The 144,179-nt window shown below is 39.6% G+C and overlaps 3 protein-coding genes across 5 annotated transcripts; all 3 read right to left on the minus strand.

Moving 5' to 3' along the window:
- Positions 1–4,397: 4,397 nt before the first annotated feature.
- Positions 4,398–43,683, minus strand: TNNT2 (troponin T2, cardiac type). 3 transcript variants are annotated; one of them, XM_058177322.1, is made up of 14 exons: positions 43,598–43,682; positions 38,493–38,540; positions 34,315–34,332; positions 29,361–29,417; positions 27,423–27,455; positions 25,482–25,503; positions 21,085–21,145; positions 20,873–20,989; positions 20,066–20,143; positions 19,129–19,239; positions 18,075–18,184; positions 16,235–16,325; positions 12,226–12,266; positions 4,398–4,688 (listed from the first exon to the last, which is right to left on the minus strand). In XM_058177322.1, the coding sequence occupies exons 2-14, from the start codon at positions 38,497–38,499 to the stop codon at positions 4,640–4,642; spliced, it is 795 nt and encodes a 264-aa protein (XP_058033305.1). In that variant the 5' UTR covers positions 38,500–38,540; positions 43,598–43,682; the 3' UTR covers positions 4,398–4,639. The 3 variants fall into 3 exon arrangements, with proteins under 3 accessions (XP_058033305.1, XP_058033306.1, XP_058033307.1); XM_058177324.1 differs by lacking the exon at positions 4,398–4,688 and adding an exon at positions 10,801–10,846 and having other exon boundaries at positions 43,598–43,681; XM_058177323.1 differs by lacking the exons at positions 4,398–4,688; positions 12,226–12,266 and adding an exon at positions 7,102–10,846 and having other exon boundaries at positions 43,598–43,683.
- A 1,553-nt stretch (positions 43,684–45,236) lies between these two features.
- LAD1 (ladinin 1) lies at positions 45,237–71,816 on the minus strand. The gene is made up of 10 exons (XM_058177320.1): positions 71,373–71,816; positions 59,033–59,179; positions 55,687–56,266; positions 54,198–54,350; positions 53,213–53,256; positions 50,899–50,971; positions 50,202–50,336; positions 48,953–49,042; positions 47,883–47,960; positions 45,237–46,352 (listed from the first exon to the last, which is right to left on the minus strand). Exons 1-9 carry the CDS (start codon positions 71,408–71,410, stop codon positions 47,922–47,924), a joined length of 1,299 nt encoding a protein of 432 aa, XP_058033303.1. The 5' UTR covers positions 71,411–71,816; the 3' UTR covers positions 45,237–46,352; positions 47,883–47,921.
- Positions 71,817–106,208: 34,392 nt separating this feature from the next.
- Positions 106,209–116,231, minus strand: TNNI1 (troponin I1, slow skeletal type). The gene is made up of 6 exons (XM_058177768.1): positions 116,171–116,231; positions 115,755–115,886; positions 112,955–113,044; positions 111,478–111,654; positions 109,498–109,608; positions 106,209–107,115 (listed from the first exon to the last, which is right to left on the minus strand). Exons 2-5 carry the CDS (start codon positions 115,878–115,880, stop codon positions 109,501–109,503), a joined length of 501 nt encoding a protein of 166 aa, XP_058033751.1. The 5' UTR covers positions 115,881–115,886; positions 116,171–116,231; the 3' UTR covers positions 106,209–107,115; positions 109,498–109,500.
- Positions 116,232–144,179: the final 27,948 nt, after the last annotated feature.

Below are 144,179 nucleotides of genomic sequence, written 5' to 3' on the forward strand. Positions count from 1 at the left end.
TGGCTCTTTAATGAGCTTCCACCCATTGCTTCTTGTCCTACCATTATGTGCTTTGGAGAATAACCATAGAGAATAACCTAACCCCTCTTCTCTGTGACTACTCCTCAAGTACTGGAAGACAGCTGTCATCCCTAAACTTTCTCTTCGTTAAATTAGACATACCTAGTTCCCTTAACAGTTCATTCTATAATTTAGCCTCCAGTCCCCTAATTATTTTTGTTGCTCTTCTCGGCATCTTTTTTTTCGGCATGTTTTTCGGCATGTTTTTTCCCCCCGCAAGATGGCACCGACGAAGGCTGCCTCGGTAAAATGCTTTCTAATGATTTCTTTATTTCTAATTGTTGTCTGCGACTCACTATGGATTTCCTACTCACAAGACCATCTTTTTTGTATCATAGTGACTAGATGCAATATTCCTAGCATAATCTCACTAGTGTAGTGTGAAGCAGTACAATCATTTTTTGATCTTGATGCTGTCCTTCTGTTAATGCATCCTAGGACTGCATTGACTTTTTTGGCAGCTGCAACACACTGCTGGCTCATACTTAAATGGTGGTCCACTAGAACACCTCAAGCTTTGTGTGTCACTGCCCCTCAACTTTGAGATAGCATCCGCTTTCTCAGCAGCTTGATCTCACCAATTCAAAAATGCGCTCTAAATAATACCATCTAAATAAAATTATTTTCCTAGGCAGCCAGGAAAATGCATCATAGAACAAATTAAGCTGGAATTCTCAATCAAATCTCTAATGATAGACTAATGATCAGTTATATCTTGGACATCATGTGAAGACCCAGTTCCTTTGAGAAGTCCACAGTGTTTGGAAAAGTTAAAAGAAAAAGACAACTGGCAGAAAGAAGGTGAAATGAACTGATTACAACAATTGTAAATCCACCATTGAGAGGCCTAGGCTAAAATGGAGAGAGATCATTCTGGATATTACTTATGTCTGTTGTTATACTGTGATGACCTAATCAATTAATCACAACTCTTCAGGAATCTATTTGTTTTATTTTATATAAGAATGAAAGAAAAATAATTTCAATATAAAGAATTACCTTTAAACTGCATGATATTTCTTAATAATAAAAATTTAGAAAATTTTGTTCTGCTTGCTTTAATCAGAGAATTGAAGACATTACTTGATATTCCTTATGGGTGTGGTTCTAAAAATATAAATATCTAGATTTATATTTAACTCCTCCCACCCAACGTTCATATTATTCATATGGCAACAGATAATTAAAGCAAGTAAAAAGACTCTACCAGTCAAGAGTAATTCACGGTATAATAAATTCACTTTGATAGAATGATACTAACATAATATAGTTTTGTGCCCTGTTGAACTAAACAGGCAAGAGTTTTTTTTAAACCAGAATTACTCACATTGAACTCTATTTAAAAAGAATCAAAATAAGTTAAATTCTTTATTACTGCCTAAGTTCCACTATTCTTAACACACTTAATGATAAGAAATACATTTCCCTCCATCTATCTGGCAGCCGGTCTATCTGGAAACATGAAATATAGCTCTATTAGAGCTTCAGATTGCCTAGGCATGCAAAGCTTACTCTACGTCACATTTCAGGCTTTTCTTCCAATCCTACCTGGATAAGCCAGCTTGTCAGGCATAGCAGGAAAAATGTGAGGTTTTAACTTAGTTGTAATGTGTGCAATAATTTAGCAACCAGTTCTTAGAAACGAAACGGAACCAGCTATGAAACACACCTGGGAAGATCACCGTGACAAATGTCTGAAACTCATTTAAAATTAGTTTTAATAAAGAAACCTCACTCAGGTTCGTGGTTGGTTTGCTGCACTAAATGAATTCACTTTGATTTTTGTATCAAAGGAGACGATTACCTCCTTAATCAAAGGCATGAATAAGACTATGCTGCCAGGACTAGTACCTTCTGCATTGCCAATATTTCTGCAAAAGATTCTGAGTCTGAAGGACCAGCAACAAGTTCAAAAGGAAAATAGAGTCACCAGGACCAGTTTTGAGAACTGTTACTTCTCTTATAGTCTCCAAATTACTAAAAGCCTTTTTCAATTTTTAGTTATCGTTTAGTTATCTCATTCCAGACAACACTGGAATTAAAGCAAAATTAACATAACAATAAATACAAAAAGATATACAATAAAAACAGTAACTGGACAAGAAGCCAGGAGAAAAATGTTAAAGATCCTGCCCAATTTCTCAAAGATAACAGGATCAAACCCGTCTCAAGTAACTAAGTATAATTGTGAATCAGGCATCTTAACCAGGTCAAACCAGTTAGAGTTCAACTATGAATGAATCTTAGTGATTTTATCCACTTGACACCTAAAATATTCTTAAATATCATCATTTAATATGTAAGACAAGGAGAGCAACTTTGCAGCAATCAGGGCTGCATTTCTTTTAATTAGTCCCAAGGACTATGATGATCAAAACAATTGTTGCACATAAGTTGCAGGGCTCGGTCACTTGTGTTTTGGGGGAATTGAAAGATTTGATTCATCTTGTAACTCTTTTGCTATTTGAGAACAAACACAATTGGGGAAGCTTTTATTTTGAAAAGCAATAAATGTCTTCTTATTTAGCAGTTTAATCTCTGCTTCTCTGGGGGAGCACAACAAATATACAGCATCACACATAGCAGATTCTCAATCTTAATTGATGACTCTGTATTAGCAATTTATTTTGAAAATGATTGTACTCAATAATTTATGCAATCGATGGTCTTCAGGAGGACCGAGATGAAACAATCCCTGGAAAACATGAGGAAGTTCCTTTAGGACAATATATCGGCCTGTCTCTATTTTCTGACTTAGCTGTCTGGCTCAGTTTCAGCCATAGGCCAGGAGAGGGTCTGGACTGGTATCACTAGATGAAACAGTGCCAGGATCTTGGCATCAACAGGCACAATAGAGAGCAAGATGTGATTATGATAGAGAGAGGTAGAAGCAGATGTCAAAGCTCCACCTTGTGTTAAATAGAGGAAAATGTTTGACAGTGACTTTTTGCTACTTTTTTTTTTTTACATCCAAGTTTTAGTTTGGCTACCAAGGACTAGTTTGGCTGATCTCAAAGCTAAAGAATGTTAGATTTTGTTAGTACTTGTATACATATTAGTCTGAGACATAAAACAAAACAAAATTTCCCCTACAGGAAAATAGTGGTAACCTGTTTCCATTTTTTGTGTGTGTGTGTGTGAAGAAGAATGCATGGACAGCAAAGAATCATAGAATCATAGGGCTGGAAGGGATTTTGGTAGTCTTGTAGTCCAACTCCATGCCCAAGGCAGAAGCCCTTATACCATCCTGGACTGATTGGTTGTCCAATCTGAAAAGAATGGTTGGCCAATCTTCTTTTGAAATTATACCCCTCCAGGCGATCACATAAAGAACAAAATGATAAATTGCTAATGTGTCCCTCCTCTATATTTTTAACTACTAAACCTTATTTTTTATTATTTTGCAAACAAACAAATACAAAGCCTGAAGGATTGTTACAAGAGGAATCAAACTGGCTGCAAAGCACAATTCACCCACTTCTATTTAAAAACCATTATGAATATGAGTTGTGAAGCCAAAGAACAAAATATTGTCACTTTTATCACATGCTTTTCACAATTATGTCAGGCGTGGGCTTTTTGCTTATTTGTTGTTGCACTCGTTTATTACAAAGACAAACATGGGGGGGGGACACAGCCAGGATTGTTCCAGGTTTTGACTGTTCACAGTTCCTTGTGAGTCTTCCTAGGTACATAGAGGTGAGGACAAAGTGAATGGGGGAGAAATTGGCAAAGTCAGTCTGCTTTCTCCTTTTCATTAGAGGAATCTGGCTAGCTCCAAAGCCCTTATCTTAATATGGTCAAATGATTAATCAATACATTAATTGCTGTTGCTGCTGTTGAAAACAGTAAATTGTTGCTTTGGAAGCAATTGCCTTGAAAATTCCTTGAAGATAGGTTCTAAACTGAAGGTGTGTGGGTGTGTATTTGTGTGTGTGTGTCTTGGAGGGAGGTACTGGAGTTCAGGATTCAGTGGGTGGCATGGTCTAGAACTTCTATGAAGTATAGCTTGGAGATGTCACATGTTATCTGAGAACATGTCATACGTGTAATAAAGTTCCATGTGTATAGAGTGTTGCATAAGAACAATCAGTCCATACTAATGCTTTCAAATCTGGGTGATCTCTAAAATAAGGTTCTTGACAGGATAAATGGACTTCTTCAATAACAAAATCACTAATAGCAATAAAACTCCAAGTTGGAATGACTTTTTTAAAGGTGCATTCTCTTAGCAATATATGAAGAATTCCAGGATTAAAAGAAATCTGTTCCTTTCTATTTAAGATTGTAAAATTACACAGTAAAAAGCAAATAATAAAATTAGGCAAAGAAAATAATTATAGCTTTTTGAGTTGCTTTATTTACAGACACAAATTTATTAACTTCAGTGACAGGTAATCTGTCCATTTCCATCGTGCAGTGCTGGCGCTGTGCAATTATAGAGTGAGGCCTTTAGAAAGCAGCTTGTTCTGGAAAATCTAGACAAGTTGGTGCAGTTATCTGGACCACACAGACTGGGAGAGTGGATCAAATGTATTGAATGGCTGTCTTCAGAGTCTAGACAGGAAACGCACGCATTTCACTTCCATCGGCCACCAACCACAGGCTTTCCGCGGGCAGCCTTGGAGCTATTGTGAAAGGAAAAAATAAATGAGGAATTTCTGTGGAGTTTTTTTGTGATTTTTTTTTTTTTTCAAATGTCTTAACAAAGCAAAGGGCAATAGGGACAAATGGTCTGGATCTACTTTTGCTTTGAACAAAGCAAAACATGAAGAGAGGCTCTTTTCACAAGGGTGGTGGTGCAGTTATCTGGACCACACAGATATGGTCTGTGTGGTTTTGTTTTTTTAGTTTTGGAGCTCTCAGCAGAATCCTTTCAAAGATCTTGCCCAGCCCAGGCTAACCAATCTGGTATTCAGAGGGCGGACAAATGTCCCTGAAGGAAAAGCAAGGCAAGTGCACCAGTGGTGGGTTGCCCCCAGTTCGGATTAGTTCTATAGAACTGGTAGTACAACCAGCGGGAAGCTCCGCCCAGTGACCCAAACATCATCAAAACTCTTCTGCGCATGTGCAGAAGAGAGCGCGTTTGCGCGAGTGGAGCACGCGCACTCATGGGCACAATGCAAAGTGGTAGTAAAGGTAAGTAGAACCCACCCCTGAAGTGCATAGTAAAAACACATCATGTTTAATGCATAATAAGGTAAGAGTTGTGTGCTGAGGAAATGGAACCCTAAGGGGAAAATCAGCTTGTGTCTTAGAAGCCATAACTTCAAGATGATTCTCATCCTCTAGTGAGCCTTGGGAATTATAATTTTATGAGGGAAGTGGGGCTAATTAATTTTCAGCATTTTCACCAAATACAATTCTATGCTACACTTACGTTTGCTTGTTTTTACAGGAAGTTGTTAAATGCTTCAGCATGGCTTAATCTGTTCTTTTTGCTAAAATTGTGAGGAGCGTATGCTAAAAAAATATTTTCTTTTAAAATGAGTATGAGATTAAAGGAGGCTTGTGCCAGTGGACATTATATATAATGTGGCCTTGCAATGAATGTTTATACTCAATTGCAAATCACTATTGCTGTGTAAATTTTTGCTTTCCAGTGTATTGTTCCACTTGTTTCTGATTAAGCTAGAAAATAGGTTGTTTCTTCCAAATAAATCAATACTCAATAGTTGGGTGAAAGGCCAAATAGGACTAACATTAGCAATGTTGAACTCTTTTCAGATTTAAGGCAAAAGGAGACGAAAGGGAGGTAAGATAAAATGGGTTATTGTTTATGAAGGGGTCAGCAGTGTGCGAGCTGAAGACTTATCTGTTTATTCACGCAGGACTGGCATAGGAATTTTAAATAGCTTTTAATATTTGATATAAATTTTATGGGATTTTTTACGGTTTTAAATGTTTTAATTTGGCCTTATATCTAATAAGTTTTTTAACTATTGTTTTATTTGTATATTATTGCTGTTTTATCTTGGCTGTGAACCGACCTGAGTCCTTCGGGAGAAGGGCGGTATAAAAATCCAATAAATAAATAAATAAATAAATAAATAAATAAATAAATAAATAAATAAATAAATAAATAAATAAATAAATAAATAAATAAATAATGATTAATTTATTTTAATTCTGGTTTTCATAAGGTATGCTACTTTACAATTATTTCTTTATTTATTTGTAAATTTATTAAAATATTTATTTCTTACCATAAAAAACATATAAGCTCGTAATTAACAGATTTTCATGGAGATTATCTATGTGATCACTACCAATTTTCCAGAATAATTTCATTTTAATAAAAGATAACAAAGGAAACACTGTATCTTTTATTAGCTATCCTCTTTAAATTATGTATTAAGTCCTCTCAAATTAAATTGGAAAGAAGTGGGATATTAGCAAAATTAGAGAATAACTGGAATTAATCTCCCATCATTCCAGGTTATTAAGAATAATAAGTATGAGGAGGCTACTTATTTTCATATATGGTGGACTTGTAAAAAAATCAAAGCATTTGGGATTAAAATATAGTGGATTATGCAGAACATTTTGAAAAAGAAGATAAAATTTACTCCACAGTTGTTCTTATTGGATATAACTACAGACTGTACAGTTATAGAGACTAAGCTGATTCTAAATTTAATAACAACAGCGAGACTTTTGGTTGCACAATACTGGAAGAGAGAAGATTTACCTACGATTGAAGAATGGACACTTAAAGTATCAAACCTAGCAGAAATGGCAAAAATTTCTGCGTATTTGAAAGAACATTCACAAGAAAAATATGTATTGGAGTGGAAAAGGTGGATTGATTATGTTCAAAATAAGTATCGGACTAAAAAGTATCAAATAACTTATGAATAACGTTATGAATGGCATATATTAATGTATATGTTTAAATGGGAAAAGGGAGTTAAGGGGGTGTTGGGAGAGGGTTGATATGAGTTAAGATTTTTGTGGTATTTTAGCTTATGATTGATAAATATTATACCCTGCATTTTGTTCTGGGAAGTCTCGGGGGGGGGTTGGGGGGGGAGAGGGAGGAGGGAGGAGGGGGGGAAGTGGGGGGGAACAATGGTTTAAAAATTAGTTCTTTGTAAAACTTTTTCAATAAAAAGAACAATAAGTAAAAATATAAAAGAAATAGTGATATAAAATATTTTTCTCCCTAATTCTGCCTGGATTGATGCTGCAGCAAACAATTGGTAACTTCCTACACAGCCATGCGAAGCCTTACTAAATTTTGTGGAGAAAAAGAGGAGGATGTTTAGTGTAGAGGTGGGTTTCAGCAGGTTCTGACCAGTTCTGAAGAACTGGTAGTGGAAATTTTGAGTAGTTCGGAGCACCGGTAGTAAAAATTCTTACTGGCCCCGCCCCCATCTATCCTCTACCTCCCAGGTCCCAGCTGATTGAGAGGAAATGGGGATTTTGCAGTAACCTTCCCCTGGATTGGGGAGGGAATGGAGATTTTACAGTATCCTTCCCCTGCCATGCCCACCAAGCCATGCCACACCTTCTAAGCCACACCCACAGAAGCGATAGTAAAAAAATTTGAAACCCACCACTGGTTTAGTGCCTTGAGTTACTTATAAAGTAATAAAGTAATAAAATGAGTTTTAAAAAACTAATAAATAAACTTTTCTCACAAGTCAACTGGTCACCATTATCACTATGACCATAGTGAAAAAAGATTGCTGACATTATTAATTGGAAAGTAGCAAACAGGTTTTCTGTAACCAACTAAAGAATACATTTAGCTGACTGGTAGGAATGGAATAATTGTCTTCCCTCTTCTTCCTGAAATAAAGAGATCACATTGCTTCTTCCTGTAACCAGGATTGCTGGTCACTATAATAAGAAGCCATGGTGGTTTCTTTTCTAACCTAGTGATCCACTTAGATCTGGTTTCCTACCTGTTGCATGTTATAAGTTGAAAATTATTTGTTCTCCACACTGGCAAATAGGACTTCTACAAGCAAGTTTTGCCAAGAAAGCAAGCTTCATGAATTTTCATTCATTTTCAATAACTAGGATATAAATCAGTGTTTCTCAAATTTGGCTGTTGGGGGAATTCTGGAAGTTGAGATCCACACATCTTAGAGGTGCCAAATTTGAGGGACACTGGTATAAATTGACATATGTAACTGTTTGCCTATGTATATACTCCTCAGTGATTTGTGTAATCCTGGGATCTGAAAATGGTGTCCAGCTATACTCAGTCCTTGCTGCTGGGGATTGTGGGAATAGGTCCTGAATATCTAGAGAATGCCAGGTTGAGAAAGAATACTAAATTTTGCCTATCCAGTTTTAATACTGAGCATTCCCTTAAGTGGATTGTTCTGTAAACAAAAGTGCATGGTTCATGGTGTTTTGGACATAGGCCATCATGAGCCATTCGGAAAACATTTTAAAGAGCAAGAACGCAATGTCGCTGACGCAAGCTGGAGATATAATCCAGCTTTAGACTGGCTATGACCAACCAACTAGGAAATTTATAAACATTTGGTTTAATTCTTTACCCCCTCTGTCTAGCCAATACATTTGTCTTGTTACTCTGAAAGGGCAACAGCTGTTCCTAAATTTGAGGGCAGATTAAGAATGATATTTATTACCCTGAAAAGATTCACAGAGATTTCCCAGATTACCATTAGCCTCTAGTATTTATTTTTGCCAGTCCCTATAACTTCATCTTCTATTGAATTATCATTTCCTCCACTTTCTATAGTAGCCCAGGCTCCCTATTATCAGCCTCCAGAGCATCCTCAGATCATGCTACCAAATTTGGAAAGTAGAGAGTGTTTAATGGTATCAGTGTTTAATGGTACAAAACCCCTGACTCTTCCCTGACTATCCAGGAATAAAACTGAAATCAGAGGATAAGAAGCATTGCACAAAACCTAAGTTGGCCATCAATAGAGATAGATGAGAAATCAGGATTTGCTGTGAAACCAATGATAACATATGGTGACGCTTAAAGCCATTCCTTTAAGTATTTGCACAATGCAAATTAGCATAGCAGATCAATACACCCCAAAGGGCACAACATGCTACTTACCCTTTCCTGAAATAAATGAGGAGACAAAAGAAGAAATATAGTTTAGTAGTGCTCAGTAGGGTAATCTAACCAATAAGTTTTATTTGATGAATCTAACAAGGCCACCAGAAATCATCCTAATCAACATGCCATTTGTTTCTGGGTTGAAATAGGAACCTGGAATTATTCCAGTCTACAAACAGCTATATTTCTTGCTCACATCAATAAGAGAAGCAGGGTCCATATAAAGATACAAAATATCAAGAGTTTCCATTTGGTGTAGACTGACTCCTTCAATCCATGCATAATATACCAAGGAGTTTTTAGCCTCTTTGTGCCTTAATTCCGCAACTCTGAACTGATAGTCACAGCCAAGGAAAATGGAACCATACCAATGTTGGCTGATAGTTCATAATTGACTAGAATAGTTCTGACACATCAGGCAAGACACAGAATGTTCTGGGTCTTAGAAAATGAATTATATGATCCACAGGTGAGGAATGGTTTCCACTTCAAAGCTGAATTTTGACACCACATACTGTGGTAAAACTGAACTGAAACAAGCCATGCCATAGAAAAGTATCACAAATGCATCTTAATTAATGCACTTTTCTTGCACTTAGTAAGGAGGTGCACTGAAAAAATGAGGAGAATGAGGTTCTATGAGAAAGTAATGAGGTTCAGGGATGAAAAGAAAAATAGCTTCAGGAGGTGCAAAGGAACTTAGTGAAAACTGCAGCTGGAGAAGGAAAATTAGAAATGAAGAAATAGAGAAAAATGTGGGAGCTACAAATTGGATTGGGATGGGAAAGAATAAAACAACCTTAACCAACCTGTCTCTTCACAGATGTATTTGACTATAATGTCTGTGATGGCTTACAACAGGGGTGTCAAACTCAAGGCCCGCGGGCTGGATCCAGCCCACGGGATGCTTAGATCTGACTTTTGCTGGCTGAGGAACTCTGGGAGTTGAAGTCCACAAGTCTTAAAGTTGCCAGGGTTGGAGACCCCTGCTCCAGAGGTGCAACCCTGATGCAGCCCTCAGTGAAATCAAGTTTGACACCCCTGGCTTAGAATTTTGAGAGTTATAATCCAACTTTATTGGAGAATACCAAATTGTTTGGGAGTGGATCTAATCAAATAATTGGGAAAGATCCACTAATGGCAAAGGTAGGATGTTGTTGCTGACCCATGAACAATTGTCTCACACTTCATTCTTGATCTCACTCAAAAAAATTTAATGTCCCTCCTACACCCAATATGTAGAATAAATAGTAAGGGGGAAACAAAATTTATATAAATGGTAGACAGAAGAGAAAGTGAGAAAGCTCAATTGAAATAAGTGACAAAGAAATTAAATAAGAAAAACAATGGTACTTTAAAAAAAGTAGCAGTGAATGATATAAGTTGCCAATAGTAGAAGTGCTTCATTCAAGACACCTGAACACCAAGTTACAGAAGGTGTTGTCTTCATTTATTAGCCTTGGGTAGCAACAACAGGAAAGGCAAGAAATGAAGAGCAAAGGATTAGTAGAAATGAATGAAGCAGAACAGGAAAAGAAATAAAAAGATGACAAAAAGGAGAGCACACATTAAAAGCTGGAAAGATTTGTGAAGTGCAAAGAAAAAAAAGAGATAAATGTGAAAGATCTACTGGGAGTGCTTGATGCTATGAAACATGGCGGACCTTGTACTACATGTTTTGAGTACTTACACCTTTTGATGATCACTAATGCGGTTCCGTAGAACATTAATCTGGAAGAAAAATAAATAGGTAATGATGTTTCAAGAAGAAGAAAACCTGAGAGCTACTGTGTCAGCACAGTATGAAGCAGCAGTGAAATCTGGCAGGATCTAGCCAGCTCGCATGAACCGGTAGTGCCAGCGGCAGAAGGCTTCGCCCACCTGCCAGGATGTGATTACGCATGAGCAGAAGAGGCGCGTACGCTCACATTCCCGAACAGGTAGCAAAGGTAAGTGCATTTCACCGCTGGTATGAAGCCAAGAAAAGAACACAGACCAAAGACATTATCCCCAATAGTCAGGAAGGCTGGAGGTGGTAGCAGATGTTGAAGTGAGAACCAGAAGTATATTTGGTTGGTTTATGTTTATTTACCTCTCATCCTTATTTCCTTTTTTTGTTATATCAGTATAACTTTTTCTTACAATATGCCTTCTTTCAATGAAGAGGAGATTTAAATTCAGTTGCCTGCTCTACTATATCTCTGAGGGCTTCATTTTTCAGATTGTTTCTCCGACATGTTCCCAATTGAGATCTTTTCTAGCAGCAGAATGGCATGTGAATATTCTCCTTTCAGGTGCTTAAAAGGAAAGCTCTGCTATTCGTGGCAGGATCTGCATTTCTTGAAACTGTACATCCCTTAGCATAGCTCCACAATATTCTTCATTTTGAACATTATGCATTTTCTCTGTACAAACACGTCCTGTTCATGGAGTTCACTCAAAGCATTCATAAATATGGGAGGAATACTAATAATGCCATAAAACTAAGTTGCATTACTATGTGGATAATTGAAATGTCAATCATCATAATTTATGTCGATTAATTTCAAAATTCTGAAAAGAAGAAATTGCAAAGCAACTAAAGATACATATACAACATGAACAAACAATTTAATGTTAGTTAATCTACAACATTTCTAATAATTTGTGATACATAATGAAGTTAACAGGAAAGGATCTTGGAACGTCCATTGCCAAAAGCAAAAGAATCACAATACCTCTATTTAGGAGAAGGATCAAAGGTTGGAGTAAAAGAAAGGGAGAACTAGAAAAACAATATATGTTTAGTTAGGTTAGGCTGCTTAGTTGCTGCTGCTTCTGGTACAGGGTTCCAATTAGAAAAAAAAGCTTCCAAAAGATTTTTCATGTCCATAGCCCTGTCAATGGCTGAAAAGACAAAAGGCTGCTTGATCTCACAAGACTTAAATTTGATTATAGGAATCATTGCAATCCAAGCAGGCAAACATGCCAAAGAACAACAAAGTTATCTGAAAAGGCATTGATAGCATCCAGACTTCACAGGACAATGGAGGACACAATATTGAGAGCAGCGAGTTGCATACATAGCTCCACACCATATATGATGTTTCCAGGAAACAGGCTATACTTACTACTTGCTTAACTCATCACAGCGTGCAATAAGTATGGAAATCTGGTTAGGGTTAGAGAAAGGAGAATATTATAGCCTTTCATGGATAAATCCACATTTTTTTTTAAACTTTCATGATCTGAACCTCTGGAGAATTCAGCCATTTCTAACCATTGATTAGTTCCTATCTTGGTATCTCTCCTGAATTATTATTGCAGTTTGCTACCTAGTTTCCTAACTCTGCTTTCTGTGTTCTGGGTTAAGTCCAGAAATGCATGGTCTCTATAGGCTTGGATCTCTCCCAATTCATCCCTTTTTTGCCAATTCTTAAAGTGGCTGAATATATGGGTGTTGTCAGACCTAGAAGCCATCTTTCTACCTTTGTGGCTTCAGGCTTCAGGCCTGCCACAAGCCTACCGTGGGAAGTTGGGAGGGGGGATAGTATAGAGTGAAGAAGATACGTAGCCAAAATAAATATAGAAAGTCAAGGCCAAGGTGCCCTGCAGTGTGCTGAGAAGAAGAGGAGGATATCTTCTGTTCCAGACTGTATATGATTGGATGTGTGGTAGACATGTGGGTGAGGAGCAAGGTCCTCAACTTTCTTTTGGGTGTGGAAAACCCGGAAGCTCTCAGATTCAGGTTTTCCCAGATGGGCCGATATGACATCTCTAATAAAAGTTAGCTTTGAGGAATGTCAAGCCTCAGAGTTTGATTTTGTTGGGGGTGTTACTTGGAACCCTGACAGGTGTATTACTAGTTTAAACTGCTTGTGCTGACTTTCCATGTCCATAAGAATGCCACTCAATCATAATTCATATTCCCACAGGCTTGGCTCACTTATGCAATCAGGATGACTTAATTTTCTCTTATCTTAGAATAGGCACCCCCCATTTCAAAGCTTTCTTCCATCTAGCTCTTACTGTTTAGAATTTACTCCATCTTAAGCAATGCAATTTTTAGAGGCCTTGAAATATTTAATATATTTAAATATTTTTAAGGCTTTTATGAAGCTAGAAGAATTTTTCAGGACAGTATTTGTCATTGATTTAAATTATGACACTACTGAAATTAGATATTGATTATATTAACACTGGCTTATGCCATGCTGTGTTTTTATTGCTTCTTTGTTTAGATCACAGATAGTATAAGTGAATATCAAATGAAAATACTATTAATAAAGAAGTATGAAACTTGTATGCACCCGATTCTCAATGGCTCAAACAAGTAAATTACAATTAAACGTTTTTTAAAATGGCAAGCAATTTTTATTGGCAGTGAAGTGAAGGATTTCACTCTCCTTCACCAAAGGCTGAATGAAAAGCTCATTACTTCTATAAACATTAAAACACTTGCAAAGGAAATATTAAAAGAAACACAGAGATGGCGATCCTGAGAAACAAATCTTAAATATTCAGTTATTGATACCTGAATAACACCAATATCCATGAGGAGAAGGAGAAAGATAGCTGATCATAAATGTTAATAGCAAATTCAGTTTTTGAATATAAATTCTTATGTAGACAAAATTGATTTATGTATGCAGAAGATAGAAGTCCCATGAGGTTTGCAGGAAGCCTCACATTTGCAAAATGGGCTTTCAGACTTGCAAGATTCTGTTAATGGAGCTTTACAATGAATTTGTTTCCTGTCTGATCTACCTGGGAAAACTGACATCCATTTTGCAAGTCTGAAGGTTCAAATCTCCTACTGCCACTTTTACAGCCTGAAAAGATTGGGAGGGTTTCTTCTCTGCCTCTTTCCCCGCCCATTGTGCAGTGTGGGTTAGGGCCTCTTATCTGACTGTTATCTAGATCAGGGGTCACCAAACTTCTGGATCTCAGGGACTACTAAATTCATAATTTTAAATTCCACAGACCACTAATACGATCTGCCTAAAGACCTGCTGAGTGGATGTGGCAAAGTGATCATGTGACTGTGGGCATGGCCAACTCGATGTAACTCACATCGAGGTGCGCCTTGCCAACCTCTACTCGCTACTCCTCACCTGCCTGCCTGGGCTCCTTAGGACCCCAACAAGAAGCAGTTGCTGGAGCTAAGCAGCCACCATGAAAAAAAGTTGGCAAAACAACTCAGTTCAAATTGGATCTGACCAAGAAGGAGGCTCAGCAGAAGCACCTCACTGAGGACTATGAGCATAGGCTTTTCAAGCAGAGGGAAGACCTGTAGGAGTGCAAGACCAGGTACTGGTGCCTGGAGACTCAATGGGCTGAGATGGTCAGCCAGTTCCAGGCCATAATGTTGTCCCACTGGAACAAGGGCCTCTGGCTCTTCACCACCAGTGGTGCTTTCCTCCACCCAAAGTCCCACACCAGAAGTCCCACACCAGGAGGCTGAAGCAGACCGCAAGTTGAAATTTCTGGCCCTCTCTGACCCACATAAAAAGACCCAGAAGAGGGAGACTTCTGCAGTAACACAAACGTTCATTGAGCGTATCTGGCCCAGGGGACATAGTTTGAGGACTCCTAATTTAGTGCAATATAAAAAATGTAAATAATTTTTCTGCAGACCACCAGTGGTCCATGGACCACCAGTTAGTGACCGCTAATCTAGGCAGCATTTTTTACCCCATTTCTCAAGGTCTTTCTCCTATTCTTATCCCTAAAATATCCTGTGCTAATCTGGGGTTCCCACATATATTGGGAATACAAATCTTAGAATTCTCCTTGCCAATGAGAAATTCTGATAATTGTAGTCCAAGCACAAATAAAACTCTTCAGGTCCGGGAAAACAGGTTTAAACTATTTTTTTCACCTATTAAACTGTATCCACTTGAAGCAAAGAAGTAATTGCTTCACTCATGTAAAGAGGTCTTCGGTGCTGACTTATGATGTCGGTTCCAAATGGAAATAAATCTAGACTGTCATTCAGATGAGTCATGTCAGATTACTCATGCCTGTCTGTTCTTGTTTGGGGGGGGGGGAAATAGGTCATTTGCAGTGAAAATAAAGGAAAATAAAGCAAATACCAAGGTTGTATTGAAAGCTTGTCCATTTTCATTTTCAGTACTGACTTCAGTGCAAAGAAAATATTACTAGAACCCCAAATGAGGAAAATATTCAACTTTCTCTGAGATCAATCATCAACATGATTCCTTCCGTCCATTCTGCTTCAGTCCACCCACTTCTTGATTGATATTTCTTGATCACAGAAATGTGAATAATACCAGCCAATGAAGGATTTTGTCATTAACAGTATTTCATGGAGGCATGACACAATAATATTCCTCAAAGCAAGGGAAGCCACCCAGCCAATTAGGGATCATGTATTTAAAAGAATAACTATCTTCCCATTTAGCTCTCTTGTGATAATTACAGAGAGGAATGGAAACACTGCTCTACTTGTTGGCGGATTGCTTTGTGGTTTCAAAAACAGTTATAAAAACTTTTGCGCTGTACAAATGACAGTACTGAATCACAGGCCTGTGTTCGGTTGTATAGCAAGTTTTACTGAGATATCCGCAATCATTTACTGACAGCTCATTTCCAGGTCAAATGGAAAAATTCTTTGGGCAGATAACTATCCCAAGACAACTTTTACGGATGTGTAGCTTGCATTTGTGTCCTGTAGAATTTGTACATTGTTAACAGCACAGTAGGCTATGCATGACTACAGATCTTTTAATAATGCACGCTGCTACATTGACATAACTTGACTTCAAATATGAAAATGTAAGAAGTAACATTTGATTACCCTATACCAGTGATGGCGAACCTTTTCGGCACTGAGTGCCCAAACTGAAATGTATGCGTGCGCTGGAGCACTGGAAACCCGAAGACCAGGTGGCCAGTGCGCATGGCGGAAACCCGAAGACCAGGTGGCTGGCATGCAGGAAGACCAGCTGGCTGGCGTGCATGCGCGCACTGGAAACCAGAAGGGCAGCTGACGATGGTGCGCATGCCCACAGAGAGGGCTCTGCATGCCACCTCTGGCACACACGCCCAAGGTTCACCATCACGGTTCTATACAGAATCCAGAGCTGTAAAGAGATTGATATCGATGTTTAGACTTACCTCGTATTTCTGCTTTTTGAACTTTTCCTGTAAATCAAATTTCTCAGCCTCAAGATCATGAATACTCTGCCACAGTTCCTTGGCCTTTTCCCTGATTTGAGAAGACATGGCATTAATGAAGGTACTAGTCATGTTAGCTCTAAATTAAATGAAATATATAATGGGAACATTTTGTTCTAGAGCAGCCTTTCCCAATCCGATGCATGAACTATAGCTAGCATGACCATTCACCATAGCAGAAGGGATGATGGAGATTGTACTGCATTCTAATTTAATGAATTCATATGCTGACTGGTTTTTCAGAATTCAGCCCTTTGATAAGTAGGGAACAGCCTGAACAAACCAGTGTAGCAGTATCTAAGATGGTAAACAGCATTCAGTGGTTGGTTCCTTGAGATAAACTTGTAAGAAGCACATGCCTCCTCACATTTTCTGGCCCATATAAAAGTCCAACCGTGTAGAGAAAAACCTGACAACCTCTCTTTTCCTCCTTTTTCGTCAGTCTACACATCTGGCTCTGTCCAAGCTCTGGAAATCACAACTCCAGAAAGCCCATGTAAAAACCATAAAAGAATTGTAGAAGCAATTCATACAAAAGTCCTCTTAAATCCTGAGCTCTGATGCCCTTTCCGAACAGTAGACTAATTTGTACTACCTCTTTAAGATGGTTAGAATTATTCCCTCCCCTTAATTATTATGGAAAGGACACTAAAACAAACAATCAAAAATAGGAAAAGAACAAAGAGAGAAAAAAATGAGAAACTCTCCATCATTATTTATGTAATGTGGTCCACCCTTGGCAGGACACAGTGTTTTCTAAAACCCTCAACCAGTCCCTTGAAGTTGTGTATTTTTTCTATGTGATCCTTGCACCCTCTAGTGGTCTTTTTTTTTTTTTAGCTCAGATGCCAGCAATACTGTACATTCTTCGGCCTGACGCCCAACCAGAGTCATCATTACAATTATGTAGCACCTATTTAAGATATAATCCTGCTGGTATCTCTTAAGGCAAATTGTGGGCAGTCAAACTGACAATTCTGTTTAACGAACTGTAAACATGTCAAAACCCTGATAAATTACATGATGAGAAAAACATTAGTATACACTAACACTGACTTAGGAAACATTAAAGAGTCTCTTGACTTGAGCTTGACTTCTGGTGGACTTTATGGACACATCCCTATTGTTTTCATGGCAACTACACAGAAGTAGTTTGCTACTGTTTTCTTCCAGATTTTTTTTTAATTCCCAGTGTAAAACTCTGCCCTGGACTTCCATGATGATCTCAATCTAAATACTAACAAGTTTTGATCCTATTCAGCTTTATTAAAATCAAAGTTGTTTGGCTACTGCCATTTGCTTAGTGAACTTTAAAACCAGCTTGGTTTTGTACTTTGCCCACTTTGGAGTTAAATTTGCCACACTGCAGTTAACCAATTTCTGGAAGACCATAGATTCCTCACTCCTTTTCGAAGACTGCGTGTATGTTTACTTTTATTGTGCCTCTAGAGCAGGGATGTCAAACTGGTGGCCCGCAGGCCGGATGCATCACATGCAGACCACGCCCACCCCGAAGTATATAGGATTTACAGTTATTTATCTTGGGACTAGAAAACAGTTCAACATCAGCTCCTTTTTTTGGTTGTAACAGGATCGTGCCATCTTCTGAGAGAATGATATTAGTGACAAAAACTAGGCTATATTTGCTTTGTGCCTGGCCATACATCATATCTAAGAAATTGAGGAAATAAATAACAGTTAAATCCAGTTTTCATCTCATTTCTTGCTTTCCACTCCTGAAGAAAATGTCTTCTAACTAAGGAATGAGCTGCCCTCTCACCTCAATTTGTCTTCATTCAAATGATCAATATTCAGGGGTTTACGGCGCTCAGTGAGGATCTTTTTCTTCTTTTCCCGCTCTGTTTGTTTTTTCCCACTTTTCTTCTCTGTCTAAAGAAATCAATTCATGAGTGACATCAGTGGCTGTCAAGTTCAACCAAATTGCTTCTCTCCAGTGGTGAATCTGAGAAGTCACATATGCATTAAATGGCCATTTCATGGGCGAAATGTTATGTGCATGTGGATTAAAACTAAAGACAAAAAAGTTTCAAAGGGCATCGCAAGTATGAAATTATTTTTATACATTTGTGCAGATCTTTCCAAGAGCAGCAGGAAGATGTTGAGTTCAAAATTTGTGAATTCGGCCTTCACGTTGACAAAGCATAGCAGTTCCTCCAAGTAGGTTTTTTGTTTGAAGGACCAGGCAAATCAAATCCGATTCAAAGGTTTAAAAAAGAAGAATAAAATAATTGGGGAGGAGAGGCTTTGAATTTGTAGTTAGAAACTGGATAATTAGAATGCGGACAGCAAACAGCTCAGATTGCATCACTTAAACTAAGATGTAATGTAAAGGCAAAGGTTCCCCTCACAGGTATGTGCTAGTTGTTCCTGACCCTAGGGGGCGGTGCTCATCTCCGTTTCAAAGCCAAAGAGCCAGTGCTGTTGGAAGTTGTCTCTGTGGTCTTGTGGCTGGCATGACTAAATGCCAAAGGAATACGGAATGCTGTTACCTTCCCACCAAATGTGGTGCCTATTTTTCTACTTGTATTTTAAGTGCTCTCTAACTGCTAGGTTGGCAGAAGCTGGGACAAGTAATGGAAGCTTACCCCATTACACAGCACTAGGGATTCGAACCGCTGAACTGCCGACCTTTTGATCAACAAGCTCAGTGTCTTAGCCACTGAGCCACCATGTCCCTCAAGATATAATGTACTTCTGTTTAAATGACAAGTATTTGTGAAATGTGTCTTCAGCCATATAATTTGACATATACACAGTTTATACAACTTTTTTTTTTGCAATGGAGTCACCTGTTACAACAGTCATATACCCACCTTTTGAAGGTAGCCTCCAAAATGAAGCATGTTGGAGAAAGCTTTTTTCTTCCTCTCATCCTCTTCAGCCCTCTTCCTGGCTTCTTCCTCCTCTTTTCGAGCTTTCTCTTCCTACCAAGAAAAGAGACGTGACTTTCAGAAGGATAGAAAATGTACAATAAAGTCAAATGTTTACCCAATAGATGCCACTAAGAAGATGATAGCAGATAAATGCAATGTAATTCTTGCCATAAAGTTCACCAGAACAGTGATAATATTGAATTAGTTCTTGTTTAAGTTGTTCAGCTGCACCAAAAGACAATTAAAAAAAAAGATTTAATAGTTAACAATGGCTTTTGTCTCTATGAATCGAATAGCATTAGGTTTAAGATTCCAGTTCCCAGACAAGAATTAAAGAATCAGACTGGATGTACAGAACTCTTACAGAACCAAATATAAATGGGACCACAATTGTCATGTATTTTCAATAATGCAAAAGCTATCAGTTGTAATATTTGCATGTATAGGCCGTAATTGGTCAATTATTACCAACTGATGAAATTTAGCACTTTATTTTTATCAATATAGCAATTTATACTGTCAGACATTTAGCACCATCTTGTCCTCTGAATTAAAAAAAGTCAAATCAATAGTCATATCATTTGGCATTTAACCAGATCATTATATCATAACTATGGGACAATCATTTTATCAAAGCCAATGGTCACCTCCTAAAACAGTTCAGCTTGATGTTGAGTTAAACATTAATGTGAAAACAATTCTGTTATGTTTTTGGCAAGTCAGTGTGAATGGAATATTAAGCATTAACCCAGAATATTTGCTATGAGTGATATTATTGATGACTATTGACCAATGACTATTATTAAAGAGTGAGACAAGGAAGTTACTTCACTAGTAATGCTTAGGAAAGTACACCATAAATGTTGGATAGACTCACAGCCAAACGTGCCTGGCGTTCCTTCTCTCGCTCACTACGGATCCGTTGCTGTTCAGCTCGTTCAGCTCGCCGCTGCTCCTATATAAAGCAAGCTTAATTTGTAATATATATTCCTGGACAAAGGCTAGTGGCCCAATCATTTAGGATTTATGTTAAAATTTGATGCTGACAATGGAAAAGGGACAAGAACTGTTGACACTTGAGCTACAATTCCATTAGTTCAACTGAAGTGGCGTAGAAGTTATTGCTGCACATAAATCAAGAAATTAATTGCAAATTATTTCTCCTAACAATAAAGATGGGATATTATTTCTGTCCTAAATGCATTTACTAGGGACCTAAAATTGTTCTATGAATATTATTTCTTACTAGAAATGCATATAATTGCTTTAGCAATAAAGATCTGCAATTTTCTTTCCCCTTTAATATAGCAGTCCCCAACCTTTTTGCTCCACAGACCAGCAGTGACAGCAGTGGGGGGGGGAAGGGGAGAGGAGATAATTTCATGTGCTCTCCCATGCTTGCACAAATGAAGCTTTGCATACTCGCATGCTTGTCTGCTGCTTGTGTGGTCCAGTTCCCAATCCTTTCCTGTTAAGAAGAATTGCGTAGCATTGCCTAGAATTACATATTGTTCTAATCATTAATTCACAAGCTGTCAATAAACCCAGGCTTGATACTACATACGAACAACTGCAAAATCTGTGACTTTGATAAAACAGTTAAATCATTAATAAGAGGGTTAGGAGAATTGGGTCTGACCATAAAGATAAATAAATAAATAAAAAGTATGGAATTCTGACATACAATTCTGTCCTTGAGGAAGATCAGTTCTTCTTCTTCCTTCTTTCGATTCTCAAAATGAGCCTCAATTAGAGCTTGTAATTCATTCAGATCTTTTTCCATTCGCTTCCGGTGAATATCCTGCAGGGCAACAAGATTTGGCACTGTTCTCTCAAAGACCTCTAGTGGTAAGAAAGAACTAGTCTGGGCCAAGGCAATGGCCTAAGAATACTCACATCAAAGTCTACTCTCTCACCATCAGGGATTTTTGGAGGGACCAGATTAGGCATAAACAACCTGAAATTAGAGGGGGGGAAAACAGAGTAAAATACAGACCATACGATACCTGACTTTGAATTCACTCCATCTCTTCCTGCATACTTATGAGTTTATTTATTTGATTGCATTTCTCACATCATTGGGCCAAATTTAATCCCATTGGTGTTGAGGAGTTTTATCTCCAAATTAAAGTAAAATTATCGAAGACAATATACCGTATATACTCGAATATAAGCCGATCCGAGTATAAGCCGAGGTCCCCAATTTTACCCCAAAAACTGGGGTAAACTGGGGACTCGAGTATAAGCCGAGGGTGGGAAATGAGGCACCTACCGGTTGAAACCCCCCTCCCCCAGCTGAGAAGGCTGGCGGCCCCCCCCCCCCGCCCCCCCACTGCACCGGCAGGGCTTCAGTCCGGTAAAATGTGAAAAAAAGAAAAAAAAAACTCGAGTATAAGCCGTATATACTCGAGTATAAGCCGAGGGGCTTTAAAAAAAAAAAACTTGAGTATAAGCCGTATAGACCCGAGTATAAGCCGAGGGGACGTTTTTCAGCACAAAAAATGTGCTGAAAAACTCGGCTTATACTCGAGTATATACGGTAAGTGAAACTCACACATTACAATATTACATTGTAATATTGGTTTTATACTGTGTCTGCACATAAGGAAATGCATTTGTTGTCACTTTTGCAGGTAAAAAAATATTTAATCTAGAAAATACATATCACGAACTAGGTGGATACCTATATAACCTATTGTATTTTTCGGAGTATAAGACGCTCCAGACTATAAGACACACCTACCATTTTGGGAAAGGAAAACAAGAAAAAAAATTCGCTTCTGCCTCTCAGCAATTTGCCTCCTTGCAGCAAACAGCCCATTTCAGCTTCAGCATTGTCTGATTAGCACAAGCAGCTGATCGTCAGTTGGATCGGCTTCCCGAAGATCATTTGTTTCAGGCTGCAGTGATTGCCATAGCCTATTGCTACCTCCATGTACCCCATTTTCCGGCGGGTGGCGGGGCTACATTTGGTGTATAAGACACACCCAAATTTTCACCCTCTTTGGGGGTGGGAAGTGTGTCTTATACTCCAAAAAATACGATACATATTGCTTGTTATAGCTCATTTTTATTTTTATTTTGGGGAAGCCTTCAATTATATAATTCTCTTAGCTATAAACTACATGAAACAGTTTAGGTCATGTGATGTTTATCTGATTGGATGACATTGATATAGCTTTTTTTGTAAAAAAAAAAAAAAGATTAAAAGTTACAAAATTTAGAATAATTGCATTGTTTCTTAAAACCCCCGTTGTATTTACTGATAGGTTTTTTTAATTAACATTTTTGTTTAGCTGTGAAAAAATAATTGCACAGTGCTATTTAAAGGGCATTAATTTATGATTTAACCAAATGAGTCCATGACTAAAATATTTCTTAAAAACAGAAAATTCTCAGCATCACATTCAGAATGTTAAAGGAATAAAACTCATATTTTCTACAATGCAAATCTAGAAAATGGCTAAAAGTATAGTAGATGATCTCCAAACTCCCCAAGCATATTATATTTTTATTAATTTATTTAAATAATGTTTATGGTCACTATTTCATTTATTTAAACTGATTGCCAATGCCACTGTAATTCCAATTTAATTTTTTTTGGGGGGGGGGGGAAGGAAGCACCAAATGGAACGTCACAATGGTTGCCAGGTCTCCACCTGTCATTGCAGTTTTATTTTTCTTTACCCAATTTAGATGAAGTATTGAGCAGCTGTAACAACTTCATATCTGGCATTGGAATATTATCCTTGTGAGGGTTTCATCTAAGGCTGCAATCAGCAACTGCTTTCCATCTGTTTCATCCCTTCTGTAGCTGACATTTTTAAAAATTCTAGATAACTTCCAGAACTACCTAAAAAGATTGTGTATTTTCTGTCATGGAATTTGTTGTTGTTTTTTAAGCTTATTAGCAATATAATCCTATGTAATTTTATTGAAAGTAAAATGTAGACACTTTTCCAAAATATATAAAATAATACAAACAAGAAAATACAACAGTAAAGAAACACATGCAATTTTGGGGTTTAGTTGTTAGCTTTTCTGTAGTAAAACATTGGTCAACAAAAATATATATATATATTTTTAATGGTATTGAAAAGTATGGAAAACAGCATTATCTGAAAAGTTGATGCAGAACTAAGTCATGAAGAATCATTTAATTGAAGGTAAATGTAATTCACATTTAGTCTCAATTTTTATTTGCATCAAAACAATTCCTAATAATTCCTCCTAACAGAATACCTCTATCTATACATTTTTAAAAATAGAAATATCTGTCTAGTATGATGTTTACAATTTGTGTTTTTCTTTCATATTATAAAAAAGCCTACTTTCTTTCATTTTCTTTTGTTTATCTTGATTCTTGATTTTTATTTTTTGTTCTTATCTTGTTTTATTTTCAATGTTTTATTGAACACTGTATTTTTAAACAACATAATTACTTATATAAAACACTTCTATTAAAAAATCTACTGTTTTCGATGTAATTTATTCCCAGTTTGTACATAAGCCTACAACAGAAATATAAGGGCTTCTTCCAAAGTAGAGAATTGCAACTTATTTTTATGTGCATGCCCATAGGAGATTTAGGTTGAAGTCTTTGTTTATATTTCTGAATATAAAGGGCAATCACAATTTCATAGCATAAATACATTCATACCATGTTTCCCTGAAAATAAGACCCTGTCTTATATTTTTTTAAACCTCGAAATAAGTGCTTGGCCTCATTTTCAGGGATGTCTTATTACTTTGGACGTATAGAGTAAGATGGGATTCCTCTTGCCATCTTACCTGATTTCCAGCTCTGTCTCCCTAACCAGAGAAAATGGTGGAGACCCGCTGCACACGCATTTAAATATTGGGGGGGTATTTTTAGCGCATGCACTCAAAAGCCGATTGAGCTTATTATCAGGGGGATGTCTTATTTAAGGGGAAACAGGGTAGGAATTTAAGGTTGCCAACCTGTTGGCCTGAGCATTTATCAAACTTCTGAAGTCTAAGTTCAACCAGAACCCTGGCTATAGGAATAAATGACTCATCTGAGGACTAGAGAGAATGAGAAACAAGCATGGAGGGATAGCTGATATCCTGATTTTAGGAGATGAAACTCACATCATTCCAGTGTTTAATGGTTATATGGTTAATTTGATCTAAAGTCTATCAATTTACGGCTATATTGAGAATGCAAATGAAGGTCCTGCCATTTGTAGCAGAAATTAGACAAGATGATAAAAGTATTGCAAGATTGCAAGAAGGTGCACAGAATATGAAGCTATAAAGACTTAGTAGCTTAGCTGGTGCAGACAGCTGTTGATGCTGCATTGACATCTCGATAATGGAGGATCCCAAGACAGCTGCTGCATGCAGAGCACTCTGGGATCTCCTTGTATCAGGTTGCTCCAAAGCTTACTTAATCACCAGAGGATTTCAGGTCTAAAGGACTGTGAAATGGATTGGTTGCAGCTATACTATAAATGGGGCAATCTATGATAAATAGGACAGATTAAAGCATCTGAGTGACACGCAGCTAAGAGAAAGCAGGCTAAGAGACAACAGGGATAGAACAGCTGATATTTATGGCTTCCAATTTCAGTCATCATGTCTATGTCTCTGTTTTTGTCTGGGTTTTGCGCTCTGGTACGGTGCTAAGAGGAGAACTAATTAAACAAAGAGCGAAACCGTTTCTCCTTATTTTCTATTTTCCTTATAGGCCAACTATACCCTGAGGAGCAATGATGCAGTTGTATGGATGGCACATTAGTTTCAGCAACAAATTTGAGTCCAGCCCCTACCTGAGTATTGGTCTCAGATGAGCATGAGGATAGCCATGTTATTTGTCCTACATGCATTGATTATGGGGGTGTCCTTGTCTGGCTGTCCCACATGTTTTGATACAAGGGGTTCCCAGAGTCTTGTGATTTGCTGCAGCTACATATCTGGCTACATAAATAGCCACATCAGTAGCCACTGCAACCCTCTTGTGAATCATTATTCACTCAAAAGGTTACCTATGGAAGATCTTCTGCCACTACATAAAAAGTGCACAGAAGACAACAACTCCAGTGTAAAATTTTTTCCATCTTTTGCTTTTTAAAATTTTTTATGAAAGAAAAAAATAAAAGAACCAATGGGAAAACAGGGGCAGGTTATACATGAGACATAATGGCATCTCATCTAAATTTATAAAATTCATTGAATATGGCAAGGCAATTATATGACAAAAATGTAGTCTAGAAACATGTTATATCTTAATGTATTTTTGGTAATATAACACTCAAGGCATATGTACTTACTTGGGCTTGGGCTTTAATTCCCCTGCAATAAAAACAAATACAAAACTATCAATTATCATAAATACCATGCTATTTCTTTTGTGGATGCAGAGAGGGACTAAGAAATGGCAAGCAAAATGAATTAAGTCTATTAGTATAGTGATAAGAAAAAAAACCCTAATTTTTTCCTCTCCTCCAAAACCAATTCATTAATTTAAGTTCTTTATTGTTTACTCTTCTTTATATTCCAGGTAAAAATTTTCTATATGCCTTTCTATTTTCTATATTACTGGAGGGACGCGATAGCGCAGGAGCTAAGACGCTGAGCTTGTCGATAGAAAGGTTGGCAGTTCAGCGGTTCGAATCCCTAGTGCTACCGTGTAATGGGGTGAGCTCCCATTACTTGTCCCAGCTTCTGCCAACCTAGCAGTTCGAAAGCTCGTTAAAAAAAAATGCAAGTAGAAAAAATAGGGACCACCTTTGGTGGGAAGGTAACAGCGTTCCGTGCGCCTTTGGCATTGAGTCATGCCGGCCACATGACCATGGAGACGTCTTCGGACAGCACTGGCTCTTCGGCTTTGAAACGGAGATGAGCACCGCTCCCTAGAGTCAGGAACAACTAGCACGTATGTGCGAGGGGAACCTTTACCTTTACCTAATCATTACTGGATGAGTTCATGGATATTGACCTCCACTCACATCATGACTTTGATGAGTTGAGGCTTTCACTAACTGTTAAGGTCTCTGTCTCAGTAAACAGAAGGAGCAGACTATTTACCAGCCTTAACTAGAGCCATGTAACTAGCAACATTCCCCACTAACAGTAAAGGGTATATTGGGTCTGTTTTGCCATATTTTGGCTAGTATTCTACAATCAGATTTTAGCCCAAGCATGCTGAAGTTATTGTATGCATACTAAGATCTCTGATCTAGAGGCCAACTTAATGTTGCATCCCAACTAAAAGATTGCCAGTTTAAAAAAATAAACAATAAAAACCATGTTTCCAACTTTCATTGATTTTCAGTATTCATTGTACTTAGACTTATATACTCCTTCACAGTGCTTTACAGCCCGCTCTAACCAGTTTACAGAGTCATCATATTGCCCCCAACAATCTGGGTCCTCATTTTAACTACCTCGGAAGGATGGAAGGCTGAGTCAACCTTGAGGCAGTGAGACTCAAACTGCTGAACTACTGACAGTTGGCAGTCAGCAGAATTAGCCTACAATACTGCAGTCTAACCACTGTGCCACCACAGCTAATATTAAGGGCTATAATTAGTACATTATCAGCCAATGTTCAGATCACCCTTTTCTCATTTTTGAAGTTAATCATATGGTTTGTTTATTTTATATTTACACTCCTCTCCTCCTTTTCAAACAAGATGCTTCTTTAAGCAATGTTTGGATGTTATGGTATACCAAACTAATTCTTGGTGAATAGAATGTGTGTTTGATTCCTGATTTCCTTAAATGTAGATGCTTATTTAGTTTTTGCTTTATTCTCTCAAGTTGAGAACTGAACTTTATTATTAAATCATGTTTTCCAACCATTACCGAACACAACTGTTCATCTTTTAATATCTTTAAAATCACTGAATCACAAACTTTATGTATTTCAATAGTAAATGTGCAGTAATTGTATTCTGGAGTGTACCAGTCTGGAATGTCTTTGAAAAATGAGATGGATAGCAATGCCACCTTTCCTTCATGACCCAAAACAAACAAACAAAAAGTCCCACCATAAGCTATGCTGCATCACCACTCATTCTATTCTACTTCCCAACATATTTTAAACTAAACTCATTCTCTTGGTCCTCTTTATCCATGGATGCTAAACAAGTCTAATACTACAGATAAGCTAATCTTTACTCAGCCTAAGCTAATATAAGAGCTCTGAGAATTTCAGCCCATCACTCACTCAGACCGTTATAACGTACAGGTATTTCCTATTTACTTACCTTCTTCATGTTCTTTAGCTTGCTCTTCTGGTTCTATTTTAAAAGAGGAGTAAAGAACATGATTAGCACTGTAGCACATTGCTACACCACCACTCCCTCTGGATGCATTTTATTGCTCATAAGCTATGCCTGAAATCATTCCTAGGATGCTTTGCAGTTCATCCGCTCATTCCTGGGAAAGTTCACATTACTGACATTCTGATCTGTTTGCTAATCAGAGGCAGTAGCATCTCCTTTCCTAATTTATTGTAACATCAAAACTAGACTAGATAGATTATAATGTCATGAAGCCCCTACAAATATAGATATACCATCAGAGTGACTTTCGATTAATAAAATGCTACTTTTCAAAAACATTTCAAACAGGGGTGAAATCTAAAATTTTTCCCTACCGGTTCTGTGGGCATGGCTTAAGTGGTGGGCATGGCTTGGTGGTCAGATGACTGGGTGTGTGGCCAATAACAATAAATAATAAAAATAATAAACAAAGTATACAAAACAATAAGAGGTACCAAAAACCAACTTTCACACTTTACACACACACAACACAACACAACTGATTCACACACAATGTAAAGGCAGCTGCACTTCACCCAAAATGGCCCCTGCAACAAGCAGGAACCTCACACTTTCACACTTTACACACACACAACACAATACAACTGACTCTCTCTCACACACATACACACAAAATGCCACATACAGCTTTGTGAGATTTTATGTGTTTGTGTAGTTAGAGTGAAACACTACAGAAACACACCAAATCTCAGAAAGTTGCACGAATATTTTATTTATATTTTTTAGATCAGGGGTCTCCAACCTTAGTAACTTTAAGGTTTGTGGACTTCAACTCCCAGAGTTCCTCAGCCAACAAAACAGGCAGATTGAATTGCTCACCGAGGAGAAAGGATTGCAGGCAGGCAGATTCAGTTGCTAGTTGATGCAAGTGATTGCAGCAGCCAAAGTAAAGCATAGCTTTGCCAGCCCAAAAGGAGCAGCAATAAGGCAAGGGGGACAGGGCGATTGTGTGGGCATGGGCAGGGGTTGTTGTAAGAGGTTGCTAAAAAATGATTTTAAAAGCCTGTGATGATCAGGCAACTCAGCTGGGATTGCCAGAGGAGCTTTTTAAAACCTTTTTTTTTATAACCTCTTCGGCTGAAGAGGTGGTTAAAAAAAAGAGTTTAAAGGGTTCTGACTATCCCAGCGGAGCCGCGGGATCATCAAAAGCTCTTTTTTTTAACTTTTAAAGGCATTTTTTCAGCTGAAGAAAAGATGCTTTTAAAAGTAAAAAAAAAACCCTCTGATAATGGCATGGCTCAGCAGGGGCAGGGGGCAGGGCCAGGGATTTTTGCTACCGGTTCTCCGAACCACCAGTCACCATCACTACCGGATCGAGCAATCTGGTCCGAACCGGGAGCATTTCACCCCTGATTTCAAAGTATTTGTTAATCCTGGTGAAAGTGTTAGTGTTCCCCTTCTCAAACCTACTTATAAAGAAACAGAAAGTAACACATAGTCAGCATAGAAAATTAGATATAGAGCTTGTCTTTTCACATTGTGGATATCCATATGTCTATCTGTTTTAGATATAATAATTGCTAGTTTCAACAAAACCTTGATTTTTCTAAAATCACATCATGCTTCTATGCATACGTGAAGAGACTTGGGGTGGGGAAAGGGTATCTGCTAATGAATGTTTTCCCTTTCACTAAGCAAAATTACTTTCTTCTGTTTCTGAGCTTTCTTGTAATACCCATGAAACATAAACCAGTAGAAATAGGGAAATCAATGTTTTACATATAACTGTGAAGCTTTATAAAAATGTAGCTATAGCTCTCATACATCTCTGCATTGTAGAAGAGCATACTGTCATACTCATAACCCCCACTCCCAAAAAAGTATCACCCAAAACTAGTTCAGCAGAATATCACTGCATGCCTTCTGCTATGGCTTCTTCTGCATCTTCCTTGATTTCTTCTGCTTGTTCTTCTTCTTCTACAAAATAAAATGCCAGAATAACCACCAAATGTAAGTATACAGAGATGAACCAATTAAAAAAAGTATTTGAATAGATTAGTGTCAGGCTATGGAAAGTGGGTGAAAGAAGAGGAAGAGCTGAAAAAAAGCAGAGTTCCCCCCACCCAAAAAAAGAGTGGGGAAACAGCAGTACTGTGGTTATGTGTGACATTTAACTGAATTTGAGGTCCTTTCCTGGTCTAATTTCAAAGACTGTTTTCAAGCAAGCAATTCAGACCTCTGAGAAAAGCAGTATGTTCCGTATGAGGAAGAAAGAAAAGAAAGTGTTAGAAACAGAGGAGAGAGAGAGAGAGAGAGAGAGGAGGAGGATGTTGAAAAGGGGTGACTGAGAAAGAGACAGCTTTGTTCAATTTGCCTCTGGTTCTACCCATCACTGATTTGTGATTCCAATAACTCTTAAAGAAACCTCTCCAAAATGCCCATTAGTTACATTTTGATTCAATGATATATATCTTTCATGATGATTAAGGAAATGAGGCAGAATTCTGGGATGAATTGAGACCTCAATAAGTCACTCTTTAAATATCTAGGCAGATTCCTCAGGATACATCTAAGTCAGGGGTGTCCAAACTTGACAACTTTAAGACTTGTAGACTTCAACTCCCAGAATTCCTCACCCAGCTTTGCTCTGAGGGTTGAAGTCCACAAGTCTTAAAGTTGCCAAGTTTGGACACACCTGATCTAAGTGGATACTCCCCCCACACTTCTAATGCATTTCCAAACAGAATATCTGTTAAATTAAGCAAACAAATAAGGAATGGAGCAAAACAATGTTCGGAATATTAGAACATCTACAATAAAGGAAAAGTTGTACCTTTTTTAATTAATGATTTTTTAAAATTTAAATTAAGTTAGATATAATCAGAACTCCATAATTATGATGAATGCTGCAGAAAAATGGGCAGAAACATTTTTTCTCCTTTTGATAATTTTGTAGTCTTTCATTTCTGCAATATAGATTGGCTGAATGAATGTATACCAAAATTCTAGTGAAGCAAAAAAGAGTTGTAGACGTTTATTATAGAATCAATGACTCATAGAGATAGATATCATCTCATCAGTCCCTTACTAAGTACAGGATCCACTACAGCATCTATAACTGCTGTCTATCCAGCCTGTCTGAAAATTTCCAAAGAAGGAAAACTCCACAGAACAACTCCAGAGAAGGAGAACTTTGTGTAGGAGCTTGGTCCACTACCTGACAGTTCATATGGTTAGCAGCCTAAACTCGCTTCCTTATCATTTTAAGACAGTGATTCTAAGTCTCCTTTCTGGAGCAATAAAGAATAAATCCATTCCATCCTCTGTATGATAACCGTGTAGATAGTGCCAAGATATTGCGTAAGTTAGATACAGTTTGTCAACTTTGGAATATTAGAATTTTCTAGTTCTATCTTATTACAAATGAAAATGGCTTCTTTTATATGGAAAATACTATTTTCATTCCTCAGTATTACAGTTCCCATTCTTAGACCTCGTGATGTTTGTGGTTTAAATAGTCCTATTGATGATGTATATTTCAGTTATATATGGTCCTTCCAGGCATGAATGCATAATAAATATTCCTACTGTAACATGAAGAAGTACTTATAAAGTAAAATGAAAATAAAGATTCTACTACCGTCTTCCACCTCTATCCATTCTTCCTCTTCTTAATCAAGGCAAGCGGGGTGGTGAAAGGGAATAAGTACAGCAGGTTAGCAAGGATTATAAGAAGCAGTGGTTTCAAAATAAAGTATCTATAAACAACTAGGTTTATAGTGCTGGTTTGTTTGTTGCTGTTGTTGTGCACATGACTAGAGTTTAGGTGCCAAGCATTTATGAAGCCAGACATTAACAAGAAAATGAGATACTAAGAGCCAAACAATCTAGGACAGGGATGTCCAAACTTGGCAACTTTAAGACTTGTGGACTTCAGCTTTGCTGGATGAGGAATACTGGGAATTGAAGTCCACAAGTCTTAAAGTTGCCGAGTTTGGACACCTCTGATCTAGGACATTCACACATTCATGTACAAACAGATATCAGTATTTTGCATCACTCAGACAATTAGAAAATATACATGTAAAATTGCAAGTGTCAGAAAACTAATTTCAGACTGAATTTAATGTACTTTAATGTATATAAAAGTAACAGGACTGTGCATGCTTCAAAAACTACTTAGAAGTGGTTCAAATCTTATGTGAACATAGCTCTCTCTGCTAAAGCAGTTGGATTTTGTTCAGTCTTCTGTAGAGAGTGAAAAGGAGGGGAGGGTTTTAAGCACCAACTTCAGTGGTGGGTTGCTCCCAGTTCTGTCCGGTAAAACCAGCGGGAGATTCCGACCACCTGCCCCGATGTCATCAAGGAGAAGCGCACGCTCCCGTTGCAAACCGGTAGTAAAGGTAAGTAGAACCTGGGCAACTTCCCAGATTGTTGGGGGCAATATGCTGACTCTGTAAATAGCTCAGAGAATGTGGTAAAGCGTTGTGGAGTGGTATACAAGTCTAAGTGCTATTACTACTAAGTTAAAGGAGTCGCTTTTCAGTCATAGCCTGTTATTTCTTTTTGAAGATCTGTGCCATTTTTGGTACATCATTATTGTTGAATGAGTGGATTGCAGAAGGTGTGCTAAAATAAGGAAGAATGGAGTATGTATATATGTATGTATGTATGCATGTGTGTGTGTGTGTGTGTGTGTGTATTTCAAATTTTGCTGAAAAAACATAGAGACTTAAAAAGCTATGGTTTCATTTTGTCATTTCCATGAATTTACTATCTTTATTTGACATTGGGAGTTATAATTTGTAATTTTGGGTTGTTTGTTGTTGAAACTTCTGATTTTAATGAATTATTGATTGGTCAATAAATACTAGCTGATCTACAAAAATATTTTAAATTGATTATTTGACCACATGAGGGAGCTAAAGAACTTCAAATACATCCAAAACAGAAAGATCGCAATAGCACTTAGACTCATATACCACTTCATAGTGCCTTACAGCCCTTTCTAAGCAGTTTATAGAGTCAGCATATTGTCTCCAACAATCTGTGTCTTCATTTTACCAATCTCAGAAAGATGGAAGCTCAGTCAACCTTGAGCCTGTGAGAATCAAACTGCTGGCAATCAGCAGAATTAGCCTGCAATACTGCATTCTAACCACTGTGCCACACTGGCTCCTATTTAAATAAAACAATTCATTTTATAGATCAACTATGTCCTAAATATGTCATGAAAGAGGAACAAGCGGAAGAAATTACTCAAATAATTGGAAGAAAGATGAGTAATCCAGAGATGCAACCAAACACAGAAAGTTATCAAACCATTGAAGTTACTGCACAAGAATTTGACAATACAGAGGACATAACCCTAATTTTGGAATATAAATCTGACAGCAACAGTGCCTGCTATGAAGATGGTTTAATTATAAGTCCCCCAGTGCAACTGAAATAAGAAGAGTTGCAAGTAAATCTACAATCCTCAGGAGAATAAGTTTGGGAATCCCCATTTCAATATCAAAGTGGAAATTGGCAGTATTGACATATTTGTTTTAAAAGTCATAGTGGAGAATCTCTTAAGAAAAATAGAAGTTTATATTTTATAGACATTCCAAAGAAGAAAAAGGTTATATTTCATCAGGATAAACTGGAGGGAGTGACATAAACTTAATAAATTAATTGGAGTTAGGATAACTTTCTATTGGTTTGACATATGTAATTAAAAGAACGTTCCAATGCATCTTTTGTGCTTATAAAGTGGGTTCTAAAATGAAATGAATAGGTTACTGTTAATGAAAAAAATGTTGAAATTAAATTTGGAAAGTATTTATGTTGAAGAAGAAGAGAGAAAGAATACACACATACACACATCTTTTTTCTCTCTTTCCTCTTTTTTATCCTGCTCTTTCCCCATGTAGGAGAAGGAGTGGCAGAACTTGAGGGTGGAATTAAAAGAGGGATTAGCCTAGAATCTCTATATAGCCATAAACAAACTAAATCCAACCTCCCTTGAATTCCATTAACCCTCCTCTAACTCCAAGCAGGTGTTAATTGTTAGTTGAATAAATTTCTGTTCATAGGTATGATTAGCAATAAATCAGTTTAATTGAATCTTCATGTATGGACCTGATCATTCATGCCTGACACACAAACACCTTTCTTAATTTTTATTTTCATTGTATTTTATACTATAATATACCTTAATAATACCTTCACTCAAAAAAACCATGGAAAGTGTTGCAACACAGAAGAGAAAACAAGTGACATGAAACAAAATACATTCAGAATACAAAAGTATTACAACAAAAAAACAAGTACAAGAATCAGAAAGGTATGCAATACTAATTATATGAACAATTTAAATCCAACTTATTGTATTAAAAAGAATTTTCTCTTATCTGTGATAAGGTGCCTGGACTTACATTGATAAAACCTCCCACTCTATGAAATATATCCTCCAAATCTGCTTGTTTATGTTGTCAGGAAGGATTTTATAAACATATTAATAATAATGATACCTACTAATTTTTGAATACCTTATAATAAGGCCAAATGTTACAAAACTGATAATACTTAAGCCAGCTTGTATTTCTCTCTGCCTATGCCTACCAATACTAATAAGGCATTCCTTTAATTGCAAATATCTATTTTCTTCAGTAAAGAAAAAAAAAGGAATAATTGAATCCTTCCTTTTGAGTAAAAATAATAAAAAGTACATAGAGCTTTGCTCTTGCTGTTTAGGGCCAAATGAATTATTGCCTTCCCTGTATCGCAACACTTCTTGTTTTGTATCTTGGGGAGATCTTGTTTTGTTGTTCTCAGTGCTTCAACATTCCTTAATAAAACTATGACTTTTCTAATAACAACAGAAACTTACCTTCTTCAATACAGTCCTCTGCAGCAAGATAAACCAAGAAAGAAAGGAGAACAACATTAGAGCTTGTTAAGAATATCTAAAAAACCTACCAAACATGATCTTTTTCATTGCCTTACCTTCCTGTTCCCTGTAAAGCAAAAAAGAAAAAACTAGATTAGAATAATGTCTGAGCTTTTCTTTTCTTACAGCAGGACAGAAAAAAGTTTTTTTTAAAAAAGTCCTAGTTACAATCAGCTTCAGGTTAAGGAGCCTTGCTGTCAAAACAAAAAGTCTTACGACACAGAAGCACGTCGGCTTATTAGTAATCAATGGGCCAAGAAGTCTTTGAGCACTTCCTTAGCAATTCTTGCCATCACTTTATTATTTCATTTTATTTGTTAAGTAAATTTATAAATAAATTTATATTTGTTAAGTAAATGTATTTGTTAAGAAAATTTATAGTACCCCAATGTCACTCTGGGCAGTCTACACCAAAAAATGAACAATAAACAAAACAAAACAAAACCAAAATTACATAACATTAAAACATATACTATATATGAAATTCCAAATATAAAATTGCAACACAATACTTTGGGATTGACTCCTGATTGATTGCATGATCATAATGTCTATTTTTCGGGAGCTGATTTGATTTATTTGTCCAGAACTCTATCTGGCAATAGCTTCTATAAACATACTTCTGCTAAGATAGATGTCCTCCTATTTCAGAAGTTATCCTCAAACCTCATCTGGACACCTTATTTCAGTTGACTCTGAAGCAAAAGCAAAAGCAACATCCATTTGCAGGTTGTAGGTTCATTGAGAGTACAATGTGGGGTCTTTATTCTTCCTCCCTCTATTCTTGAGAAATCTTGTGAGGTGTTTCTTTATGTGAATTTTGTAATTGTATTATACACATACAGTGTAGTCATTATGTTTGTGTATGTGGGTATGTTAAAATAGTGTTTGGTGCTTATTAGTGGATGGCTTATGTGCAGCTTCTGGGCCATCAAACTGCCACCAAATTTCAGCAACATCCCAGAGAATCAAATAGTGTGATTAATATAAATTGGGGTTCAGGGATATTAGAAGTTTCTTCTGATGCTGTATGTCTTAAAGTAACTGTCTGCACTCACCCAATAGTTAAGACAGAATGGGAAACTACAGAGAATTCTGGCAGCATCTGTTTCCACCTTTGTGGTGATAATTTAAAAATAAAAAAGAAGCAAAATCTTGCAAGTGAAAGGTTGCCTCCCTAACAATGAACTGATATACTTATAAGTCCTTTGGAGATCAAGAGGTCAGTCTTTTTGTAACGAAGTCAAATTACAGTTGGTTCTTCATCTAAGAGTTATGAGACAGGAGGAGGCAGATGTAGCAAGATAGTTCTGATCTCATCCCTAAAACCCTGCGACTTGTGTCTCTGAAGCTTTACCACTTTAAGATAAGGTGCTCTTAGGCTTCACTGTTTCATTCCTTTTTCCAAACAGTGAAACTATTTGCTAGAAAGTTAACTAGTTTATATGAAATCATGTTTCATGTTCATATTTTGGACTTCAGAGAAATAATCTTTAGGCTGAAAGTAGCATGAAGTCTATTAGATATTTTAATGCATGAGTTCATGTTATGCATCAACTGGAGATGCAGCTCAAGTAACAGGAACAGGTGTTGGTTACATGGAGCCAGGAGGAGCCAGACAGTTCTGAAAGATTCCCCACCCCACCCCCACCCCAGTAGTCTGGGGAGGTTTTACAGCTGAAGTCAAGATCACGTGAGAAACTGTTCAGTGAATTGAATTGAGGGTGTACAAGAAACTGAGAAAGTGTGAAAGAATGAGAGGAACTGGGCATCCAAATGGTATGAAGAACTTCTAGAATTGCAAATATAACCAAGGGAACAGCAGCCTAATGACTGCCAAGATATGTAGAGTGCTGTGACCTTTCACTGGTTCCTGATTATTTTTATTTGTAGTTTTTCCTGAAGACAAAATATTTCAAACTATTATAATCTTCCCTACTTGTGAGGACTTGAATTACTACAAAGGATCGGTATCAGTGAAATTATTTTTACTGGAACGTATAAAGGTATATTAAAAGGTAAAGGGTCCCCTTGCACATATGTGCTAGACGTTCCCGACTCTAGGGGGCAGTGCTCATCTCCGTTTCAAAGCCAAAGAGCCAGCGTTCTCTGAAGACGTCTCTGTGGTCATGTGGCCAGCATGACTAAATACCAAAGACACACGGAACGCTGTTATCTTCCCACCAAAGGTGGTCCCTATTTTTTCTACTTGCATTTTTACGTGCTTTCGAACTGCTAGGTTGGCAGAAGCTGGGACAAGTAACGGGAGCTCACCCCGTTATGCGGCACTAGGGATTCGAACCGCTGAACTTCCGACCTTTCGATCGGAAGGGTCCTTGAGTGGCTCAGACTGCTAAGACAGTCTGTTATTAACAGCAGCTGCTTGCAATTACTGCAGGTTCAAGCCCCACGAGGCCCAAGATTGACTCAGCCTTCCATCCTTTATAAGGTAGGTAAAATGAGGACCCAGAATGTTGGGGGCAATAAGTTGACTTTGTATATAATATACAAATGAATGAAGACTATTGCTTAACATAGTGTAAGCCGCCCTGAGTCTTCAGAGAATGGCAGGATATAAATGCAAATAAAAAAAAAATAAAAAAAATCAGCATCTTAGCCACTGAGCCACCATGTCTCTAAAGGTATATTAGGGGTACTGAATTTTTATTCCTCTTTGCAATTTGATATTAATAACTTTTGGATCAGGCTCCATGCCTTGTTACCCTCAAAAATGCATTACTCAGTATTGCTGTGGTTAGCTCTATCAGTGCCAAAGGCTGATGCTGGGAATAAGCCTCACAGTCATCATTATTTAAATATGAGTTTCCCTCATATTTAACTAGCCAGAGTTGAAAAGAGTGAACTGAATGGACCATTACATTGATTACAGTGTCAGGCAATTTTTATGAACTTGTTCTTTACATGCTTTTGTTAAAGAGGTGTTTTAGAAAGAAATAAAAAGGGGCAAAATTTTGCAAAAAGGTATGTATATTAAGTTATATTTATGGGTATATATTTAGAAATAATATAGCATTTAAATGACATTGGAATATACTTTATCTTGGTGGTTATGACTATGAAAATGTGATACTTGCTCAATCTACTCTCAAGAACTACTAGTGAAGGACATCAAGCTCCCTTTTCTCCCTCACAAGATTATTTATGTTATATCTGATTTGAAATGAATACAATACACAGACAACACTGTCAAATAGAGACATAGTATCTCTGAAATAATACATCCTAGCCCAGAGGTAAAAATTAGAGATCAAGATTCAGAAGGAGGATCAAAGCCAACCCCTGGAGCTACACGATCATTCTGTTCCTCCTCGTTTCTGATCATTCTGTTCCTCCTCGTTTTCTGATTTTTATTTCTTTTTCTCTTTTATGTGCTAGCCTCTGATAAATAAGCAGAGAAAATAGGGGGGGAAAAGAACTGACTTGCAAATGTTTTCCAGTGACTTTGGTATTTGGATAGATTAGACTTATCATGTTAAGAAAGTAAAGGCCCAGCAAAAGTACTGCATCAAGGATTTGGTGTCACAGCTGTTAGAATGCAGTATTGCAGGCTAGTTCTGCTGACTGCCTGCAGTTCGATTCTGACTGGCTCAAGATTGACTAAGCGTTCTATCCTTTCGAGGTTGGCAAAATGAAGACCCGTATTATTGGGGGCAATATGCTGACTCTGTAAACCGCTTAGAGAAGGCTGTAAATCACTATGAAGTAGTATATAAGTCTAAGTGCTATTGCTATTGACAATCCTAGAAACAGCAATGCTTGCCATGCAAATAACTTCCAAGAAGGGTGGTGGTTGTACTTTCACTTTTGCTGAGTCCATAGATATACAATAGCTTTTGTCTTCTGCAGTCATCAATCTTTTTCTCAAGGGATTTGTTATTACTCAAGCTGTCTCATGGTTCTCATTTCTAACCATAGTTTATAAAGGAACCAGCCATAACTACCCTCAAAATTGTGAGCAATAGCAAAACAATAGCATTAATGGCCCGCTGGCCTTCTGAATTTGAAAAGGCATGACAAACATTTATTTTATTTATTTTTCATATTTATGTATCACTCATCTCCATCAAAGAGGGTTTTGCACAACAAAAGTCACTTACTCTTCATATTCTTCAATGACTTCTTCAGTGTCTGACATTTTCAGTTACCTGCCATTAAAAAAGAAGCAAAATAAAAGTTCAGAAGATATGAAAATGCTGGAATATGCTCCGAGTACCATCTAGAGGGTGCTTTTAAAAACAGTCATATAGAAATTATTGAAGCAATCTAAATTGGACTTGATATCTGGACCAATAGTCACCAAATGCCTGCTTGATCCAAAAATGTTATTGCATTGACTGCAAAAAGTAGGCAGATTTAACATAGTTACAAGGAAGTCATAGTACCTCAATGTCAATTGAAACTTCAGTTTTTAATGCGTAGTAATAAGCCAGATGTAATGCACTTATACTGTATCTGTTATATGAGTACTTGGAACTGAGGTAAAGTAGTTTTCATCAACCTGATATTCTCCAGATAAGATGGATTTCAACTCACATAATTTATTCCTGCTTTCTGGGAATTTTGATGTGTTAGGAGAGTACCATTTGGGAAAAGCTGAAATAGAGAATGCAGGATTTGGCTGAACCTGTTCAGTGATATAATAGTGACTGGGTAAGTCTCAACAATAGATTAGCATGATTGCTTAACTTTGGTTCCAAAATAGTGAGACTGCATTCACATATAGGCTGGCTCACTAGCTAACAAACAGTTTGTCCATGTAAAAGTCTCCTGAGAAATTAATGGTCAAAACCTTAGGCGTAAGCTAGCCTTCCAAAACTGAAAGTTCAGCATTTGTTATATGAGTTTTTTGAGGTCTTGGTGAAGAAATAAGACCCTGTAAGTAGATCAGAACCAAGCCATAGAAGGCTTTATAGGTTAAAATCTGAATTTTAAATTGCACCCAGAAGTAATAGGAAGCCAGACCATGGCTCACAGGACAGATGTATCAAGAGTACACCATTAAATACCTGTGATCATGCTCACTAGGTTTTGCAACAACTGAAATTTTCAATTGATCTTTTAAGGCAGCCCCACCTAGGATGCATTGTAATAGTCTAACTGGGTGATAATAAGGGCATGAGCTACAGTAATCAGATCCCCCAGTCCTGAATAAGGCTGCAACTGGGCAAAGGCCTCCTGGGCCACAGCCTCCAACTGTGAATCCAGGAAAAACTCTAAATTACAGACCTGCTAATTCAGAGGCAATACAATCAGGTCCAGAAACAAAACAATGGGTGTAGAAGATGCAGAAACATCAGCTCCGTTGTTCAAAGGTTCCACTTAAACTTGTTCTATCCCATCCAGATCTTTTAAACCTCCAAATAAATGGAAAGAGAGAGACAGAGACAGAGACAGAGAGACAGAGACGGGGGGGGGGGGGGAGAGAGACAAAGAGAGGGAAGGAGGGAGGGAGGGAGGGAGGGAGAATGATCCTGCACCACCCATAAAGGAGAACCCACTGTGCCAAATTTATGTTTGTTTGTTTACATTTATATCCCGCCCTTCTCCGAAGACTCAGGGCGGCTTACAGTGTATAAGGCAATAGTCTCATTCTATTTGTATATTTTTACAAAGTCAACTTATTGCCCCCCCAACAATCTGGGTCCTCATTTTACCTACCTTATAAAGGATGGAAGGCTGAGTCAACCTTGGGCCGGGCTTGAACCTGCAGTAATTGCAGGCTACTGTGTTCTAATAACAGGCTCTAACAGCCTAAGCTATTCCGGCCCCAACAAAAACCAACTAGAGATAACGACTGAGGAAAGTGCCAAACCACTGAAAAACAGTGCTTCAAATCCCCAATTGCTATGGCCAATCCAAATGGATACCATGGTTGATGGCATCAAAGACTGTAGATGTCTAGAACAGGACCCAACAAAGTAGAGCAATCAATGCTTTCTCTGCTTCTTGCAGAATGCTTTGTAGATGGTCCTGAACCTCCAACTCAAAAATCTTTACTAAGAAGGGAATGTTAGAAACCAGATGGTATTTATCTAATACATTCAGATCTCTTAAAGAAAGGGAAGATCCACACCTCTTAAGGGCTTTGGGCCTCAATCTCTCTTACAATGAGACATTCACAACTTCTCAGCTATAACAGAAACAGGGTACTTGTAACAATTTGGAATCCATTCTATCTATTCTCATGATGATAGCAAAGTGCAACAGCTAACTAAATCTATGACTAGTTCCACAGCAGTATATGTGAAAGCTAGGCAAAAGTAGCCTTAGGAGAAACAAAGTCTATTTGGGGATAAGAGATAAAAGGGGGAAGGGAGGATGTTCCAGGTTGGCCCAGGTTGGCCCAGCCAAATACTTACTACCCATAAAACAGATAACAAGAGAAATATAAGAATATAATTAATCTGTAAAACTCAAAACCACAAGATTATGATGGACACTAATTTGGATGCTTTAAAAAAGCAATCAAATAAAATCATGGAGGACAGATCTATGAAGATGCTACCTCCAGCGTTTCTTTAAATACCATTGGGAAGCAAAAAAAAGGGGGGGGGATCTGATATTTATATTTGATTCGCTATTCTGAGATACATAATGCCAAACTAAGATGAGCCCAAGGCTATTGTATTCATTGCAAGCTCAAATATTTCTCTGGAATCTCAAATTCTTAGTTGACACAACATCTACCATTTCTGGAACACTGAACTGTAGTCTCGATAGTTAGTAAAATGTGAATAATGTCTTTGGGAAAGGAAACAGCAAAAGATACAAGGAGTGAGAAAGCTAAGACTTTAATGCAATGAAGTCAGAATAAAAGGCAAGCACCACGAATGTCTAATAACTTGTATAACTGTAACTGTTGAATTTGGCTTGAGGTCTAAAAGCACTTCTTTGCTGATAATACTGACAGCAAAGCTTGTTTTTTATTTCCATTTCACATCTTGGCAGCATAGTTCTTCTAAAATAAGTAGAGATTAGCAGCAGAACTGATAAGAAAGAACAAACAGAGACATGACAAGTAGTCATGTCTGATATAACAAACTAAGGACACAAGTGATGTGAAAGACACCTGTTTTAAATGTGGTCAAAAAAAATATACTGAGGAAAAAATACATTATGGTTCAAAATTATAATCCTGATATGTTTCTTTCATTTTATATTTAAATTACTCTCTTTATAAAAAGAAAACCAATACTTTTTCTTATTTCCATATTTAACAAGTATAGCAGTACTTGTAACCTCACAGTTACACCCTATAGTCTGGAGACAAAAGGAGGAATTTTTCTTTGCAGTACTGCCTGAGGCTAGAGTCTGGGGAGCTCAAACATCTTAAATTTCTAGCAACTAGTGCCAGAAACAACATTGATAAATAAGTCCATAATCACATCTAAGCTATTATCCCAAATTCAACAGTATTTTGCATATCCAATGCAATGCCAATGGAGAATTGTAACTTATTTTATTTCTAGAGGGCTGTTGCTTGCACAGTTTACCACTATCAACTCTCATATGAGAGATAATAATGGCCATTATTAGTTTCTTCTCTTGTCCAAAAACAATACAATAATTTTGGAGTTCTAGCTTTGCTCATAGCTTCCTGCAGCAAAAAAAGAGGACTAACTAAGGCAGAGGTGTCAAAGTCAAGAGTCACATGATGTATCAGGACGTGTTTTTTTTCCCCTTTGCTAAACTGGGTGTGGCCAGTGCATGACACATCTGGCCCCCGGGCCAGGAATTTCACAGCCCTGAACTAAGATTTAAGCAGTTTCTTTCTTCCCTCTGAGCTTCATACTTAAAACCAGTTACCCCAAACTCACCTGCCTGTGTTTCCACCTGCAACAATATAAGCATGTGAACCTTGTTCTTCCTTTTCCTTGCTTAAAGCATCCCTGAATCTTGGCAGTTGCTTTCAGCAAATCTGATCCTGCTACAGTAAATCAACTGTGAAGCAAATCACCAAACTGAGGGGCATTTTAAGCAGGTCCTGGGGCGTTCAACAAATAATTCTCATGTGTCAGACCATCTGTTCTGTCCCTTAAGTCCCTGTTTCTCTTCTTACTTTGGAAAAGTGTCACAAAGTCATTTGAATTGTCCCTAACAGCTGTAAAATAGAATAGAATGAAGGATGTTGCTGCACAAAGGCATTTATGAGAGCAATAAAGGAAATGGCATTAGGAGCAGCATCCAGGTCACAGATATTGCATATGCCCCATTTTTTTGAAAACTGAATAATAGTTTGACTTAGTCACTTCTACATTTTCTCTAAATGGAGTCAAAACTTTCCTTATCTAGACATCAGTTTTCAAATAATCTGTCACTCTTAATGTACTAGATGTAGATAGTATATTTAGTACAAATGTTCCCTGGTATGTACTAACATACTGTAGCCTTATGATTATTTCTAATTTGAGTCCACATTGTAGTCTTTTATGTTTTTAGGACTGTAATCATCCTGATAAGAATTTTTGGTTAGCTCAGGATGACACTAGCTATGTTCTTATGCAGAATTTTCATAAAATTTGGAATCCATCTACCTTAACTGATGAAGAATTAGAACTCTATATGTGTATTTGCAGACACTTCAGGAATTCAGCAGGAAAATTAACTGAGTTTAGATTAAGAATCTCTGTCTTTGTGATAATGGCAATGTTACAAAAATCAGTTATTGTGCAAAAGCATACTTTAAACAAGCTATGTATTCTTGCTACTGAATTCCCTTGTTCATCTTTGAATGATTTCCAACATTCAGTGAAATTCCATTCTTTTTTGCTACCTGGTTTACAAAGGAAAAGAAACACTAATACCAACCTAATACTATCTTCCCCCAACTTATACATGCCCTGTTTTCTAAATGTGCATTTAGCAAACCATCTTCCACAGACTGATATTACAAACTGAATTCCTTGTTTTGTTTTCAAGTCTAAACAGTTTTGTGGTATTATAGCCTTCGCCTTCTCTCCCAAACATACCTATATATACAGAGCCACTTACACATACATACTGAAATCAATAAGGACAAATTCATATTTTTGCATTTCAAAGGAAGGGTATCCAGAGAAATTGAGAGGCGGTAGATTTGGGGTACTGCCACCCAATAGATACTTCTCCCAATCCCAATTTCAAATAGGTCTTTTTAAGATATGGTATGTGGTCCAGTTAGTTTAAGATGGAGGAATTCAAGATATGGTTTGGGGCTCCTTACCTTTTGCCCAGAGAGCAGGTGAAAAGTCCTTTCGGTGGGAACAAATGTAGTGTCTGAGAAATGAAATTTAAAAAGAGGGAGGCTTTAACAAGAGCGCTCCACCCTTATCAGCCACCCTGGATGCTGGATGCCTGATTGGAGAAATGCCAGCAGGGAACAGCTTGGAATGCAAAGCTTTGTTGCTATTTTGGCAGGGTCAGCTACAGCCTCTTGTGCAATTCATCCCTCCCCCGCCCTGAGCCCATATAAGCACTGGCTATTGTATGGCCTCCGAGAATTGCTATTTTAAACTTGAGATACCCAAGTGCCCAAGAGTCTGACACAAGCCAGCCAGCTGTCATTCTCGAGTGGCCTGGAACTCTGATATAGAAGGTTTGGCTCTAGGAGAGCTCTGGCTATAAATCTGAAAAGCCAAGCTAGGAGTCCCAAGGCATGCTTTTGTTCTCCATTAAATGGGACGGCTACTGATGTGTTACTGTCTGAAAAGCCTCTTTGGCAAGTAAGCTGTTGTCCCTTTTTAAAAAACAACAACAACAACAACAAAAGTGTTGAGTGGGAGGAAAGTATAAATCTTGAACCAGTCAGTTGGACTGGAAACTAAAGATTCCTTGAACTTCCTCAATAAACTTGTGGCAATCTCTTATCTATTTTTAACCTGTGTCTAAAGTTCACTAGAAAGGAAATCATTGATATTCTGAATGAGCCTTCACTATAATACAGAGGACATAGCAAAGCACTTATTATTGAAGACCAATGGAGGAGTTCCTGACTGTTACCTCTAAAGGCCTATATTGCATATAATAGAATCTATTTGAGGAGGTCACTTGTTTCCCATATTTATCACATAGCAGGACCTAGGAGGCAGGCCTTCTCTGCCATTGCACCTACCTTTAGAACAGCACCCTTCCCCACCCCCCAAATTTGTATGGCTCATAACTTGCTCATCTTCAAGCAATCTTTAAAAACTGCCTTCACCTCCAGGCCTTTCATTAGGATGTGTGGACATGGCCCTTTAAATTGAAATCTGCTGTGGAAAGATGTTAATTTATTCCATTTGGCAATTTTTAAAACAAACTTTTGTGAAGTTGCTGAAAGTCATTTTGGAGCTAGTCAGCCAGAAGTCTAATCAATCAATCAATCCTCTACTACTTAGGAATTCTAACTTAAGTTTTGTTTCTGTCTCAAACTTGCTGAACTGTTTAGCTTCAGTTAGTGTTCTTCAGTGTTTACCAAGAGGGAATATTTTCCCACTCACTGCTGAAAAACAACTAAATGTTAATGGATCAAATCTATGTTCTAAATAAAGAACATAGTTAGCCTAGGGGTCAAGTTCTTAGAGCAACAGTTTGTTATAAACCATTAGATAAAAAATGCTGAAGAAGCTTCTTGGATGAGAAGCAAAATGTCTTCAAAGAAAAACAAGAAAGTCCAGTTGCCTCTTGAAAAAGCACCTTTGGGACAACTATGACCTGGATGATTGAGAATCTCCATAGACATTAGATAAACACATTTTCACTTGGATGGCTGAGTGAAAGTGGGCCCAGCAAGATCTCAAAATTGAATGCAAGGCTAGATATTGGGTCTGGTCAATTTAACAGAAAAAAAATCAGACAACAGATTAATACAATTGGAAGCAAAGTCTGTGTATTGAAACAAATGTTATTTATTATTATGTTTATTATGAAAAGTGAAAGTCAAATTCAATCCCCACTACTGAATTTAAATAGTATGTGTGTATGGGTGACTTCTAAGTTGTTTAATTATGGCATGCTAATAGGTAGGATAAGGGTCAGCAGATAGCTCTGATTCAATTAAAATTAGCTATGGCATTAGTTGCAATACATTGTACATTTACCTGGGGATAAGACCTTTTGAATGCAGTAGACCTAAATAGATGTATATAGATTGGCAAAACTTGTTGAAAACATGAACATTCTTCCATTAGTTTTACTGAGTTTCAGTAATAGCTAGGACTGAGCTGAAACAGAAATATATATTATAAAAATATTCTTTAAATATAGAATGCATTTTACTATACAAAATAACTCCTTGGCAATTTTTTAGGGAGGGAAGAACATTACTTTTTTAATGGTTTTTCCAAAATAAGTTCCTCCATGTATTCAGGTACATTGCACCCTTCTTTTTCCCCACAATATGCAAATTAGAGCATTCAGGTAAGTTTCTGCTACTTACAGCCTTCAGGTAAAGCATTTCTGCTTTAAACCTCCTCATGGCTCTGATGAGTTTAGGGTTAAGCACAATTTCCCCATTAAAACATCCCTCTTTTATTCAAATAACATATTTAGATAATAATAAGATCAGCAAGAACAGGCAAAGCTATGTTTAGGCAACAATTGCAATTGCTTGGTGCAAACTTAAAATATTCAACATGGTGGAAACATAGCTGAAATATGATCCAATAAAGAAGCCATATGTATTTCATATTTGCTAATAGAACTTAATTTTGGATGATGAGGATGGATGATATAGCAATAAAAAGATAAAAATGGATTATAGAAATATAGTTTTTCTGTCATAGGTCAGTTTTCCCATCCATCAAATCATTTAAGTCAGCAAGAGCCCCATTCAATAAAAGGCACTGTAGGCGTTGTTGGTTGATAGGTATCTTTGCCAGGTGGACAGTTCTATAGAAGAGTAGAGCAATAAACTGAGGGGTATAGTAGAATTCCAAGAGATCCATGCCTTTTGTTTCAATGGAGGTAAGTTTTCCTGAGAGTAGCTTGTCTGGTTACATCTAGAAGATACAAGGAAACATTTGATGAATACACAGTTTTCCACAAGGGAGAAGGAAGGGTGTTCATTGAATCTGAATATACAAAACAAACTCAGATCTTTTAGCTGAAGGTCATTCAGTGGAGTTCACAATGAATAAGAGTTTTGGGGTTTCCCAGTTCCTAACTGAAATTGTAAAATCAACACCACATTGGATTTTAGATACATGTTCATAACAGAAATATTAATGAACTCAAGAACACTATTCTCCCTTTTTAGTAATGTTTTAGTAATGAATATTAATGTTCACACACTAATTATAGCAAGTGTATGCTAGTCTGGTTTCTCAACTGCTTGAGGTAAGAGATTAGTGACACTTATGCAGAGATTTGAGGAATTAATGGCAACTCTTTCAACTTCCAAATCTCCACCATTAAACACTGTGCTGGAATGACCATGGCTCTCTACATGGGGCTCCCCTTGAAGAGCACCCGGAGACTTCAGCTAGTTCAGAATGCGGCTGCGCGGGTTATCGAGGGAGCGGTTCGGAGCTCCCACATAACACCTATCCTGCGCAGACTGCACTGGCTACCTGTTGTTTTCCGGGTGCGCTTCAAGGTATTGGTTACTACCTTTAAAGCGCTCCATGGCTTAGGACCGGGCTATCTACGGGACCATCTACTGCCAACCTCTATCTCCCACCGTCCGGTGCGTTCTCACAGAGAGGGACTCCTCAGGGTGCCGTCAGCCAAACAGTGCCGACTGGCGGCCCCCAGGGGGAGGGCCTTCTCTGTGGGGGCCCCGACCCTGTGGAACGAGCTTCCCCTCGGACTTCGACAACTACCGGACCTTAGGACCTTTCGCCGCGAACTTAAAACTTATTTATTTCGTATGGCTGGACTAGCTTGATTTTTACTTTTAAATTTAAAATTTGATGGGTTTTTAAAGTTTTATAATCTTATGGGGGTGTATGTTATTTTAATATTTGGTCACATTTAAATTAGTTTTTTAAGGGATATTTTAACTATTGTGTATATTTGTATTTTATCTGCCTGTTCACCGCCCTGAGTCCTTCGGGAGAAGGGCGGTATACAAATTAAAATATTATTATTATTATTATTATTATTATTATGGGAATTTTTGTAGGGTTACACTGAGAACAATGAGAAAGCAGATCAGAATAAAGCCTTTGTTATAAGGCAGAATCAGACTAATAGGAGATTTATATCCGTTGGTTCAATCACAAAGAGATGAAACATTTGTTCTAAATCATTTTATTTATTTATGATTTTATATAACATAACTCTATGGGACTCAATATGGTTTACAAAATAAGGAGATATTTATAATACAATTTAGGCTTCAAATACTAACTTTATTTAAAGTTAGTATCTGGGTCCATATCTGATAACAACTTTAAATAAAATGTTCATGAAGCAGATTTGATATTGTTTGCACACATGTTGAGATATACTCAAGCCAAATCATTGTCATACTCGTCACATGCCTGGCAAGTCATTTTATGTCAACTCCTAACTCTTTTCATCCTTACCTTGGATTTCCTTCACAAACCATCAGATCAGTTCTCCAACTAACTCCCCTGTATGGTGTTCCCAGTTCTCTGAAGGTCCTGCAGAAAGAATAAAACATGCTCTCTTAAGGGATTCCCTGTGCAGATAACCAGAGCTAATATAGGTAGTCTCTAATTTATTCAGTGACATTTCAAAATTATGATGGCGCAGAACAAATAGTGCTTACAACCTGTTCTTGGCATTCCAGCCATGCCAGTAACCTTGTGGACTGGGTGCTTGGTAACCGGTTCATATTTTATGACCAGTTGCAGCACCCTACAATCATATGTTTATCATTTGCACCCTTCTCTACCAGCTTCCCCAAAAAGTTGATGTGGCAGCTGATGGGGAAGGTCATAAGGTGTGGAGATAAGCTTCATCCACCCATGGACGCACTCTCTCCCCAGTCACTCTGCATTCTAGACGTGCACTGTGCTAGCCACTTGTGTACCCCTGTATCCTCCCTGACCCTCCCTGGCATCCCTCACTCCCTCAAATACCCTCACTGATCCCCTCCATGCCTCCCTCACACCCTTGCGTACTCCCTTGCACCCTCCCCACCCTTTTCCACATCTTCTTCACACCTTTGCACTCTCCCTCATGCCCTCCCCACCTGGCAGCAAACACTTACCTGCCTTACCTCTCTGCTTCCAAGCTGCCTGGGATTTGCTACTTCCCACTAGCTTCCCCACTGATTTGGTTGTGGAAACCCAGCAGGAGGTTGCCTTGCCTAACAACCATGGGATTTAATTAACAATGACAACCATGCTGCTCCTAAACAGTACAGTAACTCTTCACGACGACATTGCTTATTAACAGAAATTCATAAGTTGAGAACTACATCTATGGGATTTCCTGTTTAAGAGCTGGAAATGGGCTGGAGTAAATTGGAAGTCCTCTAGCTAATATAATGGGATAGTATTCTAGTTCTTTAAGTCTTGAGAGCAAGCAACAGAATTTCATTTTTAATGTGGGTCAGTGTGTGCACAGTAAAAAAAAAATGGCAATAAAAATTATCTTAAATCTTAGCTTATTAGAGCCTTTCTCATACCTTCTCTCCTTCATTCTTTTTGGATTCCTGAGTTCGACTTATCCAGAGATTTATTCGGGATGAGACTCCTCCTGGGATCCTCAAACTTTCCTAACCATAAGAGAATAGAAAGAATGCTCAACCACACAGTGAGAAGAATAGACAACATATTACACTTTCTAATATTGAGAAACCTAAGGTTCATTCAATGTGACAGATAATTAGCAAACATGAAGATGTAAATTAAAAAATACCCATGCAAACTGGTATCAGTACAGGCCAGCAGATTTTTCTCTTATTCTTTCAAACAAGAAAGAACTTGTTTGAGTTCTAAAACCTAACTAACGAACTAAGAACAAATGATCTTAAGAATACGGTTTCAGAAATTTCTAAATAGATTCAACTTTTTACTTTCCTAGCAAAGAAAGGCTCGATGTTCACTTCAGAGCAGATAAATCACAGAGATAAATTGTTCAAACACATATTATGCACTAGTCTAATAAGAAAATAAAATAATAATCCTCCCTTTTCTGAATTTCACTCCTGGTGTTGATGTTCCAAGTTACTTGCATGACAATAATATGGAACAATGTTTCCTATTGTCTTTCCCACATACAGCCCTGGACTCTGCTGTACATAGTTGACAACTAGATACTGCATTTTGTTCCAGTCTGCTTAGATTGCTTACCCAGAGCCCTAATCATTTATTTTTTAAAGACAAAAATCATAGGAATAGTCATGAATCTACAAGCGGGAGGGCCTCAGCTGAAGTGCATGTATGTAGCCTCCAAAACAAGAGGCAAAAAATGACACATAAGGATGTAACTTGTATAAATATCTGAACATTTACTAATGTTTATGGAGAGATGAACATTTAAAAATACTGAGTTTATTCTGAGCAGAATTAGAGAAGACAGTGTGAAGGAATTTAGTTCTGGCGTCAGCTAAGAGACGGAAAAATAGAACTGAGAAAATGACTCGGAATATTGTCCCCCCACTCCAACCATGTTTGCCCTAAAAATGTACAGTGAGTGAAGATTTTGAATCGACTTTCAAGATTCTTGTAAAAACATCCTACAAGTAGGGTTGCTAGAATCCTTGTAGTATCTATTTATTGACTTATTGGTGGGCAACTTTAAAAATGGCCTCTTTTCTTGAGATTCTTAATCTTTACATTGAATAGTTAATCTTGTCTAATTCACCTGACTACACCTTTCCTAGATATCTGATTACTTCCAGCAATATGTTTCTGGGTAAGATCAGCTTTTACCTTACGAACAAGAGTGGGAGGCTCACTCTGGACAGGAAAAGTGGCTTCAAAGATGCTACGTTTGCTGGCCACACCCTCTGAAGCTGGTTGGAAGTTTCTCCGAATAGGTGAAGACACTTTAATGGATCCTGCCCTCTAGGGATAAGACAAGAGTCAGAAGTTCAGACTGCACGATCAGGAGAGAAACAATTTATTTCTCATTTAATAACAGTATTGTGAATACATATTCCTCTTTCTTTGAGCTCTTAATCCACATATACATCAATAAGGTATGGCTAGGAACTCTTCATGATAAAGACTTATTTAATCCTTTCATTCAGTTAGATTTTGGAGATGTAGAAATCAGAGGTGGGTTTCAGCAGGTTCTGACCAGTTCTGGAGAACCAGTAGTGGAAATTTTGAGTAGTTTGAGAACTGGTAGTAAAAATTCTGACTGGTCCCTCCCCCATCTATTCTCTGCCTCCCAAGTCCCAGCTGATTGGGAGGAAATGGGGATTTTGCAGTAACCTTTCCCTGGAGTGAGGTGGGAATGGAGATTTTACAGTATCCTTCCCCTGGAGTGGGGTGGGAATGAAGATTTTACAGTATCCTTCCCCTGCCATGCCCACCAAGCCACACCTACAGAACCGGTAGAAAAAAATTTGAAACCCACCACTGGTAGAAATGTCTGAACAACATTTTCTATTACCATATTTACCTGGACAGCAGATGTATATCTCTCTAGCTTCTCCTCAAGTTTGGCTGTGCTTGCTGGAAGCCTCATACTGGCACTAGCGAAGGAGATGCAAAATAAATAAAAATTCATTTTCTAAGGCCCAGAAATTACCAGTGGCTCTTACAATATTCATAGAGAACAATATTCATCAAGGCAGTCATTTATTGTTCAGATTAAACTTGCGAAGGAATCTAATCAGAGGTATCTGCAGGGTATAAGTCGATAAATTTACAAGGGTAGCCACAATGGCTGTGATCAAATGTTGTCCTGTTTTTTTAAACGCAAATGCATCGTACAGATAAAACTAGGCAGAGCTTCAATTGAACTGTTATGATTACCATCTTGACTTTGTTGACCACCTTCTGCAGATACCGCTGAATCTATCGTGATCTGTCAGTATTTCAATTATTTAATATATCCATATCTCCATTTTCAAACAATTAATCCCTCTAAGCCTACTGTTCATTTTCTGAGGTCAGGGAATATTCACCTTACAAGGCTAATTGTGACCCTCTAGAGCCTGACTAGGTGGCTCAAGTGGCTAAGACACTGAGCTTGTCAATCAGAAAGGTCGACAGTTTGGTGGTTCGAATCCCTAGTACATGTTTCTGCGTGAGCAGGGGGTTGGACTAGATGACCTCCAAGGTCCCTTCCAACTCTGTTATTGCTGTTAAGAGCCTGACAAAAGGTGTTCTTACCAATTGCTGCTCAAATGTGAAATTCCAGGTATGATGAACTACAACTTCAAACAAGCTTAACATTCATAGAGGCCAGAAACAATGGAACATCTAGTTTATCACATCTAGACAACCTCAGGTATGGAATCCCCAGCAACTTAACATTTTGAAGTTCTCATGGAGAAACAGCAGCCTAGTATTGTTTCAAGTCATATAATAAGATACTCTGTTCTCAACTGGTTAATATTTAGCTTGCAAGCATATTCTCACAGGAATCTTGTAACATAAGATGAACATTTAGCTGCTTCCAGAGTGGATCAAGACAGATAAAGAGAATAAATACATAAAAGTCGGGACACAGCCAGTGGTGGGATTCAGCCAGTTCACACCACTTCGGGAGAACCAGTTGTTAACTTTCTGAGCAGTTTGAAAAACTGGTTGTTGGAAGAAATCATTAGGCCAGAGAACCAGTTGTTAAATTACTTGAATCCCACCACTGGACACAGCTGAGTTCTTGTCACGGTTATCAGTTATAAAATGTAGGACTTAAGCTTTCCATCAAAATTTGGAATGAGATTCCAATCATCCTATTATTTATATCAAAATTCTGTGTGTGCTGATATAAGGGAATGTGTGTGGGTGGAAGGGATGAAGGTTCTAAGTACTATCTTACTTCAGAAATCTTTATGGTAATTTGTAATTTTAATTCTGAAACTAATCATCTAATCCAATTTTAACTGCCAATCTGACTTGAAGTACTGAGTTTATAAAATGCCCAAATGCAGATAGATAAAAGTCCATCCAACTGCTGAATTGAGCTGAGCATTTGATTTGACTGAATACCCTTTGATCAGAAGTTCTAAATAAAAATTGCACAGAGCCTACAGGAATATTTACAGCCCAATTTGCAACAGATTCTGCCTCCAGTGGCCTGTACAATACGTGCAGCTCTTAAAATTTGTAAAAGAAGCATCATGTGTGTGCTAAAGAATATTTGGGCATGCTACAAATCCAGAAGCTTCTTCCTTTAAACAAAAAACAAAATTAAAATTAAACAGTAAAAGTAACAAACATTTTCTATTGAAGCATATAGATCTCTTTTGCCATTCTGTAGTTGTCTTTCTAGCACAAGGGTGTCAAACTCGATTTCATTGAGGGCTGCATCAGGGTTGTGTTTGACCTTGGGGTGCCGGGGTGGAGGGGCCAGGGTGGGCGTGGCCAGCTCGATGTCACTCTTTTCGGGGGTTCCTGTGGGAGCCCAAGCACTCTGCCAGTGAAAACAGGCTCCTGAGCTCTGTTTTCAGCTGCCACGGCCTCCTGCAACCCTCTGCTAGTGAAAACAGAGTTCAGGAGTCCTCCCAAGCTCCATTTTCACTGGCAGAAAGTTGTAGGAGGTCATGGCAGCCAAAAATGGAGATCAGGAGCCCGTTTTCACTGGCAGAAGCACCAAGGGCCGGTCCTTCTCTATTTCCAGGCAGCCCCGCGGGCCAGATCTAAATACCTTGCAGGCCGAATCTGGTCCCCAGGCCTTGAGTTTGACATCCCTGTTCTATCACAAAGTTGGGGCAAGAATGCAAACTCTACAAAGGAATTGCAGTGCTCTATTAATATCTACTTACCTTCTGTTTAATACATCTTCTTGTCTTTCTTTTCGGGGAACAACCTAGAAGCAGAAGAAATAGAGGGCAAGTATCAGGTTTTTGCATGTTAAATAATTATGGGGAATAAAGGGAAATTTTAGCAAGTTTTGTTTCTCCCACCCAAACCCCAACTGAAAAGACTCTGATGCAGGGGGTGGGGGGAACCTTAGTTGCAAAGAGTAAACGGGTACAGGGAAGTCACACCACAACAGGATTACAACATCGTATGCAGAAGGATAGATATGGATTAGATGTTGAAATGGCCTTCTTTGGTAAATATTTCGAAAGATTAAAAATCTCTTAAATATTAAGAATGGACTGAAAGTCTTCAGTTTCTCTGATTTGGAAAATATTACTTGGCTTTCACATTTCACATTCTACCTCTGTGAAGACACCATCCTAACCTCAGCTCCTATGAAGGAAGATGAGAGTTATACCACTTATCCTATCCCCAACACTATATGGCTGCTCAGCACCAACCTGCCCAATGTCCAGAACCGGGGAACAGAAGAACTGGGAAGTTTCCAATTGCATGAGAGTGTACATGTAGGTTTTTCTCTACAATAGCAGCGCGTAAGTGGACACCCATAATTTTGAGTAGTGACCCCAAATTGTCCTAAAAATTGTTCCCAAAGTATGCTTATTTGAAGTTGGCCTGGGGAATTATCATGTTGGTTGTATTTAGTTTTCATTAAATTTAAATGTAGATAAAATACAATCAAAATCAATTTTGCCTTGGTTATATATGCTATATTTTGGAAGGTCAAAGATTAGCCCAGAGACATACAAAGGGTAACCTTACCCTCTGCAATTAGCTGCACTTGATATGTAAAAAATTATTGTAATGGCAGTCATGCAGCCTCATTGTCTTTGTGCAAGTGGAATATTGCTTGTGTCATTGCCGAAGGGCCTAGATTTCATTTTTAAATAAGGGACCTTTTCATAATTTGTAATAAATCCTTACCCGGAATGAGATTGTCCTTGGACTGATCCGGTTGAATGAGCTACTATAGGTAATCCGAGGTTCAGAAATTAATATAGGGGCATCAAAGCCTTCTTGACCAGAGAAAGACCTTATAGTTTTAGCATTTGATTTGGGAATAGTTTTTTCAGTGATCTGGAAGAGAAATATGAACCAAGGAAGCACAAGACAGAAGACTGAGAAAATAGCAATAGCAATAGCACTTAGACTTATATACCACTTTGCAGTGTTTTACAGTCCTCTCTAAGCGGTTTTAAGAGTCAGCCTATTTCTCCCAACAATTTGGGTCCTTGTTTTACTCACCTCAGAAGGATGGAAGTCTGAGTCAACCTTGAGCCTGGTGAGATTTGAACTGCCAAATTGCAGGCAGCCAGCAGGCAGCTGAAGTAGCCTGCAATACTGCACTCTAACTACTGCGCCACCATGTGGCTGTTCCACCATAAACATTTTTAGTAAAAATTGGAAATAAATGCTTTTGAACTCTGTAAGACCTATTACACTACTGAGCACATCTATTTACATCCTATAACACATTTAACAAATGATCTGATTACCTCGTCTAGGTTTTCTGAGAAAAAATTATACCTAGGGTTTCATTGTAAAGTATAGAATATGTAAATCCACTACAGTATAGAACATAAGGGCTAGGCTATATATAAAAAAAGAATAAATGAAAATAATTGTAAATTATGAAAGCGAGAAAAAGGCAAAACAACTTCAAGGTTGCAATGTGAAAAGGCTGTGAAATGATTTTCCAAAAAGGAGTTGTAGCCTTTGGGGGTATGTATTTTAGCACTTCTGTAAAATACTTCCACACTGTTTAAAGCTTTTTTAGGCTTTTACAAACCTCCCAAAATTGTTATTTTATTATATGTATTGCTAAATTGTGTATTATAATTTTATCCTGTGAGCAGCAGAGAGTAACACTGTTTCCTGGAACTTTCTAAATATAATTAAGATTAATGATTAATTGTATTAAATAAACATTCACTAATAACAGACTAGATAATTTGATTTTTGATATTTCTTAAACCAATAGTAGACTGTTTTTTTTCTGATCCTGTCCATCCTTGCACAATCTTAATCTATGGCAACTTCATGGCAAAATCTTGTCATTATCTCCAAAGCCCAAATATGAGATTTGGATAATACCTGACATCCTTTCAGCATCCTCAGGTGATAACCTTTTAATGAAAAATCTTACAAGATTTTGAGATTGGATTTCCCTAATGTAGGGGTAATAAGAAAGCTTCTTATGAATTTAAGATGCTCTGTGTTACTTAATCCTGCCTCAGGCCATGTCTGCTCAGCTATTTCTTGATCCTTTAACCCTGCTGCTGAATGAGGTTGCCAACTTTGATATGAGTAATAACTCCATGCATTCAATTTACTCCATATCTAATTTGCATCTTTGCCCAATTAACTTTTCATCAAACTTTCTCTGTCCTTGTAAAATACCAAGACTAAGTACCTGTGGTGCCTCAGAAGCAGGTGTGGCTACAGCAGGATCAGTAAACTTTCTAGCTCTTGGCTGAATTTTCACCTCAAGCCGGCTGATGCTTTTACGTTCCCAAGAAACTCGTTGAGGCTCCTGGGAAGCCACCTCATTCTGGGTCACAGCCAGTCTCTGAGATTCACATATGCTTGGGACCTTCTCCTCCTCACTGAAGACCTGATCCTTATCTGTTTTGAGGTCCTTCTCATGCTTCAAGGCTTTATGTTGCTCCAATGTGACCTCCTCTTTTTTCTGACTCTGGATTTGATGGCTTTCTTCTTCTTCCTGTTGCTGAATTAGGGTTTCACATTTTTCTACCCTTCCCTCTTCTTTGGATGATTCTGGAGGAGATGTAGGATTCTCTTCAGGCAGTTCCTTTTCAAATTTCTTAGTGCTCACTAATATTTTCTTCTCTTGTTTTATATTATTTAAAAACTCTGCTCTCCTCCTCACTCTCCTGCCTTCCAGTTTATTTACTGAAACTGGTTCAACCTTCTCATTTTTCAGTGCTGAATTTTCCAAGTTAAGCAGCTTTGCCTCTAAGGAATTTTCAACTCTAGGAAAAAGAAGGAAACATGAACAGCACTAGATGGCACTAGAGGTTAAATTTTAGAAGAATTCATGATTCACACGGTTTACATAGGAATGAGACTTACAAACCAGGTTATAAATAATGTCATAGGTCCTTCAGGGCTGTAATAGAGGTAGGATTGGATTCATATGACTTGATTGTTTTGGAAATTTGAAGCAGCTACTTTTATATAACAAAGATTAATAGAGATTAAATTAATAGAGAGATAGAGTCAAGATCACATGAAGTTCAAGTACCGCTTTACAAAGTCTTAGTAAGACCACACTTGGACTACTGCATCCAGTTCTGGTCACAATACAAAAACCCTAGAACAGGGGTCTCAACCTTGGCAACTTTAAGACTTGTGGACTTCAACTCTCAGAGTTGTGGACTTCAACTCCCAGAGTTGAAGCAAAGCTGGCTGAGGAACTCTGGGAGTTGAAGTCCACAAGTCTTAAAGTTGCCAAGGTTGGAGAACCCTGCCCTAGAAAGAGTGCAGAGAAGAGCAAAAAAAAAAATGATTAGGGATCTGGAGGCTAAAACATCTAAAAAACATTTACAGGAATGTCTAGTCCAGTGTTTGAGAACCTTTTCAGCACCGAGTCCCGAAAAAGGAGCGTATACACAGGGGAGCACTGGGACCTGGAAGAGCAGTTCCCCGACATGCATGTGCACACCGGGAAGCTGAGCTTCTGGTTTCTGGCATGCACATGTACGCACCAGTCACCTAGTCTTCTGGTTTTCTGGCATTTATGTGCATGAAGACCAACTGGCACTGGAACCCAGAAGAGCAACAGGTGACAGCTGGCATGCCTGGAGATATGGCTCTGTGTGCCACTTCTGGCACGCATGCCATAGGTTTGCCTATGGCAAATGGTCTAATGAAAAGGACTAGGAAGGCCATGATAGCACTTTTCCAATATCTGAGGGGCTTCTACAAAGATGCCCCTCAAACTATTTTCCAAAGCACCAACGGCAAGGCAAGAAACAATGGTTGGAAACTAACCATGGAGAGAAGCAATCTAGAACTAAGAAGAAATTTCTTAATGGTGAGAGTAATTAACCAATGGAATAGCTTGTCTTCAGAAGTTGTGGGTGCTCCATCACTGGAGGCTTTCAAAAAGAGACTGAACAACCATTTGTCTGAAATAATATAGGGTCTCCTGCTTGAGCAGAGGGTTGGCCTAGAAGATCTCCAAGGTCCAGTCCAACTCTGTTGTTTTATGTTCTATGTTCTAGATGATGATAATTCAGATTTTGTTTTCAAAATCTGGTACAGAAATGTTGCTGTCTATGTCTTCTATGTAGACAGCTTGCATTTACTGTACACATCATGCAAAGGGAAACACAAAATGAAGGTCCATGACCGGAATAAAAAAAGTGCTATTGAAAGTGACCAGGGAATTTATCTCCTACCAGAGTCATGATGGAATGCATTCTAATTGAAACAAAGCCTAACTAATACTGTTTCATAAAAACAATAATAACTAGAATGAGGCAAATGAGGTTCACATTTCATTTTTAAAATGCACATGGCACCAAGATATTTTTATCATTTTCTTCAATTTTTAAAAAGCAAGGCACAGGAACTCTAGAAGCTGCTTCTCTGTACCTCCTGAAGCATACCTTATGACCATCATTCCAAAAAGTGCTGATGAAGAAAATATATTTTGTTGCAAAAAAAAGCCAAGCGTAGAGTGTTTTAAGGATTTTGAAAAACTGAAAGAGAGCTCCAACTACTTTGTGAACTGTTTAAAAAGAACTACGGTCTCTATTATTCCCCCTCTGATCTGGCAAATATTACTTTGAAATTTCTGAGTTTTTTTCATATACTATGAATTTGGCAAGAGAGACATAACTAACTAACTAACTAACTAGCTAAATAAATAAATAAATAAATAAATAAATAAATAAATTCAAATGATTTGAAAGTTTTGTGCTAAAAATCCTTGATAGTCACAAACAACCAGCAGCAACTATTCTGAGTTAGACAATCTATTCTTTACTCAAGATAATAATCTTGGTTGGTGTAGCATCATAGAACAGAAAAAAGATCAGATAATCCTGTCCTGCATTAATATATACATTCTCTTGATTCCTTCACAAATTATCTATAAACATAGATTGGGATCTTGAGTTACTCCTCCATTCATGAAAGGTAAAGAAATTTTGTCAATTCCCATTCCGTCTTCACCTCTCTGTACACATACACATTATTCCCCAAAGGAAAAACTACTGGTTTTGTGGGCATGGCTTGGTGGGCGTGGCATGGCTCAGTGGGTGTGGCTCGGTGGGCATGGTAGGGGAAGGATACTGCAAAATCCCCATTTCCGCCCAATTAGCTGGGATTCGGGAGGCAGAGAATAGATGAGGGCAGGGCCAGTCAAAGGTGGTATTTACCAGTTCTCCGAACTATTCAAACTGTCCGCTACCGGTTCTCCAGAACTGGTCAGAACCTGCTGAAACCCATCTCTGCTGGTAGGGTTCGAAAAGGGAGAAGACATGGAAACATGGATTCTAATTTTCTTATGGGGAGAGTGGAATGTTAGGTCCAAAGAATAATCTGGTTCCATTTAATCTATACCTATCTCCCTAAATCTCAATCCCTGTTCTTTGTAAAATAATATTAGTTCAAATAAACAGAAAGTCATTGTCTCTTTTCAAAATCCTTAGAATTGGCTTCAATTTCCAAGCAATTTGCACAAGCAAATAAGTCTGCTCCACAGCAGCCCAACCTATAAATACCAATACCTGTTTGAAGTCTGACGGGTCACATTCTGTACTGTGCTGGAGGGTTCCTCCTCCTTTGTTTCAGAGGTGGAACTCAGTTGCCTATGTCTTCGCCTGCGCTCTCTCTCCTGCTCCTCTCCATCCTCAAGAGACCATTGTTGAGCCAGGCTGTGGGGGGCAGAGAATTGGGGGAAAAACAAGAAAAGTGTTAGTAATCAGTATAGGAAGAAAAGAGGTTATCAGAACAGAATGATGTTTATCACACTTCATGCAACTATGCAACACTGACACTAACTCATTCAGAGCCCATATGTATCTGAAATAAGATGATCTGATAGTTTTTCAGGACTTTCCTCCAATCGCAGGGATTATTTTTAAAAGTCTTGATGTAAAAGTACATCGAGGTTTATGTTTGTTTCCATCGAAAATATCGGAGAAAGAGATACCAAAGCCAATAATCATATATTACACATATATATTACATATATTACTTGAATTTTCTCAAGTAGGTATCGGAACAGACTCTTATGAAAAGTACCCGTTTATCTTCCGTATGCATTTGAAGTTGTTCCTTTAAATAGAGAATGCCGTTTTTAAACCTGTGCCAAGGCTTCTTTGTATAAGAAAATTATACATCAGTTTAAAGAACCATAACTACAAGGAAGATAAATCAGGAGGTATGAATAATTTAGAATAGCTGAGCCCATGCCATATAGTGTTCTGATACCAACTTTCTGAAGACTCTGAGTGCAACAGAACTGGTGCAGGAGATGACTGAAAAAGAAAGAATCCTATATTCATCCAGGATGGGGATACTGTGTTGTTTTCATCCTATGAGTTCAAGGATGAACCCCTACCAAAACCTCCATTTTTCCAGCCTCACAGATGTCTTTTAGACTGAGAAATCAGAACTTTTAATACTTCAATCAGATTCTTCAGAAAGGGTGGATTTGATCATACTACCAATGGTGGCTTTCAGCATAAAACTTTCAGTTTGAATTTATCCAATTGTTCCTATTGTTCTTACAATAGGTAAGAAGCTTACTTGGAATGATCCATAATTCTGATTTTCTCTGTCCTTTACCTCTGAGGACAATTTTCTTGAATTTAGTCTGTTGCAGCTGCAGTGCTTTGATTAGATTCCATCTCTTTGAACCAACTTTATCTGCTGCCTAGACTTGACGTTCTCCACCAAACCAGGCCTAATCAGATGCCACTGGCTACAGAGGAAGACATACACCTACTCTTTATCTCATATTTCACCAACCTATCCTCAAATTGTCATATTTTGCTGGGTATCTGACTCATAATTACCATAAAGCAAATAATGCTAAATATCTCAAACATGTTGTCTCAGAGCATACTCCCATCTGATGATTTTCTTAATGGGAAGGTATTGCAATACCTCCATGTATGGATGGGACTTTAGAAGCATTTCCTGCTCTTCTTGTTTATGTGTTAGCACACTATCAGTGGCCTGACACGTTAGTCCCAGGAAAACCATGATAATGACATTGCGTAGATTTCTTACAGCAATACTGTATGGCAGAAGCTTCAGTCACCTACAGAAAGGGAGAGACGGAAGGCAAAGCAAAGCTAATCTGAGCATGGGCATCACTTGATTTCATAAGCACATCTGATACTGTGGCAGCAGTGTGAAAGCAGTCCAAGTTTTTGATGAAGTCTCTTTTGTTTCTGATGAAGTTCCAGCTCTAATCCATGGCATTGGAGCTGCCCAGTTTCTTGGCATTCATGAAAGTTCCCATTCAGGCATTGCTATCACAAGGTTGCTAGTTAATAATTATCACAGCAGATATTCCTCTGCATTTTTACTTTCAGTAAAAAGTTTAGCCATTATGTTTTTCAATCAAAGAAATGGCTATATAAATGCAGTATCAAAGGGGATAGACATAGGAGAAATATTCTGAAGGGAGGGGAAAAAGGCATGTTGAAACCTCTGGCACTGAACTTTAAATCGTATTAGCACTGCTGGTGGCAATCCAAGACATGGCACCGACCTGCTCTCAATATACTTGAGGTTCTCTGTCATTTATGACTCATAGATTTTCCTCTTTCATTATTTTTGAATCAACAAAAGACAGCCCCACCTTCCTTTACAATAATCCTATTTTTCAAGTACTGTATTGCCTTACTAGTGTGATGTCATGATCTGATCAAACTGATTACCATTGTTTCAAATAGCCCTATCCTTTGTTTGTTCTCCTTTTTTTTTCCATTGTCCATATTCTTTTGAAATTATTCTAGGTAATGCTTGGATATGTTGAGCTGAAAGACAGTGTTACTGGCTTGACTAAGTTATCCATCACTGCAGTTGGAGAGTCTGGTCTCCAAATTGCACAGAACCTAGCTGTGTTTTTTTGACACTGTTTTCTGACATATTCTTTCACACTCAGGCTACTTTTCTCTGTCATTGCCTGGATTAAAAGAAACCTTGCCACAGGCAGATCTGCATTTAATACCTTTGTAAGAGTGCTGTACATAAGAAACCACTTAGGCTACTGACATCAGTGTGGAATCTGAATGAGTAATCAAAGTCCAACAAATAGCATTCCTGTTACATCATTTATGTATGCTTAAAATCAAGCAACATGTTGGTTAATTGGCATCTGTTTGCACTGTCAGCAATCAGACCATTCCCTCTCCTGTCCTTCAAGCAAGTTCTCATGCTCTTCTTCTAAATTGTTATTTGGTAATTGAGAAGACTTAGCACTGTGCAGAGCACTAAGAAAAGACAGAGGTATTGAATGTTAGCTAACATCATGTATTCAAAATTACAAGCAATTCAACTAATAAAAGATAGATCCCAGGGCTAAAATATATGATTTCTATGAAGATTTTGATCCCAGACATTTATTTATTTATTTATTTGGTTGTTTGTTTGTTTCCTAGTATGATTTGATAACTTATTAGTCACCTTGACTATCGCTAAGTGTTGTATTTTATTCTTGATGAATGTATTTTATTCTCCTTATGTACACTGAGAGCATATACACCAAAAACAAATTCCTTGTGTGTCCAATCACACTTGGCCAATAAAGAATTCTGTTCTGTTCTGTTCTGTTCTATTCTGTTCTGTTCTGTTCTGTTCTAACTAGGGAAGGGGAATGCTGCTGTTTGGAATGTAATGGCTGCTGCCATTAATGTTAATAATACAGAACTAAGTAGACAATAAGCTACTTACTCCAGTGCTGAATTGAAATGCTGTTCTCTCATTCCTGACAGGATAGAAACCCATACTGGAATAAAATTTACCATATCCATTGCCAATCCTTATTGTACCTCTGTTTCAAATCACTGCAATCACAAGAGTCCCCCAAGGCTAACAGAGTTAACAGAATTTGAGACTATCCTTGGATGGTCCTGGAAGCAGGAGAGAAATTCTACTCTTGGTCCAGTACAGCTAAGGATGAATTAATATTGTATCACTCATGGATTATGGATGAGATGAAGGCAATATCATGGGGACATGACATAAAATGAAGTGGCCAGGGCATGTACTCATTTCTACTGTGATTAGGAACAAGTAAGGAAGCCCCAATGATTTACCATTTGTCCTCATACATTTCATAGTCCTGAATTGTTTCTTGCATAGTAGTGATCAATTTATGTTTCAGCTGCTGATGGTCATATGTGGCTAATCCAGGAGAAATCCAGTTTTGAGTCCCTTCTTTGCCATGAAATTCACAGAATTCACAGAAATTCACAGAGTAACCGAGCCAGTTGCTATCACCCAGCCTGTGCTGTGATAATAAAACTTTCAGGAAAGTCTAAATACATCTCTTTGAAAAATATAATATAAATGCAACACATAAAATAATAGCTAGTACTAAATTAGATTAACCCAAACTGTATGTTGCCTTCCACTGGTTTGTGGTTTTATCTAATGGTGCGTTAGAATCTGATTGGTATCTGACCTCCACCAGCAAAGAGTGAAAATCCTAATACTTTCCTAATAATTACTAAAAGCATCCACCTCCCACGATGGGCAATTAAGTAAATCAAAACAAAAACAAGCAGGACAAGACTGTCGACCTTTCATTTGGTTTTCTTTCTTTTTTTTCTGGATACAAGAAAGTGATAGAATCACAAGCAAAGTGTACTTCCACCAATCCATAAAATCCATCCACACATAACTAAGTTTGTGTATATGCCCACACACCTACTGCTTGTAAACTATGCCTGTACATCTTTTAGGTGCTTCCCAAGTTCCATTTCAATCTCATCTACTGATATGATTCCAGTGAAATGAGTTTGGTTTGGGAGGAGCTTTGGGTCAAAGTCCATCCTCTTCACAGAATAATCTTGGATAAATCATCTCCCAGCAAGTGGCAGGTTCCTTCTCAGAATGAATGAAGCTTCAGTCTTCAATCTGCATATCTCCTATTCTCTACCCACCACCCTTTTTTTAAAAAAGAATATTAAATAAAGCCATAAAGCCAGATCCTTTTATATTATCATATTTATATTTACAGGGGACACCTTTATGAAAATTAATATATCACACTTATTATAGCTGTTGTAAAAATGAAGATGTATCACACAACCCACACTATTAATGTCCACCTGAAGTCTTCCTTCCTTCCCTCTTTCCTTCCTCCCTCCCTTCCTTTCACAAGGTAACATGATGAAATCATTCAGGCTGATTAATCTGGAGGAGTGCTGCATTTCTTACTCCCATCCCACACAGCTCCTTCACTACAGTAGCCTTCCCAAATTAAAATGTATCTTCCCAAATCTCCAAGCAGCCACCAAAATAGCAGCTCCTTAATCACAGAAATACACCTGGACTGGAATTGGGTGGGGAAAAAAGCAGGATATGCATTCATGTTAAGCAACTAGGAGAGTTTAGAAAGTCATCCAAAAGCCTCTTTAGCAGAACAAATGGCATATTTTACATACAGAAGATCAGAGGTGGGTTTCAGCAGGTTCTGACCAGTTCTGGAGAACCGGTAGCGGAAATTTTGAGTAGTTCAGAGAACCGGTAGTAAAAATTCTGACTGGCCCTGCCCCCATCTATTCTCTGCCTCCTGAGTCCCAGTTTATTGGGAGGAAATGGGGATTTTGCAGTATCCTTCCCCTGGATTGGGGAGGGAATGGAGATTTTACAGTATCCTTTCCCTGCACGCCCACCAAGCCACCCCCACAGAACCGGTAGTAAAAATATTTGAAACCCACCACTGCAGAAGATCCTAGTTCAATGTTCAGTATCACCCAGAAGGGCTGAAATAACCTTGCCTGAAGCTTTGGAGAGCTGCTGCTGCTCAGTTGCATTTGACTTGGGTTTTCTGTGCACAATATCTATTTCATTCGCTGCCTGCTCACCTGATTGCTAAGCCCTCAGCTCAGAAAATCCATGCATTCAGCTGGCTATTCTGACAGCTCTCTAAGTTGTCAAGTACCACTTACAAATATTACATACATACCAAAATGTAGCCTGATTAGTGGGGAGGGCTGCACTAATTCCTCCAGGAACTGCAAAAGTAAGTGGACGAGTAGATACACCCATCTATCTCATTTTTCTCTACTTCTTTCTCTTGCTCATTCTCCGGCACACATGCACACACCATATATGTAGACTACTCTGCAACTTAACCTTCTACAGTTCTACCATAGAAAAATGTGCACACTGGCTAGTTGACAAAATTCTACTGAAAATTGCAATTCCACTGAAATGCAATTTTAGCCTTACATCAAGGCTTAAATAGTATTCAGTTCTGTTTCATAAAACATCCGACTAATTAATAGGAAGAACAAAATACTCTATTATAGATTTCTTTTTTCCCTATGTTTGTTTCATATTCCCTGGTGATTAGGAAATGTTCATTAATTATTGCTAAAGTGTTGTAATGCTATTCCACAAATAGTTTCAGCTCATTAATTCTCCAAAGGATATTAAGTTCCATAATAAGGAATCTTTTTTTTTAACACAAGGGACATAAGTAGTGGAAGCTGTGCCTGAAGCCAGAGGTTGATGCCATTACCAACAAAAGAGAAGTCACCTCCCTTTCTCTTTGTTTTTCTACTACCCCTCCTTTCTCCCTATAAAGACATTTTTTTTCTTCCTTCCTCTCTTCCTTTTCTTCTCCCCTTGCCCTGGCTCCATATGAACTGGATTTTTGAAATTATGCTGAAATCCCTGTTATATATACCATGGTTTCAGTGATGCTCATGGTAAAAATTCTTCACTTCATGAATTTGTATCAGACAAGTTGCACATAGGCTGTTGTCTTGGTGCTTTTGCTCACTTACAAATAAATTGTCTTGCTTATTTAAGAAAAAAAAAAGAATTAGAATAATTTGTAATAATTAAGCAAATTTCCTTATTAAAACACTGTAGAAATCAATAATACCAGAAGTGATGAGTTACATAAATAATAATCCTATGTGGTCCAAAGATCAAAGACCTATGAAACAAGGACTCATTGGTAATCTTAAGCAACTACTATTTGTACCATGCTGAACTGCCATGCTGAAGATAAATTGTTAAGAGAGGAGACAAATGAATACTGTAGCAAATGATAACATTTTCCAGTTTTCATTTTTGAAAACTTGACCTGCTAGAGGGATGGGGATAGTGGACATATGTGGCAATAATAACAATGGCTTAGAAAGAAAACACTTGTCTGTAAAACTGAGGCCATGAAAAGAAAAACGTATTACTAAGTATTAAATTGAGAAGATTGGATATGAAACTTTGGAAATAACAGAAGTTATTAGAGCTACCTAACACAGTGTAGTCTGTACTGTTTAACCTCTCAACTTTGCCTGTAGTTGCTACAGATTAAACCAGAGACTTTGTGCAGGAATAACAAATATTGTACCACTCACATATGGATGCTTTTCATTTCTTCCAAAACACTGTTTGATGCAGGGAGGGGTTTCAAAACTTTTTACTACTGGTTCTGTGGGTGTGGCTTGATGGGCGTGGCATGGCTTGGTAGATGTGGCTTGGTGAGCGTGGCAGGGGAAGGATACTGTAAAATCTCCATTCCCTCCCCAATCCAGAGGAAGGTTACTGCAAAATCCCCATTTCCTCCAGATCAGCTGGGACTTGGGAAACAGCGAATAGATGGGGGCGGGGCCAGTCAGAATTTTTACTACCAGTTCTCCAAACTACTCAAAATTTTCGCTACCAGTTCTCCAGAATTGGTCAGAACCTTCTGAAACCCACTTCTGGTTTGATGCCAGGACAAGCATCTGGCATTTTAAGAGAGGCCTCTTGCTTGTCACTCTTCTTTTTTTAAAATAAACTTTATTCAACTTTTCTTACATTAAAAACATAAAAAAATATGATTGTCCCACTTCTTAAATACCATGCTTCACCTTGCCTTCTCATTTTAGTGCATTTCCACAGATTGCAACCAGAAGAACAGTCCAAAACACTGACTCTGCAAAATGCAGATTTCCATCAAGGACAAAGACCACCAATGGCACAGATGCCAGTCATCTAAAATGTGCAGTTATTTCTAAAGCACATCTAGCTCCAAGCCTTCACCAGTTCCTGGCAAAATTCAGGGGGAAGGATTCAATTTTTTAAGGATCAAAACAGCACTCAATCAACAATCAGAGTGGGGAATGTGATATTTTATTCATTCATTTGCTCATTTAATTTACATGCCATCTGAAATAACTCTGAGCAACTTTCAAATAAAAACCAATTCCTTAAAAGAAAAATACAACAATAATTTTGTATTTATACAAATACAATTTGTATAAATGATGGCTGCATTCCTATGTTACCAAAAAGAGGAACTGAATCTCCAGAAAAGATGGCTGAAGATAGAGTTTTGCATAAGCTAATACATGAATACAGATAGATTCTTAAATATTGAGAGAACGCATAGTAGGGAAGCCTATTGTCCATCATGTGCAACTATGCAGCCCAAATGCTATGTAATGATGGGAAGTTTTAAGACTCCTGCTGCTCTCCGGTCTGTTCGTTCACTAGATCTTCATTAAGTTCTACAGTATTATTTCCAGAATTCTGATAAGTTATTAACTCACAAACCATGACACCTGAAAATTCTCTTTCTTCTTGCATTAAACAGTTTTTCCTCACAGGCTTTAACTTGTCTTTCTTTTATGCCTCCACTCCCTTTCTAACATACACAATAAAAATAGAAATGATTGTTGCATTGAAAAACCTTGAAAAGTAATATTTCTCTGCCAACATCATCTTATGCAAAAGATAGGGCAACAGTCTATTTTGCATATCAGTTTATTGCATACTTCCGATTAAACCAACCAATTTTAACTTGGAATTCCCAGAATTCCTATCCAGCAGCAGGACAACTCCTTTAAAAAAAAGGCTGCCCTACCCTGTATGCAGATAATACCAGCCTTACAGTTCCTGGAAAAATAAGGGTAGTCTAAGTCATTTCTTAATTGAAATTCCACAGGGCTTTTTATATTATGTCATTCCTTTACATTTAATCATCAAGGAACAAGAAGTGTTGGAATTCCATGGAAGGCAATGTTCTGGCAAGAAATACCATGAAACAATAACTTTACTATTGTAATATAAATTTCAATTCTTAATACAATTTTATATTATAAAAAAGTTGTATAAAAAAATGAATGACCAGAAGAAATGAGTAATAGAAAGCAGATAACAGTGCCTAGATGTTTTTTGGCTGTTCCCCCAATAACAGAATTGGAATTTGAGCTACTTGGATCACCAGGAGATACAAGGCATAAATAAGTTAGAGACAAGTTGAAGACAATCTCAGAAGGCAATAGCAAATCATGTCCATGTTATTGTTAAGAAATTTACATGTTTATGCTCATATAGTTACAGAAGATAAGCTCAACTTATTTTGACAGGAAAATGATTAATGCCTTCATGGTTTCCAAAAGAGAATAAAGGAGAAATCACCAGAGCAACCTCCAGTTCAATAGTTCAACAATGGTATCTAGACAGACATAGATGGTAGAGATATATAAGTAGCTATAGGAAAGGAGAATATGCAAATAGGCTAAAATACTTAAAGAAAATTTTAAATATTTATGTATACTTTAATCACAATTATTCATTTCAGATCTATTCCAAACTAGCAAAATATTCTGCCATTCAATGAAATTAATTAAATGTGGATAAATTATATTAAGCCTTATTAACCAATGTTACTCTAATGTTGACATCAAAACACAACTGAATTTTGCTTGCTTACAGTCTGATGAATTATATAAAAGTGATCTCTATGTTATGGGATTTTGGAGGGTGGGGGTAATGGCAAAAGTAATTTAGATTTATATAGTTCTTTTCAGAAATTTAATAAATTCCTTTACTGTTTAATCAAAGGGGGGGTAAAAATACAGAGAAATGTATATTTAATTTCATGCTTAAAAAAATTAGCACATTTTAAAATTTGAAAGGGCAGCCAACAAAGTGGGATCCTGCCTCAACTATAGTCATTGACAAAGATTAAGAGATTAATCTTAATTAAAATTAACTTAATTAAAATTAACTAATGTTCCCTTTTATTCCTATCCATTTCATGTATTCATAATCATGTTTTATACTTATCTATGTTATCAAATACATGCTTGATGAAATAAATAAAATAAATAGACTCCTTCTGATAGAAGTGATTATATATGCTGCATAGACAGAGTATGTGATTACAGCAGTACTAAAAACAAGGTAAACATCATCATCTCTTACCCCAACCCCAAAGATCAGTGAATGTTGGCAAATATTCCTTACCTTGGCCCAATCAGTATATCTAGTTCCACACCTCAAACTATTTCTAAATAATTAGAAATATATACTCTGTTCACTATCCATAGTTGCCTTTGAATTTTCATCAAATTTAGTAGGTTTTCACTACTTGGTTGGTTGCTTGGTTGCTTGTTTTTATTTTTTGCAGTAGAGAAATCGCTTTTATCCACCACCAACAAAGTATCTACTAATGTTGTATCTACCAACTTTTTCGGAACAATTCTGAAAGAATCTCATTTGCAATTTCAGTATGTCTAGAATATCAAGCAAGGCAGATCCTTCAATATTTGTATTCTATCACATCCGGAGTCCCTTACAAAAATATGTCAAATATTTCCTCCTAAATAGTATACTTTACAATGTCTTTGAAGGAAGACAGTAGTCAAGGAAGAAGAAAAATACAACAAGCAAACAGAGAAGTTACACAATCTTTGTAGCTATGATAATAGCATATATTTTGCTGATGTGCCAATAAATGCACACCAGTAATACTGAAAGCATTAATTACTTTAATATAATGACAGTACAATAATGTATGAGCTTCCTAAATACCTGGTTTAAAAATGTAGATTTAAAATTGATGATAATCATAGTTGTTTCTTTAAGACAGAATATACAGTGCCACTGACACTGGTGGGAGCAAATCAACCACCAGAAATTAGCATTTGTAACCATCATGAGTAATTATTAGCAGAAACTTGAAATAAAAACATGCACTAGAGCTGTTGGAGAACACTGGGAATGTATAGGTTTCCAGTATGTGGAAATCTATATTCATGTCATTTGGAGAGCAAGAATCAAAATGTGCAGTTGATTTCATCCTGAAACCCATTAGTTAGCTTCCATGAAAAACAAATATTAATGTGGGGTCAAATAAATCTGGCATGGTTTAGGGGATGAGGATTTGCAAAGTGCCTCCAAGTTCATTCTTCAAAGAATTGTGAAATTAAACGACAATCAATTTATTGGAATATGATCTCCCAGGGGAGACCATGCAAGGTGCTTTCCTTGGGAATCAGATCTGTTTGTTCAAGGCCTTTGGGTGTCATCTCAAAGGGACACAAATGCTGGGACACTAAAAAAGTATTGTTGTGTCCATAAGCTGCTGTATGATACCAGCAAAGGTTTATCTTCTCATATCAACTTTTAAGGGAAAGACCTTCTCCCATACTAACTTGCTGAAGGCAGGAGACAAATAAAAAAAAGCCTCCTTCTCTTTAGACATGTTTTAAGTGGCCCTGGGCAACTTGTATTACTGAGCCTGAGTTCTCCAGTTTCAAGCTAAGTAAGACAAGCCCCAAACAGCTGTCAAAGAGTATTTTGCTCACAATGTTTCCTCTCCTTTCATGTTCAGCCTCCCTCTTTGGTTGCTCACTGCATCCATCCATATTGTGATAAAGTTAAATTGCTATTCCTAAAAACATAGAGCCCTGTGGAATTGTTGTATAACTTTAGATAAGATCTAGTCACTATACCACTACTTCCTATCTCTAACATAATGTGATAAGAGATGTGTGAATAAGCCATCACAGAGGCAGTCATTCTATTAAAATTGTAATACTGCAACATAACAAAGTTGTCAGTATTTTTCCCAAGCTCCCAGTATTTTTCAGCCAACACATTGGGTTCTCATGCTCAGGCTACCATAAGGATAAATGATAATTACCTAATGAGCCATGTACAATAGAAGAAATCCCTTACCTCCTCACATTATTTCAAAATATAGCAAGCACCCAAACAACAATCATGTGTTCATTCTAGAAGGCTGAGGTCTTCTCAACATGGTATCTTCCAGAGGTAATGAAACTGCTGTTATCAAAATCTGGACACTTGCAGTTTCCATCAAATCCCGAGGGCATCAGTCTGGAGAAAACTGTTGAAAACTGTACACTGAAACCAATGAAACTAAGTTGCACTATTGCCTAAGTAAATAATCAGCCTTTTAATACTGGATATATTTGAGGAGGGGCTCCAAAACGAAGTTGGTGGAAACTCTTTTCATCATCCTAAAGTCGACGGGTGAGCTAGCATCTGGCATCCATGCTTTGCAAGGTTAGATCTCCGAAAGAAATCTAGCTGCTCCTCTATTACATAGGATCGCCTTCTTAATTGATCAATATATGTTAAACCAGCTAATGAATTCCGTTTTGCAACCCTGCCCTGTTCGTTGTAGTCTGTTCCCACAGGGAGTTGCCGCTCCCGGGAGGGGGAGAACAATCCCCAGATGGGTTCACGCGAACCAGCCTCAAGGAACCCCCATCCCCTCAGAGACGACCGCAGCCTTTGGGCACATGCAAGGAGTCGCACAAGACCTCCGGGGGAAAAAAAGTTAAGGCACCCCCTCAAGGTTTTACTTTTTCTCTCCTAGTGAAGAGCAGTAAAAAAAAAAGAAAAAAGCATTTTCTCCTAGGTCTGGAATAGACCAATGGTAGAAAGTACTACAACTCCCAACAGGCGTAGCGCGCTTGGAATCAGTCCTAAGGGCGCTCGCAGTCCCGAAAGTTGGCACTAAGGAACAAAGTGGGGGGAGGGCTTTTGTGCCCGCCGCGACGCCCTCCGTCTCCCTCCAGAGCCGGGAGAGGGGGGAGGAGGAGGAGGAGGAAGCTGATTCAAACCCACCTGGACAACGCGGACCAGTTCTTTCGGTTGAAGGACATGCTGCTTGCTGTCTCTCTCCGACGGGCTTGGACCGTGTTGGATGCTGATCTTGTCTATCGATTGACTGCTTTTTCTTTTCCAGGGAGAACTCTGCTGGGCTCCCGGGTAGCAGCGAGAAGCCCCTCTCGCAAGAGATGCTGGCTGGCTAGTTCGCTCGCTCCTTTGCTTCCTTCTGCGCCTCGCAGCGCACCTTTACCCTGCGATGCCACCCGTCTACTGCTGGGTTGCCTGCATCACATGGTCTCTTATCTACCTTGACAGGCTGGAACTGTAATTTGTCTATTAGCAGCACCTTGCAAAAGGCACCCTGCGAGGGTGGGACGTGACCCAGCCTGCGCACAAAGGCAGCCATTCTTTTGTGCCCGGACTGGGGACGGATTTGAATTTACCTCCGCTTTCGGGCCCAGGCGCCCTGGATTTTCGGGGGCAACTCCCTGCTTAGAACCTGTTTTTCCTGCCTCGGGTTTCTCCGCGACTGTATAGGCAGAAGTGGTGAGCTCGGGAGAGGAAAAAGAGAAAGAAAAAAAGCCCTTCCTTTAGCAAGTTTAGTTAACCCTATCTCAATCGCAGTTGCAAGTAAGTCAATTTTGTATCGTTTTCAGGGGGGCTCGGTTTCTGAAGCCCCTTCCTCTGCTGCTGACAAGCAGATGGTGAACCACTGATGCTACATTTGCAATTTGTAGAAGTGCCTGCTTCCCCTCACCTGGTGTCAAATGACGGCCACTGATTTAGAAACTGTCACTGGATATCAGACATCCTTCCAATAAATCAGAGGGTTGATTCTGTTTTGTCCAGTTAGGATTGAAAGCAGTGCTTCTGCTCTCAGACAGGGTTTTTCCAGGTGCTGGGGATGGAACAGGGATTTTCTACAAACAAAGCATCTGTTCTCGAATGGGAGAAGAGCCTGCACATCTCGACACTGTTTCACCTTGACTCCCCTTTTTCCAAAAATTACAACTAGAAGAACAGTCCAAGAAAATAAGCATTCACAAAAATTCCTTCAGGAAGGGGAAGCCAGAGATGGGATTCATGTCAGCTGCCTCAAGTTTGCAGTTCTTTCTGAAGCATATCTACATCTCTGAGCCTTCACTGGTGCCTGGCAAAAAATACAAGGAAGATATATTCAGGTTGTGGTTGCTTAATAGCTTTTAAGGGTCAGAGCAGGCATTAATCAGCAACAAGAACAGGGAATGAAATCAGATATTTATTGCCAATATAACCACTTATACATCATCAGAAAAAGAAAATGTAGTTCCAGAAAGGATGGCAGAAAATACAAGACATTGCATTTTAAAGGTCCTCATTCCCACCCCCCCTTTGACTATTGTAAATATTACTGGCAAGAGGTACTGTATTGTCCCCATGATGTATCAGATCACCTTGTCATGAGAAAAGGTGGAAAAAGCTCCTAAATCTTTTCTATAATGAGCTGCTACATTGCCACAGCAACATCTCTTTATTGCCCTGAAAGGGAATTGAGGCAAGCTGACTTTCAATTAGAAGATGCCTCACTCACATGGGAAGACACACTGAATGTGATTACAAAAACACTGCAGTTAAAACAACTAAATAGGCTCAGCAGCCAAAAGTTGATAGTGCTGTAAGATGACACAAATGATACTGAGCTCTGGTTTTCATTCCCTTCATGGCAGCTGCAGGGAGAAGACGGGGAAGGGGTGGCAAAGGATGACACAAGCATCATGATCTCCTTATATCATTATGTTAATGAAGTGAGTTAAGTGTTAGGCATTACACAAACACTAGGTTGTATCTTTGTATGATTCCATGATGTTACATGTTTTCAGCATATCAACCCAACCATGGCAACAATCTAATTATTTAAACTCTGCAAAACAATGAATGTATCCCAATCAGTGACTTCACACTATAATTTCCCAACCTATCCTGTAGCAATTCAATTATGGTTGGAATTCAGGCAACAACTGGAATTACATCTCCATTATTTATGTTTATTTCCTCATAAATTGTATTCCTAGGGAACACTCATGCCCATAGTTCTAAAAATACTGAATCCATCCAGGCTCCCTGCTAAAGGCTTATTCCATTCTCAGATGCACAGAGAAAAGTACCTAAGATAACCTGCTATTTGAAAAGGGGAAACTATTTTCTGCAAATCCTGAGAAACCAATATTTTTTTCTTTTCAAGCTAACCAAATATGATTTGAAGGTAGATCACCTGAGGCAAGGCAATCCAGACTTAGTACTTAAAATACAAATGCCCAGTCCTATATCTTGCACATGCATGTGTACATACATAAAATGATTTGTGTCTTTTTTCTGAAAGAATCCATGGATGTCAAAACATTTTTTAGCAAAAAAGGACAAGAGAAAGAGAACAAGACCAAGGAAAGCCTATTTTCTGGTTTTCCTCATCAGCAAAATGCAAGTTGTACTTGTTTCATTTCCATTGCTGATTAAATAATTCTTGACATTCATTTGTTTGTCCTAAATCTTGAGGTGCACAACCAGGTGGGGGTGAGGGCCCATTTACCCAACCAGGCCTCAGTAGGTTTCATAATTGTAAATTGGCTTCAGGATACGGATTGTCATATCTCTTGATTGGGACCAGTATTTTCTGTCTCCCACCATCATCTCTAGGTTTGCTGTTGGAAGGGAAGGGCAGATACCATATTTTTTTGTGTTTTTAAAATGTATTAAGTCTCTTTTAGGGTTTGTTTCATAGTTTTTGTGACTGGAAACCTTGCTACTGTTTTTCAGCTGTTGTGACTGGAGAGGACTCTGAGAATCACTGGGCTTTACGCATTGGCCTTTCCAACCCCAGCTTCAATCAAAGTGCATTATTAAGGTAGAAAGGAGTATAGGTAGTCCTATGCTTACAACCATTCATTCGAAGTTACAATGGCTCTGGAAAAAAATTAATTTATGACAGGCTTCAACACTTATGATTCTTGCATTAGCTCCATGATCATGTGATCAAAATTCAGTTGCTAGGCAACTGGCACATATTTATAATAGTTGCAGAGTCCTGGGATCAACATTCCAAATTGGCTTCCAACAAGCAAAGTCAATGAGGGGAGCCAGATTTGTTTAATGACCACAAGATTCACTTCACAACTGCATGATTCCCTTAACAACCATGGCAGAAAGGTCATAAAATCAGGTGTGAATTCGTTAACCACCATGCTTAGCAACATGAAATTCTGGTTCCGATTGTGGTTTTAAGTTGAGAATTACCTGTATCGGGAGAGATAGAGGAAGCCTAGTCCCCTTTACTTTTTCTGCTTATGCTGATAATATTTTGCCCACAGAAGATTACTAGCAAGAGCACAATTTGCTTAACATCCTAAGGAATCTGGAGACCCAACTAGACTTAATCAAGACCTTTTTACATCTACCTTGATAATCAAAGCAATAGGTGAATTCATGTCCCAGATGTTGTTTTCAGCAATTTTATTGTATGAATTGATTATCCAGTGTGGTTCCCAGCAAAATCTTCCCTGTCAGTGATGAAGCTGCAGGGGTCTGGTTCAAGAACTCCTGTGAACCAGCCAGATTTCTCTTTCGCAATATATTCCTTGCTGTTACCTCCCTTATTTTTCTTTCCTGCATTTAATTTTCTTATCCAATAAACCTGAGTGACTGGTTGGTTTAGAAGCAATCTCCCATCCCTTAGGCGGAAAAGGAGGGGGATTTCTACTGTTGTTGACAGCTGAATGCAGACGGTTAACATAGCATTACTTTAATGAAAGGTTCCTACCTGCAATTAACCTGGGAAATAATAAATCAGTCAAAAAGCCCTTCTCCTCCATTTTTAACCAGCATTTCTTTGTAATCGGCTTTTAGCAACATTTCATGAATGCAGAAAAGTCAGTGCCTTTGTAAGAATCCTTCAGAATGTTGCTCCCAGGTGAGAGAATATTAAACACCTTTTGCCATCATGTGCCCACCATTAGCAGGACTGAAACAACAGATCCTGGAGTTAATGTCTTAATCCAGGAAGTTTGAAAGTCATTGCCATAGGATATAGCTGAGATCTCAGCAGATCTTTCAAAGGAATTAGACCATTGTATGGGTAAATAGGAAGAGCTACAGACTATATAGACAGTTTTAGGGACAAAAAGCTTCATTCTTCAGGGATTAGCTATAATAACACTAATTCAAAGAAACAACTATCTCCATTCCTTGTTATTTTACCAGATGGGCTGATAGATCCTCCCTCCTTATGGAGGCCATCAAACCAATTAAGAAAGAACTGTTTTTGGGGTGGAGATATCATTTAGACCCACCTGAAAAACTTATTTCCACCACGGTAGAACCATAAAGTGCTAAGTACTATAATTATTTTAAAATAAATAATCCAAAATATAAACAAATAAGAAAAGTCACCTGTGAGTTGGCAGCATTCCCTTGGTCCCACAGTGTCTATTAAGAGTATATTGAGATATTCCAAACATTAACCTAATTCCTATCAAAATTTGCATTTTGCTAGCTTAAAAGATTGGTGGATTAAGTGAATTAGTGTTGAATTGTGAATCAAATTAGATGCAAAATTATTTGTGCAATATGCAGTTGTTATTAAATTACATTAATAACATTTTATACAATATCTTTTTCTCGTAGATAACAACTCATTCATAGTTCAGTTTAATTAGGGTAAGGCTTCATTATTTATGCTTGAGTCTATTCTCAAGAAGTTCAAAATAAGAATAAATCAGTAGTAAACAACCTGCAGAATAGCCAGATTCCTTCCCTAGTATTTACTGTGGAATCAAGGATAGATGAAATATGATTCACCTATTTTGTTGAATTGCAACTCCTATCAATGGCCCCTGGTGGAAATTCCATGGTGTACAGTTGGCTATATGTGGCCCGTTCTATTGCTAAATGGCCAGACAGTAGGCTATGATAGAAGCTGCAGAGAACAGTTAACAGTACAGTTGTGGATTACACCAACTATTTGATTTAAGATAAGGTTACAAAAGCTATCCATGTAGCAATTCATGTAGCAATCGCAATCCTACAATGGTGCAGAATCTCTAACATTTTTGCTTGTTGGCACATTTTGATAACATGGTGTGTGAATTTTCACAAGAAGTCTACTGGGAAAGTTTAACTATTTCTGAAATGATTATCATGGGAGACATAACTAGATCCCATTTACTGCCCCTGGAGTATAGATCATTTTTGCAAGGATGGAAGGAAAATATACATGACGCAACTTCCTTTTGCAGTATTGGTGATTTACTCCTTTGGTTCTGGGTCCCAGACTTTGCCCTTAGGTTGATTTCTAGTTTATTTATTTATTTATTTATTTATTAGATTTTTATACCGCCCTTCTCCCGAAGGACTCAGGGCGGTGTACAGCCAGAATAAAAACAAAATATATACAATTTAAAACAACATTTAAAAAGAGCAAAATTTAAAGGCTGATTATTAAAATTTAGATTTAAAATTTAAAAAATATTAAGAATACCCAATTAAAATTCATCAATAATTATGCCAGTCCCGCTTTAATGAATAAATATGTTTTGAGCTCACGACGGAAGGTCCGAAGATCAGGCACTTGACGCAGGCCAGGGGGAAGTTCATTCCAGAGCGTCACTGCCCCCACAGAGAAGGCCCTACTTCTGGGGGCCGCCAGCCGACACTGTTTGGCGGACGGCACCCTGAGGAGAGCGTCTCTGTGGGAGCGTCTGGTCGGTGGGAGGCAAAGGATAACAGCAGGCGGTCTCGTAAGTACCCGGGTCCTAAGCCATGGAGCGCTTTAAAGATAGTTACCAGAATCTTGAAACGCACCCGAAAGACCACAGGAAGCCAGTGCAAGCTACGGAGCAGCGATGTCACGTGGGAGCCACGAGCGGCTCCCGTTACTACTCGCGCAGCCGCATTCTGGACTAACTGCAGACTCCGGGTGCACCTCAAGGGCAGCCCCATGTAGAGAGCATTGCAATAATCCAGCCTAGACGTAACCAGAGCGTGAGTGACCGTGCATAATGTTGCCAGTATAGTTGCCAGTATGATCCCAAAATTCCTTCCCTACTTTCATTTTCCTGGTGGATAGAAAATTCTTCCCTATCATTTTGTCTCAGCTTTGCATTCTGACATTTGCCTTTCATTATGATTTCATTGCCATAAATGGTGATGTGATAATGTTGTATTGAAATATCACATTATAGTTATATTGCTGAGACCATATATGTCTTATGACTGAGCCAATAAAGAAGAATAGCTTTCTTATTGTATTTCCAAGAAACCATCTGCATACAGTAACAACCAGCAGTTATTTTAACGTTTGGTTAACCTGACAGTGGTGATGAAAAATCAGAAGTCTGGTAGCCCTTTTCCAACTAACACTAGCTTCCAGGTGCACTTCAACATGTTGGCTATCACAATTAAAGTCCTTTGTGACATGGGTCCAGATTATTTGTTTATTTTTTATTTATTTGATTTGTCAGGGACATATTAGATAATATATATAGGTATAAACATGAATTGAATACATAAAATGAATATAAATAAAGGGAACATTAGGACGGTAGGCATGCTGGTACTCTTATGCACACCCTTTACAGACCTCTTAGGAATGGGGTGAGGTCAACAGTAGACAGTCTTAGGTTAAAATTTTGGGGGTTTGGGGATAAAACCACAGAGTCAGATAGTATATTCCAGGCCACTACCTGACCACTCTGTTGCTGAAGTCATATTTTCTACAATCGAGTTTGGAGTGGTTCACTTTAAGTTTGTATCTATTGTGTGTATGTGGGTTGTTGTGATTGAAGCTGAAGTAGTCATTGACAGGTAGGACATTGTGGCAAATAATTTTATGAACTACACTTAAGTCATACCAAAGGTGGCGTAGTTCTAAGTTGTCTAAGCCCAGAATTTCAAGTCTGGTGGCATAAGGTATTTTGTTGCGAGAAGAGGAGTGGAGGACTCTTCTTGTGAAATATTTCTGGACACGCTTAATTGTATTAATGTCCAATATGTAGTGCGGGTTCCAGATAGATGAGCTGTATTTGAAAATTGGTCTAGCAAATGTTTTGTATGCTCTGGTTAATAGTGTGATATTACCGGAGAAGAAGCTATGTAAAATTAGGTTTACAACTCTTAATACCTGTTTTGCGATGTTGTTACAGTGGGCTTTGGCACTTAGATCATTAGATATGAGTACTCCAAGGTCCTTGACAAAGTGAGGGTTGTCTACAAGGTTGTGTCCACTCAGCTTGTATTTTGTGTTCTGAATCTTTTTGCCAATGTGTACAACAAAGCATTTGTTGGTTGAGATTTGGAGTTGCCAATTGTTTGACCATTCTGGCACAAAATCAAGGTCTTTTTGAAGGTAGCAGCTTTGCTGGTGGTGTTACATAGTTTTACATCATCGGTGAAGAGAACGCAGTTGCTTATAATATGATAGCAGAGGTCATTTATGTATAGTATGAAGAATGTTGGTCCTAGAATGCTTCATTGGGAGACACCGTTATTAGCAGGTGCAGGATTAGATAGGGCACCCCCTATTTTGACAACTTCTTGTCTGTTTGACTGGAACGTGGCTATCCAATTATGTAGGGGTCCAGAGATGCCATAGAATTTTAGTTTTAGAAGTAGTTTGTCATGTACCACTGAATCAAAGGCTTTACAGAAGTCTGTGTAAATTACATCTGTTGCTTTGCCCTGATCAAGATTTTTAGTCCATGTGTTTTTGCAGTGTAGAAGTTGTAGATTACAGGATACTTTTTTTCTAAAACTAAATTGTTTGTTAGAGAGTAGGTTGTTTGTTTTTAAGTAGAGGGTAATGGATTGGTTAATGATTTATTCCATGACTTTGCAGGTGACGCAGCATAAAGAGACTGGTCTGTAATTTTCAACTAGGCTGGAGCTCCCTTTTTGAAGATAGGGATGACTATGGCTAGTGACCATAGGTTGTGTAGGGAGCTGGTCCTGAAAGATTTTTCAAATATTATGCTTAAGGGTTCAGCTATAACAGTGGAAAGCTTTTTTAAGAAGTATGCACATAGTCCATCATGTCCGATAGATAGAGATGGTTTTAGTCTGTGTAGCTAGTCTGAGGAACTGTCTTGCCCCAATGGGACCAGCCTGCCCCATTTCTGGCAAAAGGGGCCTACTGCAGATCCCATCAGTCAAGGAATTTTGGCTGGCAGTGTCTAGGAGAACAATCTTTTCTACCATGTTCCTGTTGTGACCTAGGCCCAAGTAGTTATTACCAGACACAATTAGTCTTAAACAAACCTATTTTATTATAACAGCTAGGAATTAGTTTAAATTAATTTCAAAACAAGTCCTTCAGAAAAAGTCCTTTGGCCTTATCAGAAACTTTTTTCTTCTTTTGAACCCTGCCAAAGGCCTTTCTTCGCAAAGCCCCACAAAGTTCAGAAACAAGAGATGCCAACTCGAAACAGATTTAGCAATTAGGCCAAAATTAAAATATCACTAAAATAGTATAAAACCCCATTAAAACTAAATTTAAAACTAAATATGTATCATAGGTTTGCTATGCTGTTGTTCTAGAAGTATTATAACTCCAGTAACGTCTACTGTAAAGAAAAAACAAAAACAAAGGCATTATACAGCATAATGTACCCTCTCCCCCAAATTAGGCCATAAACTCCCATCCACACTAGACCAGGGGTCTGCAAACTTGGCTCTTTTAAGACTTGTGGACTTTTTTTTTTTTATTTACATTTATATCCCGCCCTTCTCCGAAGACTCAGGGCAGCTTACAGTGTATAAGGCAATAGTCTCATTCTATTTGTATATTTACAAAGTTAACTTCAAAACTGGCTGAGGAACTCTGAGAGTTGAAGTCCACAAGTCTTAAAAGAGCCAAGTTTGCAGACCCCTGCACTAGACCAACAAAATTATACCAGCATCATGCAGGAAGAAACTGCCAACTCACATATTTCAAAAGATTTCAGACTGTCTCAGAAGGTTTTAAAAAGACAAGTTTTAATATATTATAATTGCTACTTAATGATGCACTTGTCCTCTGCTTCACGTGTAACTGCAACTGTGTAACTTTTCTTCTCTACCTTCTCTATCTCCTTTTCAAATCCTTCATTGGTTTCATTCATCATACTATCGGATGCAGTGAACTACTGTTCAGGAAAACATGTGCCTTTTAATAAAATGTGTTACTTATTTATTTATTAAATTTATATGCTGTGACTCTGAGCATCTTACAATGTAATACAAATAGAAATTTAAAAACAATTCTAAACATAAAACCAAACCGATTGCAAAGGATTAAATCTAAACTAAGCAAAGCTTAGAGTAGAGCAGAGGAGGTGCTTTCTCACCAACCACCTCCAGCCTATGGCCTCTCCATCATCCATGCCAATTGGCAGAGGCCCTCTTAAAGGTCAGAAGGGTGGGAGTGAATCTCAACTCTGGGGGCAAGATATTCCAAACTGTGGAATATCACCAGCAATCTGCGGAGCTGGCAGCAGAGTTGGACAGTGAGGAGGCTGGGGAGGACAATGGGCCAGTCCTGGAGTCAGGGGAAGGCCCGGATGAGGGCTCTGCGTTGGAGGCAGAGATGGAGCCAGGGCCATCTGGGAGTGATGCACGGACTCCGGAGCCTCCAGAGGCAGACAGCAGAGAGGCAGTGGAACAGGTGGAGCCTGTTCCTAGTGCAGGCATGCGAAGAACTGCCAGAAGGCAAGAGCAGCTAAAGCAAAAAGGATGACTCAGGAGTAAGGCTAGGAGATGATTGGCCCTTCCCATAAGGCTTAAAAGAGCACCAAAGGCTCTTGGGCTTTTACAGATGAAGAGAAGAGAAAATGGAATTTTTGCCAGTTGCAGTCTCAGCTCCCTTTGCTTCAGTTGTTCTGCTTGTCAAAATCTTTGCAAAGATTTGTAGTGACAAAACTGCCCTGAACAATCCCAACAGCAGTTTAAAACAGAATCACTGAAGTGATATGCATACAGATGAACAAGCAAACCAAAGCCCCTGAAGGATGCCCTTGGGGAGGAATCTGTAAAGTTGCTGAGAACTTTACACTTTAAGAAATTATGACTACAATGCTTAATCAACTGAACAATAGAAAGTGGAGTAATGCCAGACCTCTTGTCAATGGGAAAATCACAATCTCTATGGGCCTTCATCAGAGCCATGATGGTGCAGTGGTTACAATGCAATATTGCAGGCTAACTCTGCCCACAGCCAGGAATTCAATCCTGACTGGCTCAAGGTTGACTCAGCGTTTCATCTCTCCAAGGTCAATAAAATAAAGACCCAGATTGTTGAGGGTGATATGCTGACATTTGTAAGTTGCTCAGAGAGTGCTGTAAAGCGTTAGGGAGCAGTATATAAATCTCAGTTCTATTGCTATTGCTATCATGGGAGATGGAAAGATCAGATACACTACTGTTGTGTTGAAAATAAAACAGCTCAACCATAGGCGCCTGCAGGGATCAAAAGCCATGGAAGATAATTTCAACATGATTAATGTGGCAAGGTTATATTATATGCCCAGAGATAGAAAGAGTCAACACAACCCAGTGTGGAGAAATGGTTGGTAAAATTGGCAGATCTTGCTGAGATGGTTAAATTATCATCTTTGATTAGAGAAAAGATACTATCTAAATTTATTGGTGACTGGAGGCCTCTTATACACTTGTTGCGTAAAAAAATAGGGGGGGGGACTGAACTTGTGATTTATGGTTTGATGATTAGACAGGATAGATTATAGAAAGAAGAGTGATATGGCGAAGATTAAGGGAAAGATTAAAATATATTGTACTTACAGCTACTGTGAAGAATATCAGAAGCCACATATATATTCAAATTTCAATAATAATACATAGCCAACTATAGGGATGGTGAAAGTGGTGGCTTAATCATGCAGTTGTGACCACTATCTTGACTTTTGGAAAATCTGCCATGCCCTGAGGATGCCTCTGATCCCAGGTACTAAATGTAGATGTTAGTGTGGGAATACAGAGCTCTGGAACAGATTCAGGAATAATGAAAAAAATCATGTGCTTTTTAAAGAATGAAAATAAATGTACAAAACAGGACAGAGGGTGCTAGATTAAGATACATAAAAAATGACTATGACACAAACCTATTGGCTATCTACTATTTGCCAAGCCACGGTCATGGAGAACTGCTAATTAAATATGTAGCTGATCAATTAACCCTCCATACTTATTCTGATGTGATATGGTTACAAGAGAGCAAAGCAGCTGACTCAAAGTCAGGCATCTCTTCTTAACCAGCCAAGGCAAAAGGCTTTAGAAACAGAAATGAAGCTAATGAAGGGATAGAGTCAAACTGGGAAATAAGAAAGTAAATAGAGTAAACAGCAATAGCTTTTGTTTAACATACATGATTAAAATTTTTAGATTGGCTTTTTCTGTACTGTGGTAATGGTCCGCTAAAACCTAATGCTTTCTTTGGAGATTCATTTCTCCAACTACATGAGCCATGGTGGCACAGTGGTTAGAATGCAGGCTACTTCTGCTGACTGCTGGCTGCCAGCACTTTGGCAGTTTGAATGTCACCAGCTCAAGGTTGACTCAGCCTTCCATCCTTCCGAGGTTGGTAAAATGAGGATCCAGCTTGTTGGCGGCAATATGCTGACTCTGTAAACTTCTTAAAGAAGGCTGTGAGGCACTGTGAAGCAGTATATAAGTCTAAGTGCTATTGCTATTGCTACATCATATTTATATCATAAAATACATAATACATGATTTGAAGTAATTTGTCAAATCTATCAGAAGCATTATGTTTAATTATGTAATCTTAGACTATTTGCAAATTCTCTACTGTAATCTGGTTCCTGTTTCTGAGCTTCTTACTCATCTGACATGCCTTATGGAACTTCAGTACCAAAAGACTCAAGATGGAAGTTCAGCAAAAGGTGGTTAAATGAATTTTTATCCCCCTGCAATGCTTTTAATATACAGTATGTAATTCTACTGAAGTCATTTTTTTTATTTATTCTTCACATTTCTGTACCCTCCACCTCAAAAGGGATGCCGCTGAAGTGAAATTATGTCTTTATTTTGAGTAAATAAGTGAAGCCATGTTCTGCCTCAAACTTTTTAACCATGCAGTCTAAGTACTATGTTGTTTGTTTGCATGGAAAGGTTTAATTAGCAAGCCACTTACCTGTTTCAAGGAGGGCACTCGCTAACTCCCTGGGGGGGCAGAGCATAGGTAATATTTAACTTTATCTCTGTTCTGTTTCTGGTACTTTAGCCTGGCAATAAGCAATGTAGAACAACTATGTGTGTGTGGTGTGTTTACACAAGTTGTACTTCTGACCTAAGTAAAACTGGAGGTCATATAATCTGCTTCTTTTATGCAGTCTATTAATAAAGCAGCGCAGTCTAGCTACTTAGTCCTCCAGAGCAAAAATTAAAAAGTACCATACTTTGCGACCCTAAGGCACAATAGGGACACCCCAGAACTGATGCTCTTTAGTTTTGCTTCCTCTCCAGAGAGCCTCTACTTTACAGATCTCAAGATAGCAATTGATAAAAGAGCATTTATATTACAAAATATGTCACAGAGCATGTCTACGCTTTAAGATATTTCCCACCCTTTCCTTGTATGGCCTAGAAATTCTTGGGGTTTCACTTCCAACACATCTCAAGGCTGCCAGCTTGTGGAAGGCTCTCTTAATTGCAGTTTTGGATACAGATGCCATCCACCATGCAGGTTCCCAGAACAGCATTCTATTCTATGACTCCTCTTCCTCAGTTCATTTATCTCTGCTCTGTGTTTCTTATCCAAGGACCAAGGACTTTCTCAGGCCTCCAGGACCATCTGAAAGAAGGCTCCTTAAATCATGGAATCCCATGGGTGGAATCCCCTCCACAGGGGATGTCCTTCCAGGGACAAACATCAAAATGTATGGAATATTCCAGTATATTGCCATAATTACTTTAATATTAACAATAAACTCTCTTCTGCCACTCTTTTGTTTAGCCTGCAATATTGATTTTCTTTTCATCATCTTGTTTTAATTATCTCTTTATTTACTGCCAGCTATCCTGGTAGTTTTAATGAAATCTGGCCTAGATATTGCTTAAATAAATTAATGTAATATGTTTTATGAAAAAAATAGACCTCGCATGATTTTCTCTTTCTTGTTCCTCCTGTGTCCATTTCCACTCCTTTTCCTCTCTCTATCTCTTCTTCCTTCTCCTTCAAGCCTACCATCCTATCTACGTGCCTACCGTCCCTGTCCTAATGTCCTTTTTTATTCATATCCATTTCATGTATTCATAATCATATTTATACATTTTATTATTCATAATCACGTTTATACTTTTAGCTGTAAGTAGGTCGTTGGTTATTCGGGTTTTTTCCTGCGTAAAATTGGAAGTGTCTTGGCGATGTTTTGATGAAATCCCATTCGTCATCTTCAGGCTGGGTGTTTACAGCTTCGTGCTTCTAGGAGAAATGTGTGATTGCAGCTGTTTCTTCCTTTTAACTGCTAGTGGGGGTTTGAACTGATTGGTTGGGAGCTTAGCTGTGTTCTGATTGGGTGGAGATGTGTTCTGATTGGTTGGGGGTTTGGCTGTGCTCTGATTGGATGGTGGGGTTGGCTGTGCTCTGATTGGATGGGGATGTGTTCTGTTTGGGGAGGCTTGGTTGTGCTCAGGTTGGTCTGAGATGCAGGGGATTTGAGTTGGTGAGCTGCATTGCTGGCTTCGCGTTCGTGGTCGTGCTACATCTTCATGGTGGGTGTCAGCCTGCTGCATGTATGGATTGGAGGGGTTTGAAATGGCTAATGATGCAGCTGTGATCTGGCTTCTGGTCTGTGGTCGTGCTTCATCATCGGTGTGGGTTTGAGTTTGCTTTCCGTGTGGATGTGTGGTGGTGACATGCTGTGTGGCACTCGTGAGTGTGGGTCTTGCGTCATTCTTCATGTTAGGGACTCGTTTGTCGATAAGGGCAGGTTTCCAAATGGCTGGTAGGCGGGAGGTATCATCTCGTTTATTCATGTTGTGTGGGCGTTTTTCTATCTCAATGGCTTCTCTGATTATTCTGTTGTTAAAGTGTTCAGTTTTGGCGATAGTTCTGGTATTTTTAAAATCAATTTTATGTCCTGTGGCTTTAAGGTGTTGGACCAGGGAAGAAGTTGGTTCCTCTTTTTTGACTGAGTTCTTATATTCTTCAATGCGTGCACTTATTCTTCTGTTGGTTTGTCCGATGTGTGTGGTACTGCAGGGGTGCATGGGATTTCATATACTCCTTGATTTTCTAACTCAATTTTGTCTTTGGGGTTCCTTAGGATGGTGGATATTTTTCAGTTTGTACAGAATGCTGTCTTGATGTTGTGTTTGTGAAGGATCTTGCTGATTCTGTCTGTGGTACCTTTTATATATGGGAGGAGGGCTTTGCCGTTTTCTTGTTTTCTGTCTTGGATTTTAGTGGGGGTTTCTTTATGGATGTTGTGCCTCGCTCGCCACCCACCCACCCCCGCCGCAGCCGGGCCCCCCTCATTTCCTGCTATCTCAGCCAGAGACTGATAGTACAGAAGAATGTCCTGGCATGCCTCCAGCCCCCAACCCTGGCACCATGCCCGGACAAACCGAGCAAACAAACCTCCCTCCAATAGCACGTGCACCTGAAGCCAGCCACGAGCTGGGATTACCGGCAGCTGGGGACAAAACGATGCAATGGATAGATCCACACTTCCGGAGAATGGACAGGCGACATCAGCAAAAGGAAGGGAGGGGCAGGCCTGGATAAGTGCTGAGTCATGGAGCCACACCCCATGGCTTATATAAAGGATCTGCTATCTGGCATTCTTTGAGTCAGGCAAAGTCTAACTTGGATTGCTGAAGTCACATCCTGGTCTCCTGCCTGCCCTGAGAACTCTGACAGAACTTTGGCAAAGCTGCAGAGGTTTCGCAGCCTCGCTTGATACGGACTTCCCCGACCCAGCCGTCAGAGGAGGAGGGGGACACGACAATGGATTAGTTTGGTAATCTTATTTCTTTGGAATCCATTGGATGTTAGTACATTAGTGAGAGTGTGTAGTTCAGTTTTTAGGTATTGTTCATCAGCTAAGCGTTTTGTTCTGGAGATGAGTGTCTTGGCTACGGAGTTGATTTGTGCTGGGTGGTGATGTGAGAGTGCGTGCAGATAGCGGTTTGTGTGTGTTTTCTTCTGGTAGATGGTGTGTCCTAGGGAGCCATTGGATTTCCTGTAGACTAAAACATCCAGGAAGGGAAGTTGGTTGTTAGCTTCTGTTTCCATGGTGAATTGTATTTTGGGGTGTAGGCTGTTGAGGTGTATGAGGAAGTTGTCAAGTTTTTCTTTCCCATGTGGCCAGATTATGAAGGTGTCGTCTATGTATCTGAGCCAGAGTTTGGGTTTGTGGTCAGATTTTTCTAGAACTTGGGTTTCAAAGTGTTCCACGTAGAGGTTTGCAATGACAGGTGAGAGGGGTGATCCCATGGGTGCTCCTTATGTTTGTTTGTATTTTTGTCCGTTATAGATGAAGTATGTGTTGGATAGGCAGTGATTGGTCAGTTCTAGGATGTACTTGGGGGGGTTATATTTGTTTTGGATGGCTGTTAAGGCTTCTTTGATTGGCACTTGGATGAGGAGGGATATGACATCGAAGCTCACGAGTAGATCGCTGGGCTGTAAGTTTTGTTTCTTTATGATCTCTATGAACTAGAATGAGTTTTTTACGTGTGAGGTGATGGATTCTGCATAGGGCTGTAGTTGTTTGGCAAGAAATTTGGCTAGGTTTTGTAGAGGTGAGCCTATGGAGCTGACTATGGGTCTAAGTGGGGTTCCTTCTTTGTGTATCTTTGGGAGACCATAGAGCTTAGGGCATCTGGATGATTTCTCTCTGGGAATGATTCTTTGCTGGATTTCTTCACTGATGGGGGAGGCTTTTATTTTGGATCTGGTGGTTTTTTCTAGGTAGGTGGTGGGGTCTGTGTTTAGGGGTTTGTATGTGGAGTCTTGGAGTAGGTTGGTTAATTTGGTTTGGTAGTCAGATGTGTTCATAACCACCATGGCATTGCCCTTATCTGCTGGTAGGATTATTATGCTGGTGTCTCCTTTCAGGTTAAGTAGTGCTGTCTGTTCCTCTTTGGGTAAGTTGCTTTTGGGTGGCTTGCTGGTGCAGAGGATGTTGGTGATTTTCAGTCTGATTCTGTTAGCGTCATCAGGGTTTTATCTGTAATCTTATATATGCTTGACATAAATTCGGGTCTGGATGGGGACGAAGAGGCTACAACTCAACCCATCCAAGATGGAGTGACTGTGGATGCCGGCATCCCGGCACAGTCAGCTTACTCCTTTGCTGACTGTGGGGGGCGAATCGTTGGCCCCCAGGGAATTGGTGCGCAATTTAGGTGTTCTCCTGGATGCACGGCTGTCTTTAGAAGACCATTTGACAGCCGTCGCCAGGGGAGCTTTTTATCAGGTCCGCCTGATTCACCAATTGCGCCCTTTCCTGGACCAGGACTCGTTATGCACAGTCACTCATGCCCTCGTCACTTCCCGCCTGGATTACTACAATGTTCTCTACATGGGGCTCCCCTTGAAGAGCACCCGGAGGCTCCAACTGGTACAGAATGCGGCCACGCGGGGGATTGAGGGAGCTCCTCGTAGCTCCCATGTAACACCTCTCCTGCGCAGGCTGCATTGGTTGCCGGTGGTCTTCCGGGTGCGCTTCAAGATGTTGGTTATCACCTTTAAAGCGCTCCAGGACCGCCTGCTGCCACCAGTTACCTCCCATCGTCCGGTGTGTCAAGTGCGCTCTCACAGGGAGGGCCTCCTTAGGGTGCCGTCGGCCAACCAATGTCGGCTGGCGACCCCCAGGGGAAGAGCGTTCTTTGTGGGGGGCCCGGCTTTGTGGAACGAGCTGCCGGTGGGACTCGGTCTTCTCCCTGATCTTCGGACCTTTAAACGCGAGCTCAAGACTTTCTTTTTTCACCAAGCGGGGCTGGCCTGATTGATTGATTTTAATATTTGGGGGTTTTAGCAGGCTTCTTAACAGGGGTTTTTATCTTTTGTAATTTTTTATCTAATATTTTTAAGTATACAGCGGTTAAATTAGATTTTTAATTTTGTTATGGTATTTTAAATTATTTTTTGATTATTATCGTTTTATTTGCTGTACACCGCCCTGAGTCTTCGGAGAAGGGCAGTATAAAAATGTGAATAAATAAATAAATAAATAAATAAATAAATAAATAAATAAATAAATAAATAAATAAATAAATCCTTCTATCAGTGACTGACACATACACATTTTCTTCAACAGGGTGTCATCGGTACATTTATATCAATGTTGAACTAGCTTGACTTGAAACTATCCAAGTGAGACCAACCAGAAGAACTAGATTCATGGCACATTGGAATGCTGAGGAGCATCACTTCGTCACTTACTGCCTAATACATTGTACAAATAGGAAATCTGGTGCTCTGCACCTCGTCTTTTGGGGAATAGTAAGATTGTGTGATAAGATATACATTTTACATCATATCACAACAAGATGGGGAAATTCTTTTTATTTGCAGGCATGAGTCAAAAAATGAGACAGTAAGTTTCAGAACTATACAGTAGAACATTTCATCTTTAAAGATATTTGCATCCTACTGCTAATACCTCAAGGTAAACAAATTAGGGGCTTTCTGATTTACTTTCAGATAAACATACCATCATGTCAAACAATTCTGCAGTCTTTCTTCCCTCTTTTTTATTAAGTGGCATTCCATGTATAACTTGTCCATTAGATGTTAATCTTCTCCAGAACAACCAATTTATGAGGAAAGAAAACCATTTTTTTTATTAATAGAAAACTCCTTGCACAAATTTTGCACACAAAATTTGCAAAAGTTTTCTAAAAGATGCATAAGAGATGCAGTACAACTGAGAGCAATCCAAGGGAAAAAAGGGCTAGAGTTTTCTTCCCTACCATGCACAAGAAATGTAGCATTTGTATAATAAATAATGATATACAAATACTGCCTTCATACCACACATTGAGTAGGCTGGCAGAGAACAATTTGGTTCCTGTAGGATGAATGAAATCCATTTGTTCTCATCACAAAGTAAGCAAACAAAAAATATGATGGGATAGTAGAGGAAATGTTGGAGTACTAGATGAGACCCAATTGCCTTCTGATAATGGCTTATTTGTGCTTGGCCAAATCATGGACCCCAAAGGCATTGCTTATACTGAAAACAGTTCAAAATCCTTCAAATCATAACTTCTTTGGAGGAAATATGCTGTTGAGCATAACTGAAACAATTATCCAAATTAATTTAAAAAGTAAAAGGAAATTGGAAAGAAAAAGGCAATACAGCCATTCTGCAGAAATAGAAGGAAAAGAAAAATAGAGGGAGATGAAAAAAGCATTCTGGGATGAGGGAGAAACTCCTGGATGAGGAAATGCTGGAGGCAAGAGGGTTATATGTGACAAAAATAACAGAGTGGACCAGGGGTGGGTTCTACTTACTTCCGCTACCAGTTCACAATGGGAGCACGCACACACAGATCATCCGTGATCACGTCCGGCCAGCCCCCTAACGCCATTACTACCGGTTCACAAGAACCGGATTGAACTGGGAGCAACTCATCATTGGAGTGGACACAAGCAATTGGAGGGATGGTTCCCAAACGGCATTTTGCCTACTGCCGCTTTAACTCAGGCAATACAGCTGAGTTCACTCCACCACCATCACTTTTTCTGACATCTGTCATGTGCTGGAAAGTATCCTAGCTGTTCTTCTCAGGAAGATTTTTTTTGCTCAGTTTAGAAGACAATCTTCCATTATTTTCTTCTCTAGGTCTGCAAGACAAGCAGAAGTCCAACTCTGCTCTGAGACATGAAAAAGGACCACCATGAAGATAGAGCTTATGCATGCTTCCCCATGGTCTTCTTTGTCATTCTGTGTGTCTTGAGGGGTCGCTGTAAATCAGCGTTTTTCAAGCTTGGCAACTTTAAAGCTAGTTTGGAATTCTGTCTGTGATTTGAAATCCACACATCTTAAGTCGCTCAGTTGGTAAAATGCTGCTATAAAGTTTCTGATAACATCCCTTGATCTCCATGTCTTAACTGAGATCCATGATCTCAACGTATATTTGAAATAAATGCACGTCCTTTCCAAATTTATTTGTACCATCATTTCATTTTCTCATGTCTCATTCTTGGAATTACAACTTCCAGAATTCTCAGCTAAAATGAAAGTTTGAATAGTAGTAAATTTTCTAATGCCATTAGTTGTAAATACAGTGCAAACAGAAGAGAATCATATGCCTTGTAAACCAGAGTAACTACTGGCACATGTTATACTGGCATTCCTGCTGAATGAGGTACAAGCATTTTTTTCCCACAAGGTACAAAGAACTCTGTGAACTTAGTTACTGGTAAACTTCAGCCCAATAGGCAAAAGCTGATCTACTGTGGTTTGTGGCAAAGTGCCCAGATGAAGTAAAAGCTGCGTAGGACCAATTAAGAGCAAACTTTCTCTCAGCCTAGGCCTCAAAATGATCTGCTCTGAGACTAGAAAGCTTTGTTTAGTAAACAAGACATGCAATAATGGAAGGTGTAAATTGGCAAAGGACTTAAACAACTTCTTCACCCAGATATACTAAAATGAAAACTACAACTGGCTCAGCTTTGAAGACCCCAGAGGCCATCATGTTATACTGGCGCTATGTGAGCAAAGCTGCCTCCCAGTTTCTTTCCAGGTGCAATTCAAAGTGCTGGTTATAGCAATAGCACTTAGACTTATATACCACTTCACAGTGCTTTTATAGCCCTCTCTAAGCAGTTTACAGAGTCAGTCTATTGCCCCCAACAATTTGGGTCCTCATTTTACCCACCTTGGAAGGATGGAATGCTGAGTCAACCTTGGCCTGGTGAGATCTGAACTGTCAAAATTGCAGGCAGTCAGCAGTCAGCAGAAGTAGCCTGCAATACTGCACTCTAACCACTGTGCCACCGAGGCTCATAGGTTATCATCTTTAAAGTCAGATAAGGTGGGTGCACTTCAAGTCATTCCCTAAAATATTTCTGGAAGGACCTTGGAAGCTGACCTCCGAAGCTGCTCCTGCCCACTGGAATACACCAGGGATGGGTTTCAATTTTTTTTACTACCAGTTCTGTGGGTGTGGCTTAGTGGGCATGGCATGGCTTGGGGGGGCGTGGCAGGAGAAGAATACTGTAAAATCTCCATTCCCTCCCCAATCCAGGGGAAGGTTACTGCAAAATCCCCATTTCCTCTCAATCAGCTGGGACCTGGGAGGCAGAGAATACATGGGGGCGGGGCCAGTCAGAATTTTTACTACCAGTTCTCTGGACTACTCAAAATTTCCATTACCTGTTCTCCAGAACTGGTCAGAACCTACTGAAACCTACCTCTGGAATACCCTATCTTCAAGATTTGGCAGGCCCCCAACCTCCTTACCTCTAAAAGCCCATAAGGGGCTGACTCTTCCTGCAAGCATTGGGCTAAGATTAGGGGTGAAATGCTCCCAGTTTGGACCAGATTGCCTGATCCAGTAGCAATGGCAGTGGGTGGTGCAGAGAACCGGTAGCAAAAATACCTCCCCTCCCATGCCCAGCGTGATCATCAAAGTTTTTTTTTTACTTTTAAAAGCATTTTTTCTTTGGCATTTTTTTTACTTAAAAGTACTTAAAAGTAAAAAAAAAAAAAGCCTCATGATCCCAGCTGAGTTGCTTGATCCCCAGAGCCTTTTAAAAGCATTTTTTACAACCTCTTCGGCCAAAGAAGCTGTAAAAAAATGCTTTTAAAAGGCTCTGCCGATCCTAGCTGAGTTGCCTTTATTGTCAGAGGCTTTTTTTCCTTTTAAAGGCAAAAAATGCTTTTAAAAGAAAACAAAAGCTTCTGACGATCAGGCAACTCAGCTGGGATCAGCAGAACCTTTTAAAAGCATTTTTTTACAACCTCTTCAGCCAAAGAGGTTGTAGAAAAAATGCTTTTAAAAGTAAAAAAAAAAGTTTTCCATGCCCACCCAGTCATATTACCCCACCACCACCAAGCCACACCCACAGAACTGGTAGTAACAAATTTTACATTTCACCACTGGCTAAGATGAATGTTCATGTATGGGAAGTTTTGTTTTAGGGCACCAGAAATTGTTTCAAATCTGGGTTTATAGCTATTTTATGTGTTATTATGTCCTTATAAACTACCCAGGATGTATATAAGATGAGTGGCCATGTAATTTTTTTAAAAAAAAATAAGACTAAATATTGAAAAACTGATAAATCAGATTTAGTTATTCTGTTGATTCATTTGAGAGCCCCTGTTTTCCTAAAAATAAGACCTATCCCGAAAATAAGCCCTAGCATGCTTTTTATGCATGTTCCTAATATAAGCCATACCCCCCCCTCAAAAAAAATAAACATTATTTAAGAGTCTATGCAGCAGGCCACCTGCCGATTCTGTCTGGTTGCTCACAATGCTGTTATTACTGTACGCATTACTGTACGCATGCGCAAGATGGCGCCGCATTGACTTCGCGGGGCGATGGTGGTCTCTCTTGTCCGGCGGTCTGGACAGAAGGGAGGGGCGTTTTGACATCGCTGCCCCCCCTTCCTGGTTGAACTGATCTCCTGCCGACCCAGGGAGAGGGTTTTTTGCCCTCGGGAAGAGCTGGGCCGGCAGGACGAGCCCAAATGCTGCCGGCATGTTCTGCCAGCTTGGCCGGCTCGTTTGGGGCGGCGGCTGGCCTCCGGCGTTTTCTTTCGCCGCTTTTGATGGCGGCGGCGGTGGTCGGCGGAGGGGGCGGGGGGCGGAGGGGCGGAGGGGCGTTTGACACACTCGCCTCCTCTCACTCGTCCTCCTCTTGCCTGCGGTGGGGCGGAGGGGCGTTGTCACTCTCGCCTCCTCTCGCCTTGGCGTTTGACACACTCGCCTCCTCGCCTCGGAGGGGCGGAGGGGCGTTGTCACTCGCCTCCTCTCGCCCCTTGGCGTTGATACACTCGCCTCCTCTCACTCGCCTCCTCTCGCCTCGGAGGCGGAGGCGTTGTCACTCGCCTCCTCTCGCCCCTTGGCGTTTGACACACTCGCCCTCCTCTCGCCCTCGGAGGGGGCGGAGGGGGCGTTTGTCACTCTCGCCCTCCTCTCGCCCCTTGGCGTTTGACACTCGCCTCCTCTCACTCGCCTCCTCTCGCCTCGGAGGGGCGGAGGGGCGTTGTCACTCTCGCCTCCTCTCGCCTTGGCGTTGATACACTCGCCTCCTCTCACTCGCCTCCTCTCGCCTCGGAGGCGGAGGGGACGTTTGTCACTCTCGCCCTCTTCTCGCCCCTTGGCGTTTGACACACTCGCCCTCCTTTCACTCGCCCTCCTTTCGCCTTTGGAGGGGGCGGAGGGGGCGTTTGTCACTCTCGCCCTCCTCTCGCCCTCTTTTTAGCCGAACTGAAACTGCAGAATTGACCAGAAGCGACCAGCAGATGACGGCAGCCGGTGGGGGGGGCATTTTGATGTCATTGCCCCCTCGTCGGCGGAACAGATAGCTTGCCGGTCCACGGGTCTCTTTGGACAGCTTTCTGGGGGTGATTGTTTCCCGATGGCAGTTGACGTCGTAATGAGGGCGACGACAGCGGGGATGACTCTCTACTTTCACATAAACATTGAATCATCTGGCCCTTTCTCCATCACTTGGGCCGTTGTCTACCTCTTTTGTCGTCGAGGATTCCTTTCAGCCGATTTCTGTCCCATGTATTACACCATCTTCTTGAACAACTTGACCGACCAGGACTGCTTTTCCACCATTTCTCGTGATTTCAATGACATGACATATTTGTGGATGCAACCTTTTGGTTTACCAGATTATTGTTATGCGAACATTTACAGCGGCCGACCTTCTTGCCCTGCGAGATTCCCCTCTCTCGCGGGTTTGGCCCTCCACATTATTGAGGGCCCATCTTGAGGACGGGTTTTGGAACCCCGAGAGGTGGCATGCCAAAAATAGGAGACTCAGGGGATTTTTAATTAACTGTTTTAATCGGTTTTTTAAGGGGAGTTTTAATGGGAATTTTAAGGGGAGGGTGGGAACTGACGGGTTTGGGTTGGGAGGGGTAGGGGGGGGGGATGGGTGGGGAAACCCATCAGGGAGGGGGCTAGGTCCACCATGTGTTCGCGGCGGTAACTTAATAGGTCCTGGGGTTATGGCGAGGGGTGTCGTTCCAGTTTGTCAGGGTCGAGCTATTACTACGGTAAGTGGGAGAGGCAGATATGACGGAAGGGGGGGGCACATCAGGTCTCGGGGGCTCGCCCTCGCTGTTTACGAGCGATTGCGTGCTCCGGCCCCCCAGAAATTTCCCGTGACCCGAGTGGCCAGGGTAATCGGGACCTGGGCCTCCGGCTGATGTTATGTAATGCCAGGTCCGCGGTTAATAAAGCCCCCCTGATTTCAGATCTTATTCAGGAAGGGACCGCGGACGTTATGGGCATTACGGAGACCTGGCTGGGCACCGAAGGGGGGGTCCCCCTAGTGGAGATGTGCCCACCAGGCTTCCGAGCATTCCATCAGCCGAGGGCCCAGGGTAGGGGTGGAGGGGTGGCGGTTATCATTAAGGAGAGTCTTGAGCCGAGGGAAACCACTGTGCCTCAGATAGCTGGGTGTGAATCCCTCTTCGTGAAGTGGGGTCGTAGAACTCAGGTGGGCTTGTTGATCACGTACCTGGCTCCTTGCTGCGTGACTACAGCCCTGCCTGAGCTGTTGGAGTTGCTGGCCGGGTTGGCAGTTGAAACCCCCAGACTGTTGGTCATGGGGGATTTCAATTTGCCATCAGCCGGCGTAGCATCCTCGGCAGCTCAGGAGTTCATGGCTTCCATGACGGCCATGGACCTGATTCAGTTAATTGACGGCCCTACCCACGTCGGGGGAGGTACCCTAGACCTGATTTTTATCTCTGGCCAGTGGTCTAATGATCTGGTTTTAAATGATTTAGTTGTTGAACCTTTGTCATGGTCAGATCATTTTCTCCTTCGTCTAGACTTTCTGACCGCTACCCACCACCGCAGGGAGACGGAACCAATGCGTTGGTTCCGTCCCAGGCGCCTGATGGACCCGGAGAGGTTCCTGACGGAGCTTGGGCCGTTTCCCGAACACCTGGCCCACGACTCGACTGAAGAGCTAGTTGCGGCCTGGGAACGGGCCGCGGCTGGAGCTTTGGACCGTGTCGTGCCTTTGCGGCCTCTGACCCGGCGTCGGTCTCAACCAGCTCCTTGGTTCTCCGAGGAGCTGAGGGAGATGAAGCGCCGGAGAAGACGCCTAGAGAGTGCCTGGAGATCCAGCCGCTCTGAGGCTGACCGGACACTAGTTAGGTCCTATAGTAGGACCTACCTAGTGGCAATGAGGGTTGCGCGTTCTCGTTCCTCCCTCATTGCGTCGGCAGATAACCGCCCGGCCGCCCTGTTTCGGGTGACCCGCTCGCTCCTTCAACAGGAGGGGCGGGAGGACCCCCTACAAGGGCATGCCGAGGAGTTTAACGGTTATCTATACGACAAAATCGTTCAGCTTCGGGACGGATTGGATCAAAATTGGGTAGATCCAGGCGAGGGTTCTGAGGCCCGTCTTGTTGAGGTGGTTTGGGATGACTTTGATCCTGTGACTCCCGAGGACATGGACAGGTTGCTGGGTAGGCTGAACGCCACCACATGTTTACTGGATCCGTGCCCCTCCTGGTTAGTACTGGCTACTCAGGAGGTGACACGAGGCTGGCTCCAGGGGATTACAAATGCTTCTTTGCGGGAGGGGGTCTTTCCCGCGGCCTTGAAAGAGGCGGTGGTGAGACCCCTCCTCAAGAAGCCTTCCCTGGACCCAGCTGTTTTAGGGAACTACCGGCCAGTCTCCAATCTTCGCTTTACGGCGAAGGTTGTAGAGAGTGTGGTGGCATGTCAGCTACCCCAGTACCTGGATGAAGCTGTCTATCTAGACTTGTTCCAGTCCGGCTTCCGGCCCGGATACAGTACGGAGACAGCTTTGGTCGCACTGGTGGATGATCTCTGGAGGGCCAGGGATAGGGGTTACTCCTCTGCCCTGGTCCTATTAGACCTCTCAGCGGCTTTTGATACCATCGACCATGGTATCCTGCTGCGCCGGTTGGAGGGGTTGGGAGTGGGAGGCACCGTTTATCGGTGGTTCTCCTCCTACCTCTCTGATCGGACGCAGACGGTGTTGACAGGGGGGCAGAGATCACCCAAGGTGCCTCATGTGGGGTGCCGCAGGGTCGATTCTCTCACCCTCCTGTTCAACATCTATATGAAGCCGCTGGGTGAGATCATCAGTGGCTTTGGGGTGAGATACCAACTGTACGCTGATGACACCCAGCTGTACTTTTCCACCCCGGCCACCCCAGTGAAGCTGTCAAGTGCTGTCCCGGTGTCTGGAAGCCGTACGGGTCTGGATGGGGAGGAACAGGCTCAAACTTAATCCCTCCAAGACGGAGTGGCTGTGGATGCCGGCACCTCGGTATAGTCAGCTGCAGATGCGGCTGTCTGTCGGGGGTGAATCATTGGCCCCGATGGAGAAGGTACGCAACTTGGGCGTGCTCCTGGATGGTTGGTTGTCCTTTGAAGACCATTTGGCGACCGTCTCCAGGAGAGCATTTTATCAGGTTCGCCTGATCCGCCAGTTGCGTCCCTTCCTGGACCGGGATGCCTTATGCACAGTCACTCATGCTCGTTACCTCTCGCCTGGACTACTGCAATGCTCTCTACATGGGGCTCCCTTGAAGAGCACCGGAGACTTCAGCTAGTTCAGAATGCGGCTGCGCGGGTTATTGAGGAGCGCCTCGAGCTCCCACATAACACCTATCCTGCGCAGACTGCACTGGCTACCTGTTGTTTTCCGGTGCGCTTCAAGGTATTGGTTACCACCTTTAAAGCGCCCATGGCTTAGGACCGGGCTATCTACGGGACCGCCTACTGCCGGCTTCTATCTCCCATCGTCCGCACGCTCCCACAGAGAGGGACTCCTCAGGGTGCCGTCAGCCAAACAGTGTCGACTGGCGGCCCCAGGGGAGGGCCTTCTGTGGGAGCTCCGACCCTGTGGAACGAACTTCCCTCGGACTTGACAATTACCTGACCTTAGGACCTTTCGCCGCGAACTTAAAACTTATTTATTTCGTATGGCTGGACTAGCCTGATTTTTATTTTTATTGGATGGGTTTTTAAAATTTTGTTATTTTACGGGGGAGTACGTTTTTTAACATTTTGGGCATTTAAATTAGTTTTTTAAGGGATGTTTTTAATTATTGTGTGTATTTATATTTTATCTGCCTGTTCACCACCCTGAGTCCTTCGGGAGAAGGGTGGTATACAAATTAAAATATTATTATTATTATTATTATTATTAATGCTGGGGCCATGAAGTGAGGTGGGGTGGTGGTGGGGTTGCCCCATGTGCTCAGCACTGGCTTACCTTACCCGACAGTTACCTCATGGTGGCAGCACTGGCAGCCATGGGCAGCAGGAGCCCACGTAGCTGCCAGCCCACTTCTTCTGCTTACTCGTGGCCACAACAGAGCGGAAGGGCAAGTGGTGTGCTGGTGCCATGGCCACGAGGCAAGGCAGGTATTGGGGCTTGGATGGCCTGGCTGTGGGGGGCCCTGAGGTAAGCCAGTGCAGAGCAGTGGGTAAGCTCCACACTCCCATCTCATGGCAGTGGCACTGGTACACCACGTGGCCTCCTGCCCTGCCTCAAGCAAGCAGAAGAGGGCCTCCCATACATAGATAAAAAATTAAGACCCTCTGAAAATAAGCCCTAGTGCTTATTTTGGGGCCCAAAAGAAAATAAGACCCAGTCTTATTTTGGGGGGAACCCGGTATTAAAAAACAGTCAATTCCAAATTTTAAAAAGTAGTGGCATCACTGGAAAAATGGAGTGCTGTGTCATTTTGGCAGGACTATCTTTAAAAAACAAAAAATATCCTTGTGTTCACCTGGCTAGACAAAAAAAATAGGCAATATGATTTGGTTTTTTATTTTTTTTTTCCCTTTGGCTCTAACTGTAGGTGGAAGAGAACAAAAACCTTACATAATTCTCCCACAATCCCTTGTCCAAAAGCACTTCTTCCACTTACCCCATCACAATAAAGCTGCTTTTACATATTGTCAGATAGTTTTACTATGCCTCAGGAAGAACTAGGTTACTTTTTAATTAAATTTGTTGTTCAGTTTTAAAGAAAATTATTATCCTGCCCAAATTGATTAAGATCAAGAGTTTAAGGTGTTGGAGAGGGGAGTTATGTCTATATACAGTAATTCTTCTTCTCAGTTTAACTTGCTGTAGAAAGTGGTTATTGTAGTAATAAAATGAAGGAGGATTTCTGTGTAAGTTTTCTTAAGCTAAATGTCCTAATGGATAGTGCAACAAAACTAGAAATGCTTGACCAAACAAATTTGTTTCTCCTTTTTATTTTGTATGAATTATCAATTAGAACCCTCTAGATCAGGGGTCTCCAACCTTGGCAAGTTTAAGACTTGTGGACGTCAACTCCCAGAAGCTTTGCTGGCTGAGGAGTTTTGAGAGTTGACGTCCACAAGTCTTAAACTTGCCAAGGTTGGAGACCCCTGATCTATATCAGGGTGTCAAACTCACAGCCTACAGGCTGGATGCATCATGTGCTGGCCACACCCACCCCCAGTTTAGCCAAGGGGGAAAAGTCATGATAGAACACGTGACAACGTGACAATGCAAGTTTGACACTCCTGCTCTCTAGATGATAAGATTTGTAGTACATAGTAATGAGACTGGCCCTTAAAGGAAGCCTTGTAATGGTTTATGCTGGACTTCCAGATGAGCAAGACTTTTTCTAACAAAAGATGATGCCATCACCATTTTAAGATCTGTTGATGCTGCATTGATTTTGCAATAAACAAAATGTTAAATGTTACAGGAATTTTGTTCCAGCAACTATAATAGTTCAGCATACAGAACCTATGTGGTGATGCCATCAACTGGTATCATCTGGAATTACATTTACTTTATTTATTTATTTATTTTGTCACAACATCATATAAAAAGATTATATAGTATATAAACATATATATGAGTAAATATTAGGAGGTATAAGCATATATATATATAGGAAGAAGAAAGGAAAAACAATAGGACAGGAACGGTAGGCACGTTTGTGCACTTATGCACGCCCCTTATGGTCCTCTTAGGAATGGGGTGAGGTCAATAGTAGAAAGTTTTTGGTTAAAGCTTTTAGGATTATGGGAAGAGACCACAGAGTCAGGTAAAGTATTCCAAGCACTGATGATTCTGTTACAGAAGTCGTATTTTCTGCAATCTAGATTAAAGCGGTTAACATTAAGTTTAAATCTGTTGGTTGCTCTTGTATGATTGCAATTAAAGCTGAAGTAGTCTTTAATAGGAAGGACATTACAATAGATTATTCTATGAGTTAAACTTAGGTCTTGTCGAAGGCGACTGAGTTCCAAGTTTTCTAAGCCTAGGATTTCAAGTCTGGTGGGATAAGGTATTTTGTTGTTTTCAGAGGAATGGAGAACTCTTCTTGTAAAATATTTCTGGACTCGTTCAGAAATATTTTTATATTTACTTCATTATTTACATTAAATATTTACTTCATTATTTATATTGTATATCAATTTGAAATGAACTTTTGAAAAGAGACCAGACTTGGGATCGGAATGTTTTTTAGGATGGGAGACACATTTGGTATTTTGAGAAGTTGCTATGGCTGCTCTTGCAAACTGGCTGCAGAGGAAGGCTTGCCCAGTCACAAGCTGGCTGCCACAGGGATATAACTAGTTGCTAGACTACAATTTTCCAGTACACTATTTGCCGTCTCTTCTAGTTCCTCTTCCAGAAAAAATGTTTTTTGTTGTTGTTTTTTATTTCTTTTGTCACAACAGAATACACAAACAATTGTTATAGATAAAACAACATATTTCGAAGAAAATATACATATATGTATAAAAATATGCATCAACTATATCAATTTGATATGATGAAGGGAACAATAGGACAGGAACGGTAGGCACTTTTGTGCTCTTATGCACGCCCCTTATAGCCCTCTTAGAAATGGGGTGAGGTCAATAGTAGACAGTTTTTGGTTGAAGATTTTGGGATTTTGAGTAGAGACTATGGAGTCAGGTAATGAGTTCCAAGCATTAACAACTCTGTTACAGAAGTCATATTTTCTGCAATCAAGTTTGAAGCGGTTGACATTTAGCTTGAATCTATTTTTTGCTCTTGTAATATTGCGATTGAAGCTGAAGTAGTCTTTTATAGGAAGGATATTGCAATAGATGATTTTGTGTGTTAAACACAGGTCATGTCGAAGTCGACGGAGTTGTAAGTTTTCTAATTCCAGGATTTCAAGTCTGTTGGTATAAGGTATTTTGTTGTTTTCGGAGGAGTGAAGAACTCTTCTAGTAAAATATTTCTGGACTCTTTCTATTGTATTTATGTCAGAGATGTGGTATGGGTTCCAGACGGATGAGTTGTATTCAAGAATAGGTCTGGCAAATGTTTTGTATGCTCTAGTTAGTAGTGTAGAGTTTTTAGAAAAGAAGCTGCGTAAAATTAGGTTTACAACTCTTAGGGCTTTTTTTGCTATGTAGTTGCAGTGAGCTTTCTAATTTACTTTAAATTAAATAATTTACTTTAATTAATTTAAATTAAATTTCTAATTTAATTTAATTCGTTTTCTAATGTACCTGCTTATTTTGTCTTTTTTCAGGGCAGATAGCACACTTATTAAAATGCACTGAGCTATAGCCAGGAGTTTACTTATACATCAAATACCCTGCAAGATTGAGCTGAGAGAGAATGGCTGCACCAAGGTCACTAAATCAAGCTTCATGGCTGATGGAGGATTAGAACCTGGGTCTTCCTACTTCTACTCCAACACATTAACCACTGCATTACACTGGCACTTTGAATTTATAAGGTCCATGCGGGACCTTAGGGAGGGGAAAGATGATTTTGGAGGAGCAATGTTGAATTTCAGGATTTAATGACCATGGTCTAAACCAGGGGTCTCCAACCTTGGCAACTTTAAGACTTGTGGACTTCAACTCCTAGAGTTCCTCAGCCAACTTTAGTCCAACTTGTGGACTTCAACTCTAGGAGTTGAAGTCCACAAGTCCTAAAGTTGCCAAGATTGGAGACCCCTGGACTAAACAGCAGTTTCCAGGCATTTCATCAGCAACTGTGGCTGGCATCTTCAATGACAATTATAGACGACAAGCAACTGAATAGGGATTGATGGGCTGCTGTCTTTAAGGCCAAGTAACCTGACATCTGATTGGTTTTTAGCCAAACTGGTTTATTTTTGGTGCAGGCTGGTAAAGGCTAGTCTCAGATTGATTCTTTGTGTCCAATCCTAACTGGTGGTTTTGGTGCTGTTGGATCCTGATTGTTCATGCTGACTAGTCATAGTTCTGCACACCAGAACAACTAGACACAAGAACAGTTTTTTCCCGAACGCCATCACTCTGCTAAACAAATAACTCCCTCAACAGTGTCAAACTGTTACTAAATCTGCACTACTCTTCTTCTCATCGCTCCCATTACCTATCTCCTTCCACTTATGACTGTATGACTGTAACTTTATTGCTTGTATCCTCACAATTTATATTGATTGTTTCCTGATTGCTTATTTGTACCCTATGACTATCATTAAGTGTTGAACCTTAGAATTCTTGATGAACATATCTTTTCTTCTATGTACACTGAGAGTATTTGCACCAAGACAAATTCCTTGTGTGTCCAATCATGCTTGGGCAATAAAAAATTCTATTCTATTCTATCATAGTCTGCAGTGCCTCTTGTAGCAGACCAGCCATAGATTCCAGCAAAACATACGAAAATTCTATTGTCAATACCACGGTCACATAGAAGCAGGATAACTATATATTTTATTTGATAGGCCTGCCCATTTAAAATATGTTGTAGGCTAAATAATTCATGTGGGAAAAATCTTAATGGGCCAGACAACATGACTTGATAGGAATATTGTTTCTTATATGTCTAATAGAAAAGGCAACTGTAGCATGAAATGAAGAGATTTTACAAAGCTACTATGAGAATTGGCAATGTGGAAATAACAATGGATTGCATATAGATCATGAACCTCCATTACCATTAAACTTCATATCACAGGCAATAATATAGTCCATCTTGGCGATCTATTGGTACGACTGGAACATCTCCGCCGGCTAGGGATGGACATTTTTCTGCTGTTTTATGGACTATTTCTCCATGAGATACTCGTCTGCCGAACTATTACGACTGCGAGGTTCCCCCGCCTCGCAGGAATGGCCCTCCAAGTTATCGAGGGCTTACCTTAATGAAGGGTCTTGGGACCCAGAGAGGTGGCATGCGGCTAAGAAGAATTTGTGGGGATTTTTAAATAGATTTTTAAATAAGGGTTTTTTAGGGGGGGGAGGGATAGGACGGGTGGGGGAGAGAACCCGTCGGGGAGGGATCCAGCCCCTGTGCTTGTTCGCGGCATTATGACATCTGGTCTGAAGGCAGGGGAGGAGGGTTCTGTTCCAGGATCAGAGGGCTGTTCAATCTGTACGGTAAGTGGGAGAGGCAGATATGGCGGAGGGGTGGCGTATCGAGTGTTGGGAGCACGTGCTCGATGTTTGAAAGCGATCACGTGCTCCGGCCCCTCAGTCCCTACCCGTTCCTCAGGCGGCCATGATCCTCAGAGCTTGGATCTTTGGTTGATGTTATGTAATGCCCAGTCCGTGGCCAATAAAGCTCCCCTGATTTGCGATCTTATTCAGGGGGAGTCCGCGGACCTTATGGGCATTACGGAGACCTGGTTGGGTCCAGAGGGGGGGGTTCCCCTTGTTGAGCTGTGCCCTCCGGGTTTTCGAGTATTTCATCAACCGAGGGCCCAAGGTAGGGGTGGGGGGGTGGCGGTTGTCATTAAGGAAGATCTAGAGCTGAGGGAGGCCACCGTTCCTCAGATTGCCGGCTGTGAATCCCTCTATGTGAGATGGGGCCATAGGAATCAGTTGGGCTTGTTGATCGCGTACCTGGCTCCTTGCTACGTGACCACAGCCCTGCCCGAGCTGTTGGAGGTACTTGCCGCTGTGGTGGTTGAGACCCCCAGACTTATAGTCATGGGGGATTTCAACCTGCCATCAGCTGGCTTGCTATCGACTGCAGCTCGGGAGTTCCAGGCTTCCATGACGGCCTTGGACCTGATTCGAGTAAATGATGGCCCTACGCACATGGGAGGAGGCACGCTGGATCTGATTTATATCTCTGGACAGTGGTTAAATGATCTGGAATTAGATGATTTAGTGACAGAACTGATGTCATGGTCTGATCATTTTCTCCTTCGCCTAGACTTCCGAACCGCCACCCACCATCGCAGGGAGATGGAACCTATATGTTGGTTCCGTCACAGGCGCCTGATGGACCCTGAGAGGTTCCTGACGGAGCTTGGGCCATTCCCTGAGGATCTGGCCCACGGCTCGACTGAGGAACTAGTTGTGGCCTGGGAACAGGCCGCGGCTGGGGCCTTGGACCGTGCCGTGCCTTTGCGGCCTTTGACCCGGCGCAGATCTCGCCCGGCCCCTTGGTTCTCTGAGGAGATGAAACGCCGGAGAAGACGCCTAGAGAGTACTTGGAGGTCCAGTCGCTCCGAAGCTGATCGGACACTAGTTAGGTCCTATTCTAGGACCTACCTAGTGGCAATGAGGGAGGCGAGGCGTTCCTACGCTTCCAACCTCATTGCGTCGGCAGATAACTGCCCGGCCGCCCTGTTTCGGGTTACCCGCTCCTTCCTTCATCAGGAGGTGCGGGATGACCCTTTGCAGGGACGTGCCAAGGAGTTTAGTGGTTATCTATACGATAAAATTGCTCAACTCCGGGATGGTCTGGACCGAAATTGGGATGATTGAAGCGAGAGAGAGGAGGCACGTCTTGTTGAGTCTGTTTGGGATGAGTTTGACCCTGTGGCTCCCGAGGACGTGGACAGGTTACTGGGGAGACTCCACGCCACCACATGTTTACTGGACCCGTGTCCTTCCTGGCTGGTACTGGCCACTCAGGAGGTGACACGAGGCTGGCTGCAGGGGATTATCAACGCTTCTTTGTTGGAAGGGGTTTTCCCTGCCGCCTTGAAAGAGGCGGTGGTGAGACCCCTCCTCAAGAAGCCCTCCCTGGACCCAGCTATTTTGGGTAATTATCATCCAGTCTCCAACCTTCGCTTTGTTGTGAAGGTTGTAGAGAGTGCTGTGGCATGGCAGCTACCCCGATACCTGGATGAAGCTGTCTATCTAGACCCGTTCCAGTCCGGCTTCCGACTCGGATACAGCACGGAGACAGCTTTGGTCGCGTTGGTGGATGATCTCTGGAGGGCCAGGGACAGGGGTTATTCCTCTGCCCTGGTCCTATTAGACCTCTCAGCGGCTTTTGATACCATCGACCATGGTATCTTGCTGCGCCAGTTGGGGGGATTGGGAGTGGGAGGCACCGTGTATCGGTGGTTCTCCTCCTATCTCTCCGACCAGTCGCAGACGATGTTGACAGGGGGGCAGAGGTTGGCCGCGAGGTGCCTCACTTGTGGGGTGCCGCAGGGGTCGATCCTCTCGCCCCTTCTGTTCAACATCTATATGAAGTTGTTGGGTGAGATCATCAGTGGCTTTGGGGTGAGATACCAGCTGTACGCTGATGATACTCAGCTGTACTTTTCCACCCCGGGCCACCCCAATGAAGCTGTTGAAGTGCTGTTCCGGTGTTTGGAGGCCGTACGGGTCTGGATGGGGAGAAACAGGCTCAAGCTTAATCCCTCCAACACGGAGTGGCTGTGGATGCCGGCACCCCGATTCAGTCAGCTGCAGCCGCAGCTGACTGTGGGAGGCGAGTTATTGGCCCCAAAGGATAGGGTGCGCAACTTAGGTGTTCTCCTGGATGAACGGCTGTCGTTTGAAGATCATTTGACGGCCGTCTCCAGGAGGGCCTTCCACCAGGTTTGCCTGGTTCGGCAGTTGCGCCCCTTCCTTGATCGGGATGCCTTGTGCATAGTCACTCATGCACTCGTTACCTCTTGCTTGGATTATTGTAATGCTCTCTACATGGGGCTCCCCTTGAGGTGCACCCGGAGGCTTCAGTTAGTCCAGAATGCAGCTGCACGGGTGATAGAGGGAGCTTCGCGTAGCTCCCGTGTAACACCGCTCCTGCGCAGACTGCACTGGCTGCCTGTGGCCTTTCGGGTGCACTTTAAGGTTTTGGTTACCACCTTTAAAGCGATCCATGGCTTAGGGCCTGGGTACTTATGGGACCGCCTGCTGTTACCTCATGCCTCCCACCGACCCGTACGCTCTCACAGAGAGGGACTTCTCAGGGTGCCGTCCGCCAAGCAATGTCGGCTGGCGGCCCCCAGGGGAAGATCCTTCTCTGTGGGGGCTCCCACCCTCTGGAACGAACTTCCCCCGGGTTTACGCCAAATACCTGACCTTCGGACCTTCCGCCGCAAACTGAAAACACATCTATTTATTCGAGCGGGGCTGGCTTAAATTTTATTGGTTTTAAATTTTTATTATTAATTTTAAGGGGTTTTTAGTTTTATATATTTTAAAGTTTTTTAGGCCACTATATAATAAGTTTTTTAATTTGTATTTTAATTGTATATTGTATTGTTTGTTTTTTACCTTGGCTGTACACCGCCCTGAGTCCTTCGGGAGAAGGGCGGTATAAAAATCGAATAAATAATAATAATAATAATAATAATAATAATAATAATAATAATAATAATAATAATAATAATAATAATAATAATAATAATCCACCATCATTTGGAAAATCCAAAAGAAACACAGAATCTGAATATTTGTTCTTGATGCTACTCATTTTGTTTTTCTTTAATGGAATATAGAGAAAGTATAGTCACAAATCCAGGGCTGTATTTCATGGAACAGGTCAAAATATTTTCTTGCTGAATAAATCAGGCACTAAAGCCTCTGTAGCTACAGTCTAGGCTGCATTTCAGTCAGTAAGTGATGGCATCTCTTGAGCAAAGATCTGATCTGGGATGATGTCAGATAAAGCACCAGCTTTCTTTCTGCAATTCAAATGCCATCAACTGAGAATTCCCATCTTTTCTGTAGGACAGAGATGGTACTGTACTGACAAATTGTGGCAATAATCATTATGTGGACATGTGCTAGCAAGAAGGCAAGTGTTTCTATTGGCCTGATGGCATGAATTGCAGTATAGGTAGTCCTACACTTATGATCACAATTAAGCCCAAAAATTTTGGTTGCTAAGCAAGACAGTTGTTGAGTGAATTTCGCCTCATTTTACAACTTTTCTTGCTACAGTTGTTAAATGAATCGCTGCAGTTGCTAAGTCAGTAACCTAGTTGTTAAGTGAATCCGGATTCTCCATTGACTTTGCTTGTCAGAAGATTACAAAAGCTGATCTCATGACATGGGACACTGAATCTCATGACATGGGACACTGTCATAAATACACGGCAGTTGTCAAGCATCTGAATTTTGATCACATGATCACAGGGATGCTGCAATAGTCATAAGTGTAAAAAATGGTCATAAGTCACTTTTTTCAGTGCCATTGTAACTTCAAAGGATCACTAAATGAATGATTGTATCTTCCCTAGTACCCAAAAATGCTGTGGAACAATAGATAACGCAGAAAAATGGTAAGACACAAGAAGCACCAAGAAGAAGAAAACGTAGGCATTATGGAAGGGCTCTTCATATGAAAGAAATATGACCTGAAATAGATAGAAAATGCAGAATAATAGTTAATTATATTTCAGGACTCTAGGAAAAACATCTACAACAGCACATCTGTGCTTAAAAAAAAAAACCACAGGCTGTCATAGTCAAGGCTGTGACTGGTAAGGAGCAAAGTTAAATAACAAAAACAAAATGATTTCCATGGTTGAAATGGAGAGTTGGGAACTATGAGTAATATTCATAATACAGAGTGCTAGTTTCTGCAGTGGATCTAGTAACACCCAATTTTCTACAAGCATCTGTTGTTGCTAGTTTTGTTATGCTGTGCCAAAATACAAATGCCAATGTATTTTACACCATAAAATAAATGAATGGACATTAATTAAGACATCAGAATAAATAACTGCACCCAGATTGTATAGCAATGCAAAAAGCAATGAACATGCAAGATGCACGCAATCTTTATCATTTGAAACCAGCAAGGACCAGACAGAAGGAAAGCAGTCATAAATTAACGAAAGGTATGTGGGGTTTTTTTAATTACCTCATATGTTATGCTTCACTGTATCTTCCTAAGAATAAGCTGACTTGTATGCTTATTAAACCATTCCACAAAATTAGCTATTCACATTTAAATCGTTGGATAAATTGGAAAAGGTCAGCACTATAATCAGGCTTAAATTTGTAAGGTTACAACTTTCCTTTGCCCAAACCAATGGTCAATTATTTAGCCTTGTAGTGAAACTAAGGAGCTTGCCCATATATAGTTTTACTCTGCAAGAAAGAGAAGATTTGCAAGGGCTGGCTTCTGAATTGTACACCTACATTTTGTATATCTCTAAGGAAAGGTGCATAGCAGTGAACTGCATTTCTAATTTTGTGATTAGAAATTACAGTAGATTATTTGGGAAAATGGCTAGGGTTAGGACTAAAAATCAAAAAATTACTTTGCTCTGCTAGATTTAGTTGAGATTTGGCTCATTGTTTCTAGCACTATATGGAAACCAAAACATAAACAAGAGTGCAGATTTGTGCCCAAGACAAAGTATATATTTCAGAAAAGTTATTTCATGCTGTTGACATTCAGCCATTATGCCATAATTGAAATGTCCAAAACTGAACCAGCAAGTCAAAGTTCTAATGGATCATTCGTGCTCAGATGGCGTGATAGTGTATCTCTTATTTCTAAAGTTCTGAGATTATCATTATTTTTAAATTAAGGTAAGGTGCAAAACTACAATGCACCTCATAGAAAATCCAATATGAGATAAATAAAGTCTGATTTATGGTGACTTATGAATCATTCTTCTAGTATTCTTGGCATCAACCGAGAATAATAATAATAATAACAACAGAGTTGAAAGGGACCTTGGAGGTCTTCTAGTCCAACCCCCTGCCCAGGCAGGAAACCCTACACCACTTCAGACAAATGGTTATCCAACATCTTTTTAAAAATTTCCAGTGTTGGAGCATTCACAACTTCTGCAGGCAAATTGTTCCTCCAATATTAATTGTTCTAACTGTCAGAAAATTTCTCTTTAGTGCTAAGTTGCTTCTCTCCATAATTAGTTTCCACCCATTGCTTCTTGTTCTACCCTCAGGTGCTTTGGAGAATAGTTTGACTCCCTCTTCTTTGTGGCAACTCCTGAGATATTGGAACCCTGCTATCATGTCTCCCCTAGTCCTTCTTTTCATTAAACTAGACATACCCAGTTCCTGCAACCGTTCTTCATATGTTTTAGCCTCCAGTCCCCTAATCATCTTTATTGCTCTTCTCTGCACTCTTTCTAGAGTCTTTTATATCATGGCGACCAAAACTGAATACAATATTCCAAGTGTGGCCTTACCAAGGCATTATAAAGTGGTATCAACACTTCATGTGAACTTGATTCTATTCCTCTGTTTATGCAGCCCAGAACTGTGTTGGCTTTTTTGGCAGCTGCTGCACACTGCTGGCTTATATCTAAATGATTGTCCACTAGGACTCCAAGAACCCTCTCACAGTTACTATTATTGAGCAAGGTACCACATATACGGTACCTGTGCATTTTGTTTTTTGCAAAAGTAATTTGCCATTACTTTTGAGCGGATTTGTTTTTTATTTTCATGTCTGACCTATGCTGGTATTTCTTGATGATCTCCCAGGTATAATTCTGCTTAGATTTTAAGGCCAACTAACCTCACTCAATTGCTGCCTGGGCAAAAAATACGTTATTTCGTCCAAAGAACTATTTCAGGTTAGTAAATAAGGCTGATTAGTGTCTAATGTTTTTATACTGAATTGGCCATTAGAACAGGTGTATCCAAGATCTTGACATTGGAAGTGTTAATCAAGCACTATAATCCCTTTGAGTTTGGGACCTTTAGCAATGCTGATAAAATATTTTTAAAGGATGTCATTGGGCAAAAGGACATACTTCTCATTGTCCTGTTGGTGATTTGGCAGCATCAAACATCTTCTTCCTGCCTTCCATTCCTGACATGGCCTCCACATTCTTACGCCAGTCACTCACTTCTACTGGACGTTCCTGTGAAGGAAACCGAGAAGTTAATCCTTACTTGAGGAGGAACTTAAGCAAAGGGCTAATTTGTACAAGTAGAGATGAAGATATATACTCTGCATAAACCATATGAATGGAAAGATGAGAAGTACATTATATGGGTGTCAGTAAGGTCATGTGGCTAAACTTTTATAAACACAGCTAACACAGGAAGGGTTGCATAAGTGTATATTGTACTGGCAAGTTTCCTGGCAGAAAATAGAATCTAGACAGGTTGAGCACCAATAAACTCTTCAAGAAACACCCCCATATTAAAATTGTTATTTTAAAAAAGCAGTCTTTGGCATTTAGGGAGCAAAGATGAATATACTAACCAAGATTTAAATGAGAGAATCAAAGCATCTTCTAATTTAAATCTATACTGTGCTGTTTAATCACTGGAATATATGCCTGTGTCCAGGATAGCTCAGTCTGGAATTTACCACATGCTAACATTTTTCAGTTCTGAATGACTATGTGTAATAAAGAAAAAGGTCTGGATCATTAAACTTGTTCTTTCCTTCATCAATAGCCTTGCAAAACTGGCCATGTGCATTTCCTTATTATGAAATATTCTTCATTAATTGTTGATGTTGGAAAAGCACGGACAGATTCACATATACAGGTCGAAGCACTGACTTTTCATCCAAGGAAATCAGTACAATAAATAGAAACTGTTGAAATAATTACATTATGTTATTCATTGTGCTGAAAATGTTTCCGGTGTATTGAGTGACTAGTATCCCAGAATGGTATTTGCAATGATATAATTCATATCATCACTTGGTCCTATGCATAGCTCATGTCTGATATGCAAAAATCTACCTATAGATCTGATAACTTTTCATTTAATTCACTTGACAGTAATGTATTTCTTAATTTGTGGCTTGTTTGAATTCTTTTTTTATTGTCTTTTTTAAGAGTTATAGATACTTTTCTATAGATGCCCTTTTCTTTATTTTTTCATCAAGTACTAAATTCAGTTGTTTCTTATCTACAAATGTTCATTACAGGCAGACCTCAATGTACAACCACAACTGGAACCAGAATTTCAATTGCTAAACAAGGTGGTTGTTAAGTGAGTCATGCCTGGCTTTACAACTGGTTCCATAGTTATTAAGTGAATCACTACAGTTGTAACTAAATCATGTGGTCATTAAGTGAATCTGGCTTCTTCCATTGACTGCTGGCTGGGAAAGTTGTATGGCAATCATGTGACTCAGGGATGCAGAATTGTTGTAAATATATGCCATTTGCCAAGCACCCCAATTCTGATCACATAACTGTGGGGATGCTGCAATGGCCATAAGTGCAAGGATTGGTCATAAGTCACTTTGTTCAGTGCCATTGTGACTTTGAGTAGTCATTAAACAAAAAGTTGTAAGTTGAGGACTACCTGTATACCAAGAAAATTCCAGTCTAGAAGATGCAATAAAATACAATGTTTTTCTTCCATGCTAAAATCCTGGCTGCTATTAGCAGTGGATAGAGAATTGCAAATCATATGGATGAACTTAACAATTTTACTTTAATGATTGGGCTCTTCAACCATTTTCACAATTCTCATCCTTTATGGGAGAAGCTGTCTTAATTTTAGTTCCTGTTCTATAACACCTTCTATAATCCTCAATCTGAATGTTCATTTACAAACTATTAAAGGTAGGGAACATCTATTTATTTATGATTAAATTTATATGCCACCCATTTCGCCATCAGGTGGCTCTATAGAAGAAGAACAATCAAGAGAAAACATAAGAACATGTTTCTTCACGAAGACATAAAAAAAACCACACAAATACATGGGACACTGAGCAAACGGGATATAGGGTACATTAGGTGGGATTTCCAGCCACTGACCTTTTCTGTGTCCTCCTTCTTGACAGACTTGAGGTTGGCTCTCAGGTCCATAGATACTTTGTGCTTTGAGCCAAGCAGAGCTCTAAGCATGGCATCTGCAGACACGCGGACACGGCGCAAGGGAGGACGCTTGAATTTTCCCCTAAGATCAAGCACCTTCATTTTCAAGTCTTTAATCTGCAGAAGGGGCAATATAGACAGTCATATGTCATAAGAGGTCTAAAAAAAAAAAGATTTGCTTTTTCCCAGGAAAAAGATATTGGGAGTCCAACCCACTCCAGTGGTGGGTTGCTACCGGTTCTCCCCGGTTCGGGAGAGCCAGTAGCTGAGATGTTGAAGTGACAGTGAACCGGTTTGCTCCGCCCGTCATCTGGGCCCTCCCGCCCATCCCTGTGCTATGCCTACCTTTATTCCTCCATTTTTAGCCCAGCTGAAAGGCGCGGGTGAGCAGATTGCAATGCCTCAGCTGTTCAGCTAGTTAATGCGCTTACGTGAAGCATAAGTTTGGCGTGCGTGCAAGCGAGGCGATTGTGCATGTGCTGATTGCGCACAAAGTGTGTGCGCGAACCGAACCAGTGGTAGCACCGGTTAGAACTCACAACTGACCATTTGCTAGGCTACAAGAAGGAATTCTTTGGAGGGGTTCTTGCACTAAAACATATTCTGCATTCTGTATTAAGTATGTTAGCTGCCTTGAGTTATTTATAAATAAAGGTGGAATATAAATAATATAAATATTCAGTAGCCTCTGAAAAACTGTCACAGGGGCCTTGATTTATAAATCTCAGTTCCCTTGCTTTCAGTCTGAAGACATGTTATTCATTCCACTCAGTGGTGGGTTTCAAATTTTTTTACTACCGGTTCTGTGGGTGTGGCTTAGTGGGCATGGCAGGAGAAGGGTACTGTAAAATCTCCATTTCCTCCTTCTCCAGGGGAAGGTTACTGCAAAATCCCCATTTCCTCCCAATTAGCTGGGACTCGGGAGGCAGAGAATAGATGGTGGCAGGGCCAGTCAGAGGTGGTATTTACCAGTTCTCCGAGCTACTCAAAATTTCCACTACCGGTTCTCCAGCACTGGTCAGAACCTGCTGAAACCCACCTCTGATTCCACTGATAAAGGACAAATTAGCATCTCTACTAAAGCAAGAAGACATATAAGGTTATACAGAACATTAGCCTGGAACCAATATTTAAAAATAATAATCCAGAGCTCTTATGGAAGATCCTGGAGATGTTCAATGTTCCTGTTTGTAATTTAAGACCAGAAAATGCTCCATTCTGGTTATTTTATGCCAACAGTCCGGAATCTACTTTAAGGGGAAAAAATGGATAAACTAGTTCAGGATCTCTAAGACTGCCTCATAAAGCTATTACCTAACCTATATTGGACATTTTCTTATGGTATTTTACTGCTTTTCGTATTAATATATTATTTTTATCTGAGAATTTAAATAAGAATCATTTTCTGTCTTCTTACCTCCCGCGTGTTATGGTTACACTTTGCTTCAATGTCATATCTCTCTTCATCCACAATGTCTACCTTCTCATGAAGCTCCCGGCACAGATCCTGTGCAAGTAAAAGGGGAAAATGTTAAGGAATATTTTCTCTAGGCCTCAGATAGGATTATTTCTAACTGATATTTTATTGGGGGAATATATAGGGTCAGATACATTGATTAGGTATTGTTCCAATGCTAGACATTGTCAGTCCTGATATTCTTTTGATCAGAGCTTCAGAACTGAGAAGATCTTACATCAGCAGATTTGCCGCCTCCAACAGGACCTGTGTTTAACTCATAGAATCATCTATTGAAATGTCCTTCCTGTTGAAGACTACTTCAGCTTCAATCACAACAATACAAGAGCAAACAATAGATTTAAACTTAATGTTAACCATTTCAATCTTGATTGCAGAAAATATGACTTCTGTAACAGAGTTATTAGTGCTTGGAACACACTACCTGACTCTGTGGTCTCTTCTCATAATCCCAAAAGCTTTAACCAAAAACTTTCTACTATTGACCTCACCCCATTCCTAAGAGGTCTACAAGGGGCGTGCATAATTTATTTATTTATTTATTTATTTATTTGTATTTCTATACCGCCCTATCTCCCTAAGGACTCAGGGCGGTGTACAGCCATATAAAAAAAACAAATATACAAAATAAAACATTCATCTAAAAAACTTATTATAAAGGCCACAAACGTGCCTACTGTTCCTGTCCTACTGTTACTTCATGGTTATGCTTATGTATGGTGTTATGACAAATAAAATAAATAAAATAAAAATAAAATATCAGATATAGCCATCCTGTTCAGTGACTCCAAAAGAGTCCATGGCCAGATACATGAAATTCTTCATGGATGATCAAGCTCTAAAAGTAACTTTACTCTTTGTGGCAATTTAGGACACATCCGCCGCCTTCGACAGGACCTATGTTTAACTCATAGAATCATCTATTGCAATGCCCTTCCTGTTGAGGATTACTTCAACTTCAATTACAAGAGCAAACAATAGATTTAAACTTAATATTAACCGCTTCAATCTTGATTGCAGAAAATATGACTTCAGCAACAGAGTTATTAATGCTTGGAACATACTACCAGACTCTGTGGTATCTACTCAAAATCCCCAAAGCTTTAACCAAAAACTGTCTACTGTTGACCTCACCCCATTCCTAAGAGGTCTGTAAGGGGCATGCATAACAGCACAAACGTGCCTACCGTTCCTTTCCTTCTGTTTCCTTTCATTATATCCAATTTATATAGTTATTACATACTTATATACTTATATAATAATATATAAGCATACATATGCTTATATATTATATAGTTACTTCATGCTTATGCTTATATATACTGTTGTGACAAAATAAATAAATTAAAAAAAACACATATGTGCTCGGGCTTGATAAATTGACACTTGCAACCTGAAACTTAATATAGAATGTGTAACTCCATAGCATCAGTGTGTGTTAAAATAATGCAACTGGCAATTGGAACAGAGATGGAGGTGGACTGGAATGTCCCAGCCTGCAGCATCCATCGATATTAATCTGGCTAGCATCCTGTCAATGTATGAGAAAGTTGAGGGATGTTTGAAAACTCAAACAGTATTTGCTGTGTGAACAAGGAGACAGGAAAGAGGCTGGGTGTGACTTAGCTCAAGTGTTCTGTATTAAAGCTGCTTCCTGCTGTGAAAGTAAAACTGAAACTCCTCTGCTTGAGTTTTGCATTTGAAACAGATTTCTTTTCGGGTGGGGAAGGGGAGTAGAACTCCTTAGCACCAGAGCGTGTTAATAATAATATAGGAAATACTAATGCTCTGATGGTCATTTTGAAAAATTCTTTCTTAGTGAGCACCTAGAAGCCAAGAGGAACATATGTGGCAAATTTCAAGTTTGTAGGCTTTACGGTTTTGGAGATTTTGTGATTAATGCATGAGTGGTTTTTGTTTTTTATACACACACACAGAGTATTACAAAGCTGTGCAGAACCCAGATTTTATTCAGTAAGAAAAATGTAAATTTGAAGTATTAAGCACCATTGTTTCTTACAAGCTAAAAATAATGAAATGATGGGAAAGCATGACACTTGGAAAAGTCACCAGAGTCAATCTGGTGGAAACTACCCCTAATCATCGGGGAGAGGATTACTTTAAATAAGACAACCATCTGCGTGACTCAAGTTTAAAAATTTCTATTTCAGTTGTAGTATGTAAATATTTTAATAAATCAATCTAAATATGGAAATAATGCAGATGTTACAATAATATATATCCTCTTTTGATTCTTGTTTTAGTACTGGTATTGCATGATAGCACAGAAATGGCTACAGCATTTTGCCCTACTAATACGAGAATCTTGAATTGTGGTGATGATAAATCTGTCCATGCCAGTCAAACATTCTCATTTATCTAACCTTCAAAAGTGTCATTTTTGGATAATTTTCTCCCCAGTTACTTGAAGCATCTTTTATATCTAGTTTAGACAATGCCATCTGGGCCAATCACTCTGTCTCAATCCAGCTCACCTCACAAGGTTGTTGTGGGAAAAATTGGAGGGTCACATTGAGCTATTTATAAAAAAATAAAGATAGGATTTTTTAAAAAAAATTAAAAAATCCAATGATATATGTATTATTCCACCTTCTGGGAAGGGAAAACATGGCATGAACTGGGGTTCCGAATTAAACTTCCTAATACAGCTTCTTAGAGTCCTGTGTAACTCAACATGTCCACTTAGGCATTCGCTCCATTCCCTAAACTGAGAATCTACCTGGAGCTGGGAGTAGGAAAGCCCACTGGTATGTAGAGGTGTTATCCTTTCTGCCAAATATCTCTCCTTCTCTCCTTGTTTGTCCACTTGTTCTTGTTCCCATTCTTCTTTGGCTTTAGCCAGCATCAAACTCTAGAAAAAAAATTAGGGAAACATTTGAAAGATAACCTCATACCTTTTTCACCATGGATCTGAAATATCCATCCATCTACAAGAAAGGTTTATGAAGAATGCCTATGTATAATGCACAAGTCAGAAGCCTTTGTCCAGTTTTCCAATCTTCTTTCTCCAAATGAGCAGTAAATAAAATTGGGAAGGCTGCCCCAAATTTACTTAGAAGAATTTATTCTGTACAGTTCCATTCAAGAGTATCTTGCTTTAATTAATGCATAATAACTTGCATCATCATGACTCACCTTTAGAAGGAGCTTGCGTGAAGCTGTGATCTTGGGCTTCCTCTAAAGAGCAAAAATAAAAGAAATCAAGGGCATCATTTCAACAACACAGTGATAATCATATATTCATACCAGCAAATGTTAAGAAAAACAAATCCTGGAACTGTACTTACCTCCCTACAGAAATTCATTTGGGAGAAGGAAGAAAGAGGGGAAAAAAGTAGAAAGAACAGTGTGAATATATGAAATGTAATACTCTGCTCAAGATACTGAAAATATGAGTGAGTGAAAACATTTTATCAGACTGGACCAGTAGTGGGTTTCAATTTCATTTGCTACTGGTTTGTTCACAGGCACGTGTGTGCAGGACGCTTCTGCACATGCGCAGAAGCTTCTATGAATGCACAGAGACATCCAGGTGGGTGGGCGGGGCCTCCCGCCACCACTACCGGTTTGCCCGATCCGGGGCAAACCGGTAGCAACCCACCACTGGACTGGACTCCACAGTGATTCTGTCTGCCTTTTGAGGTACCAGACTTTAATACCAAAGTTCTGAATACTAAAACTACTTTTATTATAGTGTTAAGTAACAAATATGAATGTGCCTCCCCCCCTTACTTTATGTCAGAGTCACATGAATCATGAGATGTGTGATAAATAAATATGATTGATAAACAAAATATTAAATAGAACTGGTAGGGTCAAATCTAGCATGCTTTCTCAAATTCCATTCCTGTTTCAGGCTGAGATTTCTGCTATCTGACTATTGCTTTGGCTGTGGCTTTTCTTCCTCTTCTTTAAGATTATTCTCCCATCCTATTGCAGATCTGCATTGATCAGGATGGATTTCCTGTCTGGTGTTGTCTTATTAGCTGTACTATTAGCCTTGTTAAAACCTCTCCTAAAACTCATAAGCCTCTGTTACTAATAATCACAATGATCTTGTAGCCATCCTGAAACATGTGCTCTCCACATGCCAGGGTGAAATCCAGCAAGTTCTGACAGGTTCTGGAGAACCGGTAGCAGAAATTTTGAGTCGTTCGGAGAACCGGCAAATACCACCTCTGGCTGACCCCAGAGTGGGATGGGAATGGAGATTTTACAATATCCTTCCCCCAGGAGTGGGAAGAGAAGGGGGATTTTGCAGTATCCTTCCCCTACCACGCCCACCAAGCCACACCACATCCACCAAGCCACACCCACAGAACTGGTAGTAAAAAAAATTGGATTTCACCACTGCCTCATGCCTTGAATTACAATTTTCAGAATTCCAAGGCAGGAAGGTCAATAATTCTGTAGACCAAAAACATCTGGAGAGCAACAGGATAACAAAGTGTGCCATAACCTTCTAATTCTAACCATGTGCTCCAATTACACGGGCTAAGAAGAGTGGCTCCATCCAAACAATATTCTTTCTCTGTTTACTGAAGAAAGACATTTTCTGCACAATATATTGTGTCTGCACAATATAGTCAAACACACAAGATGCTCATTTAAAACTAAGCAAGCTCAGTATTTCAGGGACATGAGGCTGCTAGTTTTGTAATGTATTTGTTAAGAATGGTGGGTGAACGCAACTGGAATCTGACTAAAAATGTTTAAGATTTCAGTACAATTTTGTGTATCTGTCACCGCTGCATATTCCTATAGGACTTTCCATAAAATGGAAACATATATTAAATACTAAAACCTAGACTCAGACCATAATTATTATTTTCACATTTGATCACATCTACAATTGGACTCACATTTGAATAATTGACTGGTGAGTTGCCAGATTTTGAGTATGAGGTAATTACATTCCTTAAACAAAAGGATAGCTATCCTCAGGTAAAAAACATTCTTATCAACTCCTCCTAATCATTTATGGAATTCATTGCCGCATTGGAAAATCGCTGAGGTGTTTTTCTTGCCATCTAGTGATCGCTTCACAGAACTGTTTTATAAACCCAACTAAAATGTATTTGATCTCAAAATGATCCATACTGACTGTAAATATTGGTAATAATCAACAGAATTCAGCATCTATTTCAGACAGTGATGTTTATTGGAATGTTGGTGGGTGATTTATAATTTCATCACCAATATTCAGTGCTGAAACAAAACTGTTCAGAAAGTTTATACTTTCCGCTTTAGCTTTTCTACAACAAAATGTTTGTGCATTGCTGAGAAATATGTATTTGAAAGTTCACTGCTTTTATATGTATAAGCTTGCCAAAAGGAAAACCATCAAGAATAAATGAACGAGTTTCTAATTTAGAGATCTTTTTCATTTAAAATTTAAATCTGAATGTCAAATTTCTCATATCAAAACTAAACCTAGAAGTTGCTACATGTGTAAATATTAGTTTGAGAGCTATTGTTTATACAAGGAACCATGTTAAAATTGTCCTGCAATCACCAGTTTGGAAGAAAATCCCATTTGACTGAAAGGGACTAACTTCTGTGTAGGCATACACACATGGTGTAAGATTTAAACTGTATCTAAGACATGACCTGGATCTTGGAAAACAGCAGCTCTTTATCAAGTTCTGTTCTCAACATGTAGGCAGAGAGTGAGATGGAGGAGAGATGGGGAAACCTATATTGCAATATTAAGTATCTCATTTATCTATTTCACATAGAAGGTAAATGGAGGAACAACACAATTTGAGATTTTTCCGCAACAAACTCATAGCAAGCCTAGTTTTATTCAAAGCATAGTATCGCATAATGCAATAATTCTGGGGTCAAATTCAGAAGATGAATCTGAACCATGTGTGAATGAAGGATATCTAGCCAGTGGGGAAAATAGAACATTTACTCACACTTCAGGCATTGTGGAAACAAATGTTGTGCCTGTAAATCAAAATAAAGCAACGAGTTACAAAGAATGAAACAATCTCAGCATTTAAAAATGAATGCAAACAATGATGCATAATATAAGCAGACTCCATTTATTCTTTGTTATATTAATTTTATATTTCTTTATCCCAAGATTCCAGGAGATTAGAAAATTGAGACTGAATAATATTATTTCCCAGCAATGATGACCTTGATATGTTTTTTTTCCCCGGGGGAGAATGCAACTCTATTGGAGTGGAAAATGCCAGCTAAAAATAATTCTTATGACAATGAACAGCAATGGATTATTTTATTGTTATTCCTGGATAAAATCAAATATATTTAAAATCAAAAAGATGATCCATAATAAATTGAAGTGCATACCATTCTGTGTATGCATCTGCAATATAAGAGCTTTGCAGATATTATTAGTTCCATTCTCAGTTTATGGATACTCTCTGTGTAGGTTCACTTAGAAATAAAGCCACTGAATCCTATCTAAAGACCTGGATGTAGGTTATAACTTCAGGCAATAGCTCTGGACACAAAGTGTAGAAAGCACAAAGTGAATTTATTTATTTTATTTATTTATTTATTTATTTGTCATAACAATATATACAAGCGTTACATAAAAGGTTATAAATATATGAACGTATATATGAGGAGAAATGAGGTACTAAAAACGTGTATATACATAGGGAAAGAAACAGTAGGACAGGAACGGTAGGCACGTTTGTGCTCTTATGCACGCCCCTTTAGAGTCCTCTTAGGAAAGTGGTGAGGTCAACCGTGGACAGTTTTTGAGTGAAACCTTTGGGGTTATGAGAAGAAACCACAGAGTCAGGTAATGCATTCCAAGTATATACAATTCTGTTACAGAAATCGTGTTTTCTGCAATCTAAACTGGAACGGTTGACATTGAGTTTGAATCTGTTTGTAGCTCTTGTGATATTGTTATTGAAACTAAAAAAGTCATTGACAGGAAGGACATTACAACGGATGATTTTATATGCTAAACCCAGATCCAGTCGAAGGCGACGAAGTTCCAAGTTTTCTAGACCCAAGATATCAAGTCTGGTGGAATAAGGTATTTTATTAGTTTCAGAGGAATGGAGAATTCTTCTCGTAAAATACCTTTGGACACGCTCAACTGTGTTGATGTCAGATATATGGTAAGGGTTCCAGACAGGAGAGCAGTAATCAAGAATTGGCCTAACAAATGTTTTATATGCTCTGGTCAGTAGCGTGGTGTTTTTTGAAAAGAAGCTACGTAAAATTAAGTTGACAACTCTTAGAGCCTTCTTAGCTATGTAGTTGCAGTGGGCTTTGGAACTTAAATCGTTAGATGTAAAACCCAAGGTCTTTGACAGGGTGGGGTCATCTGCGAGGCAATGTCCATCAAGCATGTACTTTGTGATTGGGTTCTTTCTTCCAATGTGCAAGACTGAGCATTTACTGGTTGAAATTTGTAGTTGCCAAATTTTAGACCAGGCAGATAGATGATCAAGGTCCTTTTGAATTGTGGATGCATTGTCAGTGGTGTTGAAAAGTTTGACATCATCAGCAAAGAGAACACAGTTACTTGAGATATCAATACAAAGATCATTTATGTATATTATAAAGAGAGTAGGTCCAAGAACGCTGCCTTGAGGAACACCACTCTTGACAGGAACAGGATTTGAAAGAGCATTACCAATTTTAACTATTTGTTGTCTGTTTGACAAAAAAGCAGATATCCAGTGGTGTAAGGGTCCTGAAATGCCATAGGATTTTAATTTTAGGAGAAGTTTATCATGTACTACTGAGTCAAAAGCTTTGCAGAAGTCTATGTATATTGCATCTATTGATTTACCTAGATCAAGATTAGTAGTCCATAGGTTTTACAGTAGAGAAGTTGTAGATTGCATGATAATTTTTCCTGAAGCCAAATTGTTTATTTGAGAGAAGGTTGTGCATTTCTAAGTGTAAGGTAATGGATTGGTTGATGATGGATTCCATAACCTTGCAGGCGACGCAACATAGGGAGATAGGTCTATAATTATCAACTAAGCTGGGGTCGCCTTTTTTGAAAACTGGAATGACTGTGGCTAGCGACCAGAGACTGGGAAGGGAACTGGTTCTTAAGGCTATATTAAAGAGTAAACTTAGGGTTCTGCTAGATTACTAGAGAGTTTTTAAAAAGTAAGCACAAAGACCATCAGGTCCAATGGATAGAGATGGCTTCAATTTACTTAGAGCTTTACCAACATTTTCTTCTGTAAAATCAACAATTGTTAAGTTGTCATGCTCATTGATTGTACAAATTTGGAATGTTGGATGAGTGCCATCACTGTTGACAAAAACTGATGCAAAGAATTTATTAAAGAGGTTTGCTCTAGATTCTTCATCATTGTATTCATTGCCATCAGGATCTTTTAGAGGTGGCATGCGTCTAGAGTTTTTTAAAAAAGTAAGCACAAAGACCATCAGGTCCAATGGATAGAGATGGCTTCAATTTACTTAGAGCTTTACCAACATTTTCTTCTGTAAAATCAACAATTGTTAAGTTGTCATGCTCATTGATTGTACAAATTTGGAATGTTGGATGAGTGCCATCACTGTTGACAAAAACTGATGCAAAGAATTTATTAAAGAGGTTTGCTCTAGATTCTTCATCATTGTATTCATTGCCATCAGGATCTTTTAGAGGTGGCATGCGTCTAGAGTTTCTAAGCTTGTTGTTGACAAAATTATAGAAGGCACGACTGGAATTTGTGCGCAGAAGATCCTCTTCTTGTTTGGTGTGGTAATTTGTGCATTCAGTTTTTATTTGGTTGCATATAGTTCTGTAGCGTTTTTTAAAATTAGCTACATAGCCCTTTTTGTTTCTTTTCCAGAGGGATCTTTTTTTAGATTGAAGCTTTTTTATTGATATGGGTAGTTTGCTTTTCCTAATCTTGATGGTAGTTAGTGGTACATATAGTTCGATGACTCTGTTGATTTCGAGTAGAAAAACTCTATAGTGGTCTTCAGCAGTTATACAGGTTGAGAACAGATTTTGCCAGTCTAGAAATGAAAGATCATTGTTTATAGAGTCATAATTGGCTTTTTTGAAGTTGTAAATGGGAATGCTATTGATATGATGGTTTAAGTCACAACGTATATTAAGATGGAAGTCAATCATGCAATGATCACTGTTGGAAAAGGGTTCTCTTATTTGTAGTCCATAAATGGTATTGTTATTGTTGCAGAATGGAATTCCAGGGTTTTACTTCTGAGGAAAAAGCACAGGACTGGACACATGTGCATAAGTAGAGCTTAACTCTCAGATGGATCCCCCAATGTTGAGACAGCTCAGAAGCCAAGTCCCCACCCCTGTGATGAATATTGACAGAAGAATGGAAGGAAAAGAATCCCACGGCCACTTATTACTCACATCAGCAAGCATAAGCAGGCAAAGAGTTGCTTCTGATCTCCTCAGTCCTCAAAATATTTCTCCTTCTCTATTGACTTCTCTATCGACTTCCCTGCCCTCAAGACTCTTCTGAGCATCTTTTTTGGGGGGTGGGGGACAGGGTAGGCTTAACATCTTTGAACCCCAAAAATGTCTTTGCTACCATCCAACAAGATTGAGCATTTCTCACATCTCTGCTGCCATCTCGTGGCTAACTAGCTTTTTGCCCCCTAGCCATCATCACTGCACCTCACACAATCAAATTTGTTAAAGGGGTGAGGCAGGGAAAGAGTGGCAAAGGGATCCCAAGTGCCTGTCTTCTCTGCCTGCCCTATCCTTATTGTACTACCTTCTCTGCTGCCAGTCTTGTGTTATGGCTGCAGAAAGTACTGGGCCATATTAAAGCCCTCAAATGTAGAGATTTTGAACACTTATCTGCGGACTCTTGGGTCCTGGATCCCTGAGGAATGCACACTGTAATGATTGGAATATTTATCAAGAGATTTAAAAATAATACTTGTCTCAGATACAATAAGATACTTAAAAGATTACATTGTAAAGTCTCTGGATGGCTTGTTTCAAGCTCTGTACAGACATTTGTAGTTTGAATAATTTGATAAATAGATCCCATCCTATGGTTTCTGCATTCAAATCCTATCTCCAGCAAAGAGTCTTAAATCAAAGTTAAATAGTGTGATTTTCTTTTTTCCCCCCAATATAATTCATCCATGTTAGCTTCAAATATTGCAGCATTTTCCAATAACAAATGTAAAAGCTGGGAACTCTATATCTATAATTCAAAATAGAAGTTTTCATTTTTAACAGATGCAAATTTCTCACTTTTATATATATGATTATTCTTCAGGCCATCATTGGAAATTTCTTTTCTACAATGTTTATATAGAGTACATGAAATCTAAAAAATGATTCTAAACAGAGTATTCTTATTCTTTAAAAATAGGGTTTTTTATTGTGTGTGTGTGTGTCTGCTACTGAAAACATTCAGAAATAAATTTGTCAGATCCTATAGTATTTCTACTTAGGTAAATTACCTTGGAGTTTATTTTTGCTTAATCTGCTTGGGAAAGTGGGACATTTGTTTGATCATCATTATGAAGTTAAGAAAATTCAAGAAACCTACAAAACACTGAAGACAGCTTAGCACATAAGGCAAAGACAAGCAAAAATGGGCTCATAGTAATCTGATACAGAAAATAAGTCTTTGTAGCATTTACCCGCTGAACAGGATCTGGAATTTTGTGTGGGAGAAAGTGGATGTTTAGGCATGCCAATTCTCAGGGGGCTTGCTTCATATATCTGTATTCTAATTATATATGATCTAATTATTCACATCGGCTCCCAAGGGCTTTTCATAAACACTTCTCTTGAAATCTAATGATTCACAGCTGAAACTACCCTTAAGCTCCTCACTAATCTGTCTATTTTATGTATATATGATATTAAATAATAATTAGGAAAAAAATCTCAGTTTCCCTGTGGCTGGCCTAGCAAATATAATTGTTTTAGCATGCAAAAGAAGTTGTATGAGTAAGTACCCCACTGAGGTCTCGTTTAGCCAGCTGATCTTCTTATTTGGCCTGATCAAAATAAAGTAATGCAGTTATAATTATTTCTTCCTGCTTGAACCTAAATCATCACAGTTCCTTTGGTACACGATTACCTCAAGGCTAAGTCTTTGATCAAGCATCTTACCCTAGTGCAGTCCAGGCAGGAGAGAGATGACGGCTGGAGAATGGAAAGGCTCGGACTGTGAACGACAGAAAAAAGGATGGGAGTAATAAATTGAAGCTTGACTGCAACTGGTCAGTAAAAATAGAACTGAGATAAATACCCTTCTGGTATGCCTGCTTTCATACTGTTAAATATCTACCCACAGACCACACACCCTTAGTATCTAGTCCTTGTGAATTGTACACATACTGTATGCACCTTGTCCATTACTTTTCCAATACTCTTGGAAGAATAAGCATCCAAGAATATATATACATGCATATATTAAGTTGCACCCTGTTCAATTTCAGTGAAGCTGTGGTGAAGTTGCATACCTATTTCTATTCATGCCTCCAAGTCTTCTTATCAGAGCTAATGTATCGTTACTGTTTTTGTTATTTTTGTTGAATTGGGAAGGGCTGGAAAATAAAGGCAAAAGCAGTGAAACTAAGCATCTAGCAAGCCAAGAACAGAATCTCTTGATGCTGGCATGGATCCAACTTGAATTTAGGTGGATTGTAACAAAGCCAAAATCTGGTGATTTATTAGCATTTCAGACCTTGGAAAACAGTGCTGGATAATGCTATCATTCAGTGATTAAGTACATGCTTTTAGAGGCTCAAGTTCTCAAATCCAGGTAGTTTCCAGCATCATCATCAAAGAAGAAGGGTCAAACAGAGGATAATCCAGAAATACACCAGCCATGGTAGATAGAGCAAGATTTAAAAGTCAAAGAGTTAAAGCTGAAAAATTTATTTATTTATTTATTTATTATTTAAATTTTTATACCGCCCTTCTCCCGAAGGACTCAGGGCGGTTTACAGGCAGATAAAATAAACAGTACTATTACAAAACAAATACTATTAAAATACCACTAAAAAACTTATTCAATTTGGCCGCAATTAAAATTTAGCAAATAATAAAACCCATTAAAAACCCATTAAAAACCCATTTAAAACCCCTTAAAAACCCACGAATTTAAAAACTAATCCAGTCCTGCGCAGATGAATAAATGTGTTTTAAGCTCGCGACGGAAGGTTCGGAGGTCCGGAAGTTGACGAAGTCCTGGGGGGAGTTCGTTCCAGAGGGTGGGAGCCCCCACAGAGAAGGCCCTTCCCCTGGGTGTCGCCAGACAACACTGTCTCGCTGACGGCACCCTGAGGAGTCCCTCTCTGTGAGAGCGCACGGGTCGGTGAGAGGTATCCGGTAGCAGTAGGCGGTCCCGTAAGTAACCCGGCCCTATGCCATGGAGCGCTTTGAAGATGTTCACCAAAACCTTGAAGCGCACCCGGAAGGCCACAGGCAGCCAGTGCAGTCTGCGCAGGATAGGTGTCACACGGGAGCCACGAGGGCTCCTCTATCACCCGCAGCTGCATTCTGGACTAACTGAAGCCTCCGGATGCCCTTCAAGGGGAGCCCCATGTAGAGAGCATTGCAGTAATCCAGGCGAGACGTCACGAGGGCGTGAGTGACCGTGCACAGGGCATCCCGGTCTAGAAAGGGGCGCAACTGGCGCACCAGGCGAACCTGGTAAAAAGCTCTCCTGGAGACGGCCGTCAAGTGATCTTCAAAAGACAGCCGTTCATCCAGGAGGACGCCCAGGTTGCGCACCCGTTCCATCGGGGCCAATGACTCGCCCCCGACAGTCAGCCGAGGACTCAGCTGACTGTACCGAGATGCCGGCATCCACAGCCACTCTGTCTTGGAGGGATTGAGCCTGAGCCTGTTTCTCCCCATCCAGACCCGCTGCAGCTTCTTTTGTTCTAGTACTACATCAGCTGGTGCAGATGCTGATCCTTGCCCTGCTTTTTCTTAACCCAGTTTTTCTCTTTGAGCCGTAACAGTAAATAGAACTTCAAATTACTTATGAGACTATTAAGGAAAATGTAAGCAGGCTACACACTTCCTCATATTCAGCTGAACTAAACAGAGAGTGGGGCCAGCACAATGTGTGTATGATTGAAATCAAGGTCTAATAATATTTTTTTTTAAATTAGGTAATGGGGCCAGAGCAATATGTGTGTGGTTGAGTTCAAGGCCTAATAATGTTTTTGAAATTAGGCAATAGGCAGCTTTGATGGTAATTTATCAATCAGCTCCTATTTTCTCTCACCCTTATCATCCCCAGGGACAGAAAATAACTATGATTAAATACATACATAGGTGGCTATTCCTTCACCTATTCCATGTTTAACTATGAGGAAACTAAAAGGTCTTTTGCAACTTAATAAAAACATAATTAGTCCAAAGTGTAGGGTGCAAGGCCTCCTCCTTCTACAAGACATATATATGCATGTGTGCATGAAGGCATGTATGTATTTGACCAAGTAATTGAGGCACAGGCTGCCAAGAATAGATACAAGGCTCAGTGCAATAGCTCAGCATGAAGTCCCTCAAGAAGAGCCACAATTATTGAACATGTATTCACACAAACCAGATTGAACTGGCTCATAACTCTACCAATTAATCTCCATCTAATAGCCCCACACATGGATATTGTCTGAATTAGGAAGACTCCCTGAAAACCATAAAGCCATACAACATTGCTTGGTAGGACATTTGGAAGAGCTGAAAATTAAGAAGGATTTTTTCTCCCTCTGGACTGCCTTTCCTACATTTCAGCCAATGTAGCAGCTGAAATAAGGTGTTTGAAGGAGATAAAGTTAAATTTAAAAAAATAGAGTACAATGGCCAATTAGATTTAGCTACCCCAAAGGAAATACCATGCAAGGACAGGGAGATTAGAGGGCAATAACTTGCCTAATATTTGTACACTTTGATTCATATGGATAGATATACATTTAAAAATAGTTAGGATAATTTAAATTGAAATGCAGTACATCCTATACAATGGGAAGAATTTGGCCAGAATTTGAAACAAAGAATATCTTAAAAGAAAGGGCTACAAAGGAGGACCTATGGTCATCACAGAGGAAAGATCTTACCAACTGAGAATGCTGTTGTTGTCATTGCAAAATTATCTTTGGATGACTAAGTGTCAGATATGGACAGAATATAGGAGCACACCAGGAGTGAAATGCTCCCGGTTCGGACCGGCTCGCCCAATCCGGTAGCAATGGCAGCCGGTGGTTCAGAGAACCGGTAGCAAAAATCCCTGGCCCTGCCCCCTGCCTCTGCTGAGCCGCACCTTCATCAGAGGCATTTTTTTTACTTTTAAAAGCAGTGTTTCTTTAGCCAAAACATGTCTTTAAAAGTAAAAAAAAAAAAGCCTTTGAGGATCCCGCGGCTCAGCTGAGATGTCAGAACCCTTTAAACTCTTTTTTTTAACAACCTCTTCAGTCAAAGAGGTTGGAAAAAAAGGTTTTAAAAGGCTCCTCTGGTGATCCCAGCTGAGTTCCTCATCACCAGAACCTTAAAAAACATTTTTTTTACAAGCTCTTCAGCCAAAGAGCTTGTAGAAAACCTCCTTTTAAGAGGTTCTGGGCTGCGATGAAGCACTTACCTAATTAACTGTTCCTTTCGGGCTGGGAAAGCCATGCTTTATATCAGTTGCATCAGCTAGCAACTGAATCTGCCTGCCTGAAATCCATCTCCTCAGTCAGCAACTGAATCTGCCTGCTTTGCTGGCTGAGGAACTCTGGGAATTGAAGTCCACAAACCTTAAAGTTACCAAGGTTGGAGACCCCTGATCTAAAAAATATAAATAAAATAAAATAATAAAATAAAATATTTGTGCAGCTTTCTGAGATTGGTGTTTCTGTAGTGTTTCACTCTAATTACACAAACACACAAAATCTCACAAAGCTGTATGTGGCATTTTGTGTGTGTGTGTGAGTCAGTTGTGGGGGGTGTGTGTGTGTGTGTGTAAAGTGTGAAAGTTGGGTTTTGAGCTTTTTATGGCTGTGTGAGGTTCCTGCATGTTGCAGGGGCCATTTTGGGTGAAGTGCAGCTGCTTTTACATTGTGTGTGAGTCAGTTGTGTTGTGTTGTGTTGTGTTGTGTTGTGTGTGTAAAGTGTGAAAGTTGGTTTTTGGTACCTCTTATTGTTTTGTATACTTTATATTATTTTTATTATTTATTGTTATTGGCCATGCCCATCCAGTCATCTGACCACCAAGCCACACCCAAAGAACCGGTAGGGAAAATTTGTAGATTTCACCCCTGGAGCATACTCTGTGGCCGATCAGACTGATCACAGGTAAGGCAAATCTACAGCCAGGTCTGATAAAAGGGGATGAGAACTGTGATTAAAGAATTGCACAGAGCCTGGGATGGTCAGAAATGGAGCGACCCATAATTTTATCTCAAATCTATACAAAAACCAAGGGGGGGAAAAACAGTATTGACTGAGGGAGATGGCTTTTGTTAACTATCCCCTCTCTTATTTCTGAAATAAGTGGATTTCACCTCCCTTTCTGACACCCATGAGCTTTTCTTGCACCTGTTCATCCATATATTTTTAGAGAAGAAGTTATGAGAACACAATTCTATAGTCTGGCAAGGACAATGCCTGGCATTTTAATCCCTGCTGCTATTATGGTGCAGGCAGAGAATACAAGCAGGAGCTTCAACTTTAATGACTGACAGAAGGAACGGGCATAGGGTTTCTCCTGCTCCACTACCAGGGTGTGCATCCAAAAGATCAACAAGGCAAACCCTTTCTGCATTTATAACAATTTTAAAAGTCATCTATCCTGAAGAGCTCAGGGCAGTAAACATGTTCTGCTCCCGATTTACATATTCTCAAAACAACTGTATGTGTGTGTGTATATATACGCACGCACGCACAAGCACACACACCCACACACCCCAAAATGAGACAGAGATTCAGTTATTTGAGCCAGGACTCGTAGTCTAGACAGGGGTAGCTCCTAGTCTCCAAAACTGAGTTGAGCAGATCTTCAAGGTAAGATTAACAAGGCTTCAAACAGAGCATCCTCCTGAGGCTGAATTACAATCCAACTGAATTCTGTTATGTCAAGAGCACAGAACAGCCATGTTGCATTACTTTGCTTCATTCCCTTCTCCAAAAGCAAATTCCGGAGAAGGCTAAAAGTGAAGTGAAGTACTTTTTCAAGACAAATCAAATTATCTCTTCACTTGATAAGGTTGATAAGATCATCTGCACAGCACAAATGCAAATTATACATTACCATTGAGTAATCATAATTGTGCAGTACACAGAATCGAGGTTAAGAAAACTTGCTTAGGTCCTGAACTGAAATCAATGGGACTTCAGTGTACCCAATAACACAATTTAGTTCAATACTATGTTAACATACTAGCAATAGGAATAGCACTTAGATTTATATATCTTTTCATAGTGCTTTACAGCACTCTCTGAGTGGTTTACAGAGTCAACATATTGTCCCCAACAATATGGACCCTCATTTTACAACCTTGGAAGGATGGAAGGCTGACTCAACCTTGAGCTGGTCAGGATCAAACTCCTGGCAATGAACAGAGTCAGTCCGCATCACTGCATTCTAGCCACTATGCCCCCACAATTTAACAATATAACTCTTAATCTGAGAAAAATATATTTGATTTGAAGACTGTAGCCAGGAGATCTTGGGCTGGCTTTTCATTTGGGTCCTTTGTTGATGTAAGAGAACATAGTTATATTGATTCGTGCCCACATTGTCACCTGACTGGATTACAGCCATACACATTATGTGAGGCTGTTGAAGAATATTCAGAAACTATAACTGGCCTTTCTTTCTTACAGATTCCTGATTTAGGATCATTAAAAAAAACCCAATTCTGTAAGCCTTGTATCAGTTACCAAATAAGTTTCAAGTACAATTTATAGCAGGGGTCTCCAACCTTGGAAACTTTAAGACTTGTGGAATTCAACTCCCAGAATTCTTCAGCCAGCTTTGCTTTGAATTCTAGGAGTTGAAGTCCACAAGTCTTAAAGTTGCTAAGGTTGGAGACCTCTGATTTAAAGAGCATGTATTGGCCCATTAAAGCCCTTCACGGTTTGGCTCTTCGGTATTCACAGGATTACCTTCTTCTATCTGTATTGACCCACATATCAGATCTTACAGGGAATAGTCAATAGTGATTCCACATTTCCAAGAGGTGAGGCAAGACCTGATGGCACAGCTTCTCTGTAGCAGTGTTATTGCTTTGAAATGGCATCTCATTGGAAAACAAACTACTGCCCTTTATTCCAAAAAGCATTTTCATGATCTGGCTAAATCAATGGCTTGCCCCGCTTCTATTATTTTATTCTGGGTGGTCACTTAGTCGGTATTCTGTTCAAACTGTCACTTCACCATATTCTTTTAAGCTACTGAGAATACAGCAGGGCATGAATCTAATAAATAAGTATTTACTTGAAATTCCAACATTTCTTTAAATGCAACATAATAAGTAAGAGAGGGTGGGGAGGAGCTTTCTCAAAAGAAAAAAAATTTTTTTTATTTATCTACTCTTTCCTAACCTGATCAAGCTCTTCTCTGGAGATTGATAGTTGCAGTGAAACATGTTAGGATACTATCATGTTAGAGTTGCCAACGTTGTATTCCATAAGATACTCTCTTCCAGAGATTTTAGCTTTAAAAAAATCGTATTTCATATGATGAAAATAGTAAATATGTTGGCTGAGATATTTCAAAATTTCTTCTTCCTCCCCACATATTGAACTAGGAGCCACTTATTGAATATTTGTTTTGTTCTGTGCTTTTGAGTGAATATTAAACCCTGGTGACTTCCTGGACCTGTGGTGGGTTGTCCCCGGTTCGGTCTGCTTCTTGCGAACGGTAGTAAAACCGGGGGGGGGGGAGGCTCCGCCCACCCACCCGGATGTCATCATAGAAGACCTGCGCATGTGCAGAAGTTCGGCATGTGCACGATCCCATTGCAAAGCAGCAGTAAAGGTAAGTAGAACCCACCCCTGGCCTGGACCCTGAAGTTTTTCTTGGCAGGTTTCAGAACTGACTTGTTATTGCTTTCGTTCTAGGGTTGAGAGAGAATGCTTGGCTCAAGGTCACCCAGCTGGCTTTATACTTAAGGGAGGACTAGAACAAATAGTCTCTGATTTTTAACCTGGTGCTTTAACCACTACACCAAATTGGCTCTTCTACCTCCCCCTGACACATCCTTGTCCAGATCCTGAAAAGATTCAGAAACCTGAAAAAAGTTGTGGCTGCTTTAATAAGGTAGTGAACTAGCATTTCTATGCATTCTGAGGCCTTTTTAAAGCATCTTCTGAATCCTTTTTAAAGCATGCACAGTACTATATATATTTCATATGAATGTACATAGTAATATTGGAAACATAAAAAATGTTCTGATAATCATTACTATATGATAATATTGCCACAAAGCATTTATCAAGAATCCCTACCTCACTATCCACACCAGATCTCAGTAGGAGGTCTGCCATGCTGCTGTATCTTCAAATCATCCCAAGTATCTTTTTGTCTTTCCCTCACATCAGCCTCCTTGACGATCATGTCACTGATAGGGTGATATGACTTCTCCCAAGCAGAGCTGGACCCACTCTAGAGCAGGGGTCTCCAACCTTGGTCCCTTGAAGACTTGTGGACTTCAACTCCCAGAGTCCCTCAGCCAGCAAAGCTGGCTGAGGAACTCTGGGAGTTGAAGTCCACAAGTCTTCAAGGGACCAAGGTTGGAGACCCCTGCTCTAGAGGACAAGAAACTATCCAGATTTTCTGGGAATGGAGTGAGGTCCATTTCACAACAGGAAACACAAACTGGTCAGAGGGGTGTGCGGCAGACAAATGTTAAGGAACATGCTTTGAGCCATGTCTGAAATGTGCAAAAATCAAACCACTCATTCTCCCCCAGGTTGTTAGGAGCTAATTTTGGGGTGTGAATGGAGAGCACACATTGACAGTACTTTACAGATAGTCTTCAACTTATGACGGTCTTAATGACTCAAGTTATGATGGACTTTTAAAAAGTTATTTATGACCCATCCCTCAAGGTGCCCCCATGGTCATGTAACCTCAATTTGAAACATTTTTTTGCCATTTTCCTGTAGAAAATGGCAAAATATGCCCATTGGATATCTTGGATTTAATCACATTGTTCTCTTAACAACCACATGGCTTGCTTAATGACCACAGTGACTCACTTTATGACCATCATAAAAATGTTTGTAAAATTGAATCTGGTGACAGTAGTGCCTTGACTTACAACTGCAATAACTTACAACCCAACGTCTAGGCTCCATTGTGCTCATACATCTAAGACTACCGTACCTGAATAGCTACTTCTGGGTGACTTATAGAAGGAATATCAGGCTGAGGAGATGGGTTTTTTCCCCTAAATATGATCAACCTCAATGAAACTAATGATAGGAGTTTAATTCAGCTAAATTAATTAAGTCATCCACTCAATTTTGTTGAAAGGTCAAAATTAGTCATGAACCGGTATTTTGTTCTTTCAAAATTCTTCCCTAGGATAATCTAAAATTATCAGGCTACCTAGGCAAAACAGTTAATTAAATAGAGCAAAAAAGGAGCTGTCATGTAGACTTGTTGATCTCTAATTTTATCAAATAATTTAAAAGTACATCTTGTAGGTGTAGATAAGTGTGGGAACATCAAAACATTTGGATATTTCCTTAATTGCTGAGTTACTACTTTAGCCAAACTATTCAAGGTATACTTCAAACTGACCGAGTCTAAATTTTGATGGGAAGAGTTCCATATTTTTTAATTAAACTTAAATTAGAATTAAATATTTCTATATTTATGTATTTAATTAACATATACAATGTTTTAGAAATTATGCAAAATAATTTTCTCTTTGTCTTCTTTTGCTGATGCATTTCCTTTTTAAGGAAAGCAAAAAGAAGTATTACATAGCAACCATTACAAAAACCTCATACTTATGTATGTGAAGTCAGAAATTAGGACCCAAATAAAATATTGATATAAATTATCAGTGGGCATTCTTCAATTGGAACATTGAATGGAAATCTCTACGTGGATGGGGGGCCTCACTACTCAACCCAATATAGCATAACTAACGCAAAGAATAACACTGCCATACATCATAAACATCTCAGAAACCATCAACAGATTATTACAACCACATGGAATCAGGTTAGCACACAAACCAACTAAAGTGCTCCAAAACTTCTTCTTTTTTTTAATTTACATTTATATCCCGCCCTTCTCCGAAGACTCAGGGCGGCTTACATTGTGTAAGTAAACCAAAAGATACAGCAGCCCCAGAAGAAAAACAGGAGTCATCCAGAACAAACAATGTAAAGACTGCAACAACCACTACATAGGACAAATGGAGGAAGACTAACAGAACACATCCATGAACACCAACTAGTCGTCAGAAGACACGATGAAAACTCTTTAATTTCAAAACATACAGTATGGACAGATTTAACCATAGTTTCAACTGGGAAACTGTGACCATTCTAGACCAAGCCAAGTCCAAAAATGCTACACAATTCCTGGAAGCCTGCAACTCTCACAAACTGGGCATCAATAGACACACAGACACAAACAACATTTACATACTGTGCAAAAGAGACAATCAACAAGTCAAATCACCAATCAACCACCATCAATCAACCCCGGTTGAGCATAGATTAACATCAGGATTAACATCAGACCAACAACCAAGAATTAAATAATACCCCAATCAAGGAACTGCCAAACTGCCTAACAGTAAACAGCCAAACCAATGAACCTCCAAGATCATTCCCATCAAGCCATTAAAATATACACTGAGAGCAAATCCCACTCCTTACTACCATTGATGATGTTACCTAATTTGAGTAATGGGAATGTCTGCAAGAAAAAAACAAAGCTCAGAGAGCACCAAGCATTCCTCATAGTTAAGCAAGCCATATTTTACCAATATATATAAATGTAATTACATGGCTACAATTCTGAGATAGGAAAACTGGATCTGAGTGGCCAAATTTAACCAGTAAAAATTATTGGTGACTTTCTGGTGTGCATGTTCTTTGATTGGTAACTAACTTCGTAATGCTTGCCCCTTCCGTTCTTGTTTTTTACATTATTAAGAAACAATGCTGGAAATGAAACGGAGACTAATTTTGTTCAAGCAGCCATAAAACCTCATTCTGTCACTTGAGTTCCCCAAAACATCAGGCTCCAAACCCCTTTGCTAGGTCCTGTGAATAGTATGAAGTTGGAAGCTATTTCCTGCTTTATTTTTGATAAAATTATGCCTTCTAAAGGATTGCAGAGAGGAGACACAAAACTTTCATGCCAACGGCAATGTTGGTCAGTTCCAGGAATGTGGCTGCTTGAGTCCATGCATTGAATCAGAGAAGAAGAGTTTACAGGCCCTGCCTGTGTGTACAGCTTGGCACTTTTGAGAGCCATGTCCAAATTAGCCCTACACCCAGGAAAATGCCTCTGTCACTTCCTTCCAGACAAAGGATCTCCTTTAGCCATCTCTCCTCATCCATTTCTCTCCTGCTGACCTTTAAAAAAGTAATAGCTACCAACAGGAGTACTATGTGGTTCATCTTTAGTAACAACAGCTGAGCTTTTGTTTTCTTTAGAGATAATTCCTCCAATCACCCCCTCCCCATCACACAGAAGCTGCTGCTCTTTGCCAGCTATGAAATGTCAAAAGAGAGTGGAATTTAGGCCAGTCCTCAGCAGCTGCTGCCAGAAAGGTCTATTCATGAAGAAAATCATGAATACTGGGGGTGTTGGGAAAGGAAAGAGTGCTTTGCCTTGTTCCGGGCGGCTGAGAGCTTCAGAAAGCAGGGCAGTAATGAAATGGAATTGCCAGAGAAAGAAGGGAAAGCTGTGGTATGGAGCAGCCAGCTTTGCTGGCTGAGGAATTCTGGGAGCTGAAGTCCACAAGTCTTAAAGTTGCCAAGGTTGGAGACCCCTGATATGGAGGGAGGCCCAAAAAGTCAGAATGGTGACTATAATCGCATAATCACAGCTGCTACCTTGACTTTTGAGATCCTCCCTTGGACTCAGAGGAAGTGTAATTTCCTCTGTTGGGAATCCCTAACAGTTTAACACGCTGTATTTTCGTCATAATGCAAGCAAGCCACCCTCAACAATTTGAGCATCCTAACAAAAAAAGAGAAGGGATTTCTACAGAATCATACTCCATGTAGTTTTTATAATTTACAACTTTTAAAGCCCATTTAACTATGAATTTCTTGAATCCACTTTTATGGTTATTTATGCAGTTCAGTAAAGCATCTGTCTTCATCACTTGAAACCATGTCATAAAATTTCAGTGATCAGGTTCTCTCCAAATGATTTTATCAACTAATTATTATTGTCCCAATAATTCTGTTTCCAAAGCTGAATAATTGTCTTCAGAATGGTTTGTAGCTCTGTGATAAATCATGCGCTTTGCACACAAAGATCACAGTTTTACTCCTTCAGTATCTCTTAGCATTTGCTTTTATTCAGTGTAGAACTAACAATATTATGTTAGATGGATGCCTGATCTGATAGCACTAATTCTGTTCTATGTTGGGTTTCTGTTAATGTTGGTTGTCTTATGCAATTCTGTCTATTCCACATTAGTAATAAACTAGAAGTTCTGAACCCTTAAATTTCTCCCATATGTAATCATTTGACCTTAGATACAACTAACAATGCTAAATATAAATAATCCACACAGACTTCAGTTTCACATGGTTTTGCAAAACTGAGGATCGTTTTTCTGTCCTCTAGAGACAAAGTTGTCTCAAGCAAAGAGCAGCAAAAATACCAACAGGATATACACTGTGTAAAAATAGAAAATCCCTCATTCCTAAACGTCATATAGGAGGTCATGACATACATGACATCTACCTTTCTCTTGTTTGAGAGCTTAAGAAAAGGAAGGTAGATGGAATCAACTCCTCTAAAGACAAAGGGCAGCTAAGGGAGCATCTGCCAGTTGGGATGCAGCCCAGAGGAATGTCTCTCCTTGGGGCACGGAGTGTTCTCATCCCAGAAGAACAGAAGCAGCTGCAGGATTCTTGACCAAAAGCCAAGGAAAGTAAAATGGCTTTGTCTTCCTCGGCAACCTTTCTCTCCAGTTTCATTCCTGCAGCATGGTAACATAGGCTACTTCCAGAAGTATGATTGCCTCCCAGTCCATAAAGGATCCTCTGCCCTTCACCTTTCTGTTCAACAGTCCAGAAATATTTCACAAGAAGAGTCCTCCACTCCTCCGCTCCAACAAAATACCTTATGCCACCAGATTTGAAATTTTGGGCTTAAAAAATTGAGAACTACGCTGCCTTCGGTATGACCTGAGCATAGTTCATAAAATCATCTGCTACAATGTCCTACCTGTCAATGACTACTTCAGCTTCAACCACAACAATACACGAGCACACAATAGATACAAACTTAAGGTAAACAGCACCAAACTCGATTGCAGAAAATGTGACTTCAGTAACAGAGTTGTTAATGCCTGGAATGCACTACCAGACTCTGTGGTCTCATCCCAAAATCCCCAAAACTTTAACCTAAGACTGTCTACTGTTGACCTCATCCCATTCCTAAGAGGTCTGTAAGGGGCGTGCATAAGAGCACCAGCGTGCCTACTGTCCCTATCCTAATGTTCCCTTTATTTGTATTCATTTTATGTATTCAATTCATACTTATATGTATTATCTAATATATACTCAACAAAACAAACAAACAAACAAACAAACAAACAAACATTGTTCTGTGAAAATCTCTGGAGATTATCAACAGCTCTGGAAGTTAAGAAAAAGTTATATGCTCTGACACATAGTTGTTTTTTGTTTTGTTTTTACATTTATATCCCACCCTTCTCCAAAGACTCAGGGCGGCTTACAGTGTGTAAGGCAATAGTCTCATTCTATTTGTATATTTACAAAGTCAACTTATTGCCCCCCCAACAATCTGGGTCCTCATTTTACCTACCTTATAAAGCAGGGGTGTTCAAACTTGGTCCCTTTAAGACTTGTGAACTTCAACTCCCAGAGTCCCTCAGCCAGCAAAGCTGGCTGAGGAACTCTGGGAGTTGAAGTCCACAAGTCTTAAAGGGACCAAGTTTGGACACCCGTGTTATAAAGGATGGAAGGCTGAGTCAACCTTGGACCTGGTGGGACTAGAACCTGCAGTAATTGCGGGCACTGTGTTTTAATAACAGGCTTCTTACAGCCTGAGCCACACCGCGGCCCTTTCACTACACTACATAGTGTAGTACAGGCAATACTAGTTCGCTTTTTGTAGAATCTGTATTCCTCCTTTCCACCAACAAATGGCATCATTCTATTCTATTTATATATCATTCTATTTATATATGTTTATTTGCTTTTATGTCAAATTTTATACCTCAAGGAAAACTGGAAAGCATGGGTGGTTCTTTTGTTGTATATAGCATCCCTGTGAGGCGGAAAAGACAGAGAAAATGGGCTTCATGAGTTGAACCTTGGTTTTCTCACCCTTTGCCAGAACCACTAGAAATATTAATTTTCATTAGAATAGAATTTTTATTGGCCAAGTGTGATTGGACACACAAGGAATTTGTCTTGGTGCATATGCTCTCAGTGTACATAAAAGAAAAGATACGTTCATCAAGGTACAACATTTACAACACAATTGATGATCAATATATCAATATAAATCATAAGGATTGCCAGCAACAAGTTATAGTCATACAGTCATAAGTGGAAAGAGATTGGTGATGGGAACTATGAAACGATTAATAGTAGTGCAGATTCAGTAAATAGTCTGACAGTGTTGAGGGAATTATTTGTTTAGCAGAGTGATGGCCTTCGGGAAAAAACTGTTCTTGTGTCTAGTTGTTCTGGTGTGCAGTGCTCTATAGCGTCGTTTTGAGGGTAGGAGTTGAAACAGTTTATGTCCAGGATGCGAGGGATCTGCAAATATTTTCATGGCCCTCTTCTTGATTCGTGCAGTATACAGGTCCTCAATGGAAGGCAAGTTGGTAGCAATTATTTTTTCTGCAGTTCTAATTATCCTCTGAAGTCTGTGTTTTTCTTGTTGGGTTGCAGAACCGAACCAGACAGTTATAGAGGTGCAAATGACAGACTCAATAATTCCTCTGTAGAATTGGATCAGCAGCTCCTTGGGCAGTTTGAGCTTACTGAGTTGGCGCAGAAAGAACATTCTTTGTTGTCCTTTTTTGATGATGTTTTTGATGTTAGCTGTCCATTTGAGATCTTGCGATATGATAGAACCCAGAAATTTGAAGGTTTCTACTGTTGATACTGTGTTGTCAAGTATTGTGAGAGGTGGAAGTATGGAAGGGTTTTTCCTAAAGTCTACCACCATTTCTACGGTTTTGTTTGTGTTAAGTTCCAGGTTGTTTTGGTTGCACCACAAGGCTAGTCGTTCGACCTCTCGTCTATATGCGGATTCGTCATTGTCTCGAATGAGACCAATCACTGTTGTGTCATCTGCGAACTTCAGTAGCTTAACAAATGGATCATTGGAGATGCAGTCATTGGTATACAGAGAGAAGAGAAGTGGGGAGAGCACACAGCCTTGGGAGCCCCTGTGCTAATTGTACAGGTATTTGATGTGATCTTGCTTAGCTTCACCTGCTGCTTCCTGTTTGTTAGGAAGCTTGTGATCCACTTACAAGTCTGTTCCGGTACCTGTAGCTGGTTTAGCTTAGTTAGAAGAATGTCTGGAATGATGGTATTGAATGCTGAACTAAAGTCTACAAAAAGGACCCTTGCATAGGTCTTTGGAGACTCAAGATGTTGTAGGATGTAGTGCAGAGCCATATTAACAGCATCATCTGTTGATCTATTTGCTCGGTATGCAAATTGCAAGGGGTCTAACAGCGGATCCGTGATGGATTTCAGGTAGGAAAGCACTAGCCTTTCAAAGGTTTTCATGACTACAGATGTTAGAGCAACTGGTCTGTAGTCATTCAGTTCCTTGATGGTGGGCTTCTTCGGCACTGGGATGATGGTAGAGCGTTTGAAGCAAGAAGGAACATAGCACATCTCTAGTGATTTATTGAAAATATGGGTGAAGATGGGGGCCAATTGGTCAGCACAGACTTTTAAGCAAGAAGGAGTTATCTTGTCTGGGCCTGGAGCTTTTATGTGTTTCTCAAATAAGCGTCAATGTTCTCAAGTTCAGATCAACTACATTTCTCAGGTGCAAGCTGGGCTGAGTTGGTCTATGGCAGGGGTCTGCAAACTTGGCTCTTTTAAGACTTGTGGACTTCAACTCCCAGAGTTCCTCAGCCAGCAAAACTTTGGGAGTTGAAGTCCACAAGTCTTAAAAGAGTCAAGTTTGCAGACCCCTGGTCTATGCTAATTACACTAATTAGTATTTTCTGTAAAATCATGATAGCGTTTCCATATTAGCAATTTATAGTATTATTGAGCAGCACTATGCATTCAATTCTAAAAAGGTTTGCCAGGTACATGGGGGCAAAAGAAATCCTGCCTATCTGTAACTTTTTAAAGCAGCTGAGTCTATTCCCAGCTTCAGGTAGAAGTATATTACCAATGAGGTTTCCAATCAGTAACGTATTGATGGGTTTAGGAGCTTTAGGCTTTAGGCTGGTTAGTTTGGAAAAGACAAAAATTTCATTTCAATGCATTTGTCCATGTGATGAAGGATGCTAAACTTCTTGATTTAGGTTAGGTTATATTGTTGCTAAAATCTTTGTACACCATTGTTTTCTCCTCACTGTGAGACTCCAGTTCTAGGCACTCTCAGCTTGGAATAAGCCCTGCCAAAGACAGGAATTTTTCTTGTCATACGTTACAAAAAAAATCACATCCTAACTGATCAAAGCCTTTGAAGCTCTTTGTTGCCAAGATGGAATGAGAAGAAAGAAAGAAACAAAAGAATTGCTTGCTGCTACAAGAATGCATTTAGTATTAATTTAGAAGAGAACTTGTATCAACTTGCCAGGTTTAAGAGCAATGAAGCTCAATATATGATGCACATCAGGATTCAGCTCAAAATTCTCTTTTAGGAAGTAGACGGGATAAAACAGGTCAGCACTTGATGAATTTGCTGAAAATGTGGCAGGGGATGGTGGTAGAGATCTGGATTTGAATTGAGGACTCTCAGGTTCAAATCTGTGGTCAAACCATTGAATGATACAGAGCTGGTTATGTTTGCTCAGCTCAGCCAACTGAATAAAGTTGTCACTGTTAAGGATTAAAAAAAAAGAGGAAAGACAAAGTAAGACTAAAATTAACAAACAAGTAGAATATAGACAATAGAACAAGAAAGTCCTCTTGAGATAGCAAGAAGCATTTTGCTCTAGAGCTGGTTAGAGAAGGAATGAAATCAATGGCATGCTAGGTAGAATCCATGGACCTCAGTGGCAGAAATCTGGGTGAGGCCAATTTAGAAAAAAGCCACTTAAAAGAGGTGCATTGAATAGATAACTGGTTTAAAAAGGATCAACGTGTATAAATTAATGGCCAGATGAGTACTTTTCAACCTTGGTAGCTTTACCATTTGTCTGAAATTATATAGGGTTTCCTGCCTGAGCAGTGGATTGGACTAGAACAGGGGTCGCCAATCCCTGGTCTGTGGATTGGCACCGGTCTGCAGAATGCCAGAAACCAGACTGCAAAAGCAAGCAAAGCCCCATCCATGGGATGCAGGCAGCACATGAAACCATGCCCCCTCCGGTCCATGGAAAAATCTCTCTCTTTGGAACCGGACAGTTTCTGGTGCCCAAAAGATTGGGTGGGCACTGGATTAGAAGACCTCCAAGGTCACTTTCAACTCTGTTATTCTATATTCTAAGACAGGGGTCTCCAACCTTGACAACTTTCAGACTTGTGGACTTCAACTCCCAGAGTTCCTCAGCCAGCTTTGCCCCATGGCCAGCTTGCCACCTACCCCCACCCCCGCTTCCCTTTTACCTTTCTTTAATTCTGGGAGTTGAAGTCCACAAGTCTTAAAGTTGCCAAGGTTGGAGACCTCTGTTCTAAGATGTATTTTTTTTTTTGTTTACATTTATACCCCGCCCTTCTCCGAAGACTCAGGGCGGCTTACAGTGTATAGGGCAATAGTCTCATTCTATTTGTATATATATTTGTTTTTTTACAAAGTCAACTTATTGCCCCCCCAACAATCTGGGTCCTCATTTTACCTACCTTATAAAGGATGGAAGGCTGAGTTTAACTCCCAGAATTCCCAAGTCAGCATGTTGGGAACTGAAGTCTACATACATTAAAGTTACTGAGGGTTAGGAAATACTGGGCCAGATCCATTCTGAATGGATCCCTTCTAGCAGATGTCTCTCTAAAGCGACCTGTTCACATGCAGCAGGATGCTATCACCTTCATCCATATAATTCGTGTCATTTATTGACTTATTTTTAATCTGTTTGTGATAAGGTAGTGAAACTGCCTGAAGAGTGTGTCATAGCATGGCAGCTGCTTTTTGTTCAGCAAACTATTTATTTATTTTATTTTGTCACAACAATATATCTAGGTATCATACAAAATATTATATAGTATATAAACACATATATGAGTAAATATAAGGAGGTATAAGCATATATATAGGAAGAAGAAAAGAAAAACAATAGGACAGGAACGGTAGGTACGTTTGTGCGCTTATACACGCCCCTTATGGTCCTCTTAGGAATGGGGTGAGGTCAATAGTAGAAAGTTTTTGGATAAAACTTTTAGGATTATGGGAAGAGACCACAGAGTCAGGTAAAGTGTTCCAAGCACTGATGATTCTGTTACAGAAGTCATATTTTCTGCAATCTAGATTAAAGCGGTTAACATTAAGTTTAAATCTATTGGTTGCTCTAGTATTATTGCAATTGAAGCTGAAGTAGTCTTTAACAGGAAGGACATTACAATAGATGATTCTGTGAGTTAAGCTTAGGTCATGTCGAAGGCGACGGAGTTCCAAGTTTTCTAAGCCTAGGATTTCAAGTCTGGTGGGATAGGGTATTTTATTGTTTTCAGAGGAATGGAGAACTCTTCTTGTAAAATATTTCTGGACACGTTCAATTGTATTGATGTCAGAGATGTGGTGAGGATTCCAAACAGGCGAGCTGTATTCTAGAATTGGTCTAGCAAATGTTTTATATGCTCTGGTTAGTAGTGTGGTGTTTTTGGAAAAGAAGCTACGCAAAATTAGGTTTACAACTCTTAGAGCTTTTTTTGCTATGTAGTTGCTTCCAACTATGGTTGGAAGACAAAAAGGCAGGTCCTCAAAACTCTATTTAAAGCAGAGGTTGGTCATCTGAAACAAATCCAAAGCTCCAGCTTACTGGCCTCATTCATAATTCAGGTTTCATTGTTGGTTGGCTGGTTGTTTAATTAAACAGTCTATCTCAACTCAAAGAAGTCATTTTGTGTGTGTGTGTATTTTACTATTTCTGTAGCATTCAGATTGGCCACAAGGGGTCACCCTTGATTTGGAAGCAGTTTCTTACTATGAAAAAGAATTTTCCTAAACTCCCAGCTATGTTTCGAGACCTCGAAAATGCCACAGTAGAGACTAATGTATCAGGACAACAGTCTGATGAAAGAAATCAGTATATTATCTCAGAGATCTATAATAAAAAAAATTTAACTTTCATGTAACTTGGAGCAGAACTTCTCAGCAGATTTCATCTTTTGAGCTTCTTCTGCCATTTATTATTTATTTATTTTCTTCCTTTGGCAACAAACATACCTAGCACTCCTTCCTCCTCTTATTTTCCCCACAACAACCTTGTGCATAGGTTGGACTGAGAGTGTGTGACTGGCCCAAAGTCATGCCTAAGGTGAAACTAGAACTCCCAGTCACCTGGTTTCTAGTCTGGTGTCTTAAACACTACATCAAATGTCAACTTTGCCTTTCTGATCTTATCCTATCAGTTTGGAGCATCCCAAAAACACCAATACAAATGTGCTTTAATCATTTTCTCTGCTTGCCCTATAGCCCATTCTTTTTAATTAATTCTAGAAATTCATCACTACCACTGTTCAGAAATGGGCACTCAATCAGTTATTCATACTACTAGCAAATTTGGCCCATACATTAGCATATCTGTTTGCTGCCAACTAGTAGATGCCCGTATTTTTGCAGCCCAGATCCAATTATCTTATTGAAAATAGAAAGTACAATATTCCTCTGTTAGCCCTTTAAGCCTTGTATATGTTAGAATTTTCCATAAAAACCACAGCTCACCAAAACATAACTGCAATTATGGTTATGCCTATAATTAGTTGTGGATAGTTTTAAATTAGTGGCACAATAATATAGTTAAATAGGAAAAATATATTTATTTTTAGATAATTGGTAACTCATGGCATTGATTATAGAGTCATTCTGGAAATGAGCAGTGCCAAAATTTAATGAGTGAAACATATAAAATATGAAATGAACAAGCACATTTCTTTATAGAATAATAAAGAGGTAAAAGACTCATATGAATGTAATAATAGGATTATTGAAATGAACAAAGCAGTTTCCAATCCAGGATCACTGGCCTTGGCTATAAGAACCCCAATTAATCAAGCAGAGCACAAGCACTTTAGAAATCAAGACAGAAAAATAAACAAGGAAATTTACCCTACTGCAAGAAAACTTCAACTTTTTTGAGAGCAATACCAGTTTGCTTGTTCTAGCAAGTTTCTAGAAGGATCAAAACCAAACAAGTTCTGAGCCAAGATATTCTCTGATTCTTTTCCCAGAACAGACTGTGCCAGGCACATGGATGTTCCGGTACTCTTTTCCTCTTATATCTTATATCTTTCCCACATCTGAAAAGCAACAACTTCTCCTTGCTTCTCTTCCTGCTCTCACTTCCGCTCTGAAGGAGCCATCAGTCCCCCAGCAGAGTTCAGTGAGGTTATAATTAAGAAGGGACATTCAATTATTTACTCCAGAGGTGGGTTTTAGCAGGTTCTGACCAGTTCTGCAGAACTGGTAGCAGAAATTTTGAGTAGTTTGGAGAACCGGTAGTAAAAATTCTGACTATCCTCACCCCCATCTATTGTCTGACTCCCAAGTCCCAGCTGATTGGGAGGAGATGGGGATTTTGCAGTAACCTTCCCCTGGATTGGGGAGGGAATGGAGATTTTACAGTATCTTTCCCCTACCATGCCCACCAAGCCATGCCACGCCCACCAAGCCACACCCACAGAACT

The sequence above is a fragment of the Ahaetulla prasina genome, chromosome 3 (assembly GCF_028640845.1).
Source record: "Ahaetulla prasina isolate Xishuangbanna chromosome 3, ASM2864084v1, whole genome shotgun sequence".
NCBI classification, from domain to species: Eukaryota; Metazoa; Chordata; class Lepidosauria; order Squamata; family Colubridae; genus Ahaetulla; species Ahaetulla prasina.

What these genes read in the sequence shown, in the direction of transcription:
- TNNT2 (XM_058177322.1), bottom strand. An exon ending in AGCTAAAGAACATGAAGAAG is followed by an intron (nt 25,504 to 27,422) that starts GTAAGTAAATAG and finishes TTTTTATTGCAG; the next exon opens with GGGAATTAAAGCCCAAGCCC. An exon ending in GTGAGAGAGTAGACTTTGAT is followed by an intron (nt 20,990 to 21,084) that starts GTGAGTATTCTT and finishes GTTGCCCTGCAG; the next exon opens with GATATTCACCGGAAGCGAAT.
- TNNI1 (XM_058177768.1), bottom strand. Translation starts at nt 115,880, where the DNA reads ATGCTGGCTAAAGCCAAAGAAGAATGGGAACAAGAACAAGTGGACAAA. An exon ending in TTTCCTACTCCCAGCTCCAG is followed by an intron (nt 113,045 to 115,754) that starts GTAGATTCTCAG and finishes TTACTTGCACAG; the next exon opens with GATCTGTGCCGGGAGCTTCA. An exon ending in AGAAGGAGGACACAGAAAAG is followed by an intron (nt 109,609 to 111,477) that starts GTCAGTGGCTGG and finishes TTTCCTTCACAG; the next exon opens with GAACGTCCAGTAGAAGTGAG.
- LAD1 (XM_058177320.1), bottom strand. Translation starts at nt 71,410, where the DNA reads ATGTCCTTCAACCGAAAGAACTGGTCCGCGTTGTCCAG. An exon ending in CAAGGACAATCTCATTCCGG is followed by an intron (nt 53,257 to 54,197) that starts GTAAGGATTTAT and finishes TTCTGCTTCTAG; the next exon opens with GTTGTTCCCCGAAAAGAAAG. An exon ending in AAAAGAATGAAGGAGAGAAG is followed by an intron (nt 47,961 to 48,952) that starts GTATGAGAAAGG and finishes TTCTTTCTGCAG; the next exon opens with GACCTTCAGAGAACTGGGAA.